This window comes from Salmo salar, chromosome ssa01 (genome assembly GCF_905237065.1).
Source record: "Salmo salar chromosome ssa01, Ssal_v3.1, whole genome shotgun sequence".
NCBI classification, from domain to species: Eukaryota; Metazoa; Chordata; class Actinopteri; order Salmoniformes; family Salmonidae; genus Salmo; species Salmo salar.
Window position 1 is genome coordinate 60,067,682 of NC_059442.1, and position 119,252 is coordinate 60,186,933.

Below are 119,252 nucleotides of genomic sequence, written 5' to 3' on the forward strand. Positions count from 1 at the left end.
TCACACACGCTCACACACGCTCAGCTTTGTCAACATAATGACTGGAAACCTGAGAACTCCTTCAGCCTGTTTTGACGAATATCAATGCACCACGCAAACTGCCTGAAGGGGAAAATGTTACAGGAATTAAAACTTTGGAACAAGCCTTTGTGACCTTTTGTACAGGAATTGGTAAAGAAAAGGCTATTACCTTTCACTGTTGTTGGAATGATGTCTTGTAAACTCGTGCATTAACTCATTAATGCCTGCTTTTGGTCTGAACGGTACAACATAGTCACATTTTAGGTTTTGGAGACTGTTGTGAGAGAGAAATAAAGGAGCGTCATGGTCCATTTGTGTTAGCACTGATTTGCCGTTGATAGGATGACTTACCAATTGAAAAAGGAAGAAATGCTGAAAGAACATCGTATGGCTCTAGCTCTACTTGGAGGTCAAAGCCTTAGAGTCTTTGTTCCGTTGGTGCCTTGCCATGCCACAGTTTCCACTCCTGCTCCCCCACTTCAGGATTTGAGCTGCTTAAACCCCTCATGATGGGCACCATTCAGAAACACTCAACCAACCCGACTGCATGCTGTTATTTCAGTCAGCATTTGACTTTGCTAACTAGTGCATGAAGCAACGGCATGAAGCGCTCAGTGTGTGTCCACCCAAAGAGCTTTCGATGTTGCATGTGTCGCGTGTGTTTTGTGTTTGAGCGTTTAGTTCAGTCAACACTTTCTTCATTGCTCAAAAATCCTGCGTGGAAGATATGAAATGTCTCAGCGGTAGCGGCTAACTACGCCGAGATGTTTCACAATCTTCTTGGTATTTTTGATGTCGTTGTTATAAATGTGTGACTACTGGACTCTGTGTTGGGCGGGGGGATTCCGGTGAAGGGGGACTTCTTTATTTCTCTTCTCTTTATTTCTCTTCTCTCCCCCATGTATGTGTCTCCCCCCCACTGTGGCGCACCTCACCTCTCCCCTCTCCCTCCACCCTCCGCCACACCTCTTCAGCTGACACCCCTGCCGTCCACGAGGAGAAAGGGGCTTGTTTCCGATTGGTCAGTTCGGGGAAGCAGTGTTTGCACCCGGTGCCTGCTCAGCTGAGCAAACAGCTGTGCTGCTGCAGTGTGGGCAAGGCCTGGGGCCCGCGCTGCGACAAGTGCCCACTGCCAGGAACAGGTAAGGTCCCCAACGCCGGCACCTCTGAGCTCCAGGCAGACTACACCTCTACCCATCCATCTATTCCACCAATCTCACACTGAGAGATGGAAATATGGGACCAATGGCATTCATTCATCCGACCCCCCCACAGACATTCGCTCTCTCTCTCTCTCTCTCTCTCTGTGTGCATGTGGTTAACTGCTTTGCCAAGTAGATGCTTTTAGATACAGTTAAATCCCCACCACCACCACCACACTCCCACTGTGTCTCCCCTTACTCCACCACGGCTCCCCCTCTGTCAGTGCAGTCTGTACGGGTTTTATGGTCAGTGTTCGCCTTGGTGATACAATAGCAGACGCCTGCAGATCATGTGGACCACAGCCACACTAAATAGATAGAAGCTGTTCGCTGAGTCCTCACACTTCCACTCAAAAAGGTCTGTCTTATTTCATTTATGACGTCGAGCCAAACATTCCATTAGACCTGGGAGTTTATCTGGGAACAAGTCTAACCCTTTTCTTCGTCTGTGCCTGTATTGTCTGTCTGGGCTCCGAGAGACATTACTAAATGACCTCGTTTGACCTAATTAACAACACCAGTCAAATTAATCTGGGTTGCCAGATTCCTTTGGTTGCCAGATCCTCCAGGTTTGCAGTTTGGTACAGCAGGTTGTTATAGAGAGTGTGGGTGGTAGAGTTAGAGGATGATATCTTGGAACGGGGTCCATTTTTCCCCATGTGAGAACATTTCTGTGGGTAAGATTAAGAGCTGTTATAAGAGTAAATTATAGACTTGTGCTCCTTAATCAGGAAATCAACTTGAGTAGACATATAGGATTAGTGTAATCATTTCAGGACTAACCTTGATGTGAAGTGCAGGGTTTTTTAAGGTATCTCTTTCAATGTGTTTTTCTTCGTTTGTTGGAATGTTTACCAAGGTAGCTGGATTAGTTACTGTTTGATCTGATATATTTGTTTCACGATCAATGTAGTGGTTTAACTGCAATTGGCTGGGCTCTGGCTGGGCCACTCAAGGACATTCAGAGACTTGTCCTGAAGCCACTCTTGTGTTGTCTTGGCTGTGTGCTTAGGCTCGTTGTCCTCTTGGAAGGTGAATCTTTGCCCCAGTCTGAGGTCCTGAGCACTCTGGAGAAGGTTTTATGTACTCTATGTACTTTGGTCCGTTCATCTTTCCCTCGATCCAGACTAGTCTCCCAGTCCCTGCCACTGAAAAACATCCCCACAGCATGATGCTGCCACCACCATGCTTCACAGTAGGGATGGTGTCAGGTTTCTTCCAGATGTGATGCTTTGCATTCAGGCCAAAGAGTTCAATCTTGGTTTCATCAGACCAGAGAATCTTGTTTCTCATGGTCTGAAAGTCTTTAGGTGCCTTTTGGCAAACTCCAAGTGGGCTGTCATGTGCCTTTTACTGAGGAATGGCTTCCGTCTGGCCACTTTACCATAGAGGCCTGATTGTTGGAGTGCTGCAGAGATGGTTGTCCTGGAAAGTTCTCCCATCTCCACAAAGGAACTGGAGCTTTGTCAGAGTGACCATTGGGTTCTTGGTCACCTCCCTGACCAAGGCCCTTCTCCCCCGATTGCTAAGTTTAGCCGGGTGGCCAGCTCTAGTGAGAGTCTTGGTGGTTCCAAACTTCATACATTTAAGAATAATGGAGGCCACTGTGTTCTTGGGACCTCAATGCTGCAGACATTTTTTGGTACCCTTCCCCAGATCTGTGCCTTGACACAATCCTGTCTCGGAGCTCTTTCAACCTCATGGCTTGGTTTTTGCTATGACATTCTCTGTCAACTGTGGGACCTTATATAGACAGGTGTGTGCCTTTCCAAATCATGTCCAATCAATTGAATTTACCACAGGTGGACTCCAATCAAGTTGTAGAAACATGTCAAGGATGATCAATGGTAACAGGATGCACCTGAGCTCAATTTCGAGTCACATAGCAAAGGGTCTGAATACTTTTTTATTTGTAATACATTTGCTAAAATATAAACCTGTTTTCACTTTGTCATTATGGGGTATTGTGTGTAGATGGATGAGGATTTTTTTATTTCATCTATTTTAGAATAAGGCTGTAACGTAACAAAATGTGGAAAAAGTCAAGGGGTCTGAATACTTTCTGAATGCACTGTCTGTGGAGTTCGGAAAGAACTCCGAGAATTATATACACATGGTGAATCGGCTTCAACAAAAACCTAACCTAACTTATTGTACTTTACATATGAGGTACATAAAATAAAATATCAATCAAATTAGTCATATAGCTATGAATTATGTGAAGTAAATATATTTCATGTGGCCATTTCGATCTGTTTTTTTGGGATGGAAGTGGTTTCTGATGTGTTTTTTTTTTCTTGAGTAAAGAATAGATGTACTTATTTTTCTTTTAACATTTTTAGCTAAATTCAAGGAGATATGCCCTGGTGGGATGGGCTACACTGTCACAGGCTCTTACAAGCCCAAACCATCCAATCAACTACCCAAACTTCCCAGCCAACCTGAGACCATCAACAAGCCAATGATCACCCACCAAGAGCCTGTGGCCCCGCCTCTGCCCTTCCCGACACCCGAGAAACCAGTGGAGGCCTTGAGCGTCACTGAGAGACAGCTTCCCTCTATTCCAGGTGAGTCAACATCACACAATTCCCTCTGTACCAGGAGAGTCAACATCACACAATTCCCTCTGTACCAGGAGAGTCAACATCACACAATTCCCTCTGTACCAGGTGAGTCAACATCACACAATTCCCTCTGTACCAGGTGAGTCAACATCACACAATTCCCTCTATACCAGGGGAGTCAACATCACACAATTCCCTCTATACCAGGAGAGTCAACATCACACAATTCCCTCTATACCAGCTGAGTCAACATCACACAGCAAGCACCAGTAGAAGAGCAGCCATCTTTACTAATGTACTCCAGAAAGACAGAGACAGAACATTGAGATGAGCTGGGACTCAGTGTGACTCATAGCTGGGAGTTGCTTGGTCTTTTAGAATTCAAATAGAGTGCTCTGTGGAATTTGGCATCATAGACTGTAACACATGGGCCCCGGGGCCATGCTTTTGTCTTTTCACTATGCTGTCCTGTTTTGATATGTGGAATATCGTGTACCTTCAGTGCCAGCGCACTTTTTCGTAATCCACCCTTCAACAAAAGGCAGCACATAAGTGAAACAAAAGACAGAACCGATTTGTATGCGTGAGTGTGTGGGGGTCTTTAAAAACATCTCTCACCCAGACACCAACTCAGTTCCACCCTAGATGGGATGATGAGGATTCACACGCTTTGGCTTGCCCTCACCACTCAAACCGCTGGATTCTGAGAGGAGAGATGGAGTTCCTCTCTTTTATTGTTCGGGACATGCTTGGCGGCCACTGAGGGGAAAGAGAAACTTGGCCAGCGGTAGAGTGCACAGACTTATGCAAACTACAGCTCAACTTCTCTTGAGCACAGAGGATCCAATGCCGAGGACAGACTCAGACAAACAATAAGAGGAGAAAGTCACTGCCAAACCTGTGTTGATTAGTGTTTGCGTGACACAAGGGTCTATGAACCCTGGTGGAGGGAATTTATTTTACGCTGAATGTTATGCTTCGTTCATAACAATACCGTTGGTTTTTTATGACCTCCGTAAAAAGGCAAGAGGGTTGAGTTATGACATGGTATTTGGCCAGTGTTTAAAATAAGGTGTTAGCGGAGCATCCTTGTTACTGATTAACATTTGTACGTCGTCCATGAAAAATATCACGTGTTGATGTGGTCATGAACAGCTAACAGTACCAGTGAATGTGACAGTCTTATGGATTGCAAATCATTGATCCTCTCTGGCCCGGGTTTATTGATGTATTCAAAAGCCTGACTATATTTTAAAGGAGAACTATAATGTGAATGTTGCCCTAAAAAATACAATTAAATGATGTACTTGTCTCTGACAAACCTTGGTAGTCAAGGGCAGGTATATCCAGCCTTGTGCTTTCAAACGGTCTCACTCTTTTTGTTGTTTTTGTTTTTATATGATCTTCATGGCCAGTTGCCACAGATGCTCCTGAGCAGGTAGGTTGGGTTTCTTCTGCAAAAAAACCAACAGAAAATAAATAAGCTTTCTCGCATGCAACGAGAAGTATTCGTCCTTCAGCCTCTATGGCAGCAACCTGCAGAAGCAGCCTGCAGCATCACCTCTGCATGAAGTCGGCATCACCGCTGCATGACTTTGAGCCAATCAATGCTCCATGCTTTCAGCCTAAGCGCACTTAAAGCATTCACAGTGGAACAATGCTGTTCACAGCTGGTAAGACTTTGCTCTTTGCGCTTTTGTCCAGCCTCATACTGTAAGGCTGCGTTTACTCAGGCAGCCCAATTCTGATCTTTTTCCACAAATTGGTCAGTTGACCAATCAGATCAGCTCTTTAGCCAGTAATTGAGCATCTGATCAGAATCGGGCTTTATGTTTAAATGCAGCCTAAGAGCCTCAAATACTGAACAGTCCGGAAACCTTTCTGTAATGGATTTAGTATTGTATTATGACTTTTGAATTATGTAAATATAGAAGCTCTCTTTTACATTACCTGGTCTTGGTTCTTTCAGAGGTAAAGTAGACTCAGCTGCTTGAAACTCTTTAAAAGCTCTTTGACAAGGGTGGAGTAAAGTGAACACTGTTGCGCAATACACTCTGACAAACTCCAAATGTCTAAAAAGCTGAAGTCAAGTTGGAGTCCACACAACTGACTTGGGCATTCTATAGACCCTGTCTGCTCAATGACAACAAATGTTTCGCTTCCCACCATCTTGCTCTACAATCCTTTCAAGCACTTTCCTTCCTTCAGCTGCCATGCAAGCTGATCTGTAATTAGTGTACCGCCGAGCGGCCTATATGACGAGCTCACGCATGACAGCGGTGCATGAGCGGCGCTTGCTCACTGAAACCTCAGATGTCTATACGGATCAGTCCATTGAGCCCCGAGGTCCATACTGTGTTTGTCTTGTGTTTTGTCCTTCAAGGAGCTGGTTATTCTGGAGGCTACTAGTAGTAGGCCAGTAGTTGAGGTCGAGGCTGGCCAGCCACAGCTCTCTCCCGGTGTCTCTACCATGAGGATGGAGCCGGCCTTCCCAGGTGTCTCATCCATTTCCTTCCCCTCTACTCTCTCTGCTGCTATTTCAGTCTCACTGGGCTGGTGCCCACCCTCACAGGGCAAAGCGTGGAAGTTATTTAATTATGATGGTTGTTTTGGCGCTGTACTGTACACTATGTAAGTGGGTCTCCACTGGGGCTTTTCCGTCAATTTTACCTGAAAGAATACAAATGAAAATGGGTTGGGTTTGAAAAATATATTATGTTCTTTCCCTTGTGACAGGTCTAATCGTCATAGTGGAAAGAGCACCTGCCATTTCTGATTGGTGTTCTCCAGGCTCTAGTTTAGGATTATCTTAATTCAAACTCAAGGTTTCAATTGTTGTAAAAAGGGTTCAATATGTATCCAAGCTGGACAAATCTTTAAACAACTGTCAGCTCAGCACTTGACGGTGAAGAGTGATTTATGTCTGTCCGCTGGGATTGTTGATTTCTGCAGCGCTCCGTGTTACAGTTTCATGACAATAACTCAACATTGAAACACTCATTTTAAAGACCACGGAAAGTCTGACTGCGCTGTTCTCTCCCATGGCTCTATCTGTCCTGGTCTCGCAGAGGTTGTGGAGAAAACGTCTCCCCCTGCTCCAGCCCTGATCCTCCCCTCCAACGCTGGCCAGGACATCGCCCCGACTCAGTCAGCAGGTAAGAGCCCACAGTGACATACAGTGACACACAGTAACACCGTGACATCTGGACACAGTTTAGTCGACTGGTCAATGTGCTGCTGACCGGTTAGTAACTTCTATCCCTGCTACAAACTCTAAGCTATCCCAAGCTGATTGTGTAAAAATCATGAATGAATAGAGGCACGCAGACTGGCACCATGGTACTTTCTAACTCTTCCGGACCTCCTCTCTTTGTCCTTGGGGTTCTACCCCGTTGTATTTCGGGCTTCTTCTATATTTAGGAATCCTGTGTTGCTGTTGAGGGGCCATGGCAACTTGAAGTCTCTCTCTCCACTTTCTAGTTGTGAATAGTTTAACAATGGTCTAACAACATCCTCATAAAGGCTTCAAATCACTCCAATGAAAATGCAGAGCAACTTTTTCTTTCTCTCCTGACCCTTAGAGAAATGTATTTGGGTCCTGTATTGTTTTATTTCAGAGACTCCCATTTTAGATGTTGTTGCTGTGGTTATTTGAATCGGAAGGGAAAGGCCAGTGAGGCCAGTGATTTGTGCCATCGCTAGGCAACCACTTGTGTGAAATGCAGCTGTTTTGATACCCTGGGCGAGGAAGAGGGGGGAGCAGTAGAATAGAGATAGTGTCGGCACGGAGACAAGTGTGGAGGGAGGGGAGTGGGACTATCTGGTTCCGGGCCCACAAAAAGCACCTGGACCAATCAGGGGACCGCTGGGGTATTTGGAGTTATATTTGCTAGGCGGACATCCAAGCACCCAGACCGCTCTCATCTTAGCGTTTTACGTCCTGGTGTCCCGGAAAGGTGACACCAAATTAAGAAGCCACAGCAATTAAGCCACCTGATGACACATACTCTGTAAACTGTGATGCATAATTGCGTCTCTCTTTTTTTTTAATCGTCCTGTCATCCTTACTGTGATCAGACTCTGGTCTCTGTGACTCAACGCTTGCTAATCATTCTCTACATGACGTTTCTTTTTAAAGCACATCCTCTACAAAACAACAATAGTTTGATTGTAAACATGGCGGAGATGCTCTTTAAGATGTAAAGCGACTACACTCGCTAATCATTCTGTAGCTCAACCAATCAATCAATCAGTCAATCAAATGATTCTGCATTTTACAAATACATTTGTAACAAAGTGCTAAAATATAACGCTTGACCGAATGGATGAGGGAAATCTCCTTAGGTGGGGAGAAACCTTGACAGGAAGCAGACTCTAGAGCAGGAGCCCATCCTCTTCTGGTTGGCTGATGTCTTCCCTAAATCCTATATAAAACACAACAGTCATTTAATGTAACTGTATTTCTGAGGAGATGCCACTGTAGCATATTTGAGCAATAAAACCTCACCTATTGAAATTTGTACAGTAATACTCAAATTCTTTGTAATTCCACCATACTGGCCTGCTGAGCTTTGAAGAAGCAGGGATGCGTAATGTATTGTTAATGTGATCTCGAGCTTGCTGACATTTTGACTACCATTTCCTCAGTAACACTGTAATTCTTAAGTACTATATTCATAATCTATCACCACTAATTTAATACCCCTTTAATTTTCTCTTCTTCTCATCAAGTTCTGAAATGGCAAACCGTTCAGTCACTGTGATTGGACAGTTGTGCAGTTTCAGGCTTATATGATGGAGTCCTTAAGTCTCTGGAACTATAGGTCCATTGGCCCACTTCTGTAATATGTCTGCATATTGGACCCTTTTGATGGGCATTAGACACTATGATTCACTCTATTCCCTACTCTTCCACTGTGTTATGTAAGGCAATCTCCCACAGCTGACCTCTTGTCGAGTCTGAGTAGACCGATTGATGCACCTAGTGAGTAGGTTTTTGGATTTTACCTTTATTTTAACAGGGAGTCCCATTGAGACCAAGATCTGTTTTGCATCTTACAATTACAAATTGCACATAGGAAATACACCAGAAAATACAAAATACAAAGAGAATACAAAAAATGTAATAAAGCACACTCATGAAAAACAGTCACATTCCACAGCAAAGAGGTCCCCAATCAACACTTTTAAATCAAATCAAATCAAATTGTATTTATCACATGCGCCGAATACAATAGGTGTAGACGTTACAGTGAAATGCTTACTTACAAGCCTATAACCGGCAATGCCTTTTTTAAGAAGTGTTAACCTCTGCGAGATCTGTGCCCCCCCCCATGGGACAGTTGAGCTAACGTGCGCTAATATGATTAGCATGTTAGTAACAAGAACATTTCCCAGGACATAGACATATCTGATATGGGAAGAAAGCTTCAATTCTTGTTAATCTAACTGCACTGTCCAATTTACTGTAGCTATTACAGTGATTGAGGAGAGTGCACCGTTATGAACTTGAAAATGTATTAATAAACCAATTAGGCACATTTGGGCAGACTTGATACAACATTTGAACAGAAATACAATGGTTCATTAAATCAGTTTAAAACTTTGCACATGCAATGCTGCCATCTAGTGGCCAAAATCGAAATAGAGCCTAAAGTGGAATAATACATTGTGGCCTTTCTTTTGCATTTCAAAGACGATAAAAAAAAATATTTAAATAACATTTTTTTTGTATTATCTTTTACCAGATCTAATGTGTTATATTCTCCTACATAAATTCACATTGCCACAAACTGCAAAGTGTTTCCTTTCAAGTGGTATCAAGAATATGCATGTCCTTGCTTCAGGTCCTGAGCTACAGGCAGTTAGATTTGGGTATGTTATTTTAGGCGAAAATTGAAAAAAAGGGTCCGATCCTTAAGAGGAAAGTATTTACAAAATAAACTGAAGTAAAACATTTAGAAATACATAAATAAAATTGAAAAATAAGAACATTGAATAATAACAAATAATTAAAGAGCAACAATAAAATAACAGTAAATGCAAATAGTCCGAAAATCACATATACATCCATTTGTAGGGAACTCTGAAGATTGTTCCATACTTGGGTGCAAAGAAACTAAAAGCTAAAAGTCTGTAGCAACAGACGGAATTTCATTAGATAGCCATCCCTGTGATCTGGTATGGTAACTCATACTTCTATGGGTAAGTAAAGATGTCAGGTAATGAGGGAGTTTTTACAAAATGCAGCGTTTCGACCTACATGAGGTCAAAGAGGGCCAGCCTACTTTCTGATAGAGCAAGCAGTGATGAGTGCAAAACCTCTCACCCGTTATAAAACGAAGTGCGCTGTGGTGAACTACATCTAACGGCTTTAACCCTTTACACTTGTAGGAATTGGCCTATATGGATAGGGCTATAAAAAAGAAAGAAAGAAGGTCGCACACTCCCAAACATTTAATGGGTATAGGAACCAACATTTAATGGGTATAGGAACCAACATTTAATGGGTATAGGAACCAACATTTAATGGGTATAGGAACCAACATTTAATGGGTACAGGAACCAACATTTAATGGGTATAGGAACCAACATTTAATGGGTACAGGAACCAACATTTAATGGGTATAGGAACCAACATTTAATGGGTATAGGAACCAACATTTAATGGGTATAGGAACCAACATTTAATGGGTATAGGAACCAACATTTAATGGGTACAGGAACCAACATTTAATGGGTATAGGAACCAACATTTAATGGGTATAGGAACCAACATTTAATGGGTATAGGAACCAACATTTAATGGGTATAGGAACCAACATTTAATGCGTATAGGAACCAACATTTAATGGGTATAGCAACCAACATTTAATGGGTATAGGAACCAACATTTCGGAACGCAGTGCTGTCTTCAGGGTTACATTGTAACTGCTTGATACAGTTATGTAGACTAGCAGTGCAATTAGTGGAACCAATGAACACAGTGAGGGGTGTGTCATAGTAATTAAGGTAATGAGGGATGGAAAACAATGAAACAAATACTTTACAGCATGTCAATACATGCGGACAATTATTTACGTAATCTTATGTCAACATGATTAGATATAATAGAATACATTGTGCTAATATCAACAATCATTATTGTTACATTTCATTTACTTTCATCTTTGTTTCATTACTTAATTTCATACCTTGTTGTGGTTCAAACATAATGCATAATGAGCATCATCAACATGGGAAACATGACATGCAGTATAAGCTAAAAAACTGTGGGCCAAAAAAATTCATTGGGTTGAAATGGCCTGAGGTCAAATTCAATATTCAGACCACTAGGAGTCAGTGTTTTTAGATAGGAGATCCATTAGGCCTCCCTCTGTAGTAGTAGGGTACAGATCAGTGGCGGTCAGTGCCATTTAAGATGAGGGAGTACGATTATTTTTTCATGAGCATGGCCTTATTTCTATTACAGAATATTGGATGACTATCATTCTTATTCCATTCACCCAGTTCAATGTAACAGCGACAGGTTTAGGCAACTACATGATACTCAAATATTCGCTATACCCATCATGAGGTTGCTACAACCTAGCCTATGAATGACAGTTTACAACGTAGGTGTGTCGAAAGACAAATTTGAGGTGACAGACAGTGACACATGGACAGACAGTGACACTCAATACCGCCTTGCACATTATCGCCTGCATCTAGCTGATATAGAGTGTAATCATTAGTACAACAGTTGCAAACAAGAGTTTCTGTTGGACAAATTCAGGTATGTTTATCCCCATTTATTCACGTTTGCGAAACATTTTTTGGTGGAATAAATACACCCCTGATCACGCGTAGACACAGTTCAGTTTCATAGAAGCCACGTTTTATTATTTCTCGCATCTATGAGCTCTCCTCCTTTCACCTCCTTTCACCTCTTCCCTTGCGTGTGGACTTCAATGCACAACCCATCAGCTGTATTTGACCAGGCAAAAAAACCTTTCCAAGGCAAACCACTACACACAGCCTACATTGCTGTCACCACAGAACTTACGCGTTTGTAAACCTGCTACAATCATGCAGTAACGTTAGTGTACAGTAGTAAACAGTTACACCGGCGGGCCCCTGTGGCAATAAATTAGTAAAACCAAAAGCTTACCTTGACTTGGAAGAGTTCCAGTGTTGTGTTGGAAAGTCATAGCCAGCTAGCTAACATAGCATCCCTCTGGTTCAGCAGTGTGTTTCAGTAGGCTAAACTAGCAAGCTGCATTTGCATCTCTCTCTCTCTGTCTCTCTCTCTCTTTCTCTCTTGCTTCTCCTTTATTTTGGAAGAAATGAATTTGTTCAAACCTGATGAACTACTGTCTTTCTCTCTCTTTGAGTCAACTACTCATCACATTTTATTCATTGCAGTACTAGCTAGCTGTAGCTTATGCTTTCAGTACCAGATTCATTTTCTGATCCTTTGATTGGGTGGACAACATGTCAGTTAATGCTGCAAGAGCTCTGATAGGTTGGAGGACGTCCTCCGGGAGTTGTCATAATTACTGTGTAAGTCAGTCCATGGAAGGGTGTGAGAACCAAGAGCCTCCTAGGTTTTGTATTGAAGTCATTGTACCCAGAGGCGAACGGAAGCTATCTGTCCTCCGGCTACACCATGGTGCTACCCTACAGAGTGCTGCTGAGGCTACTGTCGACTTTATTTGCTAAATGGTGTGTTTTAATCAATTATTTGGTGACGTGTTTATATTTAGTATAGTTTCATCTAATAAGGATAACTTTTTCCAATGTTTTACTATTTTTATTTTTATGAAAGTATCTGAGGAGGATGGTCCTCCCTTTCCTCCTCTGAGGAGCCTGCAACTGGTCTCGATGTTACCTCTCCTTGATAGAGTAACATGCTCGATACCTGTGTATTTGAGGGAGGAGATAGGATGTTTAGCTTCAACAAAGTGAGCTGCTACTGTGCAGTCGGTATTCTTACACCTGATTGAGCTGCGGTGTTCAGCTATACATTGTTTTAACCAAGTTTCAGAGAGTACAAGAATGTCAGGGTTAGTATCTTGGACCCAAATGCCTAACATATACATTTTTGAGTGAATACTCTGCACATTTAAAGAGATTCTCTGGTACTTTTGTATACTTTTTAGCTAGTAGTTCTGAAAGTAGCGCTCACAAGCCAAAAGTGGTCCACACAAATTGCATATTATGTCACGTGCAGATATGTACACCACATTATTGCGCTCTCTCGCTCTGATGTGTGTGCATCTTGCTAGCTGTCTCTCAAATGGGGAGGGGCTGAAGCTCATTGGCTGGAACTCGAATTGCTAGGGGGCTGGCCCACGTGGGGGAAAATGTAGGGGAAATGGCGCCACACAACTTCCAGGAAACAGTTGCTATCAAACTAGGAATTTTGCGGCTAATTGAGGTAAGACATTAATTCTGCTCATAGATTATACATTTATGAACTAAACATTGACATGAACTAAACATTAACACATCCAGCCCAAAGCGTGAGGTTTAAAAAATGCAAAGTTCCGGAGCATGTCTTTAAGTTCGTCAGCTCAAGAACCTTACGAGATTTAAAGTCAGAGGGGGTTTCCAAGCTAATCAGCATTGGCTTATCAGCAGTTGTTGGTTGAGCGTGCTGAATCTTTGCCAATATCTGTCATACAGAAACACATTTGCAGCCATGAATGGGAAGTTGATGAGAATATCGGCTAGGGAGAGGAAAGGCCATTTGCAGGAATGGAATATATTTGTTTATGCTGCGCATATAGAAACAGTATTTATGTATTTAGTATTTGAAGAGTAGCATGAGGTTTCCTCCATGATTGTGTTCAGCATGCATACTCAAAATCCTGCTATTTGGGTCTCTCTCTCTTTCTCTCTTTCTCTCTCTCTCGCTCTCGGCCAGAGGTGGATGAGTGCCAGGTCAACCCTCACATCTGTGGCCAGGGGATCTGCTACAACACTGTGGAGGGTTATACCTGCGCCTGTAACAAGGGCTACCAGATGGACGAGACACACACCACCTGTGTAGGTAAGAAACAAGACGTCAAAGGTCACGTCCATTTATCAGACCAATGGGAATGGACTCTTTTTGTCATTTGGTCTGATTGGATTAGGTTTTCACTCTTCACATTTGCCCCAGAACATATATTCATTTAATTACATCAGTAAATGGGAATATTTTTTACATTTTATTTAACCTTTGTTTAACTAGACAAGTCAGTTAAGAACAAATTCTTATTTACAATGACGGCCTACAATGACGGTCTACCCATGTCTTATAAGCTTCTCTGAATGTACTTGTGCTATATAATGATTTAACTAGCCTTTCAGCATTTTGGAGGCCTCTGTTGATGTATGAATAGTTATGTGTGAATGTTGTAGATACTGTCGAATAATCATTTAGGTACCGCTTTGGTACAGTGGTGGTTTGAAATGAACACTATCTATACTCCTAATCCTTTAATCCACTTCCATTAGTATGTCAGTATGTCTCTAAGCAAGTTGACCCATGTTCCATCCCATGACTCCTGCCTTGCTACATCGGTGGACAGATGTTGATGAATGCCTGGAGTCTGTGTCACTGTGCTCCAACGGCCGCTGCAAGAACACCCCCGGCAGCTTCCTGTGTGTGTGCCAACCAGGCTTCATGACAGATGAGGAGGGAACCCGTTGCGTTGGTAAAGTCATTTCACACACATACCACCACGCTCCCTGAGATTCAATACGTGTCGTGCAGCGCAGCAGCAGCCGTTCGGATAGCCGTTTGGGTGTTTTCATTTTTGTTGAAATCCCTAGTTATTTCCCCAGTTGTCTCCAGTATAGTTCCCCATTGGCATTATCCCCCCTCCCTGGAGATAGGGGCTGCATTTTAGGAGACGACCACAGTGTGGCCCATTAGCGACGTCCTCCCCACCCTCCTCCCCATCCCGGGATATAAATTCTGGGAACACTGTCATTAGGTGGTTTCTGGTGTTTCTACACAGATTTTCTCTTCCACAAAATGACACAAAATTAGGTTTGCGGAGGCATAAAGCCAATTATTATTTCCCCATAGCTGTACTGTACTGTAACAGTCAAACGTCTGAAAATGAAATATGAGGATATCATTTATCACTGTTTGCCAGGGATGTCTATGTGGATATGAGTACTTGATCTATTGTTAAGAAGAGCGCAAAAACAGGCAGCTTAGAGGACAACAGCCCTAAATCTTCAATAGAGGGATGGAACATTGAGTGACTGGTTATACTTGAATCCAATGATGAAAACGAAACTATACTGGAGAAAAATATAAATGCAACATGTAAAGTGTTGGTCCATTGTTTTCATGAGCTGAAATAAAAAAATCCCTGAAATGTTTCATACACACAAAAAGCTTATTTCTCTAAAATGTTGTGCTCAAATTTGTTTACATCCCTGTTAGTGAGCATTTCTCCTTTGCCAATATAATCCATCCACCTGACAGGTGTGGCATATCAAGAAGCTGATTAAACAGCATGATCATTACAAAAGTCTGTAATGAAGCCCTTTTGTGGGAAACACTCATTCTGATTGGCTGGGCCTTGCTCCCCAGTGGGTGGTGGGAGCCCACCCACCACCCATGTTGCACTCCAGCCCAGTAATGTGAAATCCATAGTTTAGAGCTTAGTGAATATATATTTCAATTGACTGATTTCCTTATATGAACTGTAACATCTTTGAAATTGTTGCATGTTGCGTTTATATTTTTGTTCAGTATAAAAATACTTTGAAAACACTTACTTAACCAGAGGCAACACTACATGACAAGTTAAAACCGAAAGAAAGTTTGCACTCCATGTCCAGTCTGTTTCTTGCCTGTCGTCGTTTTGCTGAGTCATGCATTTACACTCTCTACTTCAAGGTGGGGGGGATGTTTGGTTTCTAAGGATACCACTCCCCTCCAATTAGAGTCCCTGTTTCCTTCATTGTTGGTTCTGTCTTTTGTAATGTCCCACAGGAAGTCCCACCCAGGGCCCTCAGAGGAAGTTTATGTCACCTTAAGCTGGCTTTGGTCCATTTCAGGGGGCTGGGAGGGCATGAAGCAGAGACAGTCCTGGCATGAATCAGCAATGTCCATGTTATTCAGTTAAAGTCAAGGAAAGAGCGTCATGAGCCACACTTCTAGCCCTCTGTAATGCCAGACTGTCCAAATCGTTTAGGTAGATGGATATCACATTCAGACTGGGGTACATAGACAGACCAGGAGATTCCATCACTTTAGCCTGAACTTCCGCTGTCCTTGTTGATATTGGACGGAGTAATGTCTGACATGTTTGTAAAACAGAAATGACACAGCACTAAAATGATTTGTACCCCATCACATTCCTCCAGGGGTTTGGGGATTATGCTTATGTTCTTAATGGGTTTGGGTGAGTACCAAGAAAGGAAGGATTATTCTTGAAAGATTGAGTATCTTTGTTGGAGCCAAGTTACTATCCTCAAATCTCTCCTTCTCGCTCCCACTCCCGTCTTTCCCTCCCTCCCTCTCTCTCCCCTCCTCTTCCTCTCTGTATCCCTCGCTCAGATTTAAACGAGTGTCTGAACTCCCAAGCTTGTCCTGAGGATGGCTTTTGTGTCAACAGTGTGGGTTCCTACAACTGTCGACACTGTGACAGCGGCTACAGGATGAGCCCAACAGGCCAGTGTGAAGGTACAGGAAGCGCCCTTCAACGATTTGGGTTCTATTTGGAGAGCTTTAGGGGCAGGAGAATTAGAGGGGGGTTCATGGGAAGACAAGGCCATGGTTGTTTCTGACATATAAACAACATGATATGCATATTACTGACTTACACATCACCCACACTTAAATCCTTGGCCCTTTGTGGTGTTGATTCAGTGCTTGCCTCTCTCCTTGCCTCTCTCTTTCTTTCCCCCCACCTCTCTACTCTCTCTCTTTCTCTCACTCTCTCTCTCGCTTCTCTCTTCTCTCTCTCGCTCTCTCTCTCGAACAGATATAGATGAGTGTCTGGACATGGGTGTGTGTCCATCCGGCATGTGCGTCAACTTGCTGGGCTCTTATGAGTGTGATCCGTGTCCAGAGGGCTTCCAGGGCCAGGGAGGACAGTGTGTCGGTATGTGACTGGACATTCTCCTTCTCTCACAAATAATCAGGAGCATCCAAATTACTGGAGCGGCTTGGCTCTGAATTGAAATTCCACCAAATTCCACCTTCCACCAATTTGTGGAAAAAAACTAAAGAACATTTGTTTGACAATCCATCTTTCTGTGTCTTGTGCGCTGGTGTGTTTGTGCAGGCATGTACAGTTTAAATATAGATGTGTGCGTGTGCATGCGTGTGCTTTTGTGTGTATCAAATCGAATCAAATGTATTTATATAGCCCTTCTTACATCAGCTGATATCTCAAAGTGCTGTACAGAAACCCAGCCTAAAACCCCAAACAGCAAGCAATGCAGGTGTAGAAGCACGGTGGCTAGGAAAAACTCCCTAGAAAGGCCAAAACCTAGGAAGAAACCTAGAGAGGCACCAGGCTATGAGGGGTGGCCAGTCCTCTTCTGGCTGTGCCGGGTGGAGATTATAACAGAACATGGCCAAGATGTTCAAATGTTCATAAATGACCAGCATGGTCAAATAATAATTCACATACTGTGTACAGTATCTGCGTGTGTGTGTGTGGGGGGGGGGGGGGGAGTCCAAGAGTTTCCTCAGAACCCCTGAGCCACAGTGCTGGTTCACTGCTTCTCTGTCTTCTCAAAGCCCTCACACAGACTGAAAGCAGGGGAATTGGGACCCAGACTGTATTTTTCCGACAGGGTATATATTGAGATGATATCACTATTTAGAATTTCTACTATCCTGCACTGACAGTTCTAAGTGTTTACCGTGCTGTTGGTCATATACAGAATGCAGTGCTGTAGCTAGGGCTGTTACAGTGACCTATTACCATCACACCGGCGGTCACGAGTCATGATGGCAGTCAAATTCCATGTTCCACCGTTTACGGATAATTAGACTTCTCCACGCTCTGATGCTGCTGATGGTCATTAGTAGACTACCAAACTAGCTAACTACCTGGTACTCAGCACTCTATTGTCCCTCTAATCACTCTGACATCAATGCAAATGTTATGTAAAATCTAATCAAACACTTCATGAGAGCCCATGAGCTCATGTTGTGCAATATTTCTATAGGCTCTGCAACTGCTTCAGAAAACAGAGTGATGGCCTATTAAAAAGAGGAGGATCCAATCAGTTTTCTATAGGCTAGGCCTGCTATATTTATTTCTCAACCTTCCGAATATTAAGCACGTAGCTTCTTTTTAAAACAGGAGTAAAGCCTACCTGGCTGGCATGAAAATGAACCACAGGGAAAGCATCCTTCATTCACTATTTAAGTGCATAGATGACATGTATTTTTTCCCGCTGCCCCTGTTTCGATACAGGTGCATGATAATGGTCCATTCCAAATCAAAACATTATTTCCCACATATATTATTTAGTATATGTAAAGACAAGATTAAATCAAGAAGTCTGATATTGACAATATTAGCCTAACACTTGTGAATGATATATTATCACTTGTGAATGATGCCCAGCTTAAGGCAAGAATCCTAGTCGCACACCTCATGTAGCCTAGCCCATAGGCCTATATGTTTTGATAAGGTTTGTATCACAACTAAAGTTAACACATTAATCTGCTTTACGATGGGTCTAGAGCCTAACTGGCATACATATGCAGCGCTTGAGTTTCAAGTTTGGGGAAGATAATTCTCACCATAAAAATGCATCTTTATAATAATTGCATGTAGTCACTTTTGAGAATGGTGTTTTCCTGCTAATGGAACATTCGTGGTTATAGTCTACTGCCGTGTGCACATTGCTGCACTTATAATGTGAAGAAATAGCCTAATAGTTTATCAACATTTTAAGCTAAATGTTCTCATCTGTTGCTTCAGACTCTTTGCATAAAAACAGTTTTTTTTATGCTAGTGGTTGTATTAATTTGGGATCTATCACATCCCACAACTGTCCCAGACTGTTTGGAATATTTATTTCTTGCACAGAACAGAATAGTTCAACTTTTGTACTATGGGTATAGTAGATTGACATAGGCTGGTGCTTTTGCTATTTGTTAGGCCTACTCATCTTGTTGGCTGATGAAAAGTAAATGTGTACAGTTATTCCAATATCTTCAATATGTACCTCGGAAATGGATAAGGACACATGCTGTTGCGTCCCGGTGTGTCTGTCTTCACTTGTAGCCTGTGAGAAAGACCCGATCACGTGACTGAGAGCCATGTGAGTGAGAGGTGCTTCGGCACGCAGCGGGGAGAAGGGAATTATAATTATCATATTCAGATCAAAGGCATAGCACCACTGGTGCAAAAGGCATAGATTTTTTAGGGGCTTAATGGCCACACAAAGGGAATGCAGCTGGGAAATTCAAGGCATTATCAAGTGCTTGTCAAATTGTGAATGAGAGACTGGTGAAGTGTGTACAGCTTGCGCAAAAAACAACATACAACTTTAAAAAAAAATCATCATTAGAGTCGCATCATACAGCCTTAGAATGTATTAAAAATCAAAACATATAGCTCTACATTTGTTACATAAATAACTCTAAATGAATCATATAATAGTACCTGTTTCTTTGTTAACCGCTCAACACAGAATAGCCGCATGTTCATGTGCGCACTCCCTCAAATCGTTTGGAGAAAATATATTTTTTATAAAATAATGCTACGGAATTCTAAGTAATATTGTCTGCTAAATGAACTAGTGTAGCCCACAGCCATATGGCCTAGCCAGATCAGGACCTGCTAAATGAACTAGTGTAGCCCACAGCCATATGGCATAGCCAGATCAGGACCTGCTAAATGAACTAGTGTAGCCCACAGCCATATGGCATAGCCAGATCAGGACCTGCTAAATGAACTAGTGTAGCCCACAGCCATACGGCATAGCCAGATCAGGACCTGCTAAATGAACTAGTGTAGCCCACAGCCATATGGCCTAGCCAGATCAGGACCTGCTAAATGAACTAGTGTAGCCCACAGCCATATGGCCTAGCCAGATCAGGACCTGCTAAATGAACTAGTGTAGCCCACAGCCATATGGCCTAGCCAGATCAGGACCTGCTAAATGAACTAGTGTAGCCCACAGCCATACGGCATAGCCAGATCAGGACCTGCTAAATGAACTAGTGTAGCCCACAGCCATATGGCATAGCCAGATCAGGACCTGCTAAATGAACTAGTGTAGCCCACAGCCATATGGCCTAGCCAGATCAGGACCTGCTAAATGAACTAGTGTAGCCCACAGCCATATGGCATAGCCAGATCAGGACCTAACATAAGGACAACTCAGAGTGTGTTATTCTGTTCTTCTGAAATAGACTACATTTTCTTCATATCATGTTTCTTTAGACCTGTCTAAAATAAATAATGGATTTATTGTGAAGGTGTAGACTATATTACATGGATTTATTAGACTTTTTAAAATGTAGATGTTCCAAAGGTCTGCATCAGTGGCTTGTAAGCTATGCGTGGAAGCCAGGAGATGCTAAATGTGTTTATGTTAATTAACGGTCAATTACTGTGAGACCGGCAGTTATTTGCTTGACCGGCTGACACAATTTCATGACCGCCACAGCCCTACCTGTAGCCACCTTCTAAAACTCACTAGCTAGATGTGGAATGCGCAGTAGGTCGCTGGGTACAGTCTGTATTGTCAATGAGGTACATGATGCCTCACATCAGCTTTAATCCTAGCTCCAGGACATCATGTGAGCTGCCTGGGAGACCTGCAGCAGAATCAACGCACACCTTCTAGGAGTGAATTTCCTACACTTTATAGACAGTGTTCCACAGCCATATTATTTAACCATGAGTTTCAAGGAATAATCAAATCTCATTCCTAAACCGTTTCTGTTTAATGGACAAAGAACACCTCAGGAAACAAATGCAGTATTTCTGTTTACGCTCAGTACATTATAAGTCCCGCAAATCAACCAATTAAAAAGCCTCCATATGGACTCACATTTTCCTGGAAGTCGACCGGTTTCTGTTGAAACCATAGGTGCGTCACTCAGCCCTTCCAGAGAGTACGTGTTGCATGTGGTGGATGGTTGACTGTGAGGTTGTGAGTAGTATTCACACAGTGTCCTGACCCAGCCAAGCCACAGTGGGTAGACAGGGTGCAGGTCGAGACAGGAAATCATTAGGTCATGTGACACATAGGGAGACCTCAAGAGTCTCACTGGAGGTAATGGTGCTGGTTTAGGTCCTTAGCTAGGTCATGCCAACTTTCAATGGGTCTGTTTCGTGTGGTTGTATCTTATGCAAGATAATGAGGGTTGTTTACACACATTATGATGCCGTTCCAGGTGCATTACCTTAAGCCAAGTGAAGGTTGGCCCAAACATTGGTTTTGAGATCCATTAAACACACTGGGAAGCATGCAAAAATAACAGTGTGCTGGAGTTTGGTTTTCTAATATCATATCCAACATGGCAGCATGTTTAGACATTTGAGATATTAAACACATTGTAAAAACCTTTGACTACATTTCTTTCCCTCCCGTTTTCTTGACTCTGCCCAGATGTAGATGAATGCCTGCACCAGTCAACTTGTGCCAATGGGAAGTGCTCCAACTTTGAGGGATATTTTGTCTGCTCGTGTAACGATGGATTCACGCTCAGCTTAGATGGACAATCATGTGAAGGTGACACTCTAATTCTAGTGCTTTATGGTTTTATGGGACTTTCAAGTGACAACCCAAAACTAGCTCTACCAAGTCCCTGAATGATCTACAAGACTGGATTCCATTATTACTGGATGATATCATAGTTTAGAGAGAATCACCATTTTAGTCCAAACTGAATTAGCCACTGGTTAGAATCTTCCAGAAAACCCATAAATGTAAACAGCATAATAGCGGCAAAGAGCGAATGCCGTAAAAGTAAGCACATATTACCTCATAATCACTTATTTGTTCGGGCACTGTTTGTATATGTGACATAATGAACGACTCGGCCTGTCTAAGACTGTCAGTTTAGCACAGCAAAGCACTTTTCCCGAACTTTTCCCACAGTGTCTTTAATGCCAGTCACAAGGCGCCTTGCTTAAGATGGAGACCTTGTAGTGCAGGTTTATAAATCATTCAGAATTGGCCTGGCAGCGCTCAACCTTTTCAGCGGACCGTAGTGCCCACAGTGAAGCTATTGGGCCCTGGTAAATAAATGATGGAATTTCAGTAATCACCCTGGGCTGTTTGGGGCAATGAAAGTATATGAAACCCTAAGAGTTGCAGTATATCAATATCTCGTCATCTTTCTCCCAATACGCCGCATCAATATCTCCCGCTGTTTACCTGGCCCACCTCTTGCACCTGAAATGAGAATAATATTTTCCCTGCTACCTTGCTCTGGGAGTCTGTGTATCAAAGAACGAGGCGATTCAACCCCAGGAAGACTCGAAAATAGAATATATATTCTGGAAATTTTTATACATGCTTTTACATTTGTAGCACAAACCATTTTTGGGAAAATCATGATGTAAGTGGCCATTTTAGGCCCTTTTTTAGACCTATACAAGCCTCCTGTAAAACACAATGATCTGTGAACAGTACATGATCCAGACAACATCTTGGTCATTATACTCTAATAGTGTGCAAATATGGAGGATGTCTAGATTCTGAGCCCACTAGCTTGTAGAGTATATTGTTTAAAACAATATGTATAAAAATTTGCACAATAAAAAAAGGGTACTTTGAGATATTCCTATCAATATGTTTAATTTTTAATAATTTAATGTGAAAAATACTCCCTATTTGAGAGCACACTACAAGGAGTATGATGAAACTAAGATGTTGTCTGTATTATGTACGGTTCATGGATCATAAGGTCTTAGAAGAGACACGTATAGGTCTAAAACGGGCAGAAAATTGCCACTTTCATCATGATTTTCAAAATGGTTTTGATATTGTTTGCATCCACAACATCCTTCCTCCCTGTTATTTGTTAAGTTAATAGATTCTCTATGGTGTGGACAGCACTGGCATTCAAGATGCTGTAGAAAGGCCTACATCATTGACAATACTTTGAACACAGCTTTTGCGTTTAATTCACATCATTTAAAGTATTATTATTTCAAAAATGGTATGTTATGCCTCTTTTCAGCCTCAAATGGGAACAGGCCGTGTTTGATGTTATTGACGTTTAGTGACGCACATCAGAATCCTCAATGTAGCATCTGAACCTTGCAAATGTCATGTTATATATATATTTATATATTTTATATATTTATATTTATTGTATATAACTGCCTTAATGTCGCTGGGACCCTGCCTTGGCAGTAGCTAATTGGGATCCTGAACAAATACAAAGACCTTACTGCTTTTGTTTGATGATTTGTATGCTAGTTTTGCCCTAACAGTGCTGTGTGTTGTGCCCCAGATGTGGATGAGTGCCAGGATGAGAAGGTGTGTACCAGGGGGCACTGCCAGAACACTGTGGGTTCTTACCTGTGTAACTGTGGGCCCGGCTTCAGGGCCTCCCCGGCAGGGGACCAGTGTGACGGTAAGACTCTTACTACCCTCTGACTCTTACCATTACACACTGACATACACCGTTATACGCTGACTCATACCATTGTACACTCACACCCTCACGTTCAGAGTTTCACACTTTCTCATGCGGTACAATGTCCTACTGTGCAGTGGATGTTTGGGACACTTTGCAGTTAACTGTGTTTAGATAGATCTGAAAAAAAGTTCTTAAAACCACTAGGTTCTGATAATGATTCTAAAGACTGCCTTTTTGAACTCAGAATCAGTAAATACAGTATCAATATGATTTACATTGTTAATCTAGTTGAATGTATTTTGAATCATGTAATGTACAGTATCAATCCACCAATTGTATTTGTAACAATTTCTTCCTTTTGATTGTTGAACTTTTATTGCTGTCAGATGCTCAGGTTTGTTGATGGTTGAGGAGTTGATTTTCTGTTTTATGAATCCCACAAACCCCTCATAGAATCCACCTGAATTAAAACCCTAAAACTGACTCGCCCACCGCACTCATATCCTCTATCTGCCCATAAAGCATGGTGTCTGTGTGTTGGTCCGTGTATGTGTGTGTGTGTGTGTGTGTGTGTGTGTGTGTGTGTGTTGCCTGCATTGAGAGCTGTCCCTGTGGTTACAGATGTGGATGAGTGCCAGGAGCTGATCATGCCCTGTGACAGTGTGGGCCAGTGCGACAACAACATGGGCTCCTACCACTGCAGCTGTCCCCAGGGCTACCAGCAGATCAACGGCACCAGCTGCCTAGGTATAGGCCACTCACTCCCTCACGTACTCAGAACATACATGCAAAGACGTACACACACACACACGCACACACACACACGCACGCACGCACACGCACACACACGCATGCATGCACACACATGCACACACACACACACACGCACACGCACGCACACACACACACACGCACACACACACGCACACACACACACACGCACACACACACACACACACACACACACACACACACACACACACACACACACACACACACACACACACGCACACACACACACACGCACACACACACACACACACACACACACACACACACACACACACACACACACACGCAAACAGTCACAAAAACAATGTATTATATATACAGTACCAGTCAGAAGTTTGGACACACCTACTCATTCAAGGGTTTTTACTACATTGTAGAATAATAGTGAAGACATCCAAACTATAAAATAACACATATGATTGAATGCCAAGAGTGTGCAAAGCTGCCATCAAGGCAAAGGGTGGCTACTTTGAAGAATCTCAAAATATAACATATATTTTGATTTGTTTAACACTTATTTGGTGACTACATGATTCCATATGTGTTGTTTCATAGTGCTGATGTCTTCACTATTATTCTACAATCTAGAAGCTAGTAAAAATCAAGAAAAACCCTTGAATGAGTAGGAGTGTCCAACGTTTTGACTGGCACAGTATATATACATCTTTTTTTAGGGGGCATGCCTATACACACATGAATACACACACATGCAGCTGTACACACCCTCGCACTCATACGTTAACTTGTTCTGACACACACACATCATGTGAGCGTGCCAGAGAAGCTGAGAGGCCAGGTGATGTCAGTCTGATGTACCAGGTGATGTCACACTTCTCCCTTGCCTGTGGTAATGCTGCTGTCGTCCTTCATTATGTGTGTGTGTGTGTGTGTACGTGTGTGTTCGTGTGTACGGAGTAATCAGAGACAGGGGCAGCTGCAGCTGTTAACAAGCCTCTTGCCTGTATCACCCCTCCCTGCTGTGTCAGGTTGAATGACCTCACACCTGTGTCTTGGTCTGGCTGGTTGTCCCCTACAGATGTTGACGAGTGTCTGGACGACCCGGAGCTGTGTTCCCCACACGGGGAGTGTCTCAACGCTGAGGGATCCTTCTACTGCGTCTGTGAGAGAGGCTTCGCTGCCAGCCAGGACACACACACCTGTGAAGGTACAGTAGGCCACAGAAGAGAGGACTGGTGGTACAGTATATGATACGCTGTTAGAGTGGTTAGGTGTGTTAGAGGGCTGCTCACTGACTCACTGACTCACTGACTCATTTTGTCACGCGTTCATTCACTCTCACGTTCTCTCACATGCAGTGTGTGTAGTACAGTAAATGCCATTTACACACTTTTTTAAATTTTTACTACTTCAGCACTACACACACACACACACACACACACACACACACACACACACACACAGTCATACCCACACAATCTTTCCTCAACACCGGTTGTTAAAGGGGTGGTTTGATTGACAGCAGTCCCATGTTTGGCTGTAGTTTCCTCTGGTTCAACTGATTGTTTATCTGACATTTATATGACATTAGTCGGATGCTTGTCTAACGCCTCTGTCTGCTGCCGCGTGGTCCCTCCACACTTCCTGCTCCGTCTCTCTCCCTGCCGTTGCCTTGTTGCTCCTGGAAGAGAGGGGCTTTCATTTCTTTCACATATGCCTCCGGCTATTTTTCCACCAAAGACCTTGATGCCAGGAGTCTTGCCCCGTGCCAGAGTTGTTTTAAATGCCCTTTCCTGCAGTAAAAAAAAGAGAAAAAACAAGAAGGAAGCTCGCTGTCTAGACAAGGAGGAATATTTTCTGCTGTACTCTGTTACTCCTGATTTATGCAGGAGCTCAGGCTCAGTCAGTGAGGTCCTCCGTGTGTGTGTGTGTGTGTGTGTGTGTGTGTGTGTGTGTGTGTGTGTGTGTGTGTGTGTGTGTGTGTGTGTGTGTGTGTGTGTGTGTGTGTGTGTGTGTGTGAGTGTGCGTGCATGCACGGAGTGGCGGACAACATATTCAACACTTACCACTACAATTGACATCGTTTTTGGTCCTAATCTGCAGTCATCCAATTTTCTCTTCATGTCATTCCACTAATCCTATTACTAAGGAACTGAATTAGGCAGATGCTCCATAGTAGGTGAGCATCCTCCTGCATGTTGTGTAAGTCTATAAAGCAGAGTTAACAGCAGATGGCTTTCGCAGGTGTCATCAGTGAGACTGAACTACAGACACATGATCCTCCCAAGCTGAAAGGAGGCAAGCAGAGAAATAGTATTTACTGTTAGGGGAGTTCTCCTCTCCTCCCTGTGATATAAACATGTTTTCAGCCTGAACATGGCTCCATGATAGGCCCCCCTGAGGTGGGGCCCCAACCTTGTTTGATCCTGGGAACACGGGCCCAGTGAACCAGCAACAGGACAGGGGCCATAAAACACCTCAGCGCCCCCCAACTCAGCACCCCCCCCTGTTTATATTGGACCAGTAGAACCACAGCTGAGGAGCAGACTGGGACTGAGGCCTGGACCACAATAAAAGCAAAGGGGTCATGGCTCCCTGCTCCTCTACCCAGACCCAAACTTGGCTTAAGCACCGTAATACCCCCACAGACTGTCCTCCCCTGAAACAGCCAAAGGATGGTCTGACCCCTCGAAGAAGGATGGTTGGGCTCCAGGGAGGGCCTGTTTGACAGCCAGATTGAATTGTGTCCAGTTGAGATCAAGAGGAAGATGTAACCTGCTTTGGCCTGTCCCCTCTGCTTTGTGGTTGTCTCTCCCTGTCTTTCATCTGTAGGCTCTTATGGCGAGTCTCGGTCAGCGGACATTCAGGGTATCCAAGGACATCAAAGTCCTTGGACTCTAAGAAAGCTGTTGGATGTTTGTTTGTTGGCATGTGAAATGGTACATACCGGTATGCCGAGCGTGACTGTGTGTTTCTTTGCAGATGTGGATGAGTGCTCGGATGACACCAGGTGTGTTGGCGGCTCCTGTGAGAACAGCCAGGGTTCCTACAGATGCCAGTGTGACACTGGCTACCGCCTGCAGCCAGACACTGACACATGCCTGGGTTGGTAATACTCTGTCACACAACTACATCTCCCATCATTCTCTATACCGACCATGATATCCCGAGGACTGCAACTCAAGCATCGCTGCTGTGTTCACTTCAGTGGGGGCGTGTAGGTGTTTAGCTGTGTGTTGACTGGGGTGCTGTGGTGCTGTGCTCTCCCAGATATCGATGAGTGTGCAGAGCTGGGCCAGACTATCTGTGGGGCGTGGCTCTGTGAGAACACAGAGGGCTCCTATACGTGTGTGGTGGACTGCCCCCCCGGACACGACCGTGGCCCAGAAGGCATCTGTACCGGTGAGTCAGCATCATGGGGGCATCATAAAGGGGACCACAGCCATGCCAACTTTCCGTTGCTTCAGCTGTTGCCCCATCCAGTTCTTTGAAATGCTCATGTGCCAATCAAGTGTCTTACTTTGTGCTTCTCTTCTACCCATCAATGTATCTCATCTTACCCTCCATCCATCCATCCATCCATCCATCCATCCATCCATCCATCCATCTTCAAACATTTCTGTTCCGTCCTATCAACTGCTTTGTAATAGACACTGATCACCACAAAGAGTCAACTTGACTTGACCCCTGTACATGTATGGGAGGGGGGTACCGCTAACTCAAGCTGTTTCTCTAGGAATGAACTCCACAGAACAGGTTCCTCATTGACCATAGTAACTCACTCTGAGCATCTGTCGTGAGGCAGCAACATTACATCTGTTGCGTTTGCTTGTTTGGGGGTGAGGGGGTTGTTTGGACTGTTTGGGTTACACAGTGTTCCAGCTACAGTTTAGAGTGCTCTGTTTGCTCAGCTCAGCCAAGAGGATGTTTGTGTGTGAAGTGTTTTGTCTATCACTCTCCATGATTTCCCTAGTGTTAATATTTGAGCATTTTTATTATAGCCTTCGCAGGGTGTGGAGTCTCATGTGCACACACACACACACACACTCACACGCACGCACACACGCACACACACACACGCACAAGTGCACGCGCACGCACACACGCACACACACACACACACACACACACACACACACACACACACACTTTTTCAGTGTATGGATCTGCCTTTTGATTATTTAGCCCTTGCCTCTGTGTGTTGGTGGTATGCTGCACTTTTCTGATTTTCCTCAACTCCGGACACATTGTCAGCTTGATGTGCTTCAAACCTGAGACTAGTTCCACTGCAGCTCAGTGGGTGTTGTTCTGTGGGTCAACTGGTCCTAATTGTGGGACCACCTTTGCCACCGAGACTGTAAAGAACAATGGCTAACTAACCCGTGACCCTTCTCCTCCTCGTTTTGTAGATATTGATGAGTGCAACGTCAACGCCACGGTGTGTGGTAACCACGGCTTCTGTGAGAACACGGTCGGTTCCTTCCGCTGCCTGTGTGACCGGGGCTACCAGGAGTCCCAGGAGGGCCTCGGCTGTGTGGGTGAGTAGGAGTGGTGTGTGTGTGTGTGTGTGTGTGTGTGTGTGTGTGTGTGTGTGTGTGTGTGTGTGTGTGTGTGTGTGTGTGTGTGTGTGTGTGTGTGTGTGTGTGTGTGTGTGTGTGTGTGTGTGTGTGTGTGTGTGTGTGTGTGTGTGTGTGTGTGTGTGTGTGTGTGCCAAAAGTCCTCACAAGAATAGTAAATCAACTAAAATTCAGAGAATTGAGGACATTTTGCAGGTCCTCACTTGTAAAAAGGCTCTTTTAGGCTTAGGGGTTAGGGTTAGAATTATGGTTAGGGGTTAAGGTAAGGGTTAGGTTAAGGTTCAGGGTTAGGGTTAGGAGTTAGGGGAAATAGGTTTTTGAATAGGAATCAATTGTTGGTCCCCAAAAAGTCCTCACAAGAATAGTAAGAATTCGATGGGTGTGGGTGTGCGTGGGTGGTTGTGTGGGTGTTGGGGGGTGGTTGGGTGTCTGGGGAGGGGGGGGGGGGGTTACAGAAAAGTACCAGGAGGGCCAGAGAAGGAATGAAGACAGTATGACATGGGCATGGTCTGCTTCTTCATAGAGACCATCTGGTATAGTCTTTAGGTCATCTACAGTATGTGCTAGTAGTATGTGCTAGTAGTATGTGCTAGTAGTATGTGCTAGTAGTATGTGCTAGTAGTATGTGCTAGAATATACTGAACAGTTGGCACCTGCTTTGACTTAGAGAAAAGTCACTGCAAGTTTTAGTTCAAATTTTCAATGACATAATTTTTTGGGTCTATCATTTGATATATTTTTAGCCAGATACTCAGAAGCACCTATTTTATGTCAGCGCATGTGTGTGCTTTGACGATATAGGTGCTCATTCTTCACAAGGAAGTTACAAGGCTTTCCTTTAAGGGTCCTGCTGAAAGCACTGGAACACTCTTAAAACCAAACTGCCAGCCCTTTGATGGCTAAAACTTCTGCTCCCGTCTTGAGAACTTCAGCGGGGTTGTCATGACGACAGAATGACAGCTCACCGCTATTATGGATACGCTGGGTAGTCTGCCAACCTGGAATACCGACAGTAACCTTTTCATCTTAAAATGAGATGTATTTTCTGATTTAGTGACAACTGCTGTAGCCGTTAGCCAATTATAAACAGGAAGTGGTCCATGCAAAGCAATAGGGAGTATGATTGAGTGTATTTTCCTCACAGCTCTTTTCCTCTGAAGTTTGTTGGTGGTGGCAGTGCTAGACATGTATGCATCATGCTTCATGGTTCTCTTAAAGATAGTATAAGCATTGTAGACATTAAATCATATGTCATGAAAGACTTGAATGTAATGCTGTGGTGTGGGCCATATTGAGGCAGACTGATGGGACTTTAAATACTCCTGTCCTCTCAAATGTGGACAGTAGTTTCCCTCGCTCTGCAGGAAAAAAAAGATGGCAGACGCTTGATTGATGTGACCATTTATTTTCATTCAATTTGAAGGTGTAGCGCACGTTCTGTGTGATGTTTTAGACATATCCCCACCGTGTCTGCAGTGCTCCTCAGACCCTGGGATTGGAAACGCACCGGAGCTTAGACTCTTAGCCAAGCTGTCTCCCACACACTGGCGCACACAGTGGCGCACACACACAGTGGCACACACACAGTGGCACACACACACACAGTGGCACACACACACACAGTGGCACACACACACAGTGGCACACACACAGTGGCACACACACAGTGGCACACACACAGTGGCACACACACACAGTGGCACACACACACAGTGGCACACACACACAGTGACACACACAGTGGCACACACAGTGGCACACACACACACAGTGGCACACACACACACACAGTGGCACACACACACACACAGTGGCACACACACACACAGTGGCACACACACACAGTGGCACACACACACAGTGGCACACACACACAGTGGCACACACAGTGGCACACACACACACAGTGGCACACACACACACAGTGGCACACACACACACAGTGGCACACACACACAGTGGCACACACACAGTGGCACACACACAGTGGCACACACACAGTGGCACACACACAGTGGCACACACACTCCGCTGCAGTGAAAGTAATGGAGCCGGAGCCATGAAGCTGTATGGCAGCTGTCTGTCTTTCTGTCGGTGTGAGTCCGGGCCTCTGGTTCCTGTCTACTTATCCCCACCGAAGAGAAAGATGGACTATTAGACAGAGATTTCTATTTACATTTTCGCCTTTTGATTTGATTTGTTTCAAGACTGGAGCTGTCTGAATACGATCTATCCACTGAATTTGCAAAACATTAAGAACACCTTCCTAATATTGAGTTGCACCCCCTCCTTTTGCCCTCAGAACAGCCTCAATTTGTTGGGGCATGGACTCCATAAGGTGTTGAAGGCGTTCCACAGGGATGCTGCCCCATGTTGACTCCAGTGCGTCCCACACTTCTGTCAAGTTGGCTGAATGTATTTTGGGTGGTGGACCGTTCTTGATACACACAGGAAACTGTTGAGCGTGAAAAACCCAGCAGGGGTACAGTTTTTAGCCTGGCACCTACTACCATACCTCGTTCAAAAGCACTTCAATCTTTTGCCTTGCCAATGCACCCTCTGAATGGCACATACACAATCCATGCCTCAGTTATCTCAAGGCTTAAAAATCCTTCTTTAACCAGTCTCCTCCCCTTCATCTACACTGATTTACAGTGGCTTTAACAATAAGGGATCACAGCTTTCACCTGGTCAGTCTATGTCATGGAAAGATCAAGTGTTCATTATGTTTTGTACACTCAGTGGAGGTTACACTCAATTTTCTTTCTTGATGTAATATACTGCATGTGTGGTCGACCAGGTTATTTCTCAGTCAATAGCTTTTTCTGGTCAGGGCTGGGCTGTAGTGGCACCGCTAACTGTCAGGGCTGGGCTGTAGTGGCACCGCTAACTGTCAGGGCTGGGCTGTAGTGGCACCGCTAACTGTCAGGGCTGGGCTGTAGTGGCACCGCTAACTGTCAGGGCTGGGCTGTAGTGGCACCGCTAACTGTCAGGGCTGGGCTGTAGTGGCACCGCTAACTGTCAGGGCTGGGCTGTAGTGGCACCGCTAACTGTCAGGGCTGGGCTGTAGTGGCACCGCTAACTGTCAGGGCTGGGCTGTAGTGGCACCGCTAACTGTCAGGGCTGGGCTGTAGTGGCACCGCTAACTGTCAGGGCTGGGCTGTAGTGGCACCGCTAACTGTCAGGGCTGGGCTGTAGTGGCACCGCTAACTGTCAGGGCTGGGCTGTAGTGGCACCGCTAACTGTCAGGGCTGGGCTGTAGTGGCACCGCTAACTGTCAGGGCTGGGCTGTAGTGGCACCGCTAACTGTCAGGGCTGGGCTGTAGTGGCACCGCTAACTGTCAGGGCTGGGCTGTAGTGGCACCGCTAACTGTCAGGGCTGGGCTGTAGTGGCACCGCTAACTGTCAGGGCTGGGCTGTAGTGGCACCGCTAACTGTCAGGGCTGGGCTGTAGTGGCACCGCTAACTGTCAGGGCTGGGCTGTAGTGGCACCGCTAACTGTCAGGGCTGGGCTGTAGTGGCACCGCTAACTGTCAGGGCTGGGCTGTGGTGGCACCGCTAACTGTCAGGGCTGGGCTGTAGTGGCACCGCTAACTGTCAGGGCTGGGCTGTGGTGGCACCGCTAACTGTCAGGGCTGGGCTGTGGTGGCACCGCTAACTGTCAGTGATGCGTGGCTTTCATTTCAGCCTCGGGGTGCAGTGAGAAAAGGTGAGAGTGTTCTGTCAGAAAGTCCATCCCTGCCACCAAATCAAACCATCATCCTGGATGAATGTCTTCCTCAGCCAAGCCAGTGGGCATTGAGGACATTCTTCCGCAGACCCAAAGAAAACCAGTTCTCACTCAATCAGCAGAATGCCATTTTGTTTGTAGCTTTCAATTTCATTCTCATAGTTTGAGGGGTTTTGGGTGAGTGGGTCATCGCAATCAGATAGAGAGTCAGTGAGTTCATGTTTTGGGACAAGGTGAAGAATTGGAGCTCGTTTGTCTTGGTGGTTTTCTTAACTGGGTCCATGCCGTTTCCATCTTTTACATTTTCCTCCTACAGGAAGGCCTGTCAGAGCCCTGAAAGTGGGTCGCAGGCACTCCCCTATTGAAGCTGATAGAACACTTCCTCCAGCCAGATCTCTCCTCTGACCTGTGCGCACATACATACATACACACACACACACACACACACACACACACACACATACATGCACTCCACGCAACAAACACACACACACAGTCATGCAAACTTACACGTATGGTCTCTCTTGCATTCTCTCTCTCACACACACACTCTCCATCTGTACCTTGGCAAGTGTTGGTTGGTCCCAGCCCTGTACAGCCAGCTGCCTCCATTCTCCTGCCAGCCCATCATTCTGCTGTGTCTTGCACAGATGGGCTCACTTTCCCCCCCCAAACTATTGGAAGTGGTCCACAACCAACCCCTCCTCTCCCAGTCTGGTTACCCCTAGACAGATGAACCCCTGAGCCTCTGGGATTGTTTGCTGCTTCCCAGATGAAGAGGCTGTTTTGGAGTTTAATGACTTTGTGTTGTGATTCAGTGCTGTTTGGTACATATTCTCCAGACTGGGAATCAGACAAACGTAGCTTATCTGTCAGTGTCCTTTCATTTCACAGTTCATGTCGTTCAACGGAACTCTATCTCACTGTCGAGTGATTTAAGTGACACGTTTCAGTGACAGTACTCCCTCTCTCTCCCTCTAGTCCAGCTGCAACGTTGATCAAGATCAAGATTCAACCAGCTTTTTCTCATTCTGCTGGACTGGGGTCGGGGTTGTGGTAGGTGTACCGGTTGGGGCTGAACCCAGATGGTGACTGTGCAAGTCGAACAAGGTGCTTCAGGGTCACGCCAGACAGACTGGCTTTTAATGAGGGCACTGCGGTGCGGGCTAAAACCAGAAAAGCAGCAGCAGGTTTTAATGTCAGCTAATGAATTATAGATTCTCCTCAGTAGCGGTGCACTTTTGAGCTGAGCGTTGAGGAAGGGTTATAACTAGAGGCGGGAGAGGTGGAGGGACTTTTTAATTTTATTTTTGCCTGCTTCCTGCATTGTGTACCTGACCGTTAATGAGCTTTCCAATCCGTGGCAGCAGATATATGCGGTGGCGGTCATTGTGGAAGGGTATGCCAAGCCATCTGTGCTCTGAATCAAACTATGATACAGTCTCTATGACTCTTGCAACTGGCTATTTCTGCCCAGTCACATACTGAATTAACAACAATAAAGTTAACTACGCAGGAAAGCATGTTTGCCGTGCATAAAAATAAGTTGTATATAGCCATGGAAATAGAGCCAAGGTTAAATCCTTCTCCTAACTAGCCTATCTGTACTATACTGTAACTCAGCATTTCTCTACGTTTACACATGAAAACATAATTTCCATTGGCTGGGCAGTAGAGATGTACTATATGGCCAAATGGTGGTATGTAAACCTAAATGTGATCGACTGACTCGATTCAGTCTTATATAGCAACATTTTAAATTGAGTTTTTTTACATTGGATAAAATTGACTCGGAGCTAGAAAATGGTATATTATACACTCCAGTTGAGCAACAATGGGAAAGTAATTCTGCTTTGAAAGTTGATAAACTTGTAACCCCACTTTTGAGAAAATGGCCCTTGAATGTTCAGGTACACCTACTAGTGAGCTCTTCTTTGTCTACACCCATTCAGCATTGTTCAAACCCTCTTAAGCCTTAGCCCCACCCATCTCTTTACGGAATCACATGCGGGGCTAAACAGAGTGAGTATGGTAGTGTACTAAACAACCAAAGATTTGAAGTCTAAAGGTTGGTTTATACTATGTCTATCGACATGTCTGTAGACAGTTGTCACAGTGACATCATGAACATTCTATTGTTGTCCGACATAAAACTTGTCGTTAGGAAAAAGTATAAACACAAAAACGACAGGCTTCATGACATCAGCAGCCTGGTGGTTCAAAATAGCATGACTGGCGTATTTTAACACCAATAAACCCACCTGTTTAAAAATGAATTTTGTATGTGTCAATCTAGCAAACCAGGTAACTAAAAGCAACTTTCTAAACAATATTTTGGTTAGTATCTAACTTGTTATGTTAGCTTGCTAGCCAGTTCAAATAATGGCCATATCATATTGCCGACAATGCCTTAACTTTAGCTAATTTGTTTTCCTTATTACAGGAAAATAAACTCACAAAAAGATCATTATTTACAAGTTAATGGTGAGATAATTACAGAAAATAGCTTATGGTTGTGAGTGTAATGAAATAAAAGCAGGGCATTTTACTGGAGAATTTTAGAACTTGGACACTGTCTTGTTTGCTTAACATTATATCCTAATTTGACTTTGGTGCAGGTCATGTTGTTCTTCACATTACCGTCTCTGGTAAACGCACACTATATAAAATAAAATCAATGTTTATTTGTCACATGCACAGGATACAGTAATTGTAAATGGTACAGTGAAATGGTTACTTGCATAGTGGAGTGTTTTGTTTAGACATGTACCTAAACAATGAACCATAATCCCAACTCATAACATTACTACCCTTCATGAATCTACAGGTAGCTAAAGCTAACCAAATAGGTTCAATGTTAGCTAGCTAGCTAACGTTAGGCTATAACTAGCAATGCAAATTGTTCTGAGATACGAATAATATTACTAAACAGATCATACATGTAATGTTAGCTAGCGAGCCAGCCAGCTAGCTAACGTTAGCTAGCTAGCTAACAGTACGCTTTAACTTGCAATGAAACAACTTTCTGACAATATTTGAAACTTATAATATCTGAAAATGTAGCTAGCTAGACTCTCTTACCCATATACATAGATGAACACTTCTCCCTCTCTGTCATGGATGCCATGGTTGCCCTTAGTTTGAAAATGTAATCCGGAGACAGGTGTTTCATACAACAGCCTTTGTGTGTTCTCTGAATTTTGACATCTCCTTAGCTTCCATCGAGCATTCCACAGATTTCAAAACTCGTTCCTCCAGAAAGTGGAGAGCATTAGCAACATTATCACAGTTGTTCGTGATATCTTTCAAAAAAGCAGCTTTAGAAAGGATTACCTACACATACTGAGCAGCTCATGTGAAAGACAGAAGCGCACTACATGGAATCCGAACTCTTCTCTCGGCATGTCCAGGCCATCCATTATCTTAGCCAATCATGGCTAGAGGGAAGGTTCCTGGATTTTTCCGTGGCTAAACCAACTAGGCTCGTAATTTAACAATTTTATTCATATGGCATACAAGTGTGTTATTAAGGCACATGAAAGTTCACAAGTTCCAGAAGGAATTTCTGCCAAAAAAAGCATTTAGATTTAAAAAAAATGTTTACGTTCAAATGCCTCCTGTGAAGTAGTGACCCGCGACATAACACCTAGTTTCCTGAAAGGAGTCACAGATGCATGAGAACAGAATCCACTGAAATGGAAAACAAATTTTCCTCCAAATGGTAGTCCCATTCTGCTGAGCAGGAAAGGCCGTGAAATATATTGAAATATATTATCCTATGAAGAAAAATCTGCCTTTTCCATTGTCATTCTGGACCTCTCCCCTTTTTAGTGCTCCCCTATTGCGACGCACCCACTCTCTTCCTCCCCGCTCTCTCCTTAACACTTTCTAGCTCATTGACAAACTGGCCCACACCCCAGTATGAAGTATTGGATAGGGTGTTGGGAATGCAGAGCAGTTCAGAGCACCTCAGAACCATGAGGCTTTGTTGTCTTTTTACATTAAGCTCCACGTCGGGGTTGATGTATGTGTTTTCTCTGCACGTTCGTTCATAACTGGAGAGATATACATGGATGGATGCTCAGCTATAACCACAGCCGGGTCAAAGGAAAACAGACATGTTATTGGAGTGTGAAATAGATATTTGAGTGTTTTTTTCTTCCTCAATGTATAGGCCTATTCATTGATTTTGAAAACATTGAGTGTTTTGTTTCAGAAAAATCTATTTCCAAGAGTATATCACCAGCTCCCCATACAGTACACCACTTAGTATCTTAATGTATCTTTATAAGCTACTTGTCTTGTGAATGAAACCACACATGCCACATATGTGAGACATTATTGAAATAAGATGCGTCCTGTGAGGTTGCTAACCATGCTCATTAGTGCTAACCGCTAACCAAGGTGCTTTGTTCTCCCTGCAGATGTGAATGAGTGTGATTTGCTGAGCGGTGTGTGTGGCGAGGCCCTGTGTGAGAACGTGGAGGGCTCCTTCCTGTGTATGTGCCCCGACGAGGACCAGGAGTACAACCAGATGACCGCCAAGTGCAGTCCCGTTCCCACAGGTGACCCACACATTGCCTGAAGACAAATGAAGACCCCTAGTTTATATAAGGCACCGTTTAAATGTTTCATTTTAAATAGTGAACATTGAGTGGTAGCGCGTTGTCTCAGAGGACAATATTAACCTTTAATAGGTTGGAGTTTCATTTGAGTGGAGTGGTGCTCTGATGAATGAGGGGGCCTGGCTCTGTTTAACAACACAGCCGCGGGTTAGGGGCCTCCTCTGTCTTTGCCTGAGTGTAAAACCCTAATGAGAGACAGAGCCTGGTGGATATACTGTATAATACAGGGCTTTAGGACCCAAAGCTCAACATTAACCTAGGCTCCTTGTCAGACTTAATCCGATGACCTCAAGTATGTTCTCTCACCTCTGAGAACACTCCCAGATATTTAAGGAGGATAGTTTATCATTATATAATGTTAGGAATTAGAGCATGTTCTGTGCTCACGATCACAGACGTTACGTAATAGTAGGATTGCTTTAGAAGAATGTAAAAAAGCCGTTTCCATGTTGTAGCAATAAAAGCTGTGTTTTTCTGAGAATGGGCAATTAGATACGAATCTCTAGTAATCTGTAATTATCAGAGGCATTCACAGATGTGTGTTCGTGTGCGTACGTGCATGTGGAGGGTTTAGGGGAAACCGAGGAGGTGGAGATAGGAGGGGAAGGGAAGGGGGGTTTTCTTCTCTCCAGGTATGTCATTAAAGCAGTGTGAAGACCCAGATCACAGTCATCATGTGGCCCATCTCTCCAACAGGCTGTAATTGTCTCAGTTTACGAGAGAGACTCATTTCTCCTGGGTTAACCCATTTCTAGCACTCAATAAAAAAACGTTACTCCTTCACGCCCACAACTGAAAATATTACGGAACACTATCGTCGATCTATTCATGTGTAATCATATTTCTTCTGCCCTGTTGTCCCCAGCCTCGTCAGTAGAGAGGAAGGAGTGTTACTACAACCTCAATGATGAGAACCTGTGTGAGAACGTGCTGACCAGCAGTGTCACCATGGAAGAGTGCTGCTGCACCCTGGGTGCAGGCTGGGGGGACAACTGTGAGGTGCACCCCTGCCCCGTCCAGGGTACTGGTGAGGAAGCACACATGAACCCACACACACACTTATTATATCCACACACACACACACTTATTATATCCACACACACACGCTACTTATTACACATTTTCTTGTCTATCTCTTCGACAGATCAGTTTTCCCAGATGTGTCCAGCTGGGAGAGGCAATGTCCCCACTGGTGACGCTGTGTTTGGAGTGACCGCAGCCGAGAGTTATAAAGGTATGTGAACTCAGAGACTCAGCATAGACTGAACGGAGCCTTGGCTCACAACAGTAGTGTTCAGCAGAGAATGCTGTGAGAACTTCCTGAATCAGATAATGAGGTCGCAACAAACCCAGGATTTTGAATGGCCTTACTGCTCTTGAGATGCTGCTATTAATCTCATCACCGCTGTCTCTCTCTCAGGCCTGTGTCCGTGGTCTTATTGTGTAAGTGTTTGTTTATGTGTGTGTCTCTGTCTGTGGGTTCTGTCTCTCAGCCTTGGAGTCACAGAGCAGAAATACCAGCCTTAGATGTCTGTAGACATATGACCTCAACATGTTCTCCTCCGAGCCCATCTTCCCCTCTCTCCTGTTTTTCTCTTTCTCTCCCTCTGTCCACTTCTCTCCCTCTCCCCTCTCCCCTCTCCCAGCCCCTTCAAGCCTAGATTGTTCACCTCGCGCGAAAGCTAATTCATCGAACCAACAGCCTTCATTCAATAATGTGATTCATTACAGCGAGGGGAGTCTGGTAGAGAGGGGCTGGCAGCAAGTGAATGTGGTATATTCCGAGAGAGAGACAGACAGAGACGGACTGGGAAGGCGAGTTGCCAGACACATTTACCTGAGCATCAGTCTGGATATGTCTTCAGTTAGTCAACCTGTTTGCATGGCTGGTTATTGGTCTCAGTTGCAAACACCAACGGCCAACCGAAGGAAGAGTAGAGTACTGTAACGCAGTACTGTTTGTTGATGGAAGGTTTTCTCTACGCCTCTCCGGAGTTCGTCTCATTAAAGCGTTGAGTTGGTAAACGTAAAGAGTAGAGACTGTTTGAATACTGGGAATGTATATTCCCGTTGAGTGGTATTGGTGTTCCCTCAGATTCAGCGGGGAAGTAACTGCATGATTACATTGTTGTCTAAATAGTAAGAGATGCATTGAAAATGTGGGTGTGGGTGCTGTTACTAAGAAACCCGGGTTGTCCTCTCCCTTCCAGATGCAGATGAGTGTGCGTTGTTTGGCCAGGAGATCTGTAAGGATGGCTTCTGCCTCAACAGCCCAGGAAGCTACGAGTGTTACTGTAAGACTGGCCTGTACTACGACGAGGTCAAGCTGCAGTGCAGAGGTCAGTGGGCAGGTCATTCACATCAGTTAGTGTTAATTCAGTCCAAACATACTTGATTTACTCACAACATGCTGTTTTTTGGCGACAATTAAAAGATTGGAATCAATAGCCCTCAGTCTACTAATATACCATTTCCACAGCCCTGTGTCATTAAACTGTCCACGCACATTAAAAGCAGTTAGTGCTACTGTACCACAGCCTGTGTGTGTTGGCTGGCTGTGCCGGGATGTGTAGAGTGGGTCCCCTCCCTGGGTTAGGTGGGGTCAGAGCAGCGTGACCTAGGGGCCAAACCCAGCAGGCCCAGACAGCACGCCCAAACTACCAACCCGGCCAAACTGGATGGACCCTGGCCTTTTGCCGGGCCCCACACCGCACCCCTGGCCCCACACCGCACCCCTAGCCCCACACCGCACCCCTGGCCCCACACCGCACCCCTGGCCCCACACCGCTCCCCTGGCCTCACACCGCTCCCCTGGCCCCACACCGCTCCCCTGGCCCCACACCGCTCCCCTGGTCACCAGCAGTGGAATGCCTGTGGGGCCGCCTGCGGAGTTCCGCCATATTTGCTTTGGATTATTTAGACAGGCTGGGATTGGGCGGAGGGTCCAGCGGAGGTTTGGCCTTTTACCCTGGACGGTCCTGGTTTTACCCCGTTATGCGTGGACTAGAGTCATAATACAATTTAGAAACCAACCTCTACCACCACCAGCCCTATAGCCGTGCTCTATATGGGATATTTTAAGAAAGGGGATGGAGGGGTATTTTTAAAAGTGTAGAATATCAAGTGGATGTGTATTTCAGTTGAATGTCTGGACGGATGAAACCATTGAGTTTAAAAATATATATATCATTTCCTCAGCAATTATGAAACCACAGGTCTGATGTGTATCTAATGCATTCATTGTGTCTGTATATTTCAGAAATACATGCGATTTCTGTTGGGACTGAGTTCCAATCCAAATAACAGGTTTCTTTTTCAAAATACCTGCAAACAATCCCCTTGAACCTGTATTAGTTTACCTAGAATTCATGTTAACTGTGCGGCATGTCTCTGCAACAGACATGTTCACGGACACAGGGAAAACAGATTTCAACTCTCATCAATGCGATAGAGAAAATGCAGTTTGTTTGTTAGTCATGTTCTGAGTGGGGAATTCAAGTTAACCTGAAGTGGTTTAGCGCGAGCAAGCATGTGTGACACCGTTTGATGTGAGTGGATCCTTAATTGGACAGGTCTCTGAGTGTAAACGGGGCCTGTCATGCCTGTCGTGCATGTGCATTTGGTCACACTTTATTTGGATATTTGGTCATACTATTAACAAACTGTTGATAAGCAACTAAGGTTACAGCTAGGGTTAGGTTTAGAATAAGGGTTAGGGTAAGGTTTAGGTTTAGGGTTAGGGTTAGGTTTAGGTTTAGGGTTAGGTTTAGAATAAGGATTAGGGTAAGGTTTAAGTTTAGGGTTAGGGTTAGGTTTGGAATAAGGGTTAGGGTAAGGTTTAAGTTTAGGGTTAGGATAAGGGCTGGGGTTAGTAGATAGTTAGTTGAAATGTTAGATAATCGGTTGAGCATCTACAGATAGAACATCCAAATGAAGTGTTACGGTGCATTTTCCTTGAGAATTGGCCGGTGAGACAACAGAACTCCCAACAGGACCTCTTGAGATCTTGGTCTCCATCTCTCTCCCTTTCTCTCCTCCCCTGCAGACATTGATGAGTGTCAGGATGAGTCTAGCTGTGTGGGGGGAGAGTGTTTGAACACACAGGGCTCCTACATGTGTTTCTGTACACGCCCCATGGTGTTGGACTCTGACAACAAGCGCTGTGTGATCGCCCCTGAAGTGGCTGGTAAGACCCCTCATTGAGCCTGGATGCAAAAAATATAAGCATCCTCTCATATTGTCTCTGTTTTTGGAAACATGTTCTTTTTTTAATGTCTTTCTCATGGCGATTGTATGCCTTGCCATGTCATAGTGTGCCTCTGACTGAGATAATGATTGTGACTGAGATGTAATGTGTCTGTTGCAGAGCAACACTCTGTGCAGACTGACTACCAGGGTATTTGCTGGCAGACGGTAACGGGCACCCGGAAGACTTGCACCAAGCCCCTAGCCAACAGAAAGACCACCTTCACAGAGTGCTGCTGTCTGTTTGGAGAGGCCTGGGGCATGGACTGTGCCCTTTGCCCCCTGAAGAACACAGGTTCTACACCAGCACTCATATCCATCTATCAACTCTACTGTTATGACTTTATCCTTTACCTATTATGATCCACTATGAGTGAATACACTATGCTTCCACTGTCCTGCTATGAAAACATAACATTCAGAGATCTAAGAGTCATTTCTTCATATATGTGGAGTCGTTCATTTGAGGTAGATGCTTCTTCATCTAGTCTCGTGTGAGATATAATATAGAACCCCACACAGTATATTTCAGCTGGTCTCAGAGTGATGATGTTGGTCAGTGCTTAAACCAGACGGGCCAGGGCCTCTCAGACATCAGCCCCAGGACTAGTGACACCTCATTAGGCTTGAGGTCTGCCAGCTGCCTGCTAACGCTCCTGTCTCCTGGAGCCTCTGAGATCTAGCCTGCCTGGGGCCTATCTTCTATCCTTTACCCCCCCCCCCCCCCCTTTCCTGTTTCCCCACCTCCCTTATCCAACACCTGGAGTGTGTCTAGGCAGGGAGGTCTGGTCGCTGATGCATGTCCTCACCATGCTGCCAGGGCAGATGGCTGCAGTGTGCATTATGGGGACCTGTGGACTGGAACATGTGGGGACAGTCCTCAGGGCTCTGAACTGGATCATTTTCCTCCTTCCGATAAAATAAGACTGTTATTCCAACCCACTGGAAGATGGAGCTGGTAGAGTTGAAGGTTTTTAAATGTTGAGTGATTTCCCAGCAGTTTGACTAGGAATTCGTAGCTTCATGTGAGAATGATGTTGAACCGACAGCTTAGTGAGCACAGTTAAGTCACGAGAGCTCTCCGGGGAAACGTTGCAGCTGTGCAACATAGGCCTACAGCTATGACAGTTGCACGCTCTCTTAATAAAATCCGTTTTTGTTATGTCATTGAGAAACATTGACAGAAATCCAAGTTAGCCATTTCAAAGTTGCATGTCCGGGTCACTTTTAAACAGAGAACACCTCATCAGGTTTTCAACCATTCGTGGAACACCCTTTGGTGTTGTCCAACATCGGCCAACATGGTCCCCACTTCGATCCTTATTCCTTACTGAGAAACTGAGATGCAGGTGTGTGAGCTCACCGCTGCTCTCCGCAGAGAGAACAGAACACACAGTCGTTTGTTCTCATCAGGCCCATCCAGATCGCTCTGCGGTCCCTCTCTGATGCGTTTCCTGTATAGACGTTCTTGTGGGAGCGAACAGAGGCAAGCAGGTGCGTGGGATTAGCAGGGGACTGTAGGGGGTGGCTGGCCATGGCGTGCAGATGAAAGACTGGTTTAGGTTCCCACAGTACAGTAACCAATGAGGAGGGAACTCAGAGCAGGTACCGTGATGTGGTGTGTGCTGAACGCCACGTTCAGGAGGGAAGTGGGCCGCTGGTCACAACCTGAGTATTCAGTTCAGTCAAAAATCCCCTGACTACTAAGCCAAGTGATGATGGCGACGTAATTACTTCGAAAAAAAAACCTTGTGTTGACATTTGAATAAGCTTCAGTTCTTATAATCACAGAAACGTGTTGTGTTGATCAAACGTAGTAGGTTTTTGTCATGTTTTCTGTCTTTATGAGTACATTGTAAAAAGCTCCCAGCATCACATGTATTCTCTAGCTCCTGATCTGTGGTCACAGGGCTACATCTCCGTCTCTGTTTCAGAGAGCTGTGTCTCCCTCTGTCACTCTCTCTCAGAAGACTCTCTCTCTCTCTCTCTCTCTCTGAGGGCCATGTCTCAGTCTCTCTCCCTTCTCTCACAGAGGACTATGCCTCCATGTGTAACGTGCCAATAAGTGAAGGACAGGGGCGTCCGTATGGTCGCGACGCCCTTGTGGCTGAGCCCATCCAGGAGTACGAGGTCAACCTGGACTATGAACCTCGCCCCGACCAGCCTGGTGCCCTGCCCCTGTACGAGGACGAGGAGAGTGAGTGAACCAGTCCCCACCACACTGTACAACACACTGATGAAGCTCAAACATGCAGAGAGAGGGGATAGCATGGGGAGCTTGGGACAAGCTGCCTATTCTCTCAATGATAGCTCTTTACTGCCATCTTGTGTCCACATGAATTACTGCCATGACCACAAATTGTTTTCTGTAGCTAGGCACAAATGGTAGTTATGTTACAGTTTCTGTATTTTCAGTGTAACCAAGGTCTTCCAAGAACATAAAGAGATGATTAATTATTCATTAGTTTATCCAGTCAAGCTAGTTAAATGTAGAGGATTTTTAAATCATCATTTCACCGCATTCACAGATTAAATAAGTCATTATCATGAATTATATCTTCATCTGAGTGGGATTAATGAAACACCTCATTCCCTGCCCTCATCCTGCAGACCCGTACGATGCGTTTGAGGGCCTGAGAGCGGAAGAGTGTGGCATTCTGAACGGCTGTGAGAACGGGCGCTGCGTACGGGTACAGGAGGGCTACACCTGCGACTGCTTCGACGGATACACCCTGGACATGTCCCGCATGGCGTGTGTGGGTAAGACATGGGTGGAGGACTCACACACACACACACACTGAATAGACTAGAAGGAAAATAGTAAATCTCTCCTCAACCCTCAACCAGGAAAGGCTATCATGCATGTTGTTAATGTTAGGTCCGTGTGCGCAGTGAAGTGCAGGGCGTGCTGCTCTGTTTTAAGCCAGTTGCAGCTATGCTAGGTCTTTCTTTGAAGCTCCTGGCCATGTTAATGGGACAGGATCGGAGCCTGAACAACAAGTACAGCCGAGCGGTGTCAAAAATGCAGGTGATCTTTTTATAACAGACATACGGTACATACCTCTCCCCATCTTCACAGCAACTTGACCATTATAACTGGTCGTCCAATGTTACTCCTAAGAGTTCAGGTTCCTCAACGGTCACGCCCTTTATGTTCAACTCGTTAGGTCTTAGAGAATGTGTGTTTACCGAGAATGGGGGCGACAAGCAAAAAACATCCAGTCAGCGGCAGTCCTGTGGACGAAAACAGCTTGTTAACGAGAGGTCGAAGGAGAATGGCAAGAATCGTGCAAGCTAACAGGCGGGTCACAAACAGGGCAAACAACGGCGGAGTACAACAGTGGTGTGCAGAACGGCACTTTAGGTCCCTTGATACCAACTGAGCAATGTTTCCATGCCCCAAAGAATTCAGGCTGTTCTGGAGGCAAACGGGGGTCCGACCCGGTACTAGATGGGTGTGCCTAATAAACTGTCCACTGAGTGTATGTAGACTGTGCTAACATAATACCCCTCTTCTCTCTCACAGATGTGAATGAATGTTCCGAGCTCAACAACCGGATGTCCCTCTGCAAGAACGCTAAATGTATCAACACGGAAGGGTCCTACAAGTGTGTGTGCCTGCCGGGATACACCCCCTCTGAGCAGCCTAACTACTGCGTGGCCAGGGAACAAGAGGCAGCAGCAGCAGCGCGCACAGAGAGGGAGTGAGCCCCCATGGCCAGTAGAGGGACACCCAACACACTAAAAACACACTTATTTAATCCAAGCCCATATACTCTGCACTGTATAAAAACACACTAAACAAAACAACACAATCATTTACTTGATATGAAGATCCAATTTAACCAACTATGTGGTGCCCTGTGATGGAGAAACACAACATTGTATAAAATGTATGTTTGTTTTTTGTAAGTTTAACTTTTTATATTAGAAGGAGTTTATGCGCGCTAGAGGAGCTTTCGCTCTCCTAACGCAACGACAAACCCTATGAACTCTTACTGGGGGATAACCTTTTATTTTCTACCCAGTCCAAAACGCCTTGTGTGTGGATATTTAATTCAGTGAAGAGGCCAGCCGTCCCTTTGCTCTCCCCGTTCTCCCTCTTCCTCACAGTCCTCCTCCCCGTACGGTGGCTGTGGAGGACTGCCTGCCTGGTCATGAATGGACAGCAATAAGATCTTTGCTCCGTGGCTTCACACAAACATACAGTATGCACACTACTGTAATATAATTTTGTTCATGTAAATTCTTTGGAATAAGCTTTTTTTCTAGGCATTTTTTTTTGTATTAATGATAAATGCAAACACAAAACTACTTCTCTGTGTCTTGGACATTGGACAATAGCAGGTTTTTATTTTATTTTTTATTTTTTTCTTGCCTGCCCTGTGGAGCAGTCATATTCCCTACTCTTTAGGTTTTTTTCTTGAGATATTGTTTTATTTCTTTGAACAAAAATTCTATGACATTTTGCTTGGATTTTTTTCATACTTTAATGAAACCTTTTTCTGCATTTTACTGCAATGTCTAAAAGTCTTGCCAGGTTGCAAAGCTGCTATGGGACAGCCGTGGGAGGAATTTTGTACATTTAAACAGAAGAGTTGAGAAACCAGTTTATGTATTTGTAATTTGTACATGAAAAATAGCTCTTGTATGAATATTCATATTATGATGTATATTAAACCCCTGGTAATAAATCACAAATGGTGATATTTATACTTCCTGGTATGTGATGGCACTTATTATTAGAAGCAACAAAGACCTATTCATATTGTGCTCAATAGCTGTACCTAGAACCATAGTCATGTGACCCATGTCCGATAACACAAGCTAGAACACAATGGACACAAAAGAAATGGGTCATCTTTACAACTGTTACTATCAATACATTTTCTATTATACCTTTCCAACCCTCTGTTTCCATATTGTTAATTCGTATCATATTCATATTGTTAATGTTCATTATTTTAGTCATTCCATATAACCCTCAGACCAGTGCTATTATTAGCCTGTGTAGACTCAGGGTTAGGGTGAACACACTTCACTTAACATGAACTGGTTGATCAGCAGAGAAATACCTCGGTCGGAGATGATGTTTTCTCCATTATAGGAATATGAATTGGCACCAGAGTGTCAAGACCCTCCTCTGATCAGAGGAAAAGAGACCGAGTCGCTTCAACTACCAATGAGCTTGCTGCTGTTGTTGCTGCATTATTTTTGCTCGCGGATCTTGAGGATTTCAGCACATGCCTGTCACTCCCCACGCTCCCTATTGCCCCATGTTCCAGTGTCCCCTCTGTCATTTTTTTCCATTGACACAGACAGTGCAAGCACAGTTCTGATGTCAACACGTAGAAAACCTGAGCAATCATTTTATTTCCCTGCTGCTGTTCTTAATATAGGCCAACAGGGACATGGCTGAAGCTCAGTGGTTGGATCTGGTTATTATAGATCTGTGTGTTTGTGATTTTGGCTCTGTTATTACCACTAGGATCTGAATGGCACAGTAGCGGGACCAGTGTAAAAACACCACAACCAGTTAGTTAATAAATGTTAAGTGTTACTGTTGCCTTCCTCCTGGCTGGCTACCCAGATGGGGCTTTCCCACAGTGACAAGGGGACAGCGGAAACCTTTGACTGGGGACTCAAACAGAATTAAACTCAGCTTAGCACCTCCAGCGCCAGGCTTGACCATACTTTCTGCCGAACAAAAGAGCCACCCGGGTGGTAACCGAGAATTCCCCCTGTTTGGTCATTTGGAAGAGATGAGGCATTTCCCATGTTGCCTCTGAATCACATCGGAAGCCCACTCTGTAGAATCTTTAACTGGAATAGTGTGTTGACTTCTACCCTGACCATTGTAGACTGCTACTTTAAGAATATTGTATGTTTAATGCTTATGTACTGTTCTCCCCAATAGTATGTAAATTATGTTTTTTCATTCACCAAGCCCTCTATGTGGCATCACTTCCTACCCTGCTAAGCCCATGTTGTTTTTGAGGGCTTGGTTCCTGTTGTGGGTATGGGATCTTTTCTGATGTCAGGACTTAGATCGGCTCAGGCTCAGCCAATGGTTAGAGCCGACTTTAACTTGTCCCTCCAAGGTTAAAAGTCCAGCTTTCTAGTCCCCATGGGCCCGATTACGACCCGAGTTAAGCGTGCGTAAATGGAACGTAATTCCCTTTTTATGCACTTCTCTCTATACGTATTCTGACCTTGAACTTGAGAATAGTATGCTATACACCTGCTATTCATTTTGGGTGGAGATAGAATAAATGAAGGTGTGGCACAGGTGTGTCTACAGATATGGCATATTCTGACCTTGACTTAATTCCTTAATAATTCCACCAGCTTTACACGCAACGAAACCATAAATAAGGTCTAGCGAACCTGCCGGTTCCTTGTGGAAAAAGTATGTACTTTATTTTTTCTGAGAGAAATAACAGCATTCTCCATGCACTGTAATTTACAACTTGATAAGTGCTAGGTAAATGAGAAATCTGTTTGGATTGGTAGTAAATCTAAATGACACTTGTTTTTACCTTATAATCGCTGGAGACAAATGTGAAACCAGTCATATAGCAGCAAACTGAAGCATATCAACCTATAAACTTTCCCACAGTAAAGTTGATGAAATGCTGTGCCTTTATGCAGAATTTAAATTGTTCGGCCTTTTAACTTGCAGGGATGGGCGTTCTCGAATGTCAACCTTTTACTGCAGTGGGCTAAATCAGGGTCACACAGAATGTTTCTTGGTAGTCTTAAACAAATCTACATTGAAACAAAAAAGTGTACACCTCACACACATTGTTATGCACTTAAAAGACGACGCATGTACCATGTCATATATAGAGATGACATTTATGAAATGTAGAGTTTGTGTCACAATATTACATTTTATACACACATCACAGAAGACTGAAATATAACGAAAGCGTTTGACATAGAAACACTGGATTTTCGTCGTAAAAAAAAGTGAATTATGAAAAATATTAATAACATTCCACCCATTCAACTGTATGAAAGGAGTTATAGGCTACCCCGACTTTCTCTGTTTCCCATTTCTTTCTTGTTAAATATTAGCCACTTTCACTAGCGACTGTCAGTAGGCCTAATAACAACACACTAACAATTTACTGTTAGTTCCCTTCAGTTCGTATAGCCTACATTATCATTCCATTTAATTACCTTTTTTAGTTTAGCTTCATTTGCTTCCTCTGTAAACGCCGTCACGGCCATGTGTTTGAGGATCATTAGTAACAGTTGATAAATAAAAAATTCAATCGTTATGGAGCTAAGAGCAGACCAAGCCAGACCAAACAGTTTGAACCTGACGCATAGCACAATAATTGGCTGTGTTGTCACACCGTTCCATGTTTAGTGCAGGCAATAGACAAGGTTATAGTTTACTATTGTACACTATTCTCCCTTTTATTATTCTATGTACACTAATTTCCAACATTACCATGTGTTAAAGAACGGAATGTGGCAATGTTTTTCTTTCCTGCATAAATGCTCTCCAAACCTGTTTTTTTTATGATTCATAAATACTTTCCTAACACTGAATAATCTACAAGATCAAAATATTTTTAAATCTACCAATAGGTGCTGAAACAGAGACGAATATGTATATATTTAGATGGCTTTCTTTCGTTAATATTCTGAAACCTTTCTCTCAATATATTCTATTGAGTCTGTTGATAAAATTCTAACTAAAAGGTACATCCTATTTAAAGGGATGGCTTAAGATAAATGTACTGAAAACCCTATTGAATAAAAACTCCACTAGAGCTGGGAGGGTTTTCAGCGGTTGAAATACAATTACTGAGTGCGCGCAAGGGAACCACACCTGCAAAGCCTGTTACGCACCTCCATAATGTAAGTCTGGATACCAACTACTGAGAAGTGCTTAGGAAAGGCGTGCTTAAGAAAGGTGTAATTTCCTAAATCGGAATCGGGCCCCTAAAGCCTAAATCATGTATCAGTGAGCAGTCTGCTGAAGAACAAGGGAAGAGAAGAGCTGTGTCAGATGGATAAGTTGTACCAAGTAGTTCTACATTTAAGAAGTAGCATTGTACTCTTGGCTGAAGCAACCTTACACTGAGTCCAGCAGGAGATGGTAAGGGAAAGCTGTTTGCATTTGTAAATTCATAGTTTGTATGCCTTCTGTTGGGTTTGATATGCAGCAGTGGACCCCTTCTCTTGTCGAATTGCACCGTTTTAGTCTTGTCCTTGTTATGTTTCCTAAAGATAAACCTACAGTACCAGTCAAATGTTTGGACGCACCTACTCATTCAAGGGTTTTTCTTTATTTTTACTATTTTCTACATTGTATTATAATAGTGAAGACATCAAAACTATGAAAGAAAACACATGGAATGATGTAGTAACCAAAAAAAGTGTTGAACAAATCAAAATATATTTTATATTTGAGATTCTTCAAAGTAGCCACCCTTTGCCTTGATGACAACATTGCACACAAATATTGATGATCCACTTTTCTTTGAAAATATATATAATAATTTAGTGAGCTTACAGGCAATACATGACTCAATTATTGGTCTTCCGAGTGGTGCAGCAGTCTAAGGCACTGCACCTCAGTGCTTGAGGCGTCACTACAGACACCCTGGTTCAATTCCAGGCTGTATCACAACCGGCCATGATTGGGAGTCCCATACGGCGGCGCACAATTGGCCCAGCGTCGTCCGGGTTTGGCTGGCGTAGGCCGTCATTGTAAATAAGAATTTGTTCTTAACGGACTTGCCTTTTTGAATAAAGGTTACATTTAAAATATTCTTATTTCGGTTTTAGGTACCTCAATCGAACATATGGAAATCACACTACAAACTATCACCCTCATACACTTAAGGAAATTACAAATATTATGAATATATTGGAACTAGTGGCTTAAATATCCTGACCTAGTGAGATTTACATGGCAGAGGCTCAATCAAGCTAGTCATCTTGACTACTTTCTTATGTCATTCTCACTGCTACCAATTTTTTTTAAAGTGGTGATAGGGGACAGAATGCGGTCGGACCATTAAATAATTGGCATATACATTACTCTTACAGAATTTCCACATTGGCAAGGATATTGGACATTTAATCAAAGCCTATGATAACTTGTTTTTAACTAGGACAGAATAATTTATAACTAACTTTTTCTGACATAACATTGGTACAGCAGATCCCCATATTGTATGGGACACTTTTAAATGTGCCTTTAGAGGCAATGCAATACAATACTCATCTTTAAAACAAAAACATTTTAGGTGAAATAGTTATTTTTTTTAAAGGAAATAAAGGAATTAACAGTACAGATAGATAGCAATAAAAACAGTAACATAAGGCAAATAATAAGTTAGAGGAAAAACAAAAAGAAATGGATGGAATATGGGCAGAATTCACCAAATATTTTTTTATTATTATCTTCAACAGAAATGCTACCAAAATAATTTACAGAAGCTTGTTACAAATGACGGAGTTTCCATTTGTCTCCTCCATTTCCACAAACTGAACTTAATTGTAAGGATTTATTTTCTAATAATAGTGTAAAATGAACAGCTATACAGAAAGACTAATGTTAAGGCCTAATTACAGAGGAAGAACTTCTTAAAGTCCTGGAAAACTCCAGGCCTGGATTGCATACCATTTGAGAAAGCAGGCCAGATATTCATAGATGGCTTTGAATTAATATATAAATGCCTGGACTATTTTAATTTAGGATAATCTCTAATACAATGGGTTAAAGTTATATATAGTACCCCAGGTGCAAAATAATAAATATGGCTACTTCTCAGAAAGTATTAAATTGTCAAGAGGATTAAAACAAGGCTGTCCACTATCAGCATATTTATTTATTATGGCCATCGAAATGTTAGCTATTAAAATCAGATCCAATAATAATATCAAGGGGCTAGAAATCCAGGGCGTCATTGTACGCTGACAATTCATGTTGCTTTCTTTTAAATCTGCAGTTTGGATCCCTGCACAGCCTCATAGAGGATCTAGATAATTTTTCTAACCTCTCTGGATTACAACCGAATTATGAGAAATGCACCAAATTATGTATTGGCTCTCTAAAAAATACAATGTTTACCATGTAGTTTACCAAAAAATGGTCCCACAGTAAAGTGGACATACTTGGTATTCATATCTCGAAAGAAAGAAAGGATCTCACTGCAATACATTTTAATAGAAAGTTAGACAAATTAGATAAGATTTTGCTGCCATGGAAAGGCCAACACCTGTCTATTTGTGGAAAAATCACCCTGATTAATTCTTTAGTCACATCCCAGTTTACCTTTTTACTTATGGCCCTGCCTACACCTAACAACTTTTTTTTTTTAATTATATGAGCAAAAAATATTACACTTTATTTCGGTTGGGTTAAAATGCGGAAGAATGCATCCAGTTGTGTAACTGACTAGGTATCAGCCTCCTCAACACTAGACTTGCTCTTGGCAATCTTTTTAGACATAACACATGTAACAGCACATGCTGGGAACACTCTAGGGTATTTCTCTGATAACCCATCAGTTTCCTTTACTCTGGGCACCTTACAAATTACATGATTTGTAACAACCCAGGTAGGCTAGGCCTCACTCCAATGACCACGGGAACAGAAACAAGATCAGACCCGAGTTCCACATTATACAAATGAACTTCCATGCATCTCCACGCCTTGAACCAAAACATTGTAACCAGTTGCTGATGTGTCAGACAAAGGCAAAACACCCTCCAAAATGAAGGACTGGGCTGCCCCAGTGTCCCACTGTTTCTTCACAGGCTACCTAACAGCATCACCACTCTGCAGAGACACAAACCCATCTGAAACAAAGGGTTCATACAAATCTGATCCAAAATCTTCTTTAGGCGATAAACCAGTTCCAACCAGAGACTTCATGGGCTGGAGGGCTCCCATAAGAAGAAACAGCTTTTTCTTTCTCTTATTTTTCTGTTTCAACTTAGGACACAATATGGCCTTTCTCACAGCAATATGGCCTTTCTCATAACGACAAACTAGCGGATACAAAGAACCAGTTTTCTGCCCATCCCTGTCTTTGGGCACTGGGGAAAAAGACTGAAACCTTGTAGTGGGAGGTGACTTCTCTGGATAGTCTTTTGTGTGGGGATCAGTAAGTCATTTTATGTGTCAACACTTTTTCTCAAGAGTGAGATCCTTGTGCTCGTTAACGTAGGTAACAGCCCTTTCTTTTAAACTGCACAAGTAGTATGAGTGTGTTTAAACCCTCAAGGTCCTCTGCCTCTTGAGAAGTACACCACCGATCAAAAAGACATGCTTGTTCCATTACGAATTCAACAATACTTTGTGACTCTCTTTCGCAATTTACAGAACTGTTGTCTGTATGCCTCTGCGACTAACTCGTAAGCCCGAAGGATAGCAGCTTTAACAGTGTCATAATCTGAACTCTGATCATGAGATAGAGTGGCATAGATGTTGAGCTTTTCCCACGAAAACACTTTGGAGGAGCAGCGACCAGATATTGCGTGGCCGTTTTAGGGCTGTGGCAAACTGCTCAAACAGAGTAAAATATACATGTACGTCCACCTCCATTTCATTGAAAGGCGGTACAAGCCAGATGTTCCGACCAAGATCAAACGCTGTTGAGAGTGCATGATGGCCTGAATGTATACTGAGTGCTTCCAGATCTAACTGTTTTAATCAAATGGCATGCCCTAACCCAAGTTCCCCTTTCTTTAACTCAAACTCTAATCTCTGTTGCTCCAATTTTTCCTGTAGTTCTACCTCCTGCAGCTACACGTCTACAAGGTTTACTCTACTACCTGTAGCACCCTTTTAATCATCCTCTCTCCAGGAGTATTTCCTTCCCCACCAAAACAGCATTGAGTAACTATATGATAACTTAGTTTGAATCGGTAGATGTCATACTAATCAGATTTGCCTTCTTACATTTATCTAGTATCTCCCAAGTAGGATTTTCCACAAATGCTTCCATGTATTTTGTCTGTGCTTATTACGTTGTTAAACTGATTTCACCAGTCTTATAACCCCCCTACGTTGTTTGTCAGTGACAAAAACGCTACAAAATATATGTAGTCTGAAAAGACAATCTGAAGGAAAAGCCCACACCAATCTAGAATAAGGTGTAACAAAGAATATGGACCAAACTAAACATGGGATAAAAAGCAGATTCAGGCTTTGTTTGACTGTCTAAAGTGGAAGCACAAAGGTGGGGTGTAGCTCTCCCAACATCTCCTCTCAAAACAATGCCGGGGAGGGGTTTTACTAAGCTATATGGAATTGTTTTAAGAAGGTCATACCTAGGATCATTTAGCTGTTTGATTTTACATTTTAAGACCCCTTGAAGTATAAAAAATATATAATATATTAAAAGAAAATATTTAATGAAAAAAATTTTTTGGCCTTACTGCTATTAGCCCATCCAAGAGCATTGAATAACAGATTCAATACATGGAACAACAGATAGTCCCCCCCAAAAAATCGAAAGGAAGTTTGTTCTGAAGTGTCTGTCCTATATTTGAGAGATATAAGAAAGATCAGGAAACATAAAAAAGAGGGTTGGCACTCTGTACTTCCATTCATTTTTTCAATTGGTACTGCGGGACCTTCAGACGAGTCTTGTGAGGCCTGTGGGCTTCCTCGAGCAAAACAACGACATGTACGTGTTCGTGAGGGTCTCACCTTTCCACATATTCATATTAGTGTGTAGCTGTACCGACTTCAGACAAGTCCCAAGACGCTTGTGAACACCATTGTGTTCGTGGGAGTCTCACCTCTCCATAGAGGGGTAACACATCCTTACTAATAAGGTAACTTCAATCAGTGCTTGCCACCCCTAATCAGGACGTATCGAAATGGAGATCAAATCTATAGCCTATAACACCCTACAGGTCAGTGGCTATCACTAACAGCTCTCATCTGTACAGTGAGGGAAAAAAGTATTTGATCCCCTGCTGATTTTATACGTTTGCCCACTGACAAAGAAATGATCAGTCTATCATTTTAATGGTAGGTTTATTTGAATAGTGAGAGACAGAATAACAACAAAACAATCCAGAAACACCCATGTCAAAAATGTTATAAAACGATTTGCATTTTAATGAGGGAAATAAGTATTTGACCCCTCTGCAAAACATGACTTAGTACTTGGTGGCAAAACCCTTGTTGGCAATCACAGAGGTCAGACGTTTCTTGTAGTTGGCCACCAGGTTTGCACACATCTCAGGAGGGATTTTGTCCCACTCCTCTTTGCAGATCTTCTCCAAGTCATTAAGGTTTCAAGGCTGACGTTTGGCAACTCGAACCTTCAGCTCCCTCCACAGATTTTCTATGGGATTAAGGTCTGGAGACTGGCTAGGCCACTCCAGGACCTTAATGTGCTTCTTCTTGAGCCACTCCTTTGTTGCCTTGGCCATGTGTTTTGGGTCATTGTCATGCTGGAATACCCATCCACGACCCATTTTCAATGCCCTGGCTGAGGGAAGGAGGTTCTCACCCAAGATTTGACGGTACATGGCCCCGTCCATTGTCCCTTTGATGTGGTGAAGTTGTCCTGTCCCCTTAGCAGAAAAACACCCCCAAAGCATAATGTTTCCTCCTCCATGTTTGATGGTGGGGATGATGTTCTTGGGGCAGCATTCCTCCTCCTCCAAACACGGCGAGTTGAGTTGATGCCAAAGAGCTCCATTTTGGTCTCATCTGACCACAACACTTTCACCCAGTTGTCCTCTGAATCATTCAGATGTTCATTGGCAAACTTCCGACGGGCATGTATATGTGCTTTTTTGAGCAGTGGGACCTTGCGGGCGCTGCAGGATTTCAGTCCTTCACGGCGTAGCGTGTTACCAATTGTTTTCTTGGTGACTATGGTCCCAGCTGCCTTGAGATCATTGACAAGATCCTCCCGTGTAGTTCTGGGCTGATTCCTCAACGTTCTCATGATCATTGCAACTCCACGAGGTGAGATCTTGCATGGAGCTCCAGGCCGAGGGAGATTGACAGTTCTTTTGTGTTTCTTCCATTTGCGAATAATCGCACCAACTGTTGTCACCTTCTCACCAAGCTGCTTGGCGATGGTCTTGTAGCCCATTCCAGCCTTGTGTAGGTCTACAATCTTGTCCCTGACATCCTTGGAGAGCTCTTTGGTCTTGGCCATGGTGGAGAGTTTGGAATCTGATTGATTGATTGCTTCTGTGGACAGGTGTCTTTTATACAGGTAACAAGCTGAGATTAGGAGCACTCCCTTTAAGAGTGTGCTCCTAATCTCAGCTCGTTAGCTGTATAAAAGACACCTGGGAGCCAGAATTCTTTCTGATTGAGAGGGGGTCAAATACTTATTTCCCTCATTAAAATGCTAATCAATTTTTTTGACATGCGTTTTTCTGGATTTTTTGGTTGTTATTCTGTCTCTCACTGTTCAAATAAACCTACCATTACAATTATAGACTGATCATTTCTTTGTCAGTGGGCAAACGTACAAAATCAGCAGGGGATCAAATACTTTTTTCCCTCACTGTATCTGGGTTAGGTTAGTTTCCTTTGAGAGCCACTTGCAGTAGACAGGTCTTGTCTGGACTGTAAACCTGTTCTCCACCATGGCAAGGAAGACAGCAGTATCTTATCTGATTTATACAGCTCCTATTTGAACAGAACAGACCCTGTTTCTCAAATCCAATCCACATGGAATTTTTACACAGATTGGCTGTGAAGGGACTACATGATTGGCAGGCATGTGTGTGCATGTTTGTGTGTGCATGCCTGCTTGCGTACGTGTTTGAACAATATGCTTGAAATGTGTGAGCATGCCTAAGTTCATGTATGGAGGAAGTATTTGATTGGCTGATACAACTCTACTCTTGCAGCCAGAACTGCTTCACATAGCTTCAAATGTCATGAGTGGGGGAGAGATCCTCGCACCAGACTCAGCCCCAAAGAGCGAGAGGAGTGATCTGAGAGAAAGTGTAACAGCATTGATAGTGAGATAGAGAGGAGAGATGGTGTGTGTGTGTGTGTGCGTCCGTGCGTGTGTGTTTCAGCCCTTGAGTGCCATGCATACAGGGACCTTTGAAATGTTTGGATCCTTTTTATGTGTGAGAGAGAGAGCTGAAATAGTTTGAGAGATATGAGAAGAGAGAGCGCTCAGAGTGTAGAGCACAGAGAAAAGGAGTGTGTTCAAGAGAATGCGTTCAAGAGAGTGTTCACTAGAGAAAGAGAGCAAGAGAGAGAGAGAGAGAGAGAGAGAGAGAGAGAGAGAGCAGGCACACAGACACAGAGGGCTGTGATCACATGCTTCTTTCTCTGCACAGCACGCTGTTTTTGTTTAGCCTCTCCGGTGCAGCTGAGAGCTAGAGTCGCTCACACTGTCAGAGAGCACCACACAGCACACAGTGCTGCCTAAGCTTGAGTGGAAAGTTTCCACAGCAGAGTCAGGACTCAACTACTCCTGTCCTACTGAGAGTAAGCCATACCGAAGAAGAGACAGAGGTAAGAACAATATGCTACACAGCAAATTCAGCTCCAGCTGAGACTGGAGACTCTCACTGTGTCTGTCATACTCAGCAACTGAGCTATAACGCACATCAACGAAGGCTCTTTTCACCTGAATGTTGAAGTTGAGTAGAGATTTCAGGTGGATGGGTGAGAAAAGAGCGCAGTGTGCTGTTGTTGGAGGATAATTATTTGATTGAGAGAAGTTTGTGGAACAGGTGTTTTTGGACAATGTGTTTCCTATAGAAAATAGGGGAGAAGTCCGACCCCGTTTGTTTGTTAACGAGCTCTGGAAATGAGTTGCTACCACTGCAGTAACTTATAACTCTGCCAAAATATGACCGAGTGTCAGCGTCTGAGGCACGTAGAGCGATGCACTACTTTAATTTAGCCTCAAGGCCAGTCTGATAAGCAGTGTTGCAAGTGAGGTGGTATTTGCTGTGAGCGTGTGTCTGCGTAAAAACTTCTGTAACAAAAACGTGTGTGCATTGATGTACACCCCGAACAAAAATATAAACGCAACGTGTCAACTGTTTGTCCCATTTTTCATGAGCCGAAAAAAAAGATCCCAGAAATGTTCCATATGCACAAAAAAGCTAATTTATCTCAAATTGTGGGCACAAATTTGTTGATATCCTTGCTATTGTCACGCCCTGACCATAGAGAGCCCTTGTTTCTCTATGGTGTAGTAGGTTAGGGCGTGACGAGGGGGTGTTCTAGTTTAACATTTCTATGTTGGTGTTTTGGTTTGGTTCCCATTTAGAGGCAGCTGGTAATCGTTGCCTCTAATTGGGGATCATATTTAAGTAGCTATTTTTCCCATCTGTGTTTGTGGGATTTTGTTTTGTGTTTGTGCATGTGCACCACGTAGTCACGTTTCGTTGTTTGTTTATTGATTTATTTGCTTTTGCTTAAAGTTTCACTTTGTAATAAATATGTGGAACTCAACATACGACAACCATGACAGAATATCCCACCAAAAGAGGACCAAGCAGTGTATCCACCAGGTAAAGGAGTTTTGGACATGAGAAGAAGTGATGGGTGGATGCGAAACCCTTCCCTGGTGGCAGACGGAAGGTAATAATGGAGGACAGCAACGACGCCGGGGTTCGCGGCCACAGAAAGCTCAAGGACAACCCCAAGATTTCTTTGGGGGGGGCACAAGGGGTGGCCGGCTGAGCCGCGGGAAGAGCCAGAGCACATGGAGCAGGCGATAGGGAAGTGGTCGGTGGACCCAAGGAGAGAGCCAGAGCTCGCCTGGGAGTCGATGGAGCAATGTGAAGAAGGATATCGGAGAATGATGTTGGCGAAAAGTAGGCTGCAGCGCAGGCGGGCTGAAGATCGGGTCATCAGTCCGGTGCCATCTGTGCCGGCTCCACACACCAGATCTCCAGTGCACCTCCCCAGCCCGGTACGTCATGTGCCTGCTCCCTGCACTCGCCCTGAAGAACCAGAGACCGTCAGGGAGGCAATGGGGAAGTTGGGAGAGATGAGAGAGATGTTGTGCAAGTGTGTTCTGCTCAACATCCGACCAGAGGATTCGGTTAGCAGTCTGCTGCAACCTAGAATAAATATGTGGAACTCAACATCCACTGCGCCCTGGTCCCGTTCTTACGACAACCGTGACAGTTATATCCGTGTTAGTGAGCATTTCTCCTTTGCCAAGATAATCCATCCACCTGACAGGTGTGGCATGTCAAGAAGTATTTCTGTCTGTAATGAAGCCCTTTATAGGGGAAAAACTCATTCTGATTGGCTGGGCCTGGCTCCCCAGTGGGTGCGCCTACCCATGGCTGCGCCCCTGCCCAGTCGTGAAATCCAAAGATTAGGGCCTAATGTATTTATTTAAATTGACAGATTTTCTTCTATGAACTGTAACTCAGTAAAATCTTTGACATTTTTGCATGTTGCATTTATATATTTTTTCATCAGTAGGGGGGTGCTGTATGTGTGTGTGTCCAAGACATTAAATCTAGCTTTGCCCTGTGTCACCCATGGCGTGTTTGAAGCGTGACGGATGACATCACAGAGGGGTGGCTCCCTGACAGCCTCATTGAGATTTATAAAAGTACATGAATTGAATAAAAGGCAGTTATCTTGTGGGGGGGATGCGGCAACTTACCTACAGTAAAGATGCACACAAGCTGTCCTTGTGTAATCAACATAGAGGATGCTAAAACAGTATAGCAGTTTAATTCAGTTAGTGTAATAGTTGATAATATAATAGCTATATTGGGTAAAAAAATATAGTAATGCTATGATCATAATGCATGGTAATAGTGTTCCCACTGCAGACTTTCTATGCGTCAGTGTCGTCAGTAGCAGCAGTAGCTATAGATCCTGAGAGAATGGAGGACACTATATTCTAGTCACATGCTTGTTTTATTATTCCTTTCTTTACCTAACTTTTCTGTCTCTCTCTCTAAGCTGTTAGATAGGCAACATAAAAGATCATCCCCCTTTTAAAAATGTAATGTCAAAGTACATCTGGAGCTAGTGACTAGACAGAGAGTGCCTCAGGCACTTGACAGTCCTCCCCACACCTATACTGCCTGTCAGGTCCCAGTCAGATACCAGCCTGAGACAGCCAGCCTGTTAATACCTCTTTTTAACAACCTTTCTAACAGGCCCTCCTCTCTTCCTTCCCTCTTTCTCTCTCCTCTCTCCTCTCTTCCTTCCCTCCTTCTCTCTCATCTCTTCCTTCCCTCCTTCTCTCTCCTCTCTTCCTTCCCTCCTTCTCTCTCCTCTCTAACTTCCCTCCTTCTCTCTCCTCTCTAACTTCCCTTCTTCTCTCTCCTCTCTCCTCTGTCCTCTCTGTCTCTCGATCCCTCTCTCCGTTCTCTCTTTCCTCTCCCTCGCTCTCTCTTCGATCGGCACCCCTATCTGCTCCACCTGCACCTGCCAGCTGATTAATTATGGCCAGCAGACCACTGAGAGGGAGAGATAAATCACTACCATGGGAGATAGCTCTCTTCCTCTGTGTCTTTTACTGTCTCTTCTCCACCTTTCTCTTTATGTCCCTCTCTTCCTCTCTCTCTCTCTCTCTCTCTCTCTCTCTCTCTCTGTCTCTTACACACACACAGCGGCGTCATGCACCCATCGACACTGTCTCACCTCCTCCACTGACGTAGCATATCTGTGCTCCGTGGTGCACATCAGAAGGAACCACTTACTAAGGAGAATGGGAGGGGGGAGTAGTCTTTCCATGGTCCAGTCAGTGTGCCCTCTGCAAAATGCCACAGACAGATCTTTTTTTATATAAATAATGATGATAAAATGGACTTAAAAATGAAGTTTGGTACTTAATTTGACATAAAAATTAAATAAAAACAGGACAAATCTAAGGGGAAATGTTCACACACCTCTTTTCTCTCTCATTATTATCTCTCTCACTCACTCACTCCTCTCTCTTTGCCTCTCCCTCCTGCTGTCTCAAGCAAGGCTACACAGATTGTTATTTGCAGAGCAGCCGTGGGCCAGGGCTTTTGTTTCCAGTAAACCCTGGGGCTATTTATAGTGTGTGTGTGTGTGTGTGTGTGTGTGTGTGTGTGTGTGTGTGTGTGTGTGTGTGTGTGTGTGTGTGTGTGTGTGTGTGTGTGTGTGTGTGTGTGTGTGTGTGTGTGTGTGTGTGTGTGTGTGTGTGTGTGTGTGCGCGTGTATGTGTGTGCGTGCATGGGTTGGCAGCGCTCACTCGCTCCACACTTCTGGGGGTGTCTGTGTTTCATTGACTGTGCCGACAGAGAGCTTGACAGAGGGAGAGAAGAGGCCAGTTGGTAGCGGTGTAGGTAGCACAAGGGGTGGCAGTTAGGGGACTGGTCTGTTACTCTGGAAGGCTGGGATTAATGGGTTTTAAGGGTAGTGTGTGAGTGGAGCTATACTTCCTGGACAGTATTAAGAACATGCTAAGCAATAAGAATGTTTATACTTAGTAGACTGGTAGGTTGAAGTTGTGGCTTTGTACTCTGTCTATTAATACTTGCTGATGTCTAGTTTGACTGGCCTCTGACCTATATATTTATAGTTTTCGTGTAATTGTCCAGTCAGACAGTACTCTTCCACCCCAAAAAATGATCTCATTGTTCTTCCCTGCTTGTCCATGAATACCCCTCGGACAATTAATTGAGGCCCTCTAGGTTCCGGGCCCCCCTTGTTGAGAATCCCTTTTCTAGGGGGTCTGAGGAGTGTTCTTGTGCACGCGCCAGTTCTGCCACCATTTGATCGGAAGAGACAGAGAGAAATATCCTCACCACCACGTATTACCACGTGTTAATGCAAAAAACACTTAGTCCCCCACCACAGACACCAATGGACCATGTTTAAGTACATTTGTTTACAGGTAGCTGCTCACCACAGCTCATGTCAAATAACCAGCTTTCCCACAATGCAACACATTCTACTGTATGTTGTCCACCTCATCTCCCTGAGACAATCCCACTGGATTCTTAAGAAAACTCCCCATCGCTGGAAAGACATGATTTTTTTGTTGACATTTTCTGTTTGTTGCCAAACGCTCTGAAATTGAGCGAGATTGAAATATTGACGTATGTTGACAAGAGAACCTAGTACAGAATGAAGACTTGCATACATGAATCATACCCTTGTACGTCTAACATGCTACATAATAGATTAAGTGAACTGCATGACAAAACAGTGGGACCTACCGTACAACAATGCTTTTCAAAACAAGAATAACTTATAAGGATACAGAAGAATACAGAGGGATTTAGGAGAGAAAGGACAGGTGACAACATTGGGCTCTATTCAATCCGTATCGCGGAAGTTCAGCGTCACAGCTTGATTGAAATTTAAAGGCAATGTTCCCGCGTTAGCAGAGACTGCCTTCACAGTAATCACTGCATATGCCGGCTCAATTGGATATTACCTTTAAATTTCTGATGCCCAATCTCTAACACTTCAGCGGTTACAGATTGAATAGAGCCCATTGTTATTTGAAACATTTTGAAATGTCAACATACCACTTACAATAATTATTGCGCAAGTCCAAAACTGGGTAAATCTATTTGTCATAGTACCAGAGACAAATGTTGTGGGTTTTTGAACTAAGAAATGATATTCTGTTGGGCCCGATTAAGTGCACTAAAGGGCAAAGACATCAATCATTAGTAATCATTTTAACAAGACTTCCATTCCCAAGAAAACTATAGCCATCAATAGACTCTTCTTGGAGAAGAAATGTTCCTACTTGATAGAATAGTTGACCAGAAGTATTCTAGGAACATGACTAATGATACAGTAGTTAAAACAACACCTTTCTTTCTCCATATGTGAATGAATGCTAGTGTGGAAAAGTCACATGTTGCCTCAATATTGTCTCTTGATTTCAGAAGGCTACATGGTAATGGTAATGTGGTAATGCAGTGGTAATGCAGAGTTAATGGCCAGGGATGTTCTGTAGCGTCCCATGGTCCATTGTTGCTTGTTACTTGCATGTCCAAGCGGCAGGATATGCACTAACTGCTTTTGTTTAGGGGATTTTGTTTTCTCATGAGGAGACAAAACAATGTGTGCAGCATCAGAGAGGCCTGGGTTGGCAGCATTCTCACACACGCACTCAGACACACACACTTATGTTGACTGAATACGGATGGGCTCTCTAAGTGTCTGGTCCATGCTGCCTCTAACTTTGCTGCTCCAGAGATGGGGAATTGATTGGACTTTAATTCCTGAGGGCCAAATAGTTTCATAACCCCCCTGCTTCGAGTGAAAGCAGACGTCGGTTATAAAGGGTTAGTTCTCAGAGAGAGAAAGACTCTTATTGTGACACATTTCCTGCCCTGCTCTATTCCACTTTACCTTGTGTCGGCCCTATTTTTAGTCCAGCTCAGTGAAACAGGTTGTTCAGAAAGAATAGGAGGAAGTCTACTTGCCATGTAGACAAACAATTCGCGGTCTAGCAGGAGTTAGCCGCTACGCTGTACAAGGAGAGCGAGGGATACAATTGAAGTGGGTCAGCCACAGAAAGGACCAGAGAAGATACACAGTACTGGAGCAGTATGCTGGTGTTTCCAGTGAATGGGTCTGCGTAGGAGCGGGCCAGGCTCCTTAGGTGGATTTGAGTCTCCCAATCAGAGGTCATGTGTGTAAGGTGCTGGATTCAAGTGGTAGGACCTGACTGTTTCTTAGGTGGAGCAATGCTAGAGGAAAATTACAACCTCAGCTCCAACAGAACTGCAGGTCTTTGGCTCTTCGCTTTGTTTTTGGGGTCTTATTGTAGCCCAACCGCGTTCACCGTTTCTTTCACTGTCAGATTGCTAAATGAGTTTAGCACCCAGCTATCTAAACTTGCCATCATGTTTGAATTACTGGCTGGAGGGCCCACATTAATTTTGTTAGTCAGTTTCAATTAGATGTCATATTAAAAACATTTCTATCCACCCTATGGCAAAATGTGTACAATTACAGGAAATAGTTATACATTTGCTAAATCTCTTCTCCACCCAAAGGCAAAATGTGTAGAATTACAGCAAACTTTCTTTAAAATGGCAACATTTTTCTCTACACCCCATGGGGGGGATGCTCAGACCCTCGAGCAACTGTGGCCCCTCATGATTCTTTGTGGTCCCTACCCCCTTCAACGTTGCCTATCCTGTATTAGACTGTAGACGCTGTGCTGTTGAGCTATGTACAGTATTTGAGGACTGCTAAGGATTATGCTTTCAAAATGGTGGGGTTTTATTTATGGATGATAGGTTTGTACTGGTTACCTGAATTGGCTGGTATAATGCGACTCCATTTGAGCATGAATGTTTTGAGATTTTTTGGTTTTAATGAGCTACATGTTTGAGCCTTGAATCAGTACAAGCTGAGCGAGCGCTATGCTCCGAATGCCGACCCCGATACCAGGGGAAGGATGTTGCCTGAGATAAGGAGGGGTGTACTTCTTTGAGATTCCATTGATCTGCCGCTTCCGCAGTCCCACACTGCATACCTGCAATCCCACATCAACCCTTATTAATTCACCGGGAGAGGATTCTTAGCAAATAGCCCACCATGCTAGCTCACGCACACCCATACGTAGGCAGACAGGGATGTGCGCACACACACACACACACACACACACACACACACACACACACACACACACACACACACACACACACACACACACACACACACACACACACACACACACACACACACACACACACACCAATCTACTCATGGGGTTGTTACGTAATAAGAAGTTAGCATATCACTTAAAGAGGCAATTTGCTGATCAAACAATAAACAAGCCGCCACCCAGCCACTGATTTGGTAAATACACTCCCGTATGTATTTATTTGGACAGTGAAGCTAAAACTTTTGATTTGGCTCTATACTCCAGCATTTTGGATTTGAAATCAAATGTTTCATATGAGGCGACAGTATTTGAGGGTATTTTCCTCTGTTTTATCGTTTAGAAATGACTCTACAAACTTGTTGGATGCATTTGCAGTTAGTTTTTTCGTTGTATTTCAGATTATATTGCGCTAAATTTTTGACTACCATAGTACACATTTACACTGCCTGTAGAAAGTCTACACCCCCTTAAAATAAAAAATAAAAAAATCCCAGTGGGATTGAAATTGATTTTATTGTAATTTTTTGTAATTGATCTACACAAAATACTTAATAAGGTCAAATTAAAAAGAAAATTCTACACATTGTTACCAATTAATACAAATGTAATAACTTTATGAATATAGTCGTTGCATAAATATTCCCCCCTTTTGTGTAGGCAAGCCTAAATTAGTTCAGAAGTCAAATTTGTCTTCACAAATAACATAAGTGATATGGACTCTGTGTGAAATAATAGGGGCTTTGACATTATTTATTAATGACTACACCTTCCTCTGTTCCCCATACATGCAACATCTGTAGGTCCCTCAGTCAAGTATTGAATTTCAATAAAGAACGGCAGTGATTGGTAGATGGGTAACATTAACAATACATTGAATATCTCTTTAAGCATCGTTGAATGTATAATTATGCTGTGGATGATGTATTAAACAGCCCAGACACAAAGATACAATGGTCCTTCTGAACTGAGCTGCAGGACAGGAAGGAAACTGCTACTGTCAAAATAAGGCCATTGGTGATTTTAAAACAGCTAGAGTTCAATGGCTGTGATGGGAGAGAACTGAGAATGGATCAACAACATTGTATTGAATAAACAATAATGACCTAAATGACAGAGTGAAAAGAAGAATAAAAATATACAGAATATTCCAAAACATGCATATGTATGTACCAAGGCAGTAAAGTAATACTACAAAAAAATATTGCAAAGGAATGCGCTTTTGTCCTAAATGTAAAGCCTTCTGTTTGAGGAAAAAAACACAAAGCCAAATCTACACTGGAGTTGCTTACCAAGTGAATGTTCCTGAGTGGCCAAGTTACAGTTTTACTTAAATCGGCTTGAAAGTCTATGGCAAGACTTGAAAATTGCTGTCTGGCCATGATCTCCAATTTTTAAAAGAATAATGAGAAAATATTGCACAATACAGGTGTGCGAAGCTCTTATGAGACATACCCAAGACTCACAGTTGTAATCACTGCCAAAGGTCTTTCTAAAATGTCAGGGGGTGTATTTAATCAAGGTATATTAGTGTTTTATTTTTCAATAATCTTAAACAAAAAATTACATTTTTCTTCCACTTTGACATTACAGAGTATTTTGTGTACTGCAGGTCATTGACAAAAAAAGAAAATTAAATCAATTTTATATAGGTGACATTCTGTACTGTTGCCTTATATAAAACATTTGAATGTTGGAGTATAGAATACAATTTTAAGTTTTAGCTTTACTGATGAAATAAATACTTAGGGGTGTGTGGCTGAGGGATGGGGTTCATCGACTACAGCTCAGTCTTTAACACATAGTGCCCTCCAAGCTCATCACTAAGCTATGGGCCCTGGGTCTGAACCCCTCCCTGTGCAACTGGGTCCTGGACTTCCTGACGGGCTGCCCCCAGGTGGTGAAGGTAGGAAACAACATCTCCACTTCACTGATCCTCAACACTGGGGCCACACAAGGGTGCGTTCTCAGCCCCCTACTATACTCCCTGTTCACCCATGACAGCGTGGCCATGCATGCATCCAACTCAATCATCATGTTTGCAGACGACACAACAGTAGTAGGCTTGATCATCAACAGCGACGAGACAGCCTACAGGGAGGAGGTGAGGGCACTCGGAGTGTGGTGTCAGGAAAACAACCTCTCACTCAACGTCAACAAACAAAGGAGATGATCATGGACTTCAGGAAACAGCAGAGGGAGCACCCCCCTATCCACATCGAAGGGCCAGCAGTGGAGAGGGTGGAAAGTTTTAAGTTCCTCGGTGTACACATCACTAACAAACTGAAATGGTCCACCCACACAGACAGTGTGGTGAAGAAGACGCAACAGCGCCTCTTCAACCTCAGGAGGCTGAAGAAATGTGGCTTGTCACCTAAACTGTGGCTTGTCACCAGAACTTTTACAGATGCACAATTGAGAGCATCCTGTCGGGCTGTATCACCGCTTGGTATGGCAACTGCACCGCCCTCAACCGCAGAGCTCTCCAGAGGGTGGTGCGGTCTGCACAACGCATTCTATCTCAAGAATGTTAAACAGCCATCACTAACACAGAGAGGCTGCTGCCTATATACACAGACTTGAAATCATTGGCCACTTTAATAAATGAAACACTAGTCACTTTAATGTCACTTTAATCATGTTTACATATCTTGCATTACTCATCTCATATGTATATACTGTTATCTATACTATCTACTGTATCTGAGTTTGCCCATCCACATACTTATATATTCTTAATTCCATTCCTTTACTTTGATTTGTGTGTATTAGGTATTTGTTGTGAAATTGTTAGATGTTACTTGTTAGATATTGCTGCACTGTCGGAACTAGAAGCACAAGCATTTCGCTACACACCGCAATAACATCTGCTAAACACGTGTATGTGACCAAAAACATTTGATGTGATTTGATTGTACAACGGGTCTAGAGATTAACTGGCGCACGTACACAACACGAGTTTGAGGTTTGGGGAAGATGACTTTCACCATAAAAATGCACCTTCATAATAAAAGCATTACATGCACAATCGCTTTTGCGGTCACTTTTGATAATGGTGTTTTCCCGCTAATGGAACATAGGCGCTTATAGCCTACTGCCGTGTGCACGTTGTTGCTCTTATAATGTGAAGAAACAGCCTAACTGCCTTGATCACACCGACAGCATCATTGCGCAAAATAGTACGCAGCATCATCTGGATATGTGTGCAACAAAAGTTCAACATTCACCTTCTGCTACCATTTCTGTCAAGCCGTCTACGGGTACAGTTTGACGCATACGTTCGATAAATCCAACGTATGCACCACACCGAACGCACTGCAACTGCCTCTGCCAACGCAATGCTGCAAGGCAAATGCGGCGTTTCATTGGAAATGAATGTACTTCTGGTGTACCAAAATGCAATGAAGCTGTCGGTGTGATTGAGGCGTAATTGTTTATCAACATTTTAAGCTAAACGTTCAGATCTGTTGCTTCAGCCTCATTGCGTAAAAAAGTTTTTTTGATGCTAGTGGTTGTATTAATTTGAGATCTATCACATCCCACGACTGTCCCAGACTATGTTTGGAATATTTATTTATAGCACAGAATAGGTCAACATGGGCTAGTGCTTTTGCTGTTCGTTAGGCCTACTCATCTTGTTGGCTGACGAAAAGTAAATATGGACAGTTCTTCCAATATCTTCAATATGCGCCTAGAAATTGGATAAGGACGTGTGCAGTTGCGTCCCCGATGTGTCTGTTTTCATTTGCAGCCTGTGAGAAAAACCCTATCATGTGACGGAGAGCCATGTGAGTGAGAGGTGCTTCGGAGCAAGCAGCACGCAAGGACAAGGGAATTATTGCTATTATATTCAGCCCAAGGGCACAACAGTCACTGGCCGGCAAAAGGCATGGATTTTTTTTTGGGGGGGGGGGGAATTTACGGCCACACAAAGGGGATGCCGCTGGGAAATTCCAGGCATTATCAAGTGCTTGTCAAATTGTGAATGAGAGACTGATGAAGTGTGTAGAGTCTACACAAAAAACAAAGCAGTGCTCATGCCTTTCATGCAACTTTTTTCAAATCATCATTAAAGTCATGTCATGCAGCCTTAGAATCTATTAAAAATCAAAACATATAGCTTGAAATAGACTACATTTTCTTTATATTATGTTTCTTTAGACCTGTCTAAAATAAATAATGGTTTTATTGTCAAGGTATAGGCTATATTACATGGATTTATTGTACTTTTTAAATGTAGATGTTCTAAAGGTCTGCATCAGTGGCTTGTAGTCTATGCTTGGAAGACACGAGATGCTAAATGTGCTTATGTTAATGATAAGATAATTATCTATATAGAGGTAAATGAATCAATAAACCATGATGAATTATTAGTCATACAGCATGGTTAATGAATAATCAATGTAAGGATCAATGTAGTGATCGATTGGTCTGATTAGTTCCAGAAAGTCCAGGAACCACTGGAGAGGGAAAGAAATGTGTGTATGTAATTAGTGTAGAGAGCAGGGGACAGATGGTAAAGGGAGTAAAACTTCAAAGGGTTCCTAACCTTGAGGGAAAGGAACAGGCTGAGCTAGGTAGTGATAAAGTGTGGGAATGGGGGATGCAGGTCACCAACAGTTTGTGTGTAAATGCATGTGCGTAAGTAAGCAAGAACTATATAATGACTGTTTTGTTATCCTGACCTTAGAACGTTCTCTGAATAAAGCTACAGAAACCTTGCCTAATTATTTAACCCATTGTCTTACAAACCTTGGGCATTAGTCAAGGCGAATTGATTATTGATTATTATCATCAAGATATAAAATTCCTTTAACAGTTAATTAACGGTCAGTTACAGTTTGCTTGACATTCACCAGCTGACGAAATTTCGTGACCACCACTGCCCTATACACACCGCACTTTATTTATTCTTGACATAGTTCACTCTAATATATCTACTGCTGTACATTTTCTTAGTTTATCTTGTGTATATTCATCATATTTATTATCTTGTGTACACCATTCTGTATACTTCTGGCCCTTCTTTGGACACTGTGTTAACAACCCTCCAGACGAGCTTCAATGCCATACAACTCTCCTTCCGTGGCCTCCAACTGCTCTTAAATACAAGTAAAACTAAATGCATGCTCTTCAACCGATCGCTGCCCGCATCTGCCCGCCCGTCCAGCATCACTACTCTGGACGTTTCTGATTTAGAATATGTGGACAACTACAAATACCTAGGTGTCTGGTTAGACTGTAAGATCTCTTCTTCCAGACTCACATCAAACATCTCCAATCCAAAGTTAAATCTAGAATTGGCTTCCTATTTCGCAACAAAGCATCCTTCACTCATGCTGCCAAACATACCCTCGTAAAACTGACCATCCTACCGATCCTCGACTTCGGCGATGTCATTTACAAAATAGCCTCCAATACCCTATACCCTACTCAATAAACTGGATGCAGTCTATCACAGTGCCATCCGTTTTGTCACCAAAGCCCCATATACTACCCACTACTGCGACCTGTACGCTCTCGTTGGCTGGCCCTCGCTTCATACTCGTCGCCAAACCCACTGGTTCCAGGTCATCTAAAAGACCCTGCTAGGTAAAGTCCCCCCTTATCTCAGCTCACTGGTCACCATAGCAGCACCCACCTGTAGCACGCGCTCCAGCAGGTATATCTCTCTGGTCACCCCCAAAGCCAATTCCTCCTTTGGCCGTCTCTCCTTCCAGTTCTCTGCTGCCAATGACTGGAACGAACTACAAAAATCTCTGAAACTCGAAACACTTATCTCCCTCACTAGCTTTAAGCACCAGCTGTCAGAACAGCTCACAGATCACTGCACCTGTACATAGCCCATCTATACTTTTAGCCCAACAACTACCTCTTCCCCTACTGTATTCATTCATTAATTTATTTATTTTGCTCCTTTGCACCCCATTATTTCTATTTCTACTTTGCACTTTCTTCCACTACAAATCTACCATTCCAGTGTTTTACTTGCTATTGTCACGTCCTGACCAGTAATAGGGGTTATTTGTATTGTAGTTTGGTCAGGACGTGGCAGAGGGTACTTGTTTTATGTGGTTCGGGGTGGTGGTTTGTTTAGAAGGGTGTTTGATTTATTATTTCCGGGTTTTGGGTTATGTTCTATGTTCTCTCTAGTTTAGTAGTTCTATGTCTAGGTAATTGGGTGTTGGACTCTCAATTGGAGGCAGGTGTTTTTAGTTGCCTCTGATTTAGAGTCCTATATATAGGTATGTGTTTTGTGGGAGATTGTTTCTGTGTATTGCTTCAAGCCTTACAGGACTGTTATTCGTCGTTGTTTTCTTTTTGTGTAGGTGTTAATTTTTGGTTCACCTTCTTTGCCAACTAAATTTAAAAAAAGATGAGTGCACATTTCCCCGCTGCATCTTGGTCCGCTTTATCTGACGACAACCGTTACAGCTATATTGTATTTACTTTGACACCAAGGCCTTTTTTGCCTTTACCTCCCTTATCTCACCTCATTTTCTCACATTGTATATAGACTTTTCTACTGTATTATTGACTGTAAGTTTGTTTTACTCCATGTGTAACTCTGTGTTGTTGTATGTGTCGAACTGCTTTGCTTTATCTTGGCCAGGTCCCAATTGTAAATGAGAACTTGTTCTCAACTTGCCTACCTGGTTAAATAAAGGTGAAATAAAAAAATTTAAAAAAATATTCCCCTGGTGTACATATGTATAGATTGCATTTTGATATTGCTACAGTGCTATTTGGGTTGTTAATTGGATTCATCCCGCCGTTCTTGATTTCTTGCCTTTCTTTTTCGCTGTTTTTCTTTACATTTTTGCTCTTTGACGTTTGACTGCATTGTTAGGATCTAGTAACATAAGCATTTTGCTGCACCACTATAACACCTGCTAAACTTTGATTTATCCATCCACTGTGTCTGCGTTTCCAGGTCCCTCCGTGTATACAAATAATTTGAAAATAATTTCAAAATAATATGTATTTCTTTTAAGAAACATTTTGATGACATAAGTCAATGGTGCCCCCCGTCAATTATTTTAGTTGGCAATTATAATGATGATCTAGAGGGTGTAACTGTCTAGCATGGAATCCCGTCCCTAGTGTGTTTTAATGTGTACACATGGGCTTGTTACTGTGTTGTCATCAATTGCTGTTATTACCTCAGCCAGTAACCTCAGATTGGGTAGTGTAGAGGTGTTGGTATCAATAAAGTAGTGGTCAGGCAATGGTGATGGGGGTAGTTGTCAAAACAGGTGGGATTGTAGAGGTGTGTGTGTGTGTGTGTGTGTGTGTGTGTGTGTGTGTGTGTGTGTGTGTGTGTGTGTGTGTGTGTGTGTGTGTGTGTGTGTGTGTGTGTGTGTGTGTGTGTGTGTGTGTGTGTGTGTGTGTGTGTGTGTGTGTGTATTGAGGTTACTTTACCAGATTCATCCTATCCTCCTGATAATAACAAAAAATATAAACCTGTTCCATATTTCTATAGTGCTCTCAAATGAGGACACCCTTTGTGTTGAAATATACATTTTCCTTAGTACTCCAGTGTTTACCCCAAATGCGCCCACACTCATATCGCAGTGTGTCTAGCTGTGGGATTGCCTATAGTGACCATTTAAGTGTTTTAAAGCTGTATAGAGAGTGGTATCAATGGTAAAGCTTCCTGGAAAACAGACAGATTACCTGCTATCAATTTTTAACAAACAGAAGGAGACATTAAACACTTTCTTGGAATATGAACATGAGTGGCAAGAAATATATAGCCTTTGCACCCAAGGCCAATAGTATGGGATCAATTCAATTCAATTCAAGGGGCTTTATTGGCATGAGAAACATATGTTAACATTGCCAAAGCAAGTGAGGTAGATAATATACAAAAGTGAAATAAACAATCAAAATGAACAGTAAACAGGGATCCATGTCAGTAGGATTAGGAAAACCCTTGAAAAACAGAACTGTTTTGTTTACTGAACTGCCAAGGCCTTGAATCCACCAAGGAATGTTTTATTTACAAACAAGCACCCTGCCTTGGGTTGTGATACAAGTAGTGACTTTGGGGTCCTTTAAACAAGCAACATCTAAGTGTAGCTCTACAGGCTTTCTGCTTCCATCCTTGGAGCAGGAGCATGCACCTACGTGTACATCCACATCCAAACAATCAATCAAATATTTATGAGGCGTATAGGAAATGAGTCAAACATGAAAATGCAAGATTATAAATAACATATGACCCTTTCCTTCAAGATAGATGCTCCGTTGCGGCTTCTGCGCTTCTTTAATACAGGAAGGAATTCTGTTCACTTCGAATTGACATTTTCAGAACAAGCTTCCTTCCCTCTAATTTCTCTATGGCTCACTTGTGTTGTGGATGGCGTTATAAAATAGTGATACTAAGTCAAGCAAGGCTGCTTTTCAACAGAGAACTGTTTTCACTTACTGTACCTCCCGTCTGCTCTCTTTCACTTCATTTTCATATGCAGTAGTACCTTATAGTACTAAGTACTACTATAGTACTAAGGTGCCCATACCTAAGTAGTTTCCGCCATATTGCTTCCATCCATCCGCTCCTATCAGCTCTGGACAAGGGGAGTGACTAAAGGGGGATAGAAGGGGGTCAAGCTTTGGAGTGTCCCTGTGGAGAGTAGGTGCTGGAGTTGCCTGCCTGATTACCACGTAATGGACAATTAATCAATTTACTGATCCAGGTCCTCCTCAGGCTCAAGGCAGCAGACTCTTCATGCGAGGAGCCGTGTGCTGCACGCTTCTGTACATCACTGCCCTATGTGGCTAACCGTGATATCTCTCTCTGGTTGGAGAAGATGTTTGATTTAGAGAGGTTGTGGAAGGTTTTTTTTGGTTGAGGAGAAATTGTAGAAGGTATTTTTGTGGTCATTTTTAGTAGATGTCTTTTAGCACATCCCTGAGACAGCATGCTGCTCTGCCACAACATTCTGCTCACATTTCATTCTGTTAATCAGAGTTCAGAGCTAAAGGCTCTTCGACATGCAGAATGTTATCTAAGCACCCACAGGGTGGTCTTAACTGTTCAAAGACCAACAGTGTCATGGGTATATGTAGAAGATACATAAGGGATGTTTACCCCTGGACAACAAACTCAACAGCCATTTGGCTGCACGTAAGATACAGTAGTCGGTGCCATAATATTACCTATACGCTACCTGCTGTATTTGTGGAAGTATAAATGCGAGGTCCTATTGAATATACCAAATCGAGGTGTTGCAAACATTCGTGTTGCCATAAAGTAAGTAAGTAGCCTTGAACGAGCCTTGGCTTGTCTTGGCACTCCCTATGGGAGAACCCTTTGAAGAAGCCTTGTTGGTTCCAGGTAGAACCATTTTGACTGGACATGCTTGTGGAGAAACATGCAGTTTCCAGTTGACAGCTGATGATTATGTTGGTTCTGTCTGTCCCTCTGCACTGTGGGGTCAGAACAACATTTTCAGCATAGACGAATTATGTCATTCAGGACGCTACTGTACAACTCTGTGTTTACAACTGTATTGACCAAATAGCTCATTGTATGCTTTGAGCACAAAATGTATGGTGAACCTGGAGTCAAAGCAGTAGCTGAGTTGGAGACCTTTGGCTGTTCGTTTATCAGTGCTCCTCTCAGCTGATTGAAGTGTGACCCTCCAAGGCTGCTTGGCTTTTGGCATTTGTCTGCAATCTGGCTTTGTGCGGAGCTACACAAAGGCAGACTGTGTGACTGACTGCACAGGGAGTTGGAGGTGAAATACCCAGAATAAGGGGTAGAATTTAGTAGGATTTTAGACCAATTGTTATGGCTCTTGTAATTGCTTCAAAGTCCATGAAGTGGAGATCATGTCGCAGATCATGATGGAAAACCATGGTGCATGATCAACCTCATCTATTTAGGGCTGCTGTTAGTGCCGTTATACTTATTAATCAACTGTAATTGCTTGAGATGAACAAGCTTGGGCATATCTGTCATGATGTCCAGTTCGGCTCTAAGCATCTGCCGTTCTGTTTCAGTGCAGTGATAGGCTATTGGCTAGGTAATAACGTAACAGATTCACATATTTCCACTGAGTTGAATGTTGATCAAATCTTCCTCACGCATTTCCTCTTCCCTTTGCATAGACTACTGACATAATATGTATTTATCAATATATCAATATGCATGCAGTATGTTACTATTCAAATGCAATATATACTGTATGTTGTAGAACATTTACATTTGACATTTTAGTCATTTAGCAGACACTCTCATCCAGAGTGACTTACAGTTAGTGCATTCATCGTAATCACGGAACTAGTGCACATCAGTTTGTTATATTTCAAATGCACCTGAAACTGTGATAGGCAGGAGGCTTGAGATGGGATTGAAGTAGGTAGCTTGACATGAATCTCCATGGCAGAGTTGATTAATGTTTGCACCAAGGCAATCCGAGACCAGGCCTTGATTTACCTACGTTTGTCGCCGAGCCTTAATTAAGAAAGGTCGCCTTCAGTCAAGGCCATGGACGTCATCCATCTTAACATTAACGAAGATGAATCGGAGTTGAAGGACACATACTAGTCAGTACGGTAACACATCCATTCTATGTCCATCTTTTAAGATCTTATCAACTCCGTCTGCAGCTAGAGAGTGCTCACTAATCACCTTACAGTCAAGGGACAAGGGCATGATTTCATTTCCAGAAAAAGCATGTGCGCACGCATTCATGCATACACACACACACACACACACACACACACACACACACACACACACACACACACACACACACACACACACACACACACACACACACACACACACACACACACACACACCACTCCTGACCCTAACCCCCACCAATAATTAGCCAATCAGCGTTGAGCTGAGCTCAACTGTGGGTTGTTCTGGTGCAGCAAAATGCCCCCCAAGGGAGGCCATTTCTGGTCTGTTTGGAGGCCAGTTTGGATTTGACTTCACACCAATCAAATCACATCCTAAGCAAAACATCATTTTCATTTCTAGTCTGTTTGGAGGCCATTTTGGATTTTGCTTCTCACCAATCAAATCACATCCTAAGCGAAACGTCATTTTCATTTCTGGTCTGATTGTGTTGATGTCCTGCTGTATCTAGTTTGCTAAATTGGCCCTTTCCTAAGCCATGGATGTTGATGGTATTTGGACTAAATCATTGGCTTGTACAAATAATTATGACGGCGATTCTGATCTAACCATAAATGAATATGTTGTGCCACTGGCCTGAAACGATTGAAGTTCAATATGTAGCCTAGCCCTTTTAGGCTCACGTTAATTACTTAGCTGGTTGATTGTTGCCCATGTGAGGAAGTCAGGCAAGCAAGCATTTTAGCTAGGTAGCCTTTGACAACAAAAACTAAAAGTGCATTGTATGACAGAGCCATAGACCGTTTCAACATGAAAGAGAGGAGGATGGCATTGTCGTTCAACTAGTTTGCATGTAGGGTGAGTCAAAAAATAATAATACTTGCAAGCATGCACGCACGCACACACACACACAGACAGAAATCAGTACCATGGACAGCCACATGATATTTAGCAACATAAATCGTTTTTGCTATCTTTAAGTTGGTTTTCAGAGTATTAAACTATGCATATATATATATATATATATATATATAGCCTTGTTGATTTGATGATGTTTAAATGTTGATGATGTTTAAACAACGCAATTATCACAACATAGGTTGTAATATGGCTTTTTTTACTGGCTTGGCTTCCTCGGTGATCTTACCCACGCACCGTTACTGCAACCAATCCAAATCAGCCACGGTTTCCAAAACCACCAACCAAACCTTTCAATGATGCCACCTCTAATGTCGTCACTACAGACAACTCGCTCTGCTATATAAACCTTCATTGTTGTTTTAAAATCTAAAACCCTAGAATAACATTCTAAAATGACCTTGTCTGTACTTTTCTTAACTTTGTGTTGACATCAGTGGCGATACTATATGAACTGACAATCACTGATATTCAGTGATCCAGATTATATATCCTGATTACATAAACCCAGTCCCCAACCAGGCCATGGTAGACAGATGTAGTCTTGTCCGGCTCACTGGGCCCGAAGAGTATTATGCAATTTGTATGGAATCATGAGCTGTTTTGGTGGTATCACGCACTGAGCACATCAGAAAGTCATAAAACATTGATGGCTGCCATGGGAGTTCTCAGAAGACGGCCCAACTCCTGCAGATGTGGAGGAGAGGAGCATGATGCTGATGGAATGCACTGAACTGGCTTTTTTCACTAGCCACTGTAGTCTATTGAAAAACCTAGTATAGCATCCATGTAGTGGCCATATGTAATGTACATGGAAATACACCTGGTGAATTGACTGTGTATATGTCCAGAATTAGAACAGCAATTATGATTGTGTGCTGATGAATAAACGACATCCACACCCATGTCTGCATGTGTTTACAATAATCTTAGAAAGGGATGTAAGCAATGTTTGTTTAGTCTGGCTGTGTCTCCTCTTCTCACAGAGAGCTCCTGAGCAGGCTTTGACCCCTGACCTCCAGGTGTGGAGGTGTACCATGTGTTCTCCCGCTCGGGGGGCGTGAACCCATCTCTGCTGTGAGGAGTCGTCCTGTGGGACCATGGGAACATCGACGCTGGGGAAGGCAGCCCCCCTCAACATGCTACTGGATGCCTGCATCCAGGCTTTTGGTGAGTGACCAATCAAACCATATTACATTTTATTTGTCACATACACATGTTTAGCAGATGTTATTGTGGGTGTAGCAGAATGCTTGTGTTTCTATCTCCAACAGTGCAGTAATATCTAACAATTCACAACAATACACACAACCTAAAAGTAAAATAATGGAATTAAGGAATATATAAATATTAGGATGAGCAATGTCGGAGTGGCATAGACTAAAATACAGTAGAATAGAATACTGTATTTACATATGAGATGAGTAAAGCAAAAATATGTAAACATTATTAAAGTGACTAGTGTTCCATTATTAAAGTGGCCAGTGATTCCATGTCTATGTATATAGGGCAGCAGCCTCTAAGGTGCAGGGTTATGTAACCGGGTGGAAGCCACCTAGTGATGGCTATTTAACAGTCTGATGGCCTTGAGATAGAAGCTGTTTTTCAGTCTCTCGGTCCCAGCTTTGACGCACCTGTACTGACCTCGCCTTCTGGATGATAGAGGGGTGAACAGGCAGTGGCTCGGGTTGTTGTTGTCCTTGATTATCTTTTTGACCTTCCTGTGACATCGGGGGCTGTAGGTGTGCTGGAGAGCAGGTAGTTTGCCCCGGTGATGCTTTGGGCAGACCGCACCACCCTCTGGAGAGCCCTGCGGTTGCGGGCGGTGCAGTTGCCTGGTATGGCACAGAAACACAGTGGGGAAGCTATCTCAGTGATGTGATCCATACAGTATACACTGAGTGTACAAAACATTAGGAATGTCTTTCTAATATTGAGTTGCACCCCCTTTTGCCATCAGAACAGGCACAATTGACTGGGCATAGACTCTACAAGGTGTCGAAAGCGTTCCACAGGGTTGCTGGCCCATGTTGACTCCAAGGTTTCCCACAGTTGTGTCAAGTTGGCTGGATGTCCTTTGGGTGATGGACCATTCTTGATACACACGGGAAACTGTTGCGCGTGTAAAACCCAGCAGCGTTGCAGCTCTTGATACACTCAAACCGGTGTGCTTGCCATCTACTACCATACCCCATTCAAAGGCACTTCAATCTTTTGCCTTGCCCATTCACCCTCTGAATCGCACGCATACATGTCTCAAATGTCTCAAGGCTTAAAAATCCATCTTTAACCTCTCTGGGATATCTGGGACAACTAGCGTCCCACCCGTGGTACACACTATCAACTGCCAGTGAAATAGCAGGGTGGCAAATTCAAAACAACAAAGATCTCATAATTCAAATTTCTCAAACATACAAGTATTAAACACCATTTTAAAGATAAGATTCTCCTTAATCCAACCACAGTGTCCGATTTCAAAAAGGCTTTACGGCGAAAGCATAACATTAGATTATGTTAGGACAGCGCCTAAACAAGGAAAACCACACAGCCATTTTCCAAGCAAGGAGAGGCGTCACAAAAACCAGAAATACAGCTAAAATGAATCACTAACCTTCGATGATCTTCATCAGATGACACTCCCAGGACTCAATGTTACACAATACATGTATGTTTTGTTCGATAAAGTTCATATTTATATCCATAAACCCCATTTTACATTGGCGCGTGATGTTCAGAAAATGTATTCCCTCCAAAACATCCAGTGAAGGAGCACATCAATTTACAAAAATAATCATCATAAATGTTGATAAAATTTACAACAGTTATTGAAAGAATTATAGATACACTTCTCCTTAATCTGTCTCCTCCACTTCATCTACACAGGTGACATCAATAAGGGATCATAGCGTTCACCTGCATTCACCTGGTCAGTCTATGTCATGGATAGAGACGGTGTTTATAATGTTTTGTACACTCAGTGTAGATGTGTTCTCATTGTTCCTTTTCTATGGTGTGATCCCTCTCCACAGATGACAATGGGGAGTTGCAGTCCAACCAGCTCCCTCGCACCCTGCTGCTGATGCACCGCTGGTATGTCACGTCCACAGAGCTGGCCGGGAAGCTGCTCATGATATATCCTTCCATGTGGATTCTCACCAGACCAACAAAGAACAGTCGTCATACGCCATTTAAAGCCTTTCTGGTAGTGTTTAGATATATATATTTTTTTTCACCTTTATTTAACCAGGTAGGCCAGTTGAGAACAAGTTCTCATTTGCAACTGCGACCTGGCCAAGATAAAGCAAAGCAGTTTGACACATACAACAACACAGAGTTACACATGGAATAAACAAACATACAATCAATAATACAGTAGAAAAATCTATATACAGCATGTACAAATGAGGTAGGATAAGAGAGGTAAGGCAATAAATAGGCCATGGTGGCAAAGTAATTACAATATAGCAATTAAACACTGGAATGGTAGGATGTGCAGAAGATGAATGTGCAAGTTGAGATACTGGGGTGCAAAGGAGCAAGATAAATAAATAAATAACAGTATGGGGATGAGGTAGATTGAATGGGCTATTTACAGATGAGCTATGTACAGGTGCAGTGATCTGTGAGCTGCTCTGACAGCTGGTGCTTAAAGCTAGTGAGGGAGCTAAGAGTCTCCAGCTTCAGAGATTTTTGTGGTTCGTTCCAGTCATTGGCAGCAGAGAACTGGAAGGAGAGGTGGCCAAAGGAAGAATTGTCTTTGGGGGTGACCAGTGAGATATACCTGCTGGAGCGTGTGCTACGGGTGGGTGCTGCTATGGTGACCAGTAAGCTGAGATAAGGCGGGGCTTTACCTAGCAGAGACTTGTAGATGACCTGGAGCCAGTGGGTTTGGCGACAAGTATGAAGCGAGGGCCAGCCAACGAGATCATACAGGTCGCAGTGGTGGGTAGTATATGGGGCTTTGGTGACAAAACGGATAGCACTGTGATAGACTGCATCCAATTTGTTGAGTGGAGTGTTGGAGGCTATTTTGTAAATGACATCGCCGAAGTCAAGGATCGGTAGGATGGTCAGTTTTACGAGGGTATGTTTGGCAGCACGAGTGAAGGATGCTTTGTTGCGAAATAGGAAGCCGATACTAGATTTAATTTTGGATTGGAGATGTTTAATGTGAGTCTGGATGGAGAGTTTACAGTCTAACCAGACACCTAGGTATTTGTAGTTGTCCACATATTCTAAGTCAGAACCGTCCAGAGTAGTGATGCTGGACGGGCGGGCAGGTGTGGGCAGCGATCGGTTGAAGAGCATGCATTTAGTTTTACTTGCATTTCAGAGCAGTTGGAGGCCACAGAAGGAGAGTTCTATGGCGTTGAAGCTCATCTGGAGGTTAGTTAACACAGTGTCCAACGAAGGGCCAGAGGTATACAGAATGGTGTCGTCTGCGTAGAGGTGGATCAAAGAATCACCAGCAGTGAGAGCGACATCATTGATGTATACAGAGAAGAGAGTCGGCCAGAGAATTGAACCTTGTGGCACCCCCATAGAGACTACGAGAGGTCCGGACAACAGGCCCTCCGATTTGACATACTGAACTCTATCGGAGAAGTAGTTTGTGAACCAAGCGAGGCAATCATTTGAGAAACCAAGGCTGTTGAGTCTGCCAATAAGAATGTTGTGATTGACGGAGTCGAAAGCCTTAGCCAGGTCGATGAATACGGCTGCACAGTAATGTCTCTTAGCGATGGCGGTTATGATATCATTTAGGACCTTGAGCGTGGATGAGGTGCACCTATGACCAGGTCTGAAACCAGATTGCATAGCGGAGAAGGTACGGTGAGATTCGAAATGGTCGGTAATCTGTTTGTTAACTTGGCTTTCAAAGACCTTAGAAAGGCAGGGTAGAATAGATATAGGTCTGTAACAGTTTGGGTCTAGAGTGTCTCCCCCTTTGAAGAGGGGGATGACCGCGGCAGCTTTCCAATCTATGGGAATCTCAGACGATACGAGAGGTTGAACAGGCTAGTAATAGGGGTTGCAATAATTTCGGCAGATCATTTTAGAAATAGAGGGTCCAGATTGTGTAGCCCGGCTGATTTGTATGGGTCCTGTGGGGAGCGCAGGGATGTTGACCGGGGTTGGGGTAGCCAGGTGGAAAGCATGGCCAGCCGTAGAAAAATGCTTATAGAATTTCTCAATTATTTGGTAGAGACAGTGTTTCCTAGCCTCAGTGCAGTGGGCAGCTGGGAGGAGGTGCTCTTATTCTCCATGGACTTTACAGTGTCCCAGAACTTTTTTGAGTTTGTACTACAGGATGCAAATTTCAGATATGGCAGAGTATATATTGTAATATGGGAGCTATGGAATGCTGTGTTCCCTGACTGTGCCAAATGTATTTTCTGGGTGGACACTGACTAACCCTGAGTGACTTTTCCTGAGTATACAAAATATCTTGTTTATTTTGAGGGATAGTATATCAGTCAACTGTTTGTCATTTCTAGCAACCAATTATGATTGGTTGATCGCACAGCTCTGGGTTAAGGCAGATTGTCCTATCAAAACTACTGGAAGAATAAGACGTGTTAAGTGCAAATGCATTTCAGAGCAAAGTTCGAGATAGAGAACCGCTTCAAAAGGAAGAGCAACCTGGATCGATTCGATAGCTATTAGCGTTCCATTCCTCTTTATGATTTTTACTTAGTGTGCCTTGACTGTGCATTTGAATCTGATTCAGTTAGCATGGTCCTGGACAGTGTTTTCCTGGAGACTCCATACCACTAAGTGATCCATTGGTAGTTTGTTGTAACCAAGTATTGGTGCTAACCGTGTGTTATTGGATGCTAGCATGCTAGTTAGCTACGGCGTCATAGGACACGGTGCACTGGGTGGGTTTCACGGAAGAATACTGTACCAAGTTATCTAGCTGAATAAACTAAGTTTGAGCCTATTCCTGGAAACATTGAACCACTGTAGTTTACATCAATTATCATTTCTAAAGTGGAAGTTGGAAAAGTTATATTTCAGTGTTTCAGTGAATGGTTAGTGAGGGAGGCCCTGCTCTCTCGCTTCCCCAGTTGTTTAGTTAATTTTCATTCCAATCTCCTTTACATTAGCGTAGCCTCTCCCGTAGCCTGTCAACTATGTGTCTGTCTATCCCTGTTCTCTCCTCTCTGCACAGGCCACACAAACGCTTCACACCGCATGGCCGCTGCCAGTCTAACCTGGTGGTCCCAGTGCGCACAACCCACGTGGAATTCCAGGTCTCCGGCAGCCTCTGGAACTGCCGGTCTGCGGCCAACAAGGCAGAGTTCATCTCAGCCTATGCTACCCTCCAGTCCCTCGACTTCTTGGCGCTGACGGAAACATGGATTACCACAGAAAACACTGCTACTCCTACTGCTCTCTCCTCGTCTGACCACGTGTTCTCGCATACCCCGAGAGCATCTGGTCAGCGGGGTGGTGGCACTGGAATCCTCATCTCTCCCAAGTGGACATTCTCTATTTCTCCCCTGACCCATCTGTCTATCTCCTCCTTTGAATTCCATGCTGTCACAGTCACTAGCCCATTCAAGCTTAACCTGTCTGGGAACCTGGGAAGCTTGCGTCCCACCCTAGTCAACAGCCAGTGGAATCGCGTCGCGCGAAATACAAATACCTCATAAATGCTATAACTTCAATTTCTCAAACATATGACTATTTTACACCATTTTATAGATACACCTCTCCTGAATCGAACCACGTTGTCCGATTTCAAAAAGGCTTTACAGCAAAAGCAAAACATTAGATTATGTTAGGAGAGTGCCCTGCCAAAAATAATCACACTGACATTTTCAAAGCAACTAGCATGCATCACAAATACCCCAAACACAGCTAAATGCAGCACTAACCTTTGACAAACTTCATCAGATGACACTCCTAGGACATCATGTTACACAAAACATGCATTTTTTGTTCGATAAAGTTCATATTTATATATAAAAACAGCATTTTACATCGGCGCGTGACGTTCAGAAAATATATTCCCTCAAATGCTTCCGGTGAATCAGAGCTACAATTTACAAAATTACTATTCGAAAACATTGTTAAAATGTAATATTGTCATTCAAAGAATTATAGATTAACATCTTGTGAATGCAACCACATTTCCAGATTTAAAATTAACTTTACTGGGAAATCACACTTTGCAATTAACGAGGTGCTATGCTCAGAAAAATAGGCTAGGCGATACAGGTTAGCGCCATCTTGGAACCATCTAAAATCAAATATACTATTGTAAATATTCCCTTACCTTTGATTATCTTCATCAGAAGGCACTTCCAGGAATCCCAGGTCCACAACAAATGTAGTTTTGTTCGAAAAAGTGAATCATTTATGTCCCAATAGCTCCTTCTTGCTAGCGCGTTCTGAAGGCTACTCAAAATGTACTGAAGCGTGCGGTACTTGTCGTCACGAATGTGCAAAAAATATATATTTACGTTCGTTCAAACATGTCAAACGTTGTATAACATAAATCTTTAGGGCCTTTTTCAACCAGAGCATCAATAATATTCAAGGCGGACGATTGCATTGTCTTACTAAACGTTTCGGTACGAAGGGAAACCCATGGGCGCCCGCGTCATTGTAGTAATGGCCCTCCCCCTATGACCAACTTTCCAAGCCTCTCTTTCGGTCAGTTTTTACCGGAGAAGACTCAAACCACTTTGTAAAGACTGTTGACATCTAGTGGAAGCCTTAGGAAGTGCTAAATGAATCCTAACTCACGGTGTGTTTCATAGGCAAAGTGTTGAAGGTGATTCCACAAATCAGATTTCCACTTCCTGCATGCAATCTTCTCAGGTTTTTGCCTGCCATATGAGTTCTCACAGACACCATTCAAACAGTTTTAGAAACTTTAGAGTGTTTTCTATCCAAATCTACTAATTATATGCATATTCTAGTTACTGGGCGGGAGTAGTAACCAGATTAAATCGGGTACGTTTTTTATCCGGTCGTGCAAATACTGCCCCCTAGCCCCAACAGGTTTTAACATCCTTATCATTTATCGCCCTCCAGGTTCCCTTGGAGAGTTCATCAATGAGCTTGACGCCTTGATAAGTTCCTTTCCTGAGGATGGCTCACCCCTCACAATTCTGGGTGACTTTAACCTCTCTAGGGTAGGTGGCACCAAATCGTCCCACCTACGCAACAGCCAGTCTAATCCCGTGGCGCGATATTCAAATACCTTAGAAATGCTATTACTTCAATTTCTCAAACATATGACTATTTTACACCATTTTAAAGACAAGACTCTCCTTTATCTAACCACACTGTCCGATTTCAAAAAGGCTTTACAACGAAAGCAAAACATTAGATTATGTCAGCAGAGTACCCAGCCAGAAATAATCAGACACCCATTTTTCAAGCTAGCATATAATGTCACATAAACCCAAACCACAGCTAAATGTAGCACTAACCTTTGATGATCTTCATCAGATGACAACCCTAGGACATTATGTCATACAATACATGCATGTTTTGTTCAATCAAGTTCATATTTATATCAAAAACCAGCTTTTTACATTAGCATGTGACGTTCAGAACTAGCATACTTCCGGGGAATTTACTAACAATTTACTAAATTACTCACGATAAACGTTCACAAAAAGCATAACAATTATTTTAAGAATTATAGATACAGAACTCCTCTATGCACTCGATATGTCCGATTTTAAAATAGCTTTTTGGTGAAAGCACATTTTGCAATATTCTAAGTACATAGCCCAGCCATCACAGGCTAGCTATTTAGACACCCAGCAAGTTTAGCCTTCACCAAAATCAGATTTACTATTACAAAAGTTTAATTACCTTTGATGTTCTTCGTCAGAATGCACTCCCAGGACTTCTACTTCAATAACAAATGTTGGTTTGGTCCCAAATAATCCATCGTTATATCCAAACAGCGGCGTTTTGTTCGTGCGTTCAAGAAACTATCCGAAATGGTAAATCAGGGTTACGAGCATGGCGCATTTCGTGACAAAAAAATTCGAAATATTCCATTACCGTACTTTGAAGCATGTCAACCGCTGTTTAAAATCAATTTTTATGCAATTTATCTCGTAAAAAAGCGATAATATTCCGACCGGGAATCTGCGTTTCGGTAAATAGAGGGAAAAATCTTGAAAGATGGGGGCGACCAGTGCATGCGCCTAAGCCCACTGTCCCCTGATCGGCCACTTGACAAAGGCGATAATGTGTTTCAGCCTGGGGCTGGAATGACGACATTCAGCTTTTTCCCGGGCTCTGAGAGCCTATGGGAGCCGTGGGAAGTGTCACGTTACCGCAGAGATCCTTTGTTTTGGAAAGAGATGTCAAAGAAAGCCAATAAATGGTCAGACAGGCCACTTCCTGTAAAGGAATCTCTCAGGTTTTTGCCTGCCATATGAGTTCTGTTATACTCACAGACACCATTCAAACAGTTTTAGAAACTTTAGGGTGTTTTCTATCCATATATAATAAGTATATGCATATTCTAGTTACTGGGTAGGAGTAGTAACCAGATTAAATCGGGTACGTTTTTTATCCGGCCGTGTAAATACTGCCCCCTAGCCCTAAGAGGTTAACCTCCCTACGTCTACCTTTGGCTCATTTCTATCTGCCTCCTTCTTTCCACTCCTCTCCTCTTTTGACCTCACCCTCTCACCGTCCCCCCTACTCACAAGGCAGGCAATACGCTTGACCTCATCTTTACTAGATGCTGTTCTTCTACTAATCTCATTGCAACTCCCCTCCAAGTCTCCGACCACTACCTTGTATCCTTTTCCTTCTCGCTCTCCTCCAACACTACTCACTCTACCCCTACTCAGATGGTATTGTGCCGTCGCAACCTTCGCTCTCTCTCTCCTGCTACTCTCTCCTCTTCCATCCTATCATCTCTTCCCTCTGCTCAAACCTTCTCCAACCAATCTCCTGATTCTGCCTCCTCAACCCTCCTCTCCTCCCTTTCTGCATCCTTTGACTCTCCTCCCGGCCGGCTCGGTCCTCCCCTCCTGCTCCGTGGCTTGACGACTCATTGCGAGCTCACAGAACAGGGCTCCGGGCAGCCGAGCGGAAATGTAGGAAAACTAGCCTCCCTGCAGACCTGGCATCTTTTCACTCCCTCCTCTCCACATTTTCTTCCTCTGTTTCAGCTGCTAAAGCCACTTTCTACCACTCTAAATTCCAAGCATCTGCCTCTAACCCTAGGAAGCTCTTTGCCACCTTCTCCTCCCTCCTGAATCCTCCTCCCCCTCCCCCCCTCCTCCCTCTCTGCGGATGACCATTTTGAAAAGAAGGTTGACGACATCCGATCCTTGTTTGTTAAGTCAAATGACACCGCTGGGCCTGCTCACATTGCCCTACCCTATGCTTTGACCTCTTTCTCCCCTCTCTCTCCAGATGAAATCTTGCGACTTGTGACGGCCGGCCAGCCACCCAACAACCTGCCGCTTGACCCTATCCCCTCCTCTCTTCTCCAGACCATTTCCGGAGACCTACTCCCTTACCTCACCTCGCTCATCAACTCATCCTTGACCGCTGGCTACGTCCCTTCCGTCTTCAAGAGAGCGAGAGTTGCACCCCTTCTCAAAAAACCTACACTCGATCCCTCCGATGTCAACAACTACAGACCAGTATCCCTTCTTTCTTTTCTCTCCAAAGCTCTTGAGCATGCCGTCCTTGGCCAGCTCTCTTGCTATCTCTCGCAGAATGACCTTCTTGATCCAAATCAGTCAGGTTTCAAGACTGGTCATTCAACTGAGACTGCTCTTCTCTGTGTCACGGAGGCTCTCCGCACTGCTAAAGCTAACTCTCTCTCCTCTGCTCTCATCCTTCTAGACCTATCTGCTGCCTTTGATACTGTGAACCATCAGATCCTCCTCTCCACCCTCTCCGAGTTGGGCATCTCCGGCGCGGCTCACTCTTGGATTGCGTCCTACCTGACAGGTCTCTCCTACCAGGTGGCGTGGCGAGAATCCGTCTCCGCACCACGTGCTCTCACCACTGGTGTCCCCCAGGGCTCAGTTCTAGGCCCTCTCCTATTCTCGCTATACACCAAGTCACTTGGCTCTGTCATATCCTCACATGGTCTCTCCTATCCTTGCTACGCAGCCGACACACAATTAATCTTCTCCTTTCCCCTTCTGATAACCAGGTGGCGAATCGCATCTCTGCATGTCGGCAGACATATCAGTGTGGATGACGGATCACCACCTCAAGCTGAACCTCGGCAAGACGGAGCTGCTCTTCCTCCCGGGGAAGGACTGCCCGTTCCATGATCTCGCCATCACGGTTGACAACTCCATTGTGTCCTCCTCCCAGAGTGCTAAGAGCCTTGGCGTGACCCTGGACAACACCCTGTCGTTCTCCGCTAACATCAAGGCGGTGACCCGATCCTGTAGGTTCATGCTCCACAACATTCGCAGAGTACGACCCTGCCTCACACAGGAAGCGGCGCAGGTCCTAATCCAGGCACTTGTCATCTCCCGTCTGGATTACTGCAACTCGCTGTTGGCGGGGCTCCCTGCCTGTGCCATTAAACCCCTACAACTCATCCAGAACGCCGCAGCCCGTCTGGTGTTCAACCTTCCCAAGTTCTCTCACATCACCCCGCTCCTCCGCACACTCCACTGGCTTCCAGTTGAAGCTCGCATCTGCTACAAGACCATGGTGCTTGCCTACGGAGCTGTGAGGGGAAAGGCACCTCCGTACCTTCAGGCTCTGATCAGTCCCTACACCCAAAGAAGGGCACTCCGTTCATCCACCTCTGGCCTGCTGGCCCCCCTACCTCTGCGGAAGCCCAGTTCCCGCTCAGCCCAGTCAAAACTGTTCGCTGCTCTGGCACCCCAATGGTGGAACAAGCTCCCTCACGACGCCAGGACAGCGGAGTCAATCACCACCTTCCGGAGACACCTGAAACCCCACCTCTTTAAGGAATACCTGGGATATGATTAAGTAATCCTTCTAACCCTCCCCCCCCACCCTCCCCCCCAAAAAAGATATAGATGTACTATTGTAAAGTGGTTGTTCCACTGGATATCATAAGGTGAATGCACCAATTTGTAAGTCGCTCTGGATAAGAGCGTCTGCTAAATTATGTAAATGTAAATGTTTTCCCTGCTGCTGGTTGGAGTAATGCTGTGGTGCTCCTGATGGAAGATTCCCCTATTCACAGAGCTATAATCAGATTAGCCATTACCCTACCTCCAATCCTAACCTTACCGTAAGGAAAGTGCTACAAATATCTAACCTGGGACCAGTTTGCAGAAAATCTTACCTTCTCCATGCGGTATGAAGCTGCCTCAGAGTAGAGCCAGAGCAGAGAGCCTCTTCATGTGACAGAATACAAAGGCACTATTCTGCCCTTTCTCTCACTTTTTGCTTTTGCATTAACCCAACAAAATATACAGTACTTATCGTTGTCCTTCAGCTGTTGCTGAGATGTATTTTTAGCTCCTAGACCTAATGTGTACCTCATTGAATGGCCTCCTCATTTTGTAAGTTAGCCCATGAGAATATATTTTTCAGTGTTCTGGAGAGAAGGCGAGGCCAATTGATTGTGTGTGGTTTCCACAGTCATGTATACATCCAATAAGCATCCATCCTGACCCTCCATGCTGGGAGTGTTGCATAGTACCACAAAGAAGGCAGAGGTTAGTCTTCTCTGCTGCATGGTTGTGACTATATCCTGGGCAGAGAAATAGCTGGGTTCCTTTTGAAAGTGATAGTAGGCAGGCTACGCTCCAGACCTGGCTCCCTGCCCAAGGCCTCTCCAAAGCTACTTCTAAGAGCTACAGGTAACTGCCAAAATGATGGATACACCAACATGAAGTGTCTTAATAGGGCGTTGGGCCACCACGAGCCGCCAGAACAGCTTGAATGCGCCTTGGCATAGATTCTACAAGTGTCTGGAACTCGAGGCATGCAACATAATTCTTCCACTATAAGAATCCTTCATTTGGTGTTTTGTTGATGTTGGGAATTTTTTTATACATGACCCTAAGCATGTTGGGATGTTAATTGCTTAATTAACTCAGGAACCACACCTGTGTGGAAGGACCTGCTTTCAATATACTTTGTATCCCTCATTTCTCAAGTGTTTCCTTTATTTTGGCAGTTACCTGTATATTTCAACGGTTCAAGGAAAAACATTGGCAAGTGACAATTATTTAGAGAATGCTCACATGCAATGGTGGAGAGGTTCATAACATGGTCAGACCTTTCATTGTTTTTATATTTCCACATACTGCGCATTTCTCTTTGAACACTTTAGTTATTCTTCATTAGAGGAGACATTTTGTCCAACTGATAAATGTACAGCTGCTTGCCATGAAAGATGCTGTTTTATTGTTGTATTTTTTTGGGGTTGTTGGAAATGTGGAATGTGTGTCCATTTGTAATAGGGCTTGGGACACCGTCTCCAAAAAGTGCTAAACTGTCCTTGACACAACCCCACATACCGTGACTGCCAGGGAGATGAGTGCCAAAGAACGAGACTGAAGATCTGCTATTTAATGAGGTAAAGAAAACACTACTACATACCAATGAGTTTCTGCGCTCTTTAATATTGAAGATGTTTTGTATTGCTAGGCTGAAAATGCCGTGAGGGTTGTGGGCTCCTCTCTCGGGGCTCTGACAGACTGGCTGGTTCAATGAGGGATGAGAGGATGTCATTAAAATTGACAGCCAGTGGCTGTCCTCATGAGATGTGGATCGCCGTCTGCCATCTGAAGTGGAGATACTGTTTTGGGCGAAAGCATTCAGTGAATTAGGAGTCTTGTGATCTATTATTTACCCCAAAAACGTCCTCAGGCAATCTTTAACAGAGTACACAGACACTCATTTTCACTGATAACCCCTTTAAAGCAATTCTCTACCACCGTCTGCCAATCCATTAAAAAATGTGACCTATTATTTTGTGTGCAACCTTTATATGAAATGAAATACTAAATAAATCATCTGAATTATATGTTAACTACTGTAACGAGGGGCCATACTAAAGTCCATGTTATATTTTGCATCTGAAGGGGGAATACCACAATGGCCATTCCCTTGTTAATGGTTGTTATTTCCACATTAGGGAAACATGATTTGTTGGGTTGATAAAATCTAGGCCACGTTTATGACTATGGTTGCTGGACTTGCCCATCTCACCACTCCCCTTAGCCACATCACACTACAAATCACTGAGCAAGGAGCCATCGGCAGTCCTTGTTGAGGGTCAGTACCCTCAACTCTACCTTTTCCTTCTGAGACTATGATATCATTGTGAATCATTGATATTCTATTGGCACTGTTGCTTGGGGTTACACACTATGATGTTCAGCCAGACTGCCCAGCCATAATGTCCACATGCAAACAGTAAGCATATTGCATAACTGCAACATATTAGTGCTAAATCAGCCATCCGTGTGTGTGTGTGTGTGTGTGTGTGTGTGTGTGTGTGTGTGTGTGTGTGTGTGTGTGTGTGTGTGTGTGTGTGTGTGTGTGTGTGTGTGTGTGTGTGTGTGTGTGTGTGTGTGTGTGTGTGTGTGTGTGTGTGTGTGTCAGGTACTGGATTACGGTGTTTCCTGCAGAGTTTAACTTGGACATGGGCCTTATCCGCCTCACTGAGGAGTTCAGAGACGTGGCGGCTCACCTGGGCTGTGAGGAACACTACAAACTCATTGACATCTCCACCATGTGAGGAACTACCCAAGGATGGGCACGCACGTGCACACACACACGCAGTCAGTAGAGAGTTTCCAGTTTCAACAGATTGTGTGTGTTTCGTTCTAGCCCGTCATATGACTGGATGAGAAAGCTGACCCAGAGGAAGAAGCAGGCCAAGAAGGGCAAAGCCTCACTCCTATTTGACCACCTAGAGCCCATGGAGCTGGCTGAACACCTCACGTTCCTGGAGTACAAGTCCATCAGGAGGATATCAGTGAGTGTCCACGGTGGAAAAAAGACTCGTGCCCTTTCATCCCTATCTAACCTCTGTGTGTGACATTCCTCCATGTGACATTCCTGCTTTTTCCACAGAACTCTTTCCCCCCCCCATTTAGTTCTGTTACTAACTACAGAACAAAGCTTTAACTGTCAACTAACTTCATCCCCAGGATAATTGCGCACCACCACAGAATATGTTCTTAGCTAGCTACATAGCCGTCTTTGTATCAAAGATAATTGTGTAGTTTAGAGTAACTGAGTAATTATCGAGGCTAGCTATCTTCGTCCTCCTAACGTAGTCAACACTGCTAGCTGCTAGCTAGCTAGTCATCACTGCTAGCTAGCCAACTTCTACCGACTAGCAGCACTGCAGAAACTATTACATCGTAACGACTTGATTAGTGTGGTGTTAGTGTTAGTTAGCCAGCTACATAGTTGTCTTTGCTGTCTCTGTATCTAAGATAATTGTGTAGTTTGAGTTTGAGTATTATCGAGGTGAGCCAGCCAGCCGCGACGCGGCGCCAGACTTACTCAACACACCTAGTCATCATTAACCCACTGCCAGCTAGCCAACCGTTACCGACTAGCAGCGCTGTAGATACTAATACTTTACAACGGAACGATTTGACTAGTGCAGTGTTACCTAGCTAGCTACTTAGTTGTCTTTGTCATAGCTTGATAATTGTTAGCTAGCCAGCCATCGAGGTTAGCTAGCCAGCTATTTCCGTCCCCGCGACGCCATTTTTCCTAACCCAGCCAACTATTACCGACGTGCAGCATTTTTGAAACTAAATACACTACAAGGAACGTCTTGATTAGTGTTATGTTAGCTAGCTAGCTACAAAGTTGCTTTGTATCATGACAAGGTGTAGTACTGAAACTACCGAGGTTACCTAGCCAGCTACACGTTCAAAGTCAACAACGCAGCCACTGCTAGCTAGCCTACTCCACCAGCCAGCAGTACTGTATCATTTTAGTCAATAAGATTTTTGCAACGTAAGCTTAACTTCCTGAACATTCGAGACGTGTAGTCCACTTGTCATTCCAATCTCCTTTGCATTAGCGTAGCCTCTTCTGTAGCTTGTCTACTATGTGTCTGTCTATCCCTGTTCTCTCTCCTCTGCACAGGCCATACAAACGCTCCACACCGCGTGGCCGCTGCCACTCTAACCTGGTGGTCCCAGCGCGCACGACCCACGTGGAGTTCCAGGTCTCCGGCAGCCTCTGGAACTGCCGGTCTGCGGCCAACAAGGCTGAGTTCATCTCAGCCTATGCTACCCTCCAGTCCCTAGACTTCCTGGCGCTGACGGAAACATGGATTACCACAGATAACACTGCTACTCCTACTGCTCTCTCCTCGTCTGACTACGTGTTCTCGCATACCCCTAGAGCATCGAGCCAGCGGGGTGGTGGCACTGGAATCCTCATCTCTCCCAAGTGGACATTCTCTCTTTCTCCCCTGACCCATCTGTCTATCTCCTCATTTGAATTCCATGCTGTCACAGTTACCAGCCCTTTCAAGCTTAACATCCTTATCATTTATCGCCCTCCAGGTTCCTTTGGAGAGTTAATCAATGAGCTTGACGCCTTGATAAGTTCCTTTCCTGAGGATGGCTCACCTCTCACAGTTCTGGGTGACTTTAACCTCCCCACGTCTACCTTCGACTCATTCCTCTCTGCCTCCTTCTTTCCACTCCTCTCCTCTTTCGACCTCACCCTCTCACCTTCCCTCCCTACTCACAAGGCAGGCAATACGCTTGACCTCATCTTTACTAGATGCTGTTCTTCCACTAATCTCATTGCAACTCCCCTCCAAGTCTCCGACCACTACCTTGTATCCTTTTCCCTCTCGCTCTCATCCAACACTTCTCACTCTGCCCCTACTCGGATGGTATTGCGCCATCCCAACCTTCGCTCTCTCTCTCCCACTACTCTCTCCTCTTCCATCCTATCATCTCTTCCCTCTGCTCAAACCTTCTCCAACCTATCTCCTGATTCTGCCTCCTCAACCCTCCTCTCCTCCCTCTCTGCATCCTTTGATTTCCTCTGTCCCCTATCCTCCAGGCCGGCTCGGTCCTCCCCTCCTGCTCCGTGGCTCGACGACTCACTGCGAGCTCACAGAACAGGGCTCCGGGCAGCCGAGCGGAAATGGAGGAAAACTCGCCTCCCTGCGGACCTGGCATCCTTTCACTCCCTCCTCTCTACATTTTCCTCTTCTGTCTCTGCTGCTAAAGCCACTTTCTACCACTCTAAACTCCAAGCATCTGCCTCTAACCCTAGGAAGCTATTTGCTACCTTCTCCTCCCTCCTGAATCCTCCCCCCCCTCCCCCCCCTCCCTCTCTGCGGATGACTTCGTCAACCATTTTGAAAAGAAGGTTGACGACATCCGATCCTCGTTTGCTAAGTCAAACGACACTGCTGGTCCTGCTCACACTGCCCTACCCTGTGCTTTGACCTCTTTCTCCCCTCTCTCTCCAGATGAAATCTCGCGTCTTGTGACGGCCGGCCGCCCAACAACCTGCCCACTTGAACCTATCCCCTCCTCTCTTCTCCAGACCATTTCCGGAGACCTTCTCACCTTGCTCATCAACTCATCCTTGACCGCTGGCTACGTCCCTTCCGTCTTCAAGAGAGCGAGAGTTGCACCCCTTCTGAAAAAACCTACACTCGATCCCTCCGATGTCAACAACTACAGACCAGTATCCCTTCTTTCCTTTCTCTCCAAAACTCTTGAACGCGCCGTCCTTGGCCAGCTCTCTTGCTATCTCTCTCAGAATGACCTTCTTGATCCTAATCAGTCAGGTTTCAAGACTGGGCATTCAACTGAGACTGCTCTTCTCTGTGTCACGGAGGCTCTCCGCACTGCTAAAGCTAACTCTCTCTCCTCTGCTCTCATCCTTCTAGACCTATCTGCTGCCTTTGATACCGTGAACCATCAGATCCTCCTCTCCACCCTCTCCGAGCTGGGCATCTCCGGCGCCGCCCACGCTTGGATTGCGTCCTACCTGACAGGTCGCTCCTACCAGGTGGCGTGGCGAGAATCTGTCTCCGCACCACGTGCTCTCACCACTGGTGTCCCCCAGGGCTCTGTTCTTGGCCCACTCCTATTCTCGCTATACACCAAGTCACTTGGCTCTGTCATATCCTCACATGGTCTCTCATATCATTGCTATGCAGATGACACACAATTAATCTTATCCTTTCCCCCTTCTGACAACCAGGTGGCGAATCGCATCTCTGCATGTCTGGCAGACATATCAGTGTGGATGACGGATCACCACCTCAAGCTGAACCTCGGCAAGACGGAGCTGCTCTTCCTCCCGGGGAAGGACTGCCCGTTCCATGATCTCGCCATCACGGTTGACAACTCCCTTGTGTCCTCCTCCCAGAGTGCTAAGAGCCTTGGCGTGACCCTGGACAACACCCTGTCGTTCTCCACCAACATCAAGGCGGTGACCCGATCCTGTAGGTTCATGCTCTACAACATTCGCAGAGTACGACCCTGCCTCACACAGGAAGCGGCGCAGGTCCTAATCCAGGCACTTGTCATCTCCCGTCTGGATTATTGCAACTCGCTGTTGGCTGGGCTCCCTGCCTGTGCCATTAAACCCCTACAACTCATCCAGAACGCCGCAGCCCGTCTGGTGTTCAACCTTCCCAAGTTCTCTCACGTCACCCCGCTCCTCCGCTCTCTCCACTGGCTTCCAGTCGAAGCTCGCATCCGCTACAAGACCATGGTGCTTGCCTACGGAGCTGTGAGGGGAACGGCACCTCAGTACCTTCAGGCTCTGATCAGGCCCTACACCCAAACAAGGGCACTCCGTTCATCCACCTCTGGCCTGCTCGCCTCCCTACCTCTGAGGAAGCACAGTTCCCGCTCAGCCCAGTCAAAACTGTTCGCTGCTCTGGCACCCCAATGGTGGAACAAGCTCCCTCACGACGCCAGGACAGCGGAGTCAATCACCACCTTCCGGAGACACCTGAAACCCCACCTCTTCAAGGAATACCTGGGATAGGATAAAGTAATCCTTCTAACCCCCCCCTTAAAAGATTTAGATGCACTATTGTAAAGTGGTTGTTCCACTGGATATTATAAGGTGAATGCACCAATTTGTAAGTCGCTCTGGATAAGAGCGTCTGCTAAATGACTTAAATGTAAATGTAAATGTTCTTAGATACGTTTGCTCTACATTTCAGTTTGTTTTATTTGCTGGGTAGTTCACGTGCAAATTCACCAGCGATTGAGGGCACACTGTATATGCCAATGACGTCTGTGTTATTAACTCAGCGTCACTGTACATGCCACGTACACTAACTCTCTCTTCCTCCAACTCCCAAACCCAGTTCACAGACTACCAAAGCTATGTGATGCACGGCTGTCTGGTGGACAACCCAACGCTGGAGCGCTCCATCGCCCTGTTCAACGGAGTGTCCCAGTGGGTTCAGCTCATGGTGCTCAGTAAGCTGACACCCCAACACCGTGCTGAGGTCATCACCAAATACATCAACGTGGCCCAGGTAGGAAGAGAGAGATGCTCTCTCTCTCTCTCTCTCTCTCTCTCTCTCTCTCTCTCTCTCTCTCTCTCTCTCTCTCTCTCTCTCTCTCTCTCTCTCTCAATTCAAAGGCTTTATTGGCATGGGAAACAAATGTTAACATTGCCAAAGCAAGTGAAGTAGATAATAAACAAAAGTGAAATAAAGAATAACAATGAACAGTAAACCTTACACTCGCAAAAGTTCCAAAAGAATAAAGACATTTCTAATGTCATGTGTCTATATACCATGTTGTAACGATTTGCAAATAGTTCTCTCTCTGTCTCTCTCGCTCTGACAGCTGGGGAGGTGCTGTTTCACACTTCTTCATTCTCTCCACTTACATCCAATATTCCATAACTCCTCACTATTTATAGTGTAAAACCCGCCCACTCTGACACAAGCAATTGTAAAGGAGGTGAGGGCAATTTATTGAGGCATAAATTCTCATTAACTGTACAGCACTAGCCTCCCGAGTGGTGCAGTGGTCTAAGGGGAATTATTGTCTGTATTTCTTAACAGACATTAAGCATCATGCATGCTATTAGGCCTCTCAATCTCATCAGAGACTAGGGGCTTCTCCCTACCATTATCATCTATCAGGATTTAGATAAAGTAATTCTTCACAAGACTAATGACAAGCACTCATGCTCATGTCTGCCTCCATTGTTTATGCAGGTCATCTGTCAGCTACAGTGAAATGACCTACCCTTTAAATGCAGAAGCGTGGCCATTGAACTCAAGAGGACTCATTAGTGTTTTTGTAAAGCTTCTCGCATTTTTTAAATAAGATGTTCAAGCACTTTCCCCTCATGCAATTGATTCCATAAGCACAGTGTAAAGAGATCAATTTATGTTGGTTTATATTTTAGCTACTTTTTTTATGAAGGTTATTTTAGGTGGCCTCACAAGTGGTTCAGCGGTCTAAGGCACTGCATTGCAGTGCTTGAGGCGTCACTACAGACCCGGGTGTGTTCCCAGGCTGTGTCACAACCGGCCGTGACCGGGAGTCCCATAGGGCGGCGCACAATTGGCCCAGCATCATCCGGGTTAGGGAAGGGTTTGGCTGGGGGGACTTTACTTTGCTCATCGTGCTCAAGCGACTCCTTGTGGTGGGCCGGGTGCCTGCAGGCTGACTTCGGTCGTCAGTAGGACAGTGTTTCCTCCGACACATTGGTGTGGCTGGGTTAAGTGGGCGGGTGTTAAGAAGCGCGGTTTGGCGGGTCATGTTTCGGAGGACACATGACTCGACCTTCACCTCTCCCGAGCCCGTTGGGAAGTTCCAGCGATGAGACAAGATCGTAATTGGATCGCAATTGGATACCACGAAATTAGGGGAGAAAAAGGGGGTAAATAAAATATATATTTTAGGTTTGTTTGTTGTTTATTGTCATTTTTCCTTGCACTATTTTCTCTTCCTCGTTATCTCTATTTCTCTCTATCTCTCCATTTATCTCTCTCACTCTACCTTCAATCTCTTCCACTTTGTTCCATGCCACTCCGTCCTTCAGAAACTCCTCCAACTGCAGAACTTTAATACGCTGATGGCCGTGGTTGGAGGTCTGAGCCACAGCTCAATCTCTCGTTTGAAGGAGACCCACTCTCATCTGACACCCGAGGTCAACAAGGTCAGCACGTACGCCTGCCTGTGCTCTGTCACAGCCTCACTAATATCATCTGATCGGGTTCTACATTTGAATTGACTTTAGATCATGTTCATAATCATTTAGCATCTGCTAAGGATCAGTTTAGGTCAATTCATCAACTGCCATGTAGTGATGGTTTCAGAAAGCACACCACGCAGAATTGGTATCGTCTTCATTTCCTGCCATTTGATATTACATTCAGTGTCGGGGAGTTGTGAACCACATGTCATTTAATTACATTTAGCGGAAGCTTGGTGGTAGTTGAACTAAATTAAAATCTTGGTAGTGTTTTCAGTAGTTCATTACTTTTTTGCCATGTGTTGTAGAGAATTATTGGAACTCCACCCCATTTTTTTAAAGGGTAGCTTTAATGTAGCTTAACTTCTTCCAGTGTGAAATAATTGGTAGCTTGATAAGCTATATCTTCAGAGTAGCTTCCCCGGCACTGCCCACTCTCTCTGTAGCTTTCCGGTGCGGTATCTAATATCGATCCTGTCCACTACTTCCTGCCATCCTACCCCTCCCATCAGATCTGGAATGAGATGACGGAGCTGGTCTCCTCCAATGGAAACTACTGTGCTTACCGCAAGGCCTTCACAGACTCCGAAGGCTTCAAGGTCCCCATCTTGGGAGTCCACCTGAAGGACCTGATCGCCGTGCACGTGGTCTTCCCCGACTGGGTGAACGACAACAAGGTGAACATCGTAAAGATGCAGCAGCTCTATCTCACCTTCAACGAGCTGGTGTCCCTTCAGAGTGCTGCAGCCCAGGTGGAACCCAACATGGACCTCATCTACCTGCTCACCGTGAGTGTCCCGGCCTAAAAGGTCAACAGGAAATGGACTTGTTAATTGTTCTGTCACCTTTTTCATTTCTGTGGGTCTCAAACCACATTTTGTAGGATCATAAAGAAGAGTAACATGATCATAAACGGCTTTGTTATTGCAGAAACACTAAGTCTATTTACATGTTTAATCTTAAGTGATTTCCCCAGCTCTCTCTAGACCTTTACTACACTGAAGATGAGATATATGAGCTATCCTTGCTAAGGGAACCACGGAACCCAAAGTCTTTGGTAAGTCTCCATGTTGGGGTCTATAGGCTGCATTGTTGGATCAATGGTTATTAGAAATATCCACTAAAATGTATAAAGAATATAAATAATATTGGATACCTGAGTGGTCCTATCTTCACTCCATCTTTTCCCACTCCACAGCCTACTTCTCCGACAACCCCCAACAAGCCAATGGCCCCTCTGGACTGGGCATCAGGTGTGACAACCAAACCTGACCCCAATGTGGTGAACAAGCACATCAGGAAGGTGGTGGATGTAAGTTGCTTCCACTACAGTAACACTGATCTGCATAAATAAAGTCCAGGAGGACATAGTTTAGCTGTGGTCTGAACTGAAACTCGAATTGACTGATGAAATTACATTGTAGTAGAAAACTAACTGAAAAAAACAACAACACTTAAACATGTTATTATCTAGAAAATGAGTTACCCATTCAGAAATATCTCATACATTACTTCAAGAATCAGTCGGTGGCTATTTCTGTCACAATACCAAATATTTGAGTAGGTATATGAACCATTTCCACGATGGTTCACATCAACTACTAAAATATGAATCACACAATTGCTGGTGCTTGTAAATCATTTGAACTCCTTTGTTTTTGTCTTATTCTGGGAAGTCTGTATTCAGGAATTACGACCATGACCATGATGGCTACATCTCTCAGGAGGACTTTGAGAGTATTGCTGCCAACTTTCCTTTCTTGGACTCTTTCTGTGTGTTGGACAAGGACCAGTGAGTGACCCTGTCTACCATTGAAATATGACAGCTTCAGAAGTGTTGCAGCTAAGTCACCTCATCCTCCTCTTCTATCTCCCTCTTTCTGTCACCAACAAACACTCTCTCACATCGCCTCTTTCTCACTCATACACACACAGGCACCGAGCACGCACGCACGCACGCACACACACCCAACCCACACAAGCACGCACGCACCCACCCACACACTCAAGTTCCACACATGCAACCACATTTTGACATTTCCACACTTAACCCATCTCCTCATACATCTCACCTTGTTTGCCTTTCACATATGCACCCCATATCTCTCTCCCTCTCTCTTATACACAAACACAGTAATGTGATTCTTGTGCCTAATATTTGCCTTTAAAGCAGTTACGAGCATGCAAGATGCAATAAGACTGCAGCTGTGGCTGTTCTAAAAACCCTGTGATTTCACAGCAAGATAACTGGCCATCACCCATTTCTCACCACACAAACCTACAGTATGAATGAGGTCATTGGTATTGTCAAACCTCCTATCGTAAATCTGCAGGCAAACACTCTGAAGTCACAACAGAGTTACGTCTGCAGCTGGAGCTGCCACAAACCACCTGGGTGTCTGATCTAGAGCATTTTTCTAGGTCTCTCCATGTCTGGATAAAACAGAAATAAGGGTTGGGATTTACTGTAATGTTTGCAGAAAAAGAGCTGTCATTCTCTCCATCGTATTATTCTCTTATCTGTATTCTTTGTCTTTCTCCCCCCCCCCCCACTCCAGAGATGGCCTGATTAGTAAGGATGAGATGATGGCTTACTTCCTGCGGGCCAACCCCTTGCTCCAGTGTCAAATGGGCCCTGGTTTTATCCACAACTTTACGGAGATGACGTATCTGAAGCCTACCTTCTGCGAGCACTGTGCTGGATTTGTATGTATACTGTGCACGTTGTGAGAAACATGTACTGTTTATGCTCAGAGACACAGCGCAGTTTTGGTTGGAAGAAAAGTATAGGCTTTCTGGTAGTTTCTGTTAGAAACTCTGCTATATATTGCCGTCAACTTAGTGGAAGCCCTCAGCCAGCTACCAAATGATACAGTGCTGAGAGAAGATGTCCATCTTTATTCCTTGAAGTTGATACCCCATGGCTCTCATTTACAATAATGTGTGGCTCGGTTAGTAAAAGCACGGCACTAGCAACACCAGAGTAGTGGTTTCGATTTCCCCTGGGGTCACAAAAAAATATATATAAAAAAAAATAACAAAAATTGGGAACTCACTTGTCACTTTGGATAAAAGACCAGCTACTTAAATGGCATACATCACAGTAGTACAGTAAATGTATTGGCCAATGCAGTTTTAGGAAAGCAGTGTGAAACCCCACCATCAAAAATACCTGTAATGAACACGATGGGAGACAGAGAGCTGGTTTCAAGCGCAGGGCGCAGCAGGTGTTTATTGTACAGGACCACAGAAAGCAGGAAGCTGGGTCCAGGGGCAGGCAGAAGGTCATACACAGGGGGTCCAACAAGGCAACAGTACAGGCAAGGAAAAGGCTAGTAACGTCATCCAGGAGATCAGGCAATAGGTTGATAACAGGACATCCGATAGGCAAAAGGCGTATATATTTTGTAAAACATACTGTGAAGTCATAATAGGACATTACAGTATATATCAAACTTTATATGTATGTTTATACTTTACAAACATACATTTTCACTATGTAGTTCTCAATCTATAGTAGATAAACCAGTAGGTTTAACAAATGGTTAAGTGATTATCAATGGCCTCCCGGGTGGCGCAGTGGTCTAAAGCACTGCATCGCAGTGCTAGCTGTGCCACTAGAGATTCTGGGTTTGAGCCCAGGCTCTGTCACAGCTGGCCGTGACCGGGAGGCCCATGGGGCGGCTGGGTTAGGGAGGGTTTGGCCGGCAGGGATATCCTTGTCTCATCGCGCACTAGCGACTTCTGTGGCGGGCCGGGCGCAGTGCACGCTGACCAGGTCGCTAGGTGTACGGTGTTTCCTCCGACACATTGGTGCGGCTGGCTTCCGGGTTGGATGTGCGTTGTGTCAAGAAGCAGTGCGGCTTGGTTGGGTTGTGTTTTGGAGGACGCATGGCTCTTGACCTTTGCCTCTCCTGAGTCTGTACGGGAGTTGCAGCGATGAGACAAGACAGGAACTACTACCAATTGGATACCATGAAATTGGGGAGAAAAGGGGGGTAAAATAAAAACAGTGATTATCAATTAAAAGCATTTGGATTAAGTAATAGTAAAATGTGTTTAAGAAATTAGAAGAAAATCATATCAAAGGTAATGTGAGCATTGCCTTGTGAAAGGCAATTACTTTAGATTAATCACTGATTAAGTTTGGTGAAAAAGTGACTGATTTTGTCTGTTATACTTAGTCAATTGAAAATGTGCTTAGAGTTTTGAAACAACTGCTTTTTTAATGGTCTGTTTTGAATTTTGGTCACATTTTACTTGGAAAGTCCGGATTTCCCATCTGTATAAAGGCTTGCGAAAGTATTCACCCCCTTGGCATTTTTCCTATTTTGTTGCCTTATAACCTGGAATTTTTGGATTTTTGGGGGGTTGGTATCATTTGATTTACACCACATCCTACCACTCTGAACATGCAAAATATTTTTCTTGTGAAACAAACAAGAAATAAGACAAAAAACTGAACTTGAGTGTGCATAACTATTCCCCCCCCCAAAGTCAATACTTTGTAGAGCCACCTTTTGCAGCAATTACAGCTGCAAGTCTTTTGGGGTATGTCTCTATAAGCTTGGCACATCTAGCCACTGGATTTTTGCCCATTCTTCAAGTTCAAGGGTTCTGCTGGTGTACAGCAATCTTTAAGTCATACCACAGATCCTCAATTGGATTGAGGTCTGGGCTTTGACTAGGCCATTCCAAGACATTTAAATGTCCCCCTTAAACCACTCGAGTGTTTATTTAGCAATATGTTTAGGGTCATTGTCCTGCTGGAAGGTGAATCTCCATCCCAGTCTCAAATCTCTGGAAGACTGGAACAGGTTTCCATCAAGAATTTCCCTGTATTTAATGCCATCCATCATTCCTTCAATTCTGACCAGTTTCCCAGTCCCTGACGATGAAAAACATCCCCACAGCATGATGCTGCCACCACCATGCTTCACTGTGGGGATGGTGTTCTCAGGGTGATGAGAGGTGTTGGGTTTGCGCCAGACATAGCGTTTTCCTTGATGGCCAAAAAGCTCAATTTTAGTCTCATCTGACCAGAGTACCTCCTTCCATATGTTTGTGGAGTCTCCCACATGCCTTTTGGCGAACACCAAACGTGTTTGCTTATTTTTTTCTTTAAGCAATGGCTTTTTTCTGGCCACTCTTCCATAAAGCCCAGCTCTGTGCAGTGTACGACTTAAAGTGGTCCTATGGACAGATACTCCAATCTCCGCTGTGGAGCTTTGCAGCTCCTTCAGGGTTCTCTTTGGTGTCTTTGTTGCCTCTCTGATTAATGCCCTCCTTGCCTGGTCGGTGAGTTTTAGTGGGCAGCCCTCTCTTGGCAGGTTTACTGAGGTGCCATATTCTTTCCATTTTTTAATAATGGATTTAATGGTGCTCTGTGGGATGTTCAAAGTTTCTGGTATTTTTTTAACCCCAACCCTGATCTGTACTTCTCCACAACTTTGTCCCTGACCTGTTTGGAGAGCTCCTTGGTCTTCATGGTGCCGCTTGCTTGGTGGTGCCCCTTGCTTAGTGGTGTTGCAGACTCTGGGTCCTTTAAGAACATAACATGTGTGTATATATACTCAGATCATGTGCCACTTAGATTGCACACAGGTGGATTCTATTTAACTAATTATGTGACTTCTGAAGGTAATTGGTTGCACCAGATCTTATTTAGGGGCTTCATAGCAAAGGGGTTAATACATATGCACGCATCACTTTTTCATCTTTTCCATTTCACTTCACCAATTTGGACTATTTTGTGTATGTCCATTACATGAAATCCAAATAAAAATCCATTTAAATTGCAGGTTGTAATGCAACAAAATAGGAAAAACGCCAAGGGGGATGAATACTTTGCAAGGCACTGTAGATGCTCTACAAATGCCCATACTATCTGTTGATAAGTAACTGCAGGCTATGGTGTTGGTTAGGTTTAGAATAATGGTTAAGGTTAGAGTTAGGGTTACTAGATAGTTGAAATGTTATTAACAGTCTGTAGAGAATCTATAGCTGGACTATCCAAATAAAGTGTTACTGAATTTTATGCTAAGAGTTGTGAAAGTATACTTCATATTTGTGCAAAATGCACCAAAGCGATTGTAAAAAAAAAACGGTATTACACAATGGTTTACACTGACCCCTCTGACCATATTTGCAGCATGAATATGATTCCACATTACAAATCCTAACATTCCTTTGTATTTTTCCACCTCCCTCCAATTCCTGCCCCTCTGGACATGTTGCTCTTAGCTCTGGGGAATAATCAAACAGGGATACAAGTGCAAAGGTAGGCTCTATGGACTGTAATGTTCACATGTGTATAGAACTACATATTTAAGACATTTGGCATTTCTCAATACATGCACTGTGAGGGCTTTGGCGTGACGGTACTGTTATGTGTTCTGTTTCAGATTGTGGCGTGAACTGCCATAAGCAGTGCAGGGAGCTGTTGGTACTGGCCTGTAGGAAGCTGCCGCATTCCACCTCTTTGCGAAGAGTCTCCCCTGGAGGCCTGACCCACAGCTCTCTACCCAGCAGCCCCACCATGCCCACCTTCAAGGGTACAGCAGCACTTCAGTGATACACCAACAGCGTTTCAACTAACACGGTCTTGGTCAGTGTATTTCATTCCTGTCATACTGTCCTCCATGCAGATGAGGACGAGATGTTTGAGTTCCCCTCGGTGACACCTGGAGGTTCTGACCTGGAGCATAAGTCCATCACCCTGATGACGGGCTCGGCCCAGCGGATCTCTGTGGGTTTACAGCGGGCCACTACCAGCCAGGCCACGCAGACGGAGCACCTGTGGCCAGAGCACACCTGGGGGGCTGGGGACGGGGGCTCCCACACCTTCCCCAAGATGAAGTATCGACCACACCGGCAGGCCTCCAAGAGCAAAGGCTTTGCACGCTGGGAGAACGAGGCCCAGGAGGAGCCCAGGGGTCGGCGGGAATCCCAGAAGCAGACGGACAGACCTGCAGAGGTGGTGCAGAACGGGATCATACCACACAGAGAGAAGGTAATTGCTGCTGAGGTGTGTGTGTATGTGTGTGTGTTGAGTGTGTAGATGGATCAGGGGATCTCTGTATATTGGTCTGTGTGTTGGAAAGTGTGAGTACCTGTGTGAGTACGTGTGTGTGTGTGTGTGTGTGTGTGTGTGTGTGTGTGTGTGTGTGTGTGTGTGTGTGTGTGTGTGTGTGTGTGTGTGTGTGTGTGTGTGTGTGTGCGTGTGTGTGGCGTGTGTGTGTGTGTGTGTGTGTGTGTGTATTGTTTTGTGTCTTTAGGGAAGGTTAAGGTTATTTTAATTATCTGTGACACAACATATGTCACATTGAGTCTCCCATTATCATTCATTCTCCTCCAAGTGGTTATTATCCACATTCTGTTTGTTCATGTTGATCCTATCTCATGGATGTTTGAAGACTGTCTTTTTCTTTCTAATAAAAGCCCAATTACAGCCTTACAGTTATTATTGTGTTATACATGTTTTCTTATCAAGCCCCAAATGGATAACCTGGCCGGGTCAGATTCAGGGATGGAGAATAACACAGTGAATGATTAATCTATTTTACCTATGGCCTCACAACCTGATAATATTTTGTTATTAAAGCCTCATTTATTTCCCTCCCCTTGGAAACAAGGGATTCAGTTACAGGGCACAGAGGGGCATTTTCTCTTTCATTCATTGGGAGTATCTAGATCAGGGATCATCAACTCAATTCAGCCATTGGCCAATTTTTTATTAAACGGATGGTCGGGGGGTCGGATCATAATAAAACAAATAATTTGTAGACTGCAAATTGACCGCAAGAAGCCTAAACAGATATAATATTTGACTAAAACATAATCATTTCAATCCTTGATTACATTTGGGGACATTGCCCTGCGAAGGGTGCTGTCTTTCGGATGACACGTTAAAACGGGTGTCCTGACTCTGTGGTCATTCAAAATCCCATGGCACTTATTGTATGAGTAGGGGTGTTCCAGTGTTGTAGTGGTGAAACAGTGACATCCACTCTGAATTACCTATAAATGATAAATCCCATATTGGTCTTTCACAGTCAGGCCAACCCAAGCTGTACTGTGCAGTAGGCCTACTATTGAAACTGAGTCTGAAGTTCACAGGTTTCAGATTTTCCCACATTTTCCAGGTTTTCGTTCTCAAAGTCACACTATTTTAAACAGAAAAACATCAAAATGATATGTTCTAAGCCCATAACAATGGTTAATCCACATTAGGAGACCACTTGTGAGTTACTGGATAAACTATGACATTTAGATTTTTGAGAGTAATTACCCTTTAATTCAAGTGTGCAGGCACCTAGCACTATTGTTTGATTAGCAGTGTAGCACACGAGATGGAGTTCGCAAAATAAATGGCCACTGGATTAATGCAAATAATCATCATGATATCATTCTGACAACAAGGCATGGGCTACTTTGTAGCTAGTTAACATTTAGAGGTTTTTGGGAAAGCCTTTCCATCTACCAGAAGACGGTTTGGTCTATCGTTTTACTTCATATTATGAGGCATGTCTTACCTTGCTTCGAAGTAGCCTATAGCCAAAGTCCCACCATAGAAAGATTGCCTCCACATTTCTAACGGATAATTCAATCTCTGTCCATGAAACAGCATGCATGTGGGGTGCGTATTTTAGAACTGTGTTTTCCGCAAATTGCATTTTGGAACATTCACGTATAGGCCTACTACCGTGTGTACATTGCTGCACCTAAAATGTGAAGAAATAATAGTATGATCAACATTTGAAGCTAAACATTCCGATCTGTTCTATCAGCCCTATTTATTGATACGGCCCATACCTCCACTACACTACTGTGATACGCATTGTGGGGATTAAGAAGTGAGTATATGCAATGCCCACTGAAAAAGAAGTGGGTATACCTGCGTATACCCTCCACTAGACCACTGGGGTGTTCACCCTGGTTTCATGGATAAATTCCCAACCTAGCTACATTCCATCATGGCCACCTAATCATCCCCTTCATTCCGAGTTGGCATAAATCACCTCTCCACCTGATAGCTGAGGTGGAATTAGCGTTCTGGCACAAAAATGGTTGCCGTGCATCACTGAGATGGGTGCTACACATTGATGGTGGATGATGTGAGTTTCCCCCTACTATGTATAGCACTTTGAGTACCTCAGTTGGTAGAAAAGCGCTACACAGGCCTAAATCCAATCAATTATTATTTATTATTATTTGTATAAGATCACATATGTCTCTCTATTATGCCTGGAATATTCGGGCACAAATTACCAAAATTAAAATCACTTGAAGTTGATTTCCTGTTGTTTTAAAGTCTTTTATGTCCAACAATGAATTTTTTTTTAAAGATGGTGGCTTGTGTCAAAAAGTTGATTTTCATCAGTTTACAGAGGTTAAATAAAGACCTGATATTTTGGCTCAAAACAGGGCGTTGAATATTTTATCGAGACAAATCATGCTGTTATAACCTGAGGCACTAATAGTATTATTAGGTCAAGAATATTTGGATATACATGAAAGGATGGAAGGTGACTTGCGAACATGCTGGCTCCTCTATTTTTAGACATTCAATCAAACATATTTGCAAGTGGTTTCCATCCTAAGAGCCTCAGTAAAACTCACTACCAAATATCCCATTATGAGATACTGTATTTAGTATTTATTATTATCCCCATTATACTCTTCCTGGGGTCCAAATATGGTTAAAACAACTACATCAAAACACAACCGTCTACATCGTAAATAAAAGAAAACATCAAAAGACATTACATTATTACTCAATTATTACAAACATTCAATATAAAATCCACAATACCATAACATTACTGTGTGTGTGTATGTGTAGAGTTAGGACTGTTACGATGACCGTATTACAGCCACAATGGCCACACACTCAGCCCAAGGGCACAACCGCCACTGGCCGCAAAAGGCATGGCTTTTTTTAGGGGGCATTACGGCCACACAAAGGGGATGCCGCCGGGAAATTTGAGGCATTATCAAGTGTTTCTCAATTTGTGAATGAGAGACTGATGAAGTGCAGTGTAGCCTGCGCTAAAAACAAAGAGGAGGTCATGCCTTTCAAACAACTTTTTTCAAATCATCATTAGAGTCCCATCATGCAGTGTTAGACGGTATTAAAAATCAAAACATATAGCCAAACGTTTGAAAACAAACTGAAGTTGCATAAATAACTCTAAATTAAGCACATGGTAGGACCTATTTCTTTGTTAACCGCTCAAATCATTTGAGGAAAATATCCTTTCTATTTTATTCAGCTATGTTCAATTGTACTCTTAATAATATAAAATAATTCCACGGAATTCTAAACAAATCTTGTCTGCTAAATGAACTAGTGTAGCCCACAGCCATATGGCCTAGCCAGATCAGGACCTGCTAAATGAACTAGTGTAGCCCACAGCCATATGGCCTAGCCAGATCAGGACCTGCTAAATGAACTAGTGTAGCCCACAGCCATATGGCCTAGCCAGATCAGGACCTGCTAAATGAACTAGTGTAGCCCACAGCCATATGGCCTAGCCAGATCAGGACCTAACATAAGGACAACTCAGAGTATGCTATTCTGAAAATGGACTACATTTTCTTCATATCATGTTTCTTTAGACCTGTCTAAAACAAATAATGGATTTATTGTGTGGTGTAGGCTAAATTACATAGATTTATTAGACTTGCGTGGAAGCCAGGAGATGCTAAATGTGTTTATGTTAATTAACGGTGAGTTACTGTGGGACTGCCAGTTATTAGCACGACAATCAGCGGCTGACAAAATGTCATGACCACCACAGCCCTGTGTGTGTGTGTGTGTGTGTGTGTGTGTGTGTGTGTGTGTGTGTGTGTGTGTGTGTGTGTGTGTGTGTGTGTGTGTGTGTGTGTGTGTGTGTGTGTGTGTGTGTCTCTTCACAGTCCGCAATGTGCTGTGAGGTGCTTTCAACACGTCAATACCTCTGATAAAGAAGTAGTGGTGCAGTCAATCTGATCTGTACTTTGAGCCAGGAGAGATTGACATGCATATTATTGATATTAGCCCTCCATGTACATTTAAGTGCCAGCCGTGCTGCTCTGTTCTGGGCCAACTGTAATTTGCCTATGTGCTTCCTTTTGGCATCTGACCATATAACTGGGCAGTAGTCCAGGTGTGATAAAACTAGGGCCAGTAGGACTTGTTTTGTTGATAGCGATGTCAAGAAAGCAGAGCAGAGCAGCGCTTTATCACAGACAGACCTCTCCCCATTTTAGCTACCGTTGCGTTAATATGTTTTGACCATGTCAGTTTACAATCTTGGGTTACACCAAGGTTTAGGGTTTAGTGAATGATTTGTCCCAAATTCAATGCTTTTAGTTTTTGATACAGTGAGGGAAAAATGTATTTGATCCGAAGCTGATTTTGTACGTTTGCCCACTGACAAAGAAATGATCAGTCTATAAATTTAATGGTAGGTTTATTTGAACAGTGAGAGACAGAATAACAACAAAAAAATCCTGAAAAATGCATGTAAAAAATGTTATAAAATGATTTGCATTTTAATGAGGGAAATAAGTATTTGACCCCCTCTGCAAAACATGACTTAGTACTTGGTGGCAAAACCCTTGTTGGCAATCACAGAGGTCAGACGTTTCTTGTAGTTGGCCACCAGGTTTGCACACATCTCAGGAGGGATTTTGTCCCACTCCTCTTTGCAGATCTTCTCCAAGTCATTAAGGTTTCAAGGCTGACGTTTGGCAACTCGAACCTTCAGCTCCCTCCACAGATTTTCTATGGGATTAAGGTCTGGAGACTGGCTAGGCCACTCCAGGACCTTAATGTGCTTCTTCTTGAGCCACTCCTTTGTTGCCTTGGCCGTGTGTTTTGGGTCATTGTCATGCTGGAATACCCATCCACGACCCATTTTCAATGCCCTGGCTGAGGGAAGGAGGTTCTCACCCAAGATTTGACGGTACATGACCCCGTCCATCGTCCCTTTGATGCGGTGAAGTTGTCATGTCTCCTTAGCAGAAAAACACCCACAAAGCATAATGTTTCCACCTCCATGTTTGACGGTGGGGATGGTGTTCTTGGGGTCATAGGCAGCATTCCTCCTCCTCCAAAGAGCTCCATTTTGGTCTCATCTGACCACAACACTTTCACCCAGTTGTCCTCTGAATCATTCAGATGTTCATTGGCAAACTTCAGACGGGCATGTATATGTGCTTTCTTGAGCAGGGGGACCTTGCGGGCGCTGCAGGATTTCAGTCCTTCACGGCGTAGTGCGTTACCAATTGTTTTCTTGGTGACTATGGTCCCAGCTGCCTTGAGATCATTGACAAGATCCTCCCGTGTAGTTCTGGGCTGATTCCTCATCGTTCTCATGATCATTGCAACTCCATGAGGTGAGATCTTGCATGGAGCCCCAGGCCGAGGGAGATTGACAGTTCTTTTGTGTTTCTTCCATTTGCGAATAAACGCACCAACTGTTGTCACCTTCTCACCAAGCTGCTTGGCGATGGTCTTGTAGCCCATTCCAGCCTTTTGTAGGTCTACAATCTTGTCCCTGACATCCTTGGAGAGCTCTTTGGTCTTGGCCATGGTGGAGAGTTTGGAATCTGATTGATTGCTTCTGTGGACAGGTATCTTTTATACAGGTAACAAACTGAGATTAGGAGCACTCCCTTGTGCTCCTAATCTCAGCTCGTTACCTGTATAAAAGACACCTGGGAGCCAGAAATCTTTCTGATTGAGAGGGGGTCAAATACTTATTTCCCTCATTAAAATGCAAATCAATTAATAACATTTTTGACATGCGTTTTTCAGGATTTTTTTGTTGTTATTCTGTCTCTCACTGTTCAAATAAACCTACCATTAAAATTATAGACTGATCATTTCTTTGTCAGTGGGCAAACGTACAAAATCAGCAGGGGATCAAATACTTTTTTCCCTCACTGTATATAGCAGGCTGTTTTGTCGGCTGTTTGAACCAGTGCTTTTGTATTCTTGGGTAACGGAATTATTTTTCAGGCCTAAGGAAACACACTTTCCTGTCGGCTTAGATTGAGGAGATGGCAAATAGGAATGGCAATATAGTCCGCTACCAACCTCAGTAAAATCCGTCCTTGTTGTCAGTACCTGGGGGTTTGTCATTATTGATAGACAACAATAATTTAAAATGTTCCACACTCACTTTACAGAATTCAAAATTACAATGCTTGTCTTTCATAATTTGGTCAGTTATGCACAGACATGAAGGTTCAGAGTTTGTTGTTGGCATGTCATGCCTAAGTTTGATAATCATGCCAATGAAAAAGTCATTAAAGTAGTTGGTAATATCAGAGGGTTTTGTGATGAATGAGCCATCTGATTCAACGCAAGATGGAGCTGAGTTTGCCTTTTTCCCCAAAATATAATTTATGATGCTCCAAAGATTTTACTATAATCTTTTACATTTCTTTTTGTTTCATGGTACAGTTTCTTCTTCTATTTGTTTAGTCACATGATTTCTCAATTTACAGTACGTTTGCGAATCGGCTGTGTAGACAGACTTATTTGCCATTCCTTTTGCCTCGTCCTTCTCAACAATAATGCTTCCATTTCTCGTCAATCCACAGGGATTTAGCCATTTTTACAGTCAGTTTCTTGATTATTATACTGAACAAAAATATAAACGCAACATGTAAAGTGTTGGTCCCATGTTTCATGAGCTGGATAAAAGATCCCAGAAATGTTCCATATGCACAAAAATATTATTTCTCAAAAATGTTGGCCACACATTTATTTTACATCTCTGTTAGTGAGCATTTCTCAGTTTCCAAGGTAATCCATCTACCTGACAGGTGTTTCATATCAAGAAGCTGATTTAAACAGAATGATCATTGCACAGGTGCACCTTGTGCTGGGGACAATAAAAGGCCACTCTAAAATGTGCAGTTTTGTCACACAACACAATGCCACAGATGTCTCAAGTTTTGAGGGAGCGGGCAAATGGCATGCTGACTGCAGGATTGTCCACCAGAGCTGTTGCCAGATAATTTTCTGTTAATTTTTCTACCATAAGCCGCCTCCAATGTTGTTTTAGAGAATTTGGCAGTATGTCCAACCGCAGACCACGTGAAACCACGCAAGCCCAGGACCTCCACATCCGGTTTCTTTACCTGCGGGATCGTCTGAGACTAGTCACCCGGACAGCTGATGAAACTGAGGAGTATTTCTATCTGTAATAAAGCCTTTTGTGGGGAAAAACTCTGATTTGCTGGGCCTGATTCCCCAGTGGGTCGGCGTATGCCCTCCCAGGTCTAATTCATTTATTGAAATTTACTGATTTCCTTATATGAACTGTAACTCAGTAACATTTTTGAAATTGTTTTCATAAATATGTCAAGTGCGGCGTCTGGTTGCTCCTCAATAAACAATACAACACAATATTCTTATATCTTCAACATAGGAATCCCTACAGAACCTCTTGTATGAACTCTTATACACTATTTTAGGCCCAGCCTTCAGAACGTAAAACCATATCATTGGCCAATTTGTTACCAATGCAATCTAATTGTAAATAAAAACAAGAATACAATAACTGAATGTCTATTTACAGTAGTGACTTCTTGGGAATACCTGGCTAGTGTGTTCCTGTCTTCTCTCCTCTATCGTGAGCTCTGAGTATGTGACTACAGTGCGTGTCTCTCCTCTTGCACTCAGGACAGCTGACTTGGAGACACCAAGGGCCGAACCCAGGGCTCCAGGAGGCCCTTGGAAGCCCGCATCAGGAAACTCTCCTCACTGGGCGAAGTACTTGGCTGCTTGAGGCCCCCGTTTGGTGACCTGGAGTAGGATGGACTTCCTCTGACCTATCCAGACAGGTCTTCAGTGAACCACATATGAATACTGATGTTTAATCCCGAACCAGGGATGTGAGTGATGGGACTGAAAAAGCCCTTGTCCTCAATGCTGCCCAGCTCTACACACCCTGCCTTCACAACCCAATCAGTGTCATTGGAAAAGGATCCTGGACAACTTACAGTACATGTGATTTAGGTTTGTTGGGCCTCACCAGTGTTTGACTGACTGAAAGTAAATGAGCGGGTGTCCACCTGTGCCTGTATGAATGTCGGAGCATGTACATGCTTCCTATTTAATTTGTGTGTGGTCTGTGGAGCACATATGTGTGGTATCTACTGTTGATTTGCTGAAAAAATTAAGTTATTTGGGTCACGTGGCTTAGTTGCAATAATGTATAATGTTTGTATAATAATTCTCACATTTTGAGGACACTGTGAACGTTCTATGATGGACTGGGTGGGGGATGCAAAGTGAGAATAAAAAAAACAACATTTTTAGTTATTTAGCAGACGCTCTTATCCAGAGCGACTTACAGTAGTGAATGCATACATTTCTTTCTTTTTTTTTCCGTACTGGCCCCCCGTGGGAATCGAACCCAAAACCCTGGCGTTGCAAACACCATGCTCTACCAACTGAGCCACACAGAATGCATTTGGAGATGTGAGAATGTGTTAAGAGATCAAGATGTAAAGCAATAGAAAGTTATAGGTGAAGATGAATATGAGGGAAAAAGTGGCAGGTACATTGTTTATAAGGGTAATGGATTAAAAGTGTCAGGTACATTGTTTATAAGGGTAATGGATTAAAAGTGGCACCAGCTTCATGTAGCATGACAACTGATGATCGTTTATGTGCCAGTTCTATATCTTAGTCTGGAATACAATAAATGGTACTTGCTGTGTTAGCATAAGGTAAAGTACAATACAACCACTGATACTTCTTTTATAAACTTAAGGAATAGTTGTCTTTTGGTTAGTCAAGAAAGCGTTATTGTTTTCAGCCTTATTATTTCAAAGGGATTTGAACTCTGTATCCCATCAGAACAATGAGGTAAACTACAGATACTTTACATGTATTTATGGGTTTAGGTATGTGATATTTCATACAGTCAGGCGATTCAATGTTTAAAGTATTCCGGTTATATCAAAGCATTGCAGGCTGAATATGTGAATATGGGTCAACAATGTTTCTCATTGTCCACATAAATGGAGACACCATTTGAGTGACCTTTGACCTATTTTCATCAGCTGAAGAATCAAGCCTTTTGCATTCAGGCAGAGGTAATGGAATCTCCACTAAGCCTTCAGTCAGTGGAGCACTGATTACGCACTTGCTTACAGTGGCACCAGGTGTGAGTCCAGGTGCTTGTGCTGTGGTTGCCAGGCATCAGTTGAGTGAGCAGGTCAGTTCCTCCATCACCAAGGATACAGCAGGGTTACGTAAGGGGAGGGAGTGTATTTTCATCTGTAGAGAGACTTCTTGTAGGGCCTCAAGGTAGGGACAAGTAGGTACGGGCAGGTGAGTTTGACAAGGAGGTCTCTGTAATGACAGTAGAGTCTGACCTTCTGTTCGACACAGTAGGACAGAGCCAAGAACAGGACTGCAGGATCAGAGGGCTCCATGTTGGGGGAGGAGCATGGGGGAAATATTGTGTATAGTAGCAAGAGATATCCAAGGCTTCATATACAAGAATTAAAAAGGTCCAATGCAGCTGTTTTTTTTATCTCAACATCAAATCATTTTTGTGTAACAATTAAGTACCTTAGTGTGATTGTTTTCAATTAAAATGGTCAAAAAGAAACAAATAGATTCTTAGCAAAGAGCAATTTCTCAAGCAATAATTTTGCTAGAACTGTCTGGGAGTGGTCCGAGAGGGGAGGGGAAAACTAGCTGTTATTGGCAGAGAGGTTTGGAACTCTCTTTCTTATTGGTTTATTAACTCATTTACCCCCTGGTGATGTCACCAGGCAGACCAAAGCTCTGTCTCACCAAAACAGGCTGAAATTTCAGGCAGTCTTTTCAAACAGCTCTTACGCAAAGGGCATTATGGAAATATACTGCATATAAAACACAGGAAATTGCGTTTTTGACTGCACTGGGCCTTTAAGGGATGACAATGATTCAGTGCTTAGTGGGTGACACGAGTCAGAGCAATATCGCTCTCTTTGCTGCTGGACTACTCATAGATAATGTGTTGTTCCTGCAAGGTCTCCTAAACCCACAGTATCATCATACCTGGCTGAAATCAAGGACAGCAAAGTGTTGTGATGCCACAGAGGTTCTTTCCATATGCTTGGCTGAGCTGCTTTCGAGTACATTGGTCTGCATAAGTTCTCATTGATCTTGTTGCCAGATCTTATATAGCTCTACTGGGGTTGTTACGTGTTGGGTATTGAGAACATACACATGCATGTATAATGTTACACTAATGAATGCCACTAATCTGACCTTTGAATTCTCTGCTTGTCTCACACTCACAGACACTTTTATATACAAAAGTATGTGGACACCCCTTCAAATTAGTGGATTTGGCTATTTCAGCCACACCCGTTGCTGACAGGTGTATAACATCAAGCACACAACATTAGCCGTAGATTGGCCTTACTGAAGAGCTCAGTGACTTTCAACGTGGCACCGTCATAGGATGCCACCTTTCCAACAAGTCAGTTCTTCAAATTTCTGCCCTGCTAGAGCTGCCCCGGTCAACTGTAAATGCTGTTCTTGTGAAGTGAAAATGTTTAGGAGCAACAACAGCTCAGTCGCGAAGTGATAGGCCACAAAAGCTCACAGAAACGGGACCGCCGAGTGCTGAAGCACGCAGTGCCTAACAATTGTCTGTTGCAACACTCACTACCGAGTTCCAAACTGCCTCTGGAAGCAACGTCAGCACAGGAACTGTTTGTTGGGAGCTTCATGAAATGGGTTTCCATCAGTGGAGGCTGCTGAGTGGAGGACAGTGCATAATAATGGCTGGAACAGAGCAAATGGAATGGCATTAAACACATGGAAACCATGTTTGATAAGATGGCGTCGAAGAGGATGGCTGACGTTTTACATGCTCCTAACCAACAGTTTTTTTGCAACTTATTTTTTAACTTATTTTGTACGTAATGTTGCAGCTACCGTCTCGTATGACTGAAAATAACTTCTGGACATCAGAACAGCGATTACTCACCACAAACTGGAAGAAGCTTTTTCCTTTAACGAATCCAACGAGAAGGATATACTGCTCTCCCGGGAACAGGCCCAAATCCCCGTCATTTGCGTGAAGAAAAGACGGAGGAAAAGAGGGAAAAGGGCGGGCTGCCTTCTGAGAATCCGTAGGCGAGCACGTAAACTACCCCTGCCATCCGTTCGACTTGCTAACATGCAATCATTAGAAAATAAAAATGATGATTACCCTACCAACGGGTCATTAAAAACTGTAATATCTTGTTTCACTGAGTCATGGCTGAATGACAACACGGATAATATAGAGCTGGCAGGATTTTCCATGCACCGGCAAAACAGAGAAGAAGCTATGTCTGGTAAGACGAGGGGTGGGGGTGTGTGTCTTTTTGTCAATAACAGCTGGTGCGCGATGTCTAATATTAAAGAAGTCTCGAGATATTGCTCGCCTGAGGTAGAGTACCTTATGATAAGCGGTAGACACTATCTACCAAGAGAGTTCTCATCTATATTATTCATAGTCGTCTATTTACCACAACAGACCGACGTTGGCACTAAGACTGCACTCAACCAACTCTATAAGGCCATAAGCAAACAAGAAAATGCTCATCCAGAAGTGACGCTCCTAGTGGCCGGGGACTTCAATGCAGGAAAACTTAAATCCGTTTTACCAAATGTTTACCAGTATGTCACATGTGCAACCAAAGGAAAATAAACTCTAGACCACCTTTACTCCACACACAGAGATGCATACAAAGCTCTCCCCCGCCCTTCATTTGGCAAATCTGACCATAATTATATCTTCCTCATTCCTGCTTACAAGCAAAAACTAAAGCAGGAAGTACCAGTGACTCGCTCAATATGGAAGTGGTTAGGTGACGCAGATGCTACGCTACAGGACTGTTTTGCTACACAGACTGGAATATGTTCGGGGATTCATCCAATGGCATTGAGGAATATACCACCTCAGTCACCAGCTTCATCAATAAGTGCATAGACGACATCCGGTGACCATACGTACATATCCCAAACAGAAGCCATGGATTACAGGCAACATCTGCATCGAGCTAATGGCTAGAGCTGCCGTTTTCAAGGAGCGGGACACTAATATGAACGCTTATAAGAAATCGTGCTATGCCCTCAGACTAACCATCAAACAAGCAAAGCGTCAATACAAGTTTAAGATTGAATCCTACTACACCGGCTCTGACGCTCGTTGGATGTGGTAGGGCTCAAAAACTATTATGGACTACAAAGAGAAACCCAGACGCGAGCTTACCAGATGAGCTAGAATCTGGGTTTGGTGGATGCCAGGAAAACGCGACCTGCCCGAATGCTTAGTGCCAACTGTACATTTTGGTGGAGGAGGAATAATGGTCTGGGGCTGTTTTTCATGGATTGGTCTAGGCCCCTTAGTTCCAGTGAAGGGATATATTAACGCTACAGCATGCAATGATATTCTAGATGATTCTGTGCTTCCAACATTGTGGCAACAGTTTGGGGAAGGCCCTTTCCTGTTTCAGCATGACAATGCCCCCATGCACAAAGCGAGGTCGATACAGAAATGGTTTGTCGAGATCGGCGTGGAAGAACTTGACTGGCCTGCACCGAGCCCTGACCTCAACTCCATCAAACACCTTTGGGATGAATTGGAACGCCGACTGCGAGCCAGGCCTAATCACCCAATATCAGTGCTCGACCTAACTAATGCTCTTGTGGCTGAACGGGAAGCAAGTCCCTGCAGCAATGTTCCAACATCTAGTGGAAAACCTTCCCAGAAGAGTGGAGGCTGCTATAGCAGGAAAAGGGGGACCAACTCCATATTATTGCCTGTGAGTTTGGAATGAGATGTTTGGCGAGCAGGTGTTCACATACTTTTGGTCATGTTGTGTAATTATCACAAAATGACTTTATTGCTTGTTTTGAAAAAGGTTCTGAGTTATCATGCCTATAAGGGATATTACGACAATGACAACTTCACTTCTACAACGACATACTTTGTTTGTATTCGGGACACATTCCAACAAGACTTTATATTATTTCTGTTAAATTATTGTCAACAATATTGATGACACTATTATCAACATTAACTGGTCTACTTGAGAAAAGTGTGTTCTCACTTGATTGTACGTTTGTCATCTATTTTCATACTGTCTAATGTATTGTTTATGGAGAGCATTTTCTAGCTTTGTTTAATTAATTAGCCATTCTGTGCCAATTTTATTTTATTTGTTGATGTGGCAAATTTATACACATTTTTATAATGTACTGTATAAAACTACAGATTTTCAGCACCTAGTATTCAGTTTCGAATTGTCAGATTGTTATTGAAAGTTACCACAGAAAACTCTCATTCAATGCTTTCCTGAAATCAATCATATGGCAGTGTTTTTACTCCTTGTGTATTTTTGAAACAGTGCAATGTACCTTCTCTAGCCCTGTTACCTGCTGACAGTCTATGTTTGAGGGAAAAGTAAAGCCAACACATATTCTGAGGCCAAAAAAAATGTCACTGCAGTCCAATATCAGATGCATTATTAGAGAGACAGAATTCACCAACTAATCAAAACTTGAATACTGGATTTATGTTTATAATATGAATGCACCCCTGGCTGAAGCTGAAGCGCAGCTGGGTCATGCAGCAGGACAATGATTCAAAACACACAATCAAGTCTACATGAAAATGGTTAAAAAGCAACAACAAAAAAATGCAACTTCATAGGCTACATCTAAATATATACATTACCTTGGTCAAAATGAACATTTTTATGTATGTGTTAAACGCATTACCTTGATGGATTATGTTGGGGTTATGGTCTTTAAAAACATAGTGTATTTTTGAACAAAGGAAAAATAAAGAAAAATAAGTGATGATAATATAATGTATTTATAGAACTTTTACATTATTCCTATGAACCATCTGCTGTTAGTAGCCTACTCATTCACAATATCTTTTCATATTTCACTATTATGTATAAATCTGCTCTATACTGTGTTTCAATGTTGTCCTGCTCCATCTTGTCGACCATGTGCTATGGGTTGATTTGCCAATTCTGTCTTCTTTCTCTATCTCTGCTTAGTAGACCTATGTGTGTTGTATCTTCACTGGGGGGGCACCATGTCTTAAAGATAACACCTGGAGTGCTAAGAATGATGTTTCTCTATATGTGGCATGTAATCTATCGACCTTTACACTGTAAACGACCAAATAAAAAATCGACTCCTGTTTATCAGACTGGAGTACCAGTATTTTTTACATGTTGAACCAGTGGGACGTAGAGAGGGAAGATGGGGTGTCCACAACAGGATGTCTCCCACAGAGAGCAGGTACAGGTCAATTTAGATCTAATTTAGAAAGAGGAAGCAACATCTGGAAAAATGCCTTTCATGTTCTATTTAGATGTCTGAAATCACTGTCATCTAAAGTGAACTGGGAAATGTAAACATGTAAAATGTGTGTTATCAGCCACCACCCTCTAGTGGTGGCTAAATGGCACAGACCGTCTACAATTTATCATTGTAAATCAAACATGCCAAGTGATATGGAAGCTCGTTCCTGCCACGAAAAAAATGAACCTGACTACCAGTTATGAGATAGTAAGTCAGAATTATGAGTCTTTGTCATGAGATGTGTAAGTCATAATTCAATTCATAAGTCATAATGAGATACTAAGTCAATTATGAGATAGTAAGTCGTTATTATGAGATAGTAAGTCATTATAATGAGATAATTACTTACTATCTCATAAATGACTCACTATGAGATACAGTGCTGTAAAAAGTATTTGCCTACTTTCTGATTCTCTACTTTTGCATATTTTTTTAACTGAATGTTATCAGATCTTCAACCAAAACCTAATATTAGATAAAGGGAACCTGAGTTTACAAATAACCAAAAAAAAGATATACCCAATTCCCCTGTGTGATAAAGTAATTGCCCCATTACACTGAACAAGTGGCTGTGGCACCTTTAGCTGTAATGACTGCAACCAAATGCTTCCTGTAGTTGTTGATCACTCTCTCACATCATTGTGAAGAAATTTTGGCTCAATCTTGCATGCAGAACTGCTTTAACTCAGCAACATTTGTGGATTCTTAAGCATGAACTGCTCGTTTTAAATCCTGCCACAACATTGACTAGGCCATTACAAAAACAAATGTTGTTGCTTTTTAACCATTTTCATGTAGACTTGATTGTGTGTTTTGAATCATTGTCTTGCTGCATGACCCAGCTGCGCTTCAGCTTCAGCCAGGGGTGCAACTTTGGTTTTAGAAGTGGGGGGGACATCAAAGCCTACCTCTGAGGCGCCCGCATGGTCGTAAAGCACACCGTTGCCTCGTATTGTATCACATTCCAATGACAAAACTGCAATTTCAGAATGTCCCCCCCGTCCCCAGTGAAAGTTGCACCCCTGGCTTCAGCTTACAGACAAATGGCCTGACATTCTCCTGTAGAATTCTCTGAATTCGCATCATGATGCCCGAGGTGAGCGTTTACAGGTCTGTAGTCGTTCAGGAAGGACACCTTTTGTTTTTTCGGGACTGGAACAATGATGCAACATTTTTAACAGGCAGGAACAGTGCATTATTCTAGTATAGTGACTTCTTGAATAGGCCTATGTATGTGAAAACAGTGGAGAGCTGGTCAGCGCAGTGCTGGCTGGAGAAACCTTGTCTGGGCAGATACAACCATTTATAGCTTGAGTTATAACACAAATGGCAGAGGACAACTTTCTCTATCGCTTTCAATGACTGTAT

The 119,252-nt window shown here is 43.6% G+C and overlaps 2 protein-coding genes across 8 annotated transcripts in view; both read left to right on the forward strand.

The window, feature by feature from the left end:
• The window catches only part of LOC100380761 (latent-transforming growth factor beta-binding protein 1), a 118,370-nt gene extending 72,377 nt beyond the window's left edge, over nucleotides 1-45,993 (forward strand). For 2 of the 7 annotated variants that reach the window (XM_014203036.2, XM_045720662.1), the window contains 25 exons: nucleotides 996-1,163; nucleotides 3,566-3,790; nucleotides 5,203-5,225; nucleotides 6,171-6,282; nucleotides 6,856-6,942; nucleotides 13,695-13,820; nucleotides 14,344-14,469; nucleotides 16,335-16,460; nucleotides 16,762-16,881; nucleotides 21,368-21,490; nucleotides 23,223-23,345; nucleotides 23,973-24,098; nucleotides 25,180-25,308; nucleotides 27,084-27,206; nucleotides 27,372-27,503; nucleotides 28,511-28,639; nucleotides 36,833-36,973; nucleotides 37,899-38,060; nucleotides 38,178-38,267; nucleotides 39,244-39,372; nucleotides 41,079-41,219; nucleotides 41,400-41,573; nucleotides 43,311-43,475; nucleotides 43,889-44,038; nucleotides 44,805-45,993. In XM_014203036.2, the coding sequence (XP_014058511.2) occupies nucleotides 996-1,163; nucleotides 3,566-3,790; nucleotides 5,203-5,225; nucleotides 6,171-6,282; nucleotides 6,856-6,942; nucleotides 13,695-13,820; nucleotides 14,344-14,469; nucleotides 16,335-16,460; nucleotides 16,762-16,881; nucleotides 21,368-21,490; nucleotides 23,223-23,345; nucleotides 23,973-24,098; nucleotides 25,180-25,308; nucleotides 27,084-27,206; nucleotides 27,372-27,503; nucleotides 28,511-28,639; nucleotides 36,833-36,973; nucleotides 37,899-38,060; nucleotides 38,178-38,267; nucleotides 39,244-39,372; nucleotides 41,079-41,219; nucleotides 41,400-41,573; nucleotides 43,311-43,475; nucleotides 43,889-44,038; nucleotides 44,805-44,986 (3,332 nt within the window). In that variant the 3' untranslated portion in view covers nucleotides 44,987-45,993. The remainder of the gene's footprint in view (nucleotides 1-995; nucleotides 1,164-3,565; nucleotides 3,791-5,202; nucleotides 5,226-6,170; nucleotides 6,283-6,855; nucleotides 6,943-13,694; nucleotides 13,821-14,343; nucleotides 14,470-16,334; nucleotides 16,461-16,761; nucleotides 16,882-21,367; nucleotides 21,491-23,222; nucleotides 23,346-23,972; nucleotides 24,099-25,179; nucleotides 25,309-27,083; nucleotides 27,207-27,371; nucleotides 27,504-28,510; nucleotides 28,640-36,832; nucleotides 36,974-37,898; nucleotides 38,061-38,177; nucleotides 38,268-39,243; nucleotides 39,373-41,078; nucleotides 41,220-41,399; nucleotides 41,574-43,310; nucleotides 43,476-43,888; nucleotides 44,039-44,804) is intronic. The other 5 variants (XM_014203043.2, XM_014203060.2, XM_045720654.1 and 2 more) reach the window with 5 other exon arrangements.
• A 10,223-nt stretch (nucleotides 45,994-56,216) lies between these two features.
• Nucleotides 56,217-114,114, forward strand: LOC106606711 (ras guanyl-releasing protein 3). The gene is made up of 17 exons (XM_014203070.2): nucleotides 56,217-56,768; nucleotides 76,351-76,534; nucleotides 78,394-78,496; nucleotides 88,830-88,892; nucleotides 89,924-90,055; nucleotides 90,152-90,299; nucleotides 94,650-94,823; nucleotides 96,350-96,466; nucleotides 97,015-97,290; nucleotides 97,479-97,559; nucleotides 97,701-97,814; nucleotides 98,179-98,294; nucleotides 99,061-99,208; nucleotides 102,746-102,782; nucleotides 102,907-103,056; nucleotides 103,150-103,514; nucleotides 111,186-114,114. The coding sequence occupies exons 2-17, from the start codon at nucleotides 76,465-76,467 to the stop codon at nucleotides 111,192-111,194; spliced, it is 2,103 nt and encodes a 700-aa protein (XP_014058545.2). The 5' UTR covers nucleotides 56,217-56,768; nucleotides 76,351-76,464; the 3' UTR covers nucleotides 111,195-114,114.
• Nucleotides 114,115-119,252: the final 5,138 nt, after the last annotated feature.

Coding starts and splice junctions, on each gene's coding strand:
- LOC106606711 (XM_014203070.2), top strand. CDS start 76,465: ATGGGAACATCGACGCTGGGGAAGGCAGCCCCCCTCAACATGCTACTG. Junction 88,893..89,923: donor AAGATCTGCTATTTAATGAG/GTAAAGAAAACA, acceptor TGTGTGTGTCAG/GTACTGGATTACGGTGTTTC. Junction 96,467..97,014: donor TGACACCCGAGGTCAACAAG/GTCAGCACGTAC, acceptor CCCTCCCATCAG/ATCTGGAATGAGATGACGGA.